The 144,179-nt window shown below is 46.2% G+C and overlaps 2 protein-coding genes across 2 annotated transcripts; both read left to right on the top strand.

The window, feature by feature from the left end:
* Positions 1-39,654: 39,654 nt before the first annotated feature.
* On the top strand, positions 39,655-119,628 carry LOC146782890 (uncharacterized). The gene is made up of 4 exons (XM_085639353.1): positions 39,655-39,733; positions 108,996-109,096; positions 111,674-112,200; positions 119,546-119,628. The coding sequence occupies exons 3-4, from the start codon at positions 111,683-111,685 to the stop codon at positions 119,610-119,612; spliced, it is 585 nt and encodes a 194-aa protein (XP_085495479.1). The 5' UTR covers positions 39,655-39,733; positions 108,996-109,096; positions 111,674-111,682; the 3' UTR covers positions 119,613-119,628.
* Positions 107,548-108,324, top strand: LOC146782891 (uncharacterized). The gene has a single exon (XM_085638993.1). The coding sequence runs from the start codon at positions 107,548-107,550 to the stop codon at positions 108,322-108,324; it is 777 nt and encodes a 258-aa protein (XP_085495119.1).
* Positions 119,629-144,179: the final 24,551 nt, after the last annotated feature.

Genomic DNA, 144,179 nt, shown 5'->3' with positions numbered 1-144,179 from the left:
AGAGTCCGCCTCCCCCCGTTCAGATCCGAGGCCACCGAAGTCATCTGCGGCATCCCGCAAGGATCATCACTCAGCCCCACCCTCTTCAACGTCTACATGAGCCCCCTCGCAGCCATCGCACGCCAACACAACCTCAACATCATCTCCTACGCCGACGACACTCAGCTGATCCTCTCCCTCACCAACGACCCAGCCACCGCCAGAACCAACCTACACGAAGGGATGAAAGACGTAGCCGAGTGGATGATGAACAGCCGTCTGAAACTGAATTCAGACAAGACGGAAGTCCTCATCCTGGGATCATCACCCTCCGCCTGGGACGACTCCTGGTGGCCCCCCGCCCTGGGCAGCACACCCAAACCTACGGACCACGCACGCAACCTGGGCTTCATCCTGGACTCCTCCCTCTCGATGACCAGACAAGTCAACGCCGTCTCATCATCATGTTTCAACATCCTACGCATGCTCCGAAAGATCTTCCGATGGATCCCCACCGAAACCAGAAAGACGGTCACCCAGGCTCTCGTCACCAGCCGACTGGACTACGGAAACACCCTCTACACCGGAACCACAGCCAAACTACAGAAAAGACTCCAACGCATCCAGAACGCCTCCGCACGACTCATCCTTGACATCCCCCGACACAGCCACATCTCCGGTCACCTGAGAGACCTGCACTGGCTCCCCGTCAGCAAGAGAATCACGTTCCGACTCCTCACCCACGCACACAAGGCCCTCCACGACCTGGGCCCCAGATACCTCAACAACCGCCTGACCTTCTACACTCCCACACGCCAGCTACGATCGACCAGCCACGCCCTCGCCACCGTTCCACGCATCCGAAGAGCCACCATGGGAGGAAGATCCTTCTCCTACCTGGCAGCCAAGACTTGGAACTCCCTCCCCATCCACCTCCGCCTGACCCAAGACCACCTCTCCTTCAGGAAGCAACTCAAGACCTGGCTGTTCGAGCAGTAGCGGACCCCCCTCCCCCTAGCGCCTTGAGACCCTCCGGGTGAGTAGCGCGCTTTATAAATGTCTTGATTGATTGACCACCAATACTACTAGTACCACCACCAATACTACCACCACCAATACCACCACCACCACCAATACCAACACCACCACCAATACTTCAGTAGTAGTATTCCCTTTCAGAGGTTTGGAACCGCACAATCATTAATAATTTCTTAATAATACTTTTAGTGTGACAATCTTTGCAATATATGTCTGTATTCTTGTCGGGGTGCTATTCTGTTCTTCCTAGCACCTACTTCCAAAAGGTGCCAACATCTCAACCAAAAGGTTGGGTAAAGACCTCAGCGCCTCTCGCTCACTAGTAATAGCGGGGGCACTGTACGAGGCTGGAGCTGCAGCCAAGACCATCCCTCCCTCCCTCCATGCCTGCCATAAAGCACAGCCAGCCCTGCACCAGGAGGGGAAGCCAGGTCCCTACTACAGCTGGAGTGTTTTTTATTAGACCAAAGATAGCAATGACATTACGCAATGTCACACTGCATACTCAAATCACGGAAAGGGCCGGAAATAGCCCCTCCTCCCACTCTTCCTCCTGAGCCGCGTCAGTGTAATCACAGAGCGAAAGGTGTTGGAGCGCCTTGTTATTGTTTATAGCTCGGATCATATATAACTCTCACTTCACACTATGTGTCTGTATAATTTATAACACTTACACATCTTTACTGCACTATTAATCACTACTTTGAAGATGTCGCAGGCTGGTCTCTTCCTTTGATATTTACAATCTAACAAGCAGTCGAGAAGGCCCTTTATTGCAATGCAATAGGTTTTGCATTTGAGAGAGTTTAAGATATTAGTATTGTAAATGACAATGCCTTTTATTTATGTTTTAAAACCCAAAACATAAATAAAGGCATTGTCATTTACAATGCAAATAGCTCAAAGTCACATGAATGCGAGACCTATTGCATTGCAAATGCTTGTTTTGTTTTTGTTTCTATTTGCATTCCACAATGGATGTGACCACGCAAATGTCACACCACCTCCTTTCCTGATGTTGCCTGGTGAACCTCCCATAGAAAGGAAGGATTGGGTGGATTGTTATGAAAATTATATTTTTACATTATATGGACCCAGGTTTCCTTCCTGTTGTCAGAAAAAAAGCTCTACTGTTGGGATTGCTGGGAAAGGAGGGCAAACATGTGTTCAAGTACTTATCACCTGTTCGTGATGCCCAAGGTGAAGTTATTGGTGATGTATACAAGGATGCCCTGCTGCATTTGCCATCAAGATTTGCTAAATAGGTGAATGTGATGATGCAACACCACAAGTTCTATACGTAGCCTCAATGGAATTCAGAGTCAATTGATAATTTTTTAGCTAGACTACTAGCACTAATTGTGCTAAGTTTCAATTTGGACAGATGACGGAAGAGATGATTAGGGACCAATTGATCGTTCAGTGTAATAGTCAAAAGATTCAGGAGAAATTGTGCGCATTGCTAAGGTGGTAGAGGAATCCGTAAAATGCATGCGGCAAATGAGGATTTCCTATTCAGATAACAAAGGCACAGAACTTACAGCATTAGTGAATTATTGTGATCAAGTTAACACAGTAAGGAGCAAATACTAGCTTGCTAGTGGAAGTACCAGCAAGAATGGTGATTGGAAAAGCTCCACACCCGTGAGTGTGCAAGGGAAATCATCTCAATATTGTTTTAGGTGTGGCAGCAACTATCACTTGGCGGACTCGAAACAATGCTTTGTAGTGGTAAAGGATTGCCACAAATGTGAGAAATAGGAACATTCAGCGTGCATGTGAGAAGTGCCGGAAAAGAGGGTTGTTTTGGTTGAGGATGAGCAAACGGACTGCAGAGTACTCATGGTACAGGATGAAAAGGTGTTGGGAAGCTCTATCAAGGAGAGTAGGTGACACATCCTAAAGTTGATTTTGAAGTAAATGACACAGTAGTGTCCCTAATGGTGTACACTGGTTCTCGTTACACCATAGTCCCTAGGCTGCATGGCCTGTGGGGGTGTTAGTTGCTTCGGACGTCATTCTCAAAGGATAACAGGGGGCAAACATTTGGGTCTTAGGATTCATGGATGCGAATATCAAGTTTGCAGATCAGCAGACCACTGGGAAGATTTGTGTGGCTCCTGAGGGTCCCTCCATTTTATGTTGGATACACCAGTATGACCTTGGTATCACAGTCAACCCGAGGGCTCATAATCAAGTCATGGTGGTGGATGCGTATGACTTAGATGACCTGTTGTCTCATCATGGGGACGTTTTTGAGAACAGGTTGGGGCAGTTCAAGAACTATGTGCACAAAATCAAACTTAGGGAAAATTCTGTTCCTATTAAAAATCCACCTAGGTGGATAACAATGGCTGCGAGGGTGGAAACAATGAAGATTATCCAGCAGTTATTAGACGATGGGGTAATAGAGACTGTAGAGGCAACCAAATGGTTGTCTCCAGTGGTTATTACAAAAAAGTCTGATGGGTCTCTTAAATTTTGTGTGGACCTCCGCAGCCTCAACCAAAATGTGGTCATGGATAATTGTCTGTTGTCTAACATTAATACTCATTTTAATGTTGTCTTGGGGGAGGTTCTTTTAAAAAATAGACTTGAGGAGTGCTTACCATCAGTTAAACTTCATCCACATTGAACACACCTTACATCATTCATCACATCGGAAGGCCCTTTCCAGCAGCTCCGTAGACTTCCTTTTGGTCTATGTTCAGCTGCAAGTGTGTTCAAGCGATGACGAGGATTTTGTCTGGTCTAAGTAAGGTCATTGTTTTTTAGTTGAGTATGTTCCGGGATGGAAGCACAGAGTGACTGATTACCTGTCAAGGGTGCCTGACGGTACTGCTGAGATGACTGAGATTGTTACTGAAGAGGTTGTAGCAAGTGTGGAAGGATTTAACCAAGTTTTGTGGTCTGTATAAAGTACGAGTACTGGGTAGCAATTGAGTCAAATTGGAAAGTGGCCAAACCTGGAACCTCGGGAGGGTGGCCTTGTACCAGAGACAAGTAGAGGTGTTGGGGAGTACTGGTAATGAAGAAAGATGTCAGGCTTGTGTTCTCCTTGGTTGTTCATTAAAGATTGTGAATTTGCAAGAGATTTGGAAACTCCCAACGTATTGGCAGGAGAGGATTTATGGTGCAATGGTTCCACAAGACAGTGTGACAGTGATACCTCCAGAACGAGTGGTTCCACAGGGTAGTGGGGTCAAGATCATTCCCCAAGGCAGGAGGGAGATGAGAGTGAGGAAGCCTCCTGGCTATCTGGGGGATTATACTTGCAATTGAATTGTTTCCTATTCCCCTACTGTTATTGGTTCCCATTGTACGTGAAGTTTTGTGTTATGTAGCCAATCTATCCACTGTGTCTTTTGTGTGCCTCTCTTCCATTGTCTTGTTTCGTCCATTGTGGGTCGGGGTGTCTGTTGGGAAGTGTGTTTCTATTGTGATAGTTTTCTTCGTTTCCCAAGATAGGGAGATGTGTTGTAATATGCTTAGGCAGCCGTGGCCACACTGAGGCTGCATACTCTCCTATGACATGCAACGTACCATGATGTCACCTTTAGAATGTGGGGATTGTACGAGTGCAGTCAGTTGGAGCTGTGCCCAGCAGGACTGCGGTGTGAGGTATCTCTCCTCTGAGAAATAAACATAAATTCTTCATTGGATACATGAGAGATTGGAAATTCTTTTATTACAATAAGGAACAACACACAATAAAAATCCAACACCAATTTATAAAAATAGAAAATATTATTATCTTTAAAATTACACCAAAATGACAACAATTCAATTTATGGAACTGAAGATACGAATTTTCAAACATTTAGCACTATATAGCACATAGAAACCTATAGCACCTATTTGGACATCTGGCTGCGCTAGACCGGGGCAAAGTCAAAGTATCCCGGGGTTCCTCGATGCTCTTCATCAGGCCAGGTTCAGTGAGGGTTCGCCGGCTTACTTTCCAGGGAGCCCCCGGTTGAACCTCCGGAGCTTTTCAGCAGGACGCACCAGCAGGGGTAGGCTGTCTCGCTGGTGAGGGTTGCTGTCTTGGCTTGACAGGTTGAGTTGGATTTCTCGCAGCAGGGGGTTCAGATTTTCCTGAGGATCTTTTATATAAAGGGTGATGTCATCTGTATATTATGATATTAGGATGTGCCTGGTGGTGTATGCTAATGCTCGTTCTTTATGGTGCTGCCTTAGCTTAGCCGCTAATGGTTCAGTCGCTAGCGCAAATTCTATGGTGGATAGCGGGCATCCTTGCCTTGTCCCTCTTGTGATTTCAAATGGGAGTGAACAGGACCTGTTAAGGAGGACTTTGGCTATGGGTTTTCGATATAAGAGCTCTACCCAGCTTAGAAAACCGGGGGGCATTCCCATATGTCGCAGTATACCGCTGAGATAGTCGCACTCTACAGAGTAGAATGTTTTAGTGGCGTCAAGAAAGACCGCACCGCAGCGATGTCTGGGTCTATATCCTGCAAGACCGCGAACAAAGTTCTACGGTTATGTGATGTCGCTCTTTCGGGAATAGACCCAGCTTGATCAGGCAGAACCAGCCTGTCTGTTGGACCCGGCCTCGTGGCGTGGTCTTAACCCTCTTGGATTGTGCTCGTCCCCCGCACCGGCCTACACGGGCCGCCCTCTCAGGCCGCCAGGGACCCCTCCTCCCTTCGAGGCCCCCTTTGGATTGTACCCGTTTTCCTACACCCGCCGCAGCGGCCCCCTTTTCCAGGCCGCACAGGGACCCCTCATCCCTTCAGGGTCCCCCCCATGCTTGCTCCACGCACCAGCCCACGCAGCCCGGCTCCCTCCGGCCTCGGCCTCAGCGAAGCCCCGACATTGAGGCACCAAGATCTGGCCAGGGGGCACCGCATGGCCACTTCACCACTCCCGGAGGAGGAGAGTTTCGAGGGGACCCCCGCCGTCCTTCAAAACCTAGGTGCGATCGTCCTCCGGCCTCCCCGGGCCTGGCGCCTCTCCCGCTGGGCGTCTGGCCTCTCCCAGCCCGGCCTCTCCGTCCCCCCAGGCGCAAGGGTCCGGACATCAAAGGGCTCCAGACCTATATCTGAGGCAACCCCGCAATGGGACAGTAGTTGTATCCCGGAGTCAAGAGCCCTGCTGATGGAATCGCGGCTGACCCTACGGAGAAGAACTCTTGCTTGACACTATACCACGAGCCCAGCTGACTGCGTCGCGGCTCCACCTTATTGAGACAAGGAACCTCACGGAACATCGGGGCCCTGCTGACGCTGTCGCGGCCCAACCTCGCTGAAACCTCCCCCCAGAGCCCTGCTGATGTCGTCGCGGCTCGAGCTGAAACACCTTAAGAGCCCGGCTGACCTAGTCGCGGCTCAAGCTCCACGAACTGATCGCCAGAGCCCTGCTGACGTCGTCGCGGCTCGAGCTGAACGGAAACACCTTAAGAGCCCTGCTGACCTAGTCGCGGCTCCAGCTCCACGAACTGATCGTCAAAGCCCTGCTGACGCCATCGCGGCTCGACCCCTCCAAGACCCGGAGTTCCCCCAGCTTGAGGATCAAGAACTGGGCCTAAGGTACCCTCGTACCCAGCTGCTACCCAAGACTGTCCCGCTACCCCGTCCCTACCAAAGACTTTGAGACTCTTGCGGATCCCTCGATCCCCCCTTGTATATATCGATAACCGTAACTTCCTAAATGCTGATAAAGAATTGCTCGTCTTGATAAACATCCTCGAGTCCAGTGTGGTGGTGTTACTGTGCTAGTACGGTGTAGGAGAAGGACCTCTCCTAGGAGGCTTCTCAGCAGCGCTCGGCTACTTCATACAGTGTGGTGGCCCCCCTGGGTGGTCTCTCCGACTCCCCCGGGGTCCGCCTTCCAACATTTGGTGGCCAGCGACGGGATCCGAGCCGAACACAGATCGTACAAGCAAGTAACCCACTCGCTATCCATCCAGACGAACAGCGACCATGGAGTTCCAACCAGAACGATTGGAAGAGTACACGCACAAAGAGTTAAAACAGTTCTGCAAGGACAAGGGCATTGCGACCACCGGCCTAGGTACCAAGGAAGAGATGCAGGAAGCCCTGAGAACCTGGATAGAGTCCGAGGCGGGTCCCTTCCAGAGTGAAGGTCCCCTGCCCCTGAATGCAGCCACGCCACCAGCACCGACCCCAGCAAACGGAGGGAGAAACAGCCTGGAAACCGGCCTCTCCGCGGAAGAAATACGAGAGCGGGAGAAGGTCCGGACCCATGAGCTAGAGCTCGCACGACTTCGGCTGGACGGCGAACTCCTGCTGGCCGAAAAGAAATTGGCCATGGAACAGCTACGGCTACAAGAGGAGATAGAGGAGAAGAAGCCGCATCGAGAGCTGGAGGAGAAAAGGCTGACCCTCGAACACGGGCCTCAAAGAACTCGAGCTCAAGGCCCAGAAGGGGGAGACCGGCACCCCCAGCAATAGAGACGCTCTGCCGCCCACCGAAGCCAAGGTCCATATTCCCAAAGATGTCGTCAAGGAGTACTATAAAAACGACGACATCCAGCAGTGGTTTAAGGCGTACGAGGTGGCCATGACCTCCCATCGGGTACCCCGGAAGGATTGGGGTGCCGGCCTATGGGGTCGGTTCCTTAGCGAGGGCCGAGACACCCTACTCCAGCTCCCGGAAGAGGTGATGACCTCGTACGACCATATGAAGGAGGCTCTGCTCACCCGCTATGGACTAACCGCGGAAATGTACCGCCAGCGTTTCAGAGACTGCAAGAAAATCCCCGGTACCACGTGGGTAGAGTACGTTGACTTTTTCAGCAGGGCCCTGGAAGGTTGGATCAAGGGGAGCAAGGTCACCACCTACGGGCAGCTGGTCGACCTCATTATTTGGGAACACCTCTCCAACAACTGCTTCGTGGAGCTAAGACAACACCTCCTCGACAGCAAGCTGACCGAGCCGCGGAAGCTCGCCGCCGAGGCCGATCGATGGGTCAACACCCGAGTCCCCCGGAGCTCGATGGGGGAGTACGAGCGAAACCCCACCAGACCCCCCCGCCAGCGCGGCGGGGGAGGAGGGTCGAACAGGAATCGAGACATCCCAGCCGGGCCTCCCCGGAGTCCGCCTCGGGGGCCGCCTCAGCAACACACCTCCCCGAACCTAGCCCGAAGAGGGACGACGCCAGCCAAAACCGGACCACGGCCCACGATAACCTGCTAAGGCTGCCAACAAATAGCACACTATGCCAGAGACCCTGCCTGCCCCCGGAACCGACGAAGTGGGACCAGCGGGCCCCCGCCCCGAAAACTAGCCGCTGCCGCCCTGGGAGAAGGGGAGGAAGAGGAAGAGGAAGAGCCCCTCGACGGGGGGTCCACTGAGTGGGAGCCGGCAGCCATGTCCCTGGTCTGCCTGGGCAGCCGAGAAATGGTGCCCCAAACACCCATCCCGAGCAACACCCAGAAGTACCAACAGTGGGTCACTATCAATGGACGACGGGCCGAAGCCCTCCGTGACACCGGAGCCAGTGTCACCGCTGTCCGCTGCCACCTGGTGGCCCCCGAACAGATCCTGCCGAATGTGCTATGCCCCGTCCGGACGGCCAACAACAGCGAGAGCATGTGCCAGATGGCCCAGATTCCCTTCGAATGGGGAGGGGTGACGGGCATGCTGAAGGTGACTGTCCGCGACGACGCTCCGGTGGACTGCCTCCTGGGGAACGACCTCGAGAGTTCCCCCTGGGCTCAAGTGGAGCGGCGAGAGCATCTCCGAATGCTAGGACTACCCGAATGGGCCTGCGCCACCACCCGGTCCATGGCCGCCCAGGCCCCCCGTTCGTCCATGGCCGCCGACACCGTCGAGCCCGAGGGGCCCGTGCCACCACCTGCCTCCAGCGAGGACACCGATGCCAGATCCACGGTGCCCCCCCGGACGAGATCGCCTCTCTCGGCACACTCCCGGAGCTTGCCCAATGGCGCCACGACGGGGGCCCCACCAGAGAACAGTTCTTGCAGGAACAGAAGACCTGCCCCTCCCTTGAAGGAGTCCGGCAGCAAGCGGCCGCGCAGGCCAATGGTGACCAGACCGGAACCCACTTGGTCTATTGGGCCGAAGGACTACTGTACAGCGAGCAGAAGATTGCAGAACTGGGGGCCAGTCGAGTGCTGGTGGTCCCCCTCCGATTCCGGGAGTTCCTCCTTAACCTGGCACATGATGTGCCCCTCGCCGGACACCTGGGGCAGGACAAAACCTACAGCCGCCTGGTGACCCACTTCTACTGGCCCCGGATGCGGAAGGACGTGGACAACCACTGCCGGTCCTGCCAGACCTGCCAAGCCAGCGGCAAGACGGGGGGACGGGTCAAAGCCCCTCTCCAGCCCTTCCCAGCAGTCAACACCCCGTTCGAACGGGTCGGAATAGACATCGTAGGGCCCCTGGACCCCCGGACCGCCCTGGGTCACTGCTTCATCCTGGTCCTCGTAGACCACGCAACCAGGTACCCTGAGGCCATCCCGCTTCGAACTGTGACAGCCCCCGTAGTGGGCCGGGCCTTAATGTGGATCTTCTCGAGAGTGTGGTTCCCCCGAGAAGTGGTGAGCGACCGAGGTACGAACTTCATCTCTAAATACATGCGGTCCCTGTGTCAGCAGTGCGGGGTCACGTACAAGTTCACCACCCCATACCACCCTCAGGGGAACGGACTGGTCGAGCGGTTCAACAGAACCTTAAAAGGCATGATCAAGGGCCTGGAAGAACCCCTACGGCGGAGATGGGATGTCCTGCTGCCGTGCCTCCTGTTTGCCTATCGGGAGGTCCCGCAGAGGTCCCTGGGATTCAGCCCTTTCGAATTGTTGTACGGGCATCCAGTCCGAGGACCCCTCAGCCTGGTCAAGGAGGGCTGGGAGACGAAGCCCCGAGATGCCCCTCCCGACGTCTACTGATACCTCCTGACCCTACGAAACCAGACACGAAGGTTCCGAGCCCTGGCCGAAGTCAACCTCGAGGCCAGCCAAGAGGACATGAAAAGATGGTACGATCAAAACGCCTCTACCATCGAGTTTGAGCCGGGCCAGCAAGTCTGGGTCATGTCACCGGTTGACCCCTGCGCCCTCCAGGACAAATGGACCGGGCCCTTCAAGGTGGTGGAAAAGAAGAGCCCTGTCACCTACCTGATCGACATGGAGTCTCCCCGGAACCCCCTCCGGGTTCTACACGCTAACCGGCTCAAACCCCACTTTGCCCGGACCGAACTAAGCCTACTGCTAGCGACCGACGACGGGGGCGAAGGCGACTCCGAGCCCCTACCCGACCTCCTGCGGACCAGCGACCACGACGGGACCATCGAAGGCGTCCGACTCGCCTCCTCCCTGACCCCGTAACAGCACCACGACTGTCAGCAACTGTTGCAGCCCTTTGCGGCCCTCTTCTCCCTCACTCCGGGGGTGACTCCATGGTGTGTCCACGACGTCGACACTGGGAACAGTCCCCCCGTGCGACACAGAGCCTACAGAGTACCCGACCGGGTGCGGGCCTGCATCCAGGCTGAGGTGGCGAAGATGCTGGCCCTCGGGGTCATCGAGCCCTCCGACAGCCCGTGGGCCAGTCCCGTCGTCCTGGTGCCAAAGGCCACCGCACCAGGCAACCCCCCGGAGCTACGATTTTGTGTGGACAACCGGGCCCTGAACGCTGTTACCAAGACCGATGCCCATCCTCTTCCCCGGGCCGACGAGCTCATCGACCGCTTAGGGGCAGCCCTCTACCTGAGCACTTTTGACCTCACCGCCGGGTACTGGCAGATCCAGCTCACCCCCGGTGCCCAAGAGAGATCCGCTTTCTCCACTCCTGATGGGCACTACCACTTTCGGGTGATGCCCTTCGCCATGAAGAACGCCCCGGCCACCTTCCAGAGACTAGTGAACAAGGTCCTGGCCGGGCTAGAGGCCTTCAGCGCGGCTTATTTAGATGACATTGCCGTATACAGCAGTCACTGGGCTGAGCACCTGGGGCACCTCAAAGCAGTCCTGGCCGCCCTCCAAAGGGCTGGGCTCACGATCAAGGCCAGCAAATGCCAGATAGGCCAAGGATCGGTGACCTATCTGGGCCATCAAGTAGGGAGCGGTCAGGTGGCTCCCCTCCAACCGAAAGTGGATGCCATCCAGGCGTGGGAACCCCCCACCACCCAGACAGCTGTCCGGGCCTTCCTGGGCCTCACCGGGTACTACCGGCGATTCATCAGAAACTATGGGAGCATTGTCGGCCCCCTCACAGAGCTCACGTCAAAAAAGCAGCCCAAGAAGGACCACTGGACCCCCCGCTGCCAGACGGCCTTCGAGACTCTCAAAACGGCGATGTGCACTGCCCCCGTGCTACAGGCCCCTGACTACAGCAAGGAGTTCGTGGTGCAGACGGACGCCTCCGAATATGGAATTGGGGCCGTCCTGTCCCAGGTAGATTCGGAGGGACTTGACAGACCCGTGGCCTTCATCAGCCGACGGCTGCTGCCCCGGGAGCAGCGGTGGAGCACCATCGAGCGGGAGGCCTTCGCTGTAGTGTGGGCCCTCAAAAAGCTCCGGCCCTATCTCTTCGGCACCCACTTCCGGGTCCAGACCGACCACCAGCCCTTGCGGTGGTTAATGCAAATGAGGGGCGAGAACCCCAAGCTGCTGCGATGGTCCATCTCGCTGCAAGGGATGGACTTCTCTGTTGAACACCGGCCCGGCAATGACCACGCCAACGCCGACTGCCTGTCCCGCTTCTTCCGCCTCGACGAGGAGAACCCCCAAGGAAATGGGTGACTCTCCCTGCCTTCGGCTGGGGGGGACGCCTGTTGGACCCGGCCTCGTGGCGTGGTCTTAACCCTTTTGGATTGTGCTCGTCCCCCGCACTGACCTACACAGGCCGCCCTCTCAGGCCGCCAGGGACCCCTCCTCCCTTCGAGGCCCCCTTTGGATTGTACCCGTTTTCCTACACCCGCCGCAGCAGCCCCCTTTTCCAGGCCGCACAGGGACCCCTCATCCCTTCAGGGTCCCCCCCATGCTTGCTCCACGCACCAGCCCACGCAGCCCGGCTCCCTCCGGCCTCGGCCCCAGCGAAGCCCCGACATCGAGGCACCAATATCTGGCCAGGGGGCACCGCATGGCCACTTCACCACTCCCGGAGGAGGAGAGTTTCGAGGGGACCCCCGCCGTCGCCTCAACACCTAGGTGCGATCGTCCTCCGGCCTCCCCGGGCCTGGCGCCTCTCCCGCTGGGCGTCTGGCCTCTCCCAGCCCGGCCTCTCCGCCCCCCCCAGGCGCAAGGGTCCGGACATCAAAGGGTTCCAGACCTATATCTGGGGCAACCCCGCAATGGGACAGTAGTTGTATCCCGGAGTCAAGAGCCCTGCTGATGGAATCGCGGCTGACCCTACGGAGAAGAACTCTTGCTTGACACTATACCACGAGCCCAGCTGACTGCGTCGCGGCTCCACCTTATTGAGACAAGGAACCTCACGGAACATCGGGGCCCTGCTGACGCTGTCGCGGCCCAACCTCGCTGAAACCTCCCCCCAGAGCCCTGCTGACGTCGTCGCGGCTCGAGCTGAAACACCTTAAGAGCCCAGCTGACCTAGTCGCGGCTCAAGCTCCATGAACTGATCGCCAGAGCCCTGCTGACGTCATCGCGGCTCGAGCTGAACGGAAACACCTTAAGAGCCCTGCTGACCTAGTCGCGGCTCCAGCTCCACGAACTGATCGTCAAAGCCCTGCTGACGCCGTCGCGGTTCGACCCCTCCGAGACCCGGAGTTCCCCCAGCTTGAGGATCAAGAACTGGGCCTAAGGTACCCTCGTACCCAGCAGCTATCCAAGACTGTCCCGCTACCCCGTCCCTACCAAAGACTTTGAGACTCTTGCGGATCCCTCGATCCCCCCTTGTATATATCGATAACCGTAACTTCCTAAATGCTGATAAAGAATTGCTCGTCTTGATAAACATCCTCGAGTCCAGTGTGGTGGTGTTACTGTGCTAGTACGGTGTAGGAGAAGGACCTCTCCTAGGAGGCTTCTCAGCAGCGCTCGGCTACTTCATACAGTGTGGTGGCCCCCCTGGGTGGTCTCTCCGACTCCCCCGGGGTCCGCCTTCCAACACTGTCCATCAGTAGGTTCAGACTATTTGATAGGACCTTAGCAAGGATTTTGGTATTACTGTTTATCAACAAGAGTGCTCAGCCGATTTACCCGGCTTGAGCAGAGAGGTGATCATAGCCTCTCTCATTGTCATTTGGAGTATCCCATCTTCATACGCTTCCTCAAATACCTTCTTAAGCATGGGGGCTAATTGTGTGATGTATGTCTTGTAAAATTCTATTGGTAGCCCATCTGATCCGGGGGCATGCCCTGAGCTCATTTGCATGATGGCTGCTGTCGTGATTTCGTCTTCTTCCAGGTCGGCTGCAAGGAAGTCCCTCTGGTAGTCCCTCAGCCATGCCAGTGCGGTGTCTTCAAGGTATTGCGGGAGGTCAAGAGGCTGCACCCTTTGTGAGGTGTACAGGGTGGAGTAATATGTTGTGAATATGTTTATTAACTCAGCTGCATCTCTGTGGATGTTTCCCTCGGGCTCATATAGTTCTGTGACAAAGTGGGAAAACCTTGGTCGTCTTATGCAGTAAGCAATGACCTTCCTGGGCGGTCCCCCTCTCCGTAGGCTCTGGCTCTGCAGTATTTATTTTTAAAATTACACTCTCGATCAGCTGTATCTTTGTACTCTGTCAGTTTGTCTTGCAAAGTAGCTTTTGTGCGTCCCCCACTATTTGGTTCATGTACTTTTTGTTCTAATTCCTTTATGTTACTCTCCAGTTTGTTAAGTTGTGTGTGGATATTTCGTAATATCCCCCCACCCTTTGTGATCCAAAATCCTCGTCTGGTGACTTTGAACGCCTCCTCCACCGTGGTGATTTTAAGAACAGTGTTGATATTGCACTCAAAAAAATCTTGTACCTCTTGTCAAATTCTTCTTTAAAGACTGGATCTAGTAGTGTCATTGAGCTTAGTCGCCACCTGCTATATGGAGCCTCACACCCTGGGATGGAAAGTTTAATTTTCACTGGGGAATGGTCAGAATGTGTTCTTGCTAGATGTGCAATCCATTCTACCCAGTGTCCCATTCCTTTTGTGATTATCCAGCAGTCTGTTCTCGACCACATCGAGTGCACGGCTGAGTGGTATGTCCCTTCTTTCTTGGTGGGGTGTAGGTATCTCCATGCATCAAGAAGGTCATTATCTGTGATGATCCCTGCCAATTGGTCCTGTGCAGCAGTGTAATGCAGGGCAGTTGGGTGTGATCTGTCCACGGCGGGTGAAACTCCTATGTTGAAATCACCTCCCCAAAGAACATACTTTGCTCCTATGGAGAGTATTCTTCCCCACAACTTGGTAAAAAATTGAGGGTTGTCAACGTTAGGACTGTAACAGTTGGCAATGGTAACTACATGTGAGCCCAGGCGGACCCATACCATACAATATCGTCCCTGTTGGTCTGTTAATGACCCCCCAGGGACAAACAGTGTGTTTTTTCTAATGAGGATCACCACCCCGTGCATATGTGGAGTATGACAAAAAGTAGTGGTACGATGCCCAATGGGAGCGAAGCTTGGCTGCGTAGTTGGGTCGAAATGAGTCTCCTGTAAAAGTGCTATCTGTATTTGGTGTCTGTCCAGATATGCTAAAATGTGCCGCCTTTTATGCGGGTTATTTAAACCCCTTACGTTCCAGGATATGCAATGGATTTTGACCGGTGTTCTAGTGGCACTCATTGTCCCTTAATGTTAGTGAGAAAGCGTATAACCTTTTTATCCCACTATGCAGTTTTAAAACCATGCACTGCTCTGATTCTCTGTCAAGGGATACTTAGCTGATGTGACTGTGTTCCCCTTCCACCCCTCCCCCACACCGATGTTTCCAACTTGTCGGGTATGCATTTCCCACCCACTCCCAATCTTGCATTAAAAGTTTGAAACATAACTTGTTACACGCAGCCATCATAGCTGACTATGTTGATAACAGTGAGGTTGTTTAGGGGGATCTCCTGCAGAAATGCTGCTAAGGGGGATGCGTCAGCCCTCCATCCCATTATGTCCCAATGACCAGGGGAAGTGACCTCCACCCAGTGACGGGGGCATCCAAACCTTTAGTTATCGTTTGTACCACTTTAGGTAAAAGAAAGAAACATGTTACTGTAAGAATATGGCAGAAAAAAGGGGAAGAGCAGTGGCATTATGCTCAGTTTCGAGAGTTCAATGCCCTTTACCATCTTGCAGGCCATGCCATCCGGATCACCTCAACAATTTTTAGGATTCCTTTGTGGAACTGGAGATTATGGCAACTCGTAGTTGAGATAAGGTAAATGTTCTTAGGGATGGTACAGTCCATGTGGTCTTTTGCTCTACAGTTCATCCGCGAGGTCAGTCGATATTAGACAGTGGTGACGAAGATCGGGACCTGGACCTGCCGGGGGCATCACTTGGCGTCGCGCCTTGACTTTTTTTCAAGAAGTCTTCAATCTGCTGTGGGTTCTGGTAGAGATGGTGTATCCCTTTTGAACGACTCGTAATCGCGCTGGGTATAGCATAGCGTATTCCAGGTGGGCCTGCCGGAGTTTCCATTTAACCACGGCAAATTTTTTCTGTGCTTCTTGAACAGATTGGGTGAAATCAGGATAGAAGCTGAGGGTGTTGTTTGCATATTCTACCTTCTTTTTTTCGCGGGCCAGCTGCAACACAGTGTCTCTGTCACGCTAGTCTTACGACAATGGGCCTTGGTGGCACTCCTGGGGGTGGTCTCGTCCCCAGTGTCCTGTGTGCCCTTTCGACCACCAGGTGTTTGGAGAAAGCTTCTGCACTGAACACATCGTCGAGTAACCGCTCTATATGTTATGTTATGTTAATTTATATTTGTAGAGCGCCAAATCACCAAAGGGTCTCTAAGCGCTTGCAGCATAGACCAAGAACCTGGGAATCCCTTATTCCTGCTGGGCTCAGCACGATTAGGGTGAGCTTATCCAAATGCCTCAGTGAACAAGATGGTCTTGAGTTTCCTCCTGAACAGGAGTAAGGTGGCTTCCCCACCCATACTGTCCGGTAGCTCTTTCCAGAGCTGGGGAATCACAACTGAGAAGGCCCGACCCCCCAAAGTGTCTCTATTAAAGCGCGGGCAGGCCAACATGCTTGACTCAGATGAACAAAGGCATCGTCCTGGGACATAAAGCTTCAAACAGTCTTTGATGTAGCTAGGTTCCACTCCATACTGTACTTTATGTGCAATGAACAGGGCCTTAAACCTGACCCTCTGCTTAATAGGGAGCCAGTGTAGCTGTTGTAGCAGAGGTGTGGCGCGTGCTCTTCTTGGCAATTTGAAAATCAATCTTGCCGCATCATTTAGAACCACCTGAAGTTTCCCCAGACGTTTATCAGGAAGCCCTATGTATACTGCGTTACCGTAATCCAAGCGTGACAAGATTAGTGCCGACACGACGGTACACATGGTGGAAAATGATAACAGGGTTGCAAGTTTCCATGTGGCCTGTGTTTGTCGATTCAGGTAGGCCCAGAAAGCGATCATTGTTTCAGCGCGAACGCGCCTCAAGGTCTTCATTTTTAGCTGCAATTACCCTCAGCAGTCGATCCATCTGGGAGATCTGTTCTTTATGGCTGGTCGTGTTATCTTCCAGATCTGAGATTCTGGTCTCTGCTTCTTTGATCCTGTGTTCGTGTTTTTCAATTTTCTGGACGATTGTGCCCTTGCGCGTGGACATGGAATCCATTTTGGATTTTATGGAAGTTAGGCTGCTTTTCATGGTGAGGAGTGTTGATTTCCAGCCGTCTTCCTGATCGTCAGGAGGGTGCCCTGCCTCGGTCTGCTCCTTGTGCTGTGTGCAAGCTGTTTTTCGTGCCTCGAACGGCAACTTCAACTGCTTGCCGTCCGTTCGCCCCATCTTGTCTATGTTGGTGCTCCGCCGTGCCTTGGCCCACTCCTCAGAGCGATAAGTCCCTACAACGGTGTTTATAGGGCGATGTATGGGCCGATGTTGGGGCTTCACTGTTAGTTCAGTATACTTTCTGAGAGTTGTCTCTATCCCTTCGTGATGGAGCTCTACTCCGGCTGAGTGGACCACTGGCTGTGGCTTTGCCACCTTATGGGTGCTATGTAGGCCAGTGTTTCCCAAACTGTGGTCCGCGGACCCCCAGGGGTCCCTGACACATTCCTAGGGGGTCCGCAGGCAGCAGTCTTGAAAGCACTGCAAAGTATCTTGTTTAATTAGCAGTTTTCAAAGAGCAATAAAAGTGTCAAGATAACACCAGTGATTAATGTCCCTTCTGCAGAGAGATGAGAGTTTTGTCCAGTGGCAGCTTTGACTTATCTAATGTAGCACAGAGGGTTAATATACCTACTGCAAAGAATGTGTACCATGCATTTTAAAAAACAGTATTTTATATGCATAGGTCAGTGGGTTACTGCTTTTGTCAGAGAGATTCTTTTGTCACTGTGCAGTTCAAAAGTAACAATCCTAATCTAGCACAGTGACCTATAATCTATCATCAAACCGCTGCTTGCAAACTGCAAGGTACAAGTTAGTGACTTATGTTTTTTCCCAGTCTTTGATTATCCTGATGCTGCTAAAAAGGTTTATTTGGGTGGAAATACATTTGCATTGTTAAAGTCAATGCTAACCACTGTGTTATGTTCTTTAAAAATGCCTACCAGTATGAATAACATGTAAATTCTACACCTTGTAGTCCCCTTTGCCTTATGTAACATTTTCTATACACAGATTTACACGTATGATTCACTGTCTCTATATGTGTGTGATGTAAAGTGCTCTGACATCCTACAATGGTATGAGAGGTGCTATAAAAAATGAAATACAGCTGAAGGAGGGGCTATGGGGAGATGAGAAGCACTGTTGGATGGTGATAGTGGGGAAATTAATTAAGACCCCCCAGAAAGATTGTCGTCTTCTGGTGCACAGTCATGTCTTCATTTACTATTCTTTAAAAGCTAATAGAATTCAATATATAATGATACGTGTGTTGTAGACTGCACCATTGTTTCCTAAATGTTTTGGGGAAGAGCCTCCCAAAGCCCCCTTTGTAGTGGTCAGACTCACTCACTGCACTTGGTGTGCACCGTATGGGGACTGGTCTGAAATCATTTGCCAGGGCTGCTTTGGATTTCCAGTCTGGCCCTGGCAGGAGCAGGAGCCTCGTACTGCAAAATAAAACCAACCATTGAAAAGTTAGTCACGGAGATGCAGCACCAACCTTCTCATTAACTTTTTTTCGTTTTCTTGCAAATTCTTTCAATATAAAATACAACAGAAGTGGCGGAGAGTGTTGTTAGCCTCCTTGGCTTAACAACACACTCCGCCACTTCAGAAACGCTGGATTGCCCCATATTTACAAGAATATGGTGCAGCCCTGCGTTTCCCCTGTGCTGGTGCTACACTTAACAGGGGAAGATTGTTTGTGTACTGGAAGGTCCCCCTTCCTGCACATAAAAAATCTTGAAATGTCATTTTGTCACTTCTATGTGTGCTGCTTACTGCAGCACATATGGAAGTTACAAAATGTAATTTTTTTTAAAAAAGATTGTTGATGTGCATGAAGGGTCACCTTGCTGAACATAAACAATCCAAGGCGTTTTGCAAAAACAAGGAGAAATGAAGTATTTCTCCTTGTTTCGCCAAGTTAAGACCAGGTTTTCCCTGGTCTTAATTTTGGCGCTGCCTCCCATTTACGGTGCTCTTGTAAAGAGGGGGCCGCGTCAAAATCAATGAGTGTTGCAGGGGAAACACCCACCGCAACACCCACTGCCCACCCCTTTCACGCTAAGCATTGGGTGAAAGGGGGTCTTATTTACAAGGCAGCGTTAAGCCACGTTAAGTGGCTTAACTCTGCCTTGTAAATAAGGCGAAGCCCCTATCGCCACAGGAACGTCTTAAAAAGTGATGGTCCCATGGTGATAGGGGTTTGTAAATATGCACCTAAAATCATTAGCAATTCGAGTATTTGTTTTGTGTGCACAAGTGTGTTAATTTTTTGCGAAATTACTGTATTAATGTTTGAAATTTAAATCTTACAAATTGCTTGGGGGTCCCCGGCTTCCAGTGGTGACTCAATGGGGGTCCTCAGGAGTCAAAAGTTTGGGAACCACTGATGTAGGCTATAAGGTACCGGGTGGGCCCTGCGTGCGGTGGGTCGGCTCCAGCCTACTCTCCGATTATGGAAGGCGGGGGGAATTCACTCTGCCAGACCGCATTCTCCCCGATCTGTAAGGGCACAGCACCGCAATATCTCCCTGAGCAGACCAGGGGCATGTGGGGATGCTTTATTGTGTCCGCAATTTGTTGCACTCCTCTTGAGGCCTGCCGCACGTTAGACTCCAGGCTCTCAGTCTCTCATACAGCGCAGAGTCAGCATGACAGCCACCGCCTCCCACTGCACTGTGTTTTGCCCCATTGGGGGGTCCAACCGCTGTCCTCCCACTTCTATGACTGGTCTAAAGGAGGCGCCATAGGCACTGCTGTCCCTCGTGGCTAGGGCCCTCGAATGGCAGCTGTTCCGCGTTTTCGTGTCGTGGGACGCCCTCTGATGTGAGCGTCGGTTGTCCTTGTGATCCATGGTTATTCCCTCCCGTGCTCCTAAAAAGGTTCCCCCTCACCTTGTCAAGCGAGGGGTGGGGGGATGGCACACAGTAGTCCGATCAGTTAATTTAGGAGCCTTGTACTCCACAGGCGCCTTTCGCAGATCCCGAAGCAGAGGGTGCATGGCGATCCCGGCCCTCACCTTGTGAACAACCGCAGGCACAATTAGTTGGTGCGCCCGCCTCCAAGTCCCCTGTTACGCACTGCCCCACCCGCCTGTACTCGCGGTCTGTTTTTCACCATCATGCCGTGATCCGTCAACACTTTTCAGGGCACCGGGGGATTCATTTATCGTTCCGGTGCTGGTTGTGAGGCATTAGGCACTCTATTTGTCGGTGATGCCGCATATTAATTCAGTATTTGCAGTCCGGGCCGCCAGAACCTGCGTGTGGCCATCTTGATCGCGAGCCCCCTAGCGCCTCCACAAAGGTAAACTTAGACCAAAAGTCTAAGTTTAGACCTGAAGTCTAAGTTTAGACCAAAAGTCCAATTTTACTACTACTAACTTTAGACTTTTGGTTCAAGTTTAGACCAAAAGTCTAACTTAGAACAAAAGTCTAACTTTCTACTACTAAAGTTAGACTTTTGTTCTAAACTCAGACCAAAAGTCTAACTTTAGTAGTAGTAAAGTTAGACTTTTGGTCTAAGTTTACTTTTGTGAATCAGGCCCATTGTGCTTGCATTCTTAGCGGTAGGTATGAGTTCATAAACTATTGTAATGTTAATCTATGTGGCTGGGGATCTACAATGGGGAAAATACAAAATCCAATTTCTCCAACACCAGGGCATATAAAACATCTTTTAAGGACCCTGCTTATATCCACAGGACCCCCAACCCTTGGACACCTAGGGGAGATTTTAGGGGTTCTGAACATGCAAAAATAATGTAGATCCTCACTCCACAGTGCTCCTAGCACAAAAGTTTATTTTGGGAAGCACTTTAATACAATGAGTGACGAGAAACATGCAATTTCTCTGTCCCCAGTGCATATAAAACATTTTTTATAAGAGTCTTCCTTATAACTACCTGACCCCCTACCCCCGGGACAAACTAGGGGAGACCCTGGGGTTACCTAATATGCCAAAATATTGTAGTTATCAATCTTTAAATGCCCCTAACACCAAAGTCGTGTTTGGGTAGAATTTACATTTAAAAGCAATCCTGCAACACAGGGGTGCTTTTAAAATGACCCCAGGCTCTCAGCAGTGCACGCATGAAAGTGCAAAAAGGGCTGCTGGCCTCTAAACTGCCATGCCGTATTATATACTAGGGACTTAACTGTAGTTTTAATCCCCCTGCCCTATTATGCACTAAGGACTTATAATGTAGTTCATGCCAGTCATAGGAGTACCCTAACCCATAGTGTTCCCTAATTTGTGTGTGTGTTTCATTGTGTTTTCCCCATAGCAGTGGCCGTGGGCCTGGTTAGGTAGAGCCACAGGACAGTCAGTTACCACCAGTACCAGTCAGCAAAGAAATGGGGGTGGGGAACAGGATGACTTTGCAGCAGTCTAGTTTTCAAAAATGTCTGGGTTTGTTAGTTTTCCTTGGATGGCCGCCGAGCTCAGGACTACACAGGAGCCTCCTTTACAAAAACAGGTTGTTTTGTGATAGATAGGGAGCACCTTGGTGTTTGTTTCTGGCTTTGTAGCCATCTAGGTAAACCTACCAAACCCAGACATTTCTGAAAATGAGGTATCCAAAGAGGTGTGGCTTACATGGATCCCCCGATGTTTTCTTACCCTGAATCCCTTGCAGACCTCAAATTCAGCAAAGAAATCAAATTTTCCTCACATTTCTGTGTGGGATCAGTGTGCCGGCATACATTTCCTACCATGCAACATTTGTTTCTGTCTATGTCTCACTTGTGTGGGTGCCCAAAGCAGATAAACTTAGAGGGAACCAAATCGTGTCCGTCAAGGCAGTTTTTAAGTTGAGCCTAGTAGTGCACATGCGTTGCTTTGTGAGGCATGATCTGTCTGTTTGGGGTACTTAGGCCACGCCCACCACTTTCCAGATGTGTTGTGCTGTGCCTTTCTCAATTCCTTTCTGCTCATTTGTAAGATGTTGTGTTGCTCTTTGGCCCACCTTTGGGTGGGTTTTTTACTTTGTGGCGACCACCCATTTTACATGTCCCCTTACACACCAATGTGTTTTTCTTTTGTTTTCCTCACTCTTTTTTTTCACTGATTTTATGCGGTGCCGTGAACACAACTTCAACATGGCTGCGTTTTTTTTTATTTTTAAGACTTGTACAAATGTACCTATTGTTTTCATTGTATACATTCTGGGATATTAAAAAGTGATACACTTAAACTTTGATGTGCACAGTTCCTGTGAGTCTGAGAGGTACGCAAACCGTTTTGCTTTTTGTGGTGTTTATATAGCACCCTTTATCGCTGTGCATCTGTGCACAACTGATAAGTTCTAGGGTAATGACTGAGGCCCCCCTTTACTGGCTGGGGCTGTAAACCGCAGGTTGCCAGGTTGTGTCATGCGGGATGCCTTTAAAGTTGCAGAGCCGCTGTTTCCTTTCAGCCTCCCATCTGCTCCTAATCCTTTGACATAAACACAAAGTAGGACGAGCACACAGGGATTGTCACGCCATGCACATTAAAAACTAACAAAGCGCTCGTGGGGGTACACAACTTAAGGCTTTATTTGTGTAAGTGAGTCAGAGAAAGCACGCCCTCTGTCGCAGCAAGCCTTGCAAACCACTTGCAAAATAAACCAAAGCCAGAACAATTTCACATTTTCATGTGCAATGAGTTATTTTGAAGGGACAAATCCAACTCACAGAGGGTTGTCGCTTTTTGACAAGAAGTGTACTTTCCCCAGGGGTGGGCTTATGCCTGATGCAAATCCTGCCAACGGTGAAAAAATTGAAACAGTGGCTTCTGTTGTGACAGGACCCTAGTTTGCTTAGAGCACATAATTGGTTATCATTACAGTTTTTTTGTAAATTGTAAAAGTCAAATTATGCAACACACATATTTTTTTATCCTGCTAATAAATGATTCAAACTAAATACACCAGGCATTACTGAAGAAGAAATATTAGTAACTTATTTTCTGCCTCAACAATAATAACATTAACATTTACCAATGGAAATTCCAATTGATGAGTTACAAATAGTTTCTACTGGATCTAGGTGTGACCTGTGGGGTTTGTACTATGGGCTGAATATATTATTGATTACTGATTGCACAGCAGATGGCTAGCATGGGCTGCATGCGGGGGAGAACGGGGAAGCTTTGCAGGCACACACTGGCCGACCTCGTGAGTGCTGCTGTCTTCAGGACAGCCAAGAAACTGTTCAGGAAGCTTGACCCATCTCCTGTCGAACATCGGCCTTCCCCCTCTGCTCTGCTGTGATTCCTGGCTCCAGATGAAAACTGCAAAATGCAGAAGCCTTTCAAAACAACACCTTTAAGTACCGGTAACTCTATTTCCTTAATAATCATCTTATAAGATCCCAAAGGTGAGGCCTATTGGCTATGCCAATGATTGTTTAAATATGTTTTAAGGCTGACTGCTTTCGGCACCTACACAAGTGAGGTAACATTTTTTTCAGGAGATCGAGGGGAACACTGGGTGGTAGGAAATTTGTGCCGGTGCTGTGATCCTTCAACTTCCCTACACAGTCATGTGAGGAAATGTAACTCTTTAGCTGAATTTGAGGTTTGCAGAGGATTCTGGGTAAAGAAACGCTGGGGGATCATGCCAGCCACACAACCAGCCAAGTGCCATCTACGCACACCGCCAGCCAAGCACAATCCAATGCACACCGCTGGCCATGGGCCAGTCCACACACACCTGGAGCAAAATGCCAGTACACACACAGGCAGCCAAATGTCAGTACATGCAGACCGTCAGCCGAACTCCAGTTCACACACACAACGGAAACTTTCCCTGGTATCTAGTGGTTTTCTGCCCCCCTAAGTGGCAGATGAACCTAAAAATATCACTAATCTGTCCTCAAGGGGGCAGAAACGGCTAAAATACGTGCCTTAATAAAAGGGGTCCAACCCTTAACTATGGGGCTGCTACCTAACATGCCCATAAGCAAATCCCTGGTGTCTAGTGGGCTTTCGCACCCACCTGGGGGGCAGATTGGGTATAATAACCACCATCTGCCTCACCAGTGGGAAGAAAGTCTGTGCCCATTTTGGGAGGGGGGAGTTGGGGAGTTGGGGGCATCGGCATGAGGGAATGAATGAGGCATGATAGCAATACTACGAGGTCCAACATGCAACAGGGCAACCACCGTGTGTTCTCCGGGGTTTGGGGCTGCCTATATAAGCCCCTCCCCCAGGGAGAGCCAGTGCTTGTCAATAACATTTAGAGCAGTTAGTCCTTGGCTCTGTGTTGGAGTATCCCAGAGTTCCCCCGTGGCAACAATTGTTTCCGCGGAGGAAGGACCACTGTGCCGGACCCTGTTCAGCCGCGGAAGCCGGGAGTGCAGTTGCGGCTCCATTGTCTGGAGCCCTGTCCACTGTGCTCGAGGATTCAATGATGACAGCTGAAGCCCGCCGAGGCGCTGCTTTTGGCTATCAACAGACACGCCATCTCAGAGGCCAGGAGCCAGGAACGCTGTGCTGCATTCGGTAAGCCAGCCTGTTCTTCTGAGACTACTACGGACTGGTCTGCTCCGAGGACAGGAGCACCAGTCTACCTCAGGACTCCGAATCCCGCTGCAGACGCACTACTGATCTGAATGTGCATCCGCTCTGAGTAGCGCAGTTGCCTGAAGCTCCGCAGGGCCAGGGCCCTGCCTTTGCGTCTAATTCAGAATGGGAGAAAGTAAGGGGGAAACCCCCTTCTGATTCCTTACTCATTTCACTGTTCATAGATTTCAACTCCGCGTGAGACTTATCCCGCTATGCTGGTGGTTTCCTTTATTTTGACATTGTTCCACTTACCAGCCTCGCCCTCATTCCTCTAGCAGTGCATGAGACATTCACGCTTGACTTGCAATGTGTGATCCTTTATGACACTCGACAGTGAGGCTAGCGCACGCTCTCAGGGAGAGAGTGGTTTCCGCACTCACATTTCTTTTGGGGCCTTTTCTACTTTGCAATCCTTTCCTTGGATCCCAGCTTGGCTACTGTCAAGCCATATCGACTGCTTTCCTCACCTCACTACTGCGTGCAGATGACTACTATCTAAGTTGTATGGCTGGGGTGGAGCGGGTTTATGACTGCTTCTCTTGAACGACTTGTTTATGGCTGGTAGTCTGATGGGAGTAACGGCTGTCCTTTCATTCACATGCAGGGTGCTGCCATTTGTTGCATGGTGTTTCAAGTGAGAAGGTTTGCTTCTCTTCAGATGATTATCGAAGCGGCCCTTTAGGTGGCGGACCGCTACCTCTTGTTATTTTATCAGTTTTTCAGGCCCCCACCCCTCTTTTAGAAAAAAAAAAGAATCCCTGGTGTCTAGTGGTGGTGTTTTGCAACTTGAAATTTGCTCGAAAGATAGGACTACAGGCTATAATAAAGACAAAACGTGAGGCTGCTTGAGCTGTGGTCAGAGCAAACTTGTCATCTGGTCTAATAGTCAAACAGAACCAGATGAACTCATATCTGTTAAAGGGCTTAAGGAAATCATACGGTTCAATCTTATTGATGCCCCACAATTTCAGCTGATATCAGTATTACCATGGTGAACTGAGCACAATCCTACAATGGATTGGAGTGCCAGGGCTATAATGATGAGGTCAGAATTCTGTAAATTCTATTGTTTTGATAAAGAAAAGTCATGCCAAGGAAAGGGGCTAGCCTTGTTGTTGTGTTTTGTAGGACCTTCAATATGTGTGATTCAAACTGAAGAGATTCCTCTGGAGTATCAAGATTTTTCTGGAGTTTTCAATGAAATCAAAGCAGAGAAGTTACTGCCTCATAGAAGTTATGTTTGTAAAATAGAATTAGAACCAGGCTCGAATCTACCTTGTAGTAGAGTTTACGCATTAACTGAAAAAGCGAACATCTAAAAGAATATTTATGAAAGTACTTGGCTAATGGATTTATTCGACCATAGCAGTCTCCTGGCCACTTTATTTTGTACCGAAAAAGGAAGAGGGTGATTTAAGAACGTGTAGAGACTATAGAGCCATCAATAAAATCACTGTGAAGAATCAATACCCTCTACCCTTAATCTCAGTGCTCCTAGATCAGGTGAAGGAGGCAACAATATACACCAAACTAGACTTGGGAGGAGCCTACCATTTGATAAGAATAAAGGAAGGAGATCAGTGGAAGACAGCGTTTAGAACCAAATATGGCTCATACGAGTACCTGGTGATGCCATATGGATTATGTAATGCACCCGCTGCTTTTCAGCATTTTATCAATGACGTACTTAAGGGGTTTATAGACCAGTGTGCCATAGTATACATAGATGACATACTAATATATTCTGATTCTGAAGAAGATCACCGAAAACGCGGTCTTGCAAAATTTGCGAGATAATAATCTGTTCGTGAAATTGGAGAAGTGTGCCTTTAACACAAATTCAGTTGCATTTTTAGGGTTTGTGCTATCTCCCGCAGGAGTAACGATGGATTAACAAAAGATTAAGGCAGTAGTGAATTGGACGTCTCCGAAGACTGTAAAAAAAGTTCAGAGCTTCATTGGCTTCGCAAATTTTTATCGGAGATTCATCCAAGATTTTTCACGGAAGTTAATTCCCTTGATACGTCTACTGAAGAGAGGAGTTACCTTTTAGTGGTCTGTAGAAGCGGAGCAGGCCTTTATTACATTAAAGAAAGAGTTTACTACTGCTCCAATATTATTACATGAAGATCCAACTGAGCCATTCTATGTTGAAAGAGATGCCTCTGACTCAGCCATAGGTGGGGTCCTGTCTCAGCGACATAAGAAGACAGGACAATTACATCCAGTGGCTTATCGGTCAAGAAAACTTACTTCGGCTGAAGTAAATTATACCATCACTGAAAAGGAAATGCAAGCAATCAAAGATGCTTTTCAAGAATGGAGGCATTACCTCATGGGGGCTCGACACATGGTTACAGTATACACTGGCCATTGAAAATTAGGTTCCTAAAATCCGCCAGAACACTAACACCCAGACAGCTTCGATGGTCTCTGTATTTTGCAGATTATGCTTTGTCATTACTTATATAGACCCGGAGTAAAAAAATTAAAAAGCTGATGCTTTGTCACAAATACATACAGAAATACCAAGACATGACTAGAGCCTAAAAAAATAATACCTACTGAAAAGATAATTGGGGTCACTCAAAAGGAAACCTTTGAAGAACACATCAGCAAGGCTATGACCTTAAACGAAATGGAATAATGGGTATCAGAGGATTGTAAGAGGAAAATTAGAAATCATGTGCCCTATCAAGAAAAGGCCTTACATTTACCGGCTCGAACACTTCAAGAAAGAGCATTCTTTGAGTTTCATGATAGCCCATTTTCTGGCCATAAGGGAGTCTCTAAAACTGAGGATCTAGTAAAACGAACATTTTGGTGGCCAAACATGACCAAAGATATTCAGGAATATGTAACCTCTTGTGAGATTTGTGCTCGGAGAAAATCAGAGAAACAGGGCAAAACTTTTTTTTACAACCATTACTGACTCCTCCTCAACCATGGCATACAGTAACCGTAGACCTCATTGTAGACTTACTTTCTAGTAAAGGTTTGGATACAATTTTGGTGTGCGTAGATGCATTCACTAAAATGGCCCACTTTATCCCTACAGCAAAGGATTTAGCAAAACAATTTAGCCAGCACATTGTAAGGTTGCATGGCATTCCACAAGTGAATATTTCAGATCGAGGCCCACAATTCTTGCCACACTTTTGGAAGGCCTTCACAGAGGGCCTCAAAATTGAAACTAGATTTTTCACTAGCTTCCATCCAGAAACCGATGGGCAGACGGAGAGAACAAACCAGGAGTTAGACCAATACTTGAGGTTATCCTTAATGGACCAAGAGGGAGACTGGGCTGAGTTTCTCTGGATGGCGGAATTCGCACATAATAATGCCTAAAATGTGTCTACTGGTTATTCGCCATTTTACTTAAACTATGGTATGCATCCAAACTCATTAATAGAACTCCGAGAACTCACAGTACCAGCAGTCAGGGATATAGTTAAGCACCTGACACAAGTTCATAAGTTAGCAGTTGAAAATTCAGCACAGGCTAAGGAGAAATACAAATAGTATGCAGACCAAAAAAGGAGAAAAGGGTTAGAACTTAAGGCTTGAGATTTGGTATGGCTTAATACAAAAAACCTCAGACTCAAAGGTACCAGGAAGTTTCAACCTCGTTTTATAGGGCAATTTCCTATAGAGAAAATTATAAATCCAGTTACCTTTAATTTAACTCTACCTTCCTGTGTTAAAATCCATCCAGTGTTCCATGTATCGCTGTTAATAAGGAACTCCCCAAACTTGAGAAGGATTCTACCTCCAACACCCATATAAGTCAAGGGGAACCTAGAATTTGAAGTGAAACGAATTCTGGATTCAAAAGAAGTTAAGTGTCAGATATACTACTTAATTGATTAGACGGGCCATGGTCCTGAGGAGAGATCTTGGGAATTGCATTCTGATGTTCATGCTCCTCGTCTAATCAACGCCTTTCATCAGAAATTTCTAAACATACCTCGACTGATAGAATCTCCTGTGCGAGGGGCGTGCCGTCAGGACTGTTCCCAAGACACTAAGGGACAGATGTATCATTCTAGCAGTTTGCGACTCCGTAATAGCGATTTTTAGAGAATCGCTATTAAAGACTCGCAAAATTCTATGTAGGTAGTAATCGCATTAATTTTTGCGATTCCTACACATTCCTCATTTGCGAGTTGCAAATTGCGAGTCGCAAATAAGGAATGGCTTCCCATTCATTTCTATTAGCCAAGATGCCTATAGGAATGAATGGGAATTGCTTGCGCAATTTCAAGGGTGCACACCTGAAATGTGCATGTGTGCCACATAGCACTTTGAAAAATGCTAAAAAGTGAATTTTTCAAGGTAATCCCAAATTACCTCCAACTTGAAGTTGTTGGTGGTAATTTGCGATTCCTTACAGCAATATCACAATTTGCAATGGCTACTAGAATAGCATTTAGGGAATCGCACATTGGGATTCTCTAAATGCTTGCGCAAAATAGGGAATCGCAAATTTTGTGATTCCTTATTTTGCGAGTAGGTTTTTCTTTCCTACATTGCACACAGCTAAATTGAGATCGCAAACGCTGAAATTCTGCGAATTTCAGCGTTTGCAATCGCAATTTAGCTTGATACATTTGGCCCTAAGACTCAGGGCTAAAACAGTTAATTCAACCCTTTTTCAAAGAACTCCTTACTCTACAAAAGGGGTTAAATCAAATCACTGGAGAATAAAGTGGAGGAAGAGGAACTCCAACATGGCTGCCAAAGTGCACATTGAAGAACCCCGGTCTAGTGTTTCTAGGGTCTCCCTCTGAAGCTCAGAGTGGAATGTTCATGATGCAAGAATTCCACTCTGTGCACTTCACTGAGGCAATTTACATGGTAGGAAGTATTCTTTTATGCTCTGACATGTTAGTTTAGTGAGGGTAGAAACGTCGTGTGTGGTCGTTGTTCTAGTTTCCTTCATGACCTGAGATTATTTATGTTGCGCTGCAGGAGACTAGTGTGCTTTTAAGGAGTCTCCATGTTTGGTTATGGACGGTTCCTAGTTTTCCATTTATTCTCTGTAAAGTGCATTAAAGTAACTGGGCAGTGTCTCTACTTCGCAGCTGTCAAAAAAGAAGAGAGCAAGTAAACCTGAACAGAGATTAGTGTCTCTGCTTTGCAGCTGTCAACGAGAGAAGGTGTTAAAGTGCATCCTGAGCTCTTAGTGATAACAAAAAGAGCAGTGTTTCCAGTCATTTTCAAAACTCCTTACTGCTGCATCGTTTCTGCAGCTTCGTACTACAAGCTATGTGTATCTTTAGCATTTTAAGTACAAAAATTCAGTATAAATTGTTTGAGTAATTTTAAAGAACAAAATAGCAATACGAAGTGTCTTACCTTGCTCAAGATAGAAATCTCTCCTTGAGTTTGTTCTTTTCCTTAATAACCTGTATTTAAAGAGAAAAAGAAGATGTATCTACTAAGCCTACACTGATCTAAGAAATACATACACTATCGCAGAAGAGGGGCACTTTGCTGATTTAATCTGGGTATGTAACCATACACATATGCTAAAGGCCAGAGTTAAGTTATTAATAGCTAGAAGCGAAAGCTGAATTTCTATATATATGTTATGTTCCCTTTTAGTCTACTGACCTCAACAACCAAATAGACCATACAGACAGCAACAACCAGAAGGAAGGAGACCAGGGTGGACCAGGCAGTCTCTTCTTATCCCCATCCCCTTTTCCCCCTTGGTGACCTCCTGCCAACTCGCATTATCGATTTGCGGAGCGGATTGAGAGGGGCATTGGGAACTATTGTCATTCAGCACTCCCTGACAATAAATACCTTGAGCGTCACAAAAGAGACTTCAGACGTGATGTAGGTAGATAACGTTTGGGTTCAACACCCATAATAATTAACATGAATCGAATTTGGAATTTCTACTAGCAGTACTAGAACCAACCATGTTTGAAAGACATCGACAATATGCTCACTTGGGAAAGATCCTATTTTACACCCCTCCCCAGCATCCTTATGTGGTGTATCACGTTGTCTACACTGGGCCCACACTAGCAGTTCTTATCACTCAATACTTCACAGTTAGAGGGTACACCCTGGGTCACAACGATATCAGAAATATGTACATACACCAAATTATACCAATTTTTAGCATCACTGTGGGCCGAGGCCGTGCGGGGAAAACCAATCTCAAACGTAATGCTCTTCTGGTAAGAAATCAGCATATCAGGCAAACTGCCAACCAGTTTCATGGATACTGGGTGGTTCACCAACAATCACTCCCACACGTGCGCACACACACACACTTTCTCTCACTCCGCACTGATACACAATGCAACAGAAATCAGACAAGTCCGTACTGGACACGCTTGCACACATGCGCTGTCCGGACCCGAATGCGGTGCAGTTGATACCCAGCAGATCAATGAAATCAATGCTGCAGACCCAGTGGCCACAAGCCTCCCTCCACCCTAAACTTCAGAACGACTATCCTACAACCAAACCACCGAGTGGAGACAGCCTGTCCCCCCCCCTCCAGGTACTCACAAGGCCGGAGTCACACTTGATCAGGTTCCCAGGGAATCAGGTGTGGTGCAGGTAGTAAGGTCGATTAAGACATCAAAGGAGAGACCACGGGGCGACCTTCCCCCATTGTTGGCCACGGCGCTTTGCTGCTGGAAGGCAGCGATACACTACACACGGGCCCCCCCAGCATACGCAGGAAACATTCCCTTATTGGGGACTCCCCTACCAGGAGGCACGCTTACGAAAGGCAGGTTGAAGCCCTGGTTGGATGCAGGAGTTAGCACGATGGCAGATCTTTTTGGCGATGGCACATTATTAGATCATGACACCTTCGTAGATGAAACTGGGGCCCCGGCACATTTATATATAATACACGCTGCATTGCTCAGATACATTAGGACACACTGGGCCCCGCAAAGACAGGTACCCATAACCAATGAGCTAGTTAGGACGATATATTATATGGGGAGAGGTAGACACCTTATCCGATGGATCTACACCGGTTTTTAGCGTACATACGGCAGCCAACCTTACTACACTGAGGGATGCATGGGAGAGGGACATAGGTAAAGCCATCACGGAAAGAGAATGGACGCGGATACTGGAACACCCACGGAAGACATCTAGGAACGCAAAGTTCAAATTCATACAGACAATGATAGTGCATCGTGCTTATCTTACCCCACACAAATTAAATCGACCGTTCCCGCATACCCCACACTACTGCCCGCGATGTCTATTAGAGGGAGCGTGCCTATTGCATATGTTGTGGACCTGCCCCAAAGTGCGGGGATACCGGGACGCTGTCCAACAGAGGATAGGGGAGGCGACAAACAGGGAAATACAGAATACACTGGAGGAATGCATCTTGGGGCTCCACAAACAAGCCTCAAGGCATAAAGTGCAATACCGCTTTATAGATTTAGCGCTCATTCTAGCTAAGCGTAATATAACTATGCGCTGGAAATCGCGGAGACCCCCAGACATACTGATATGGCATTCGGAAATGGTGAAATGGGGCGCTGCAGAGAGCGCGGCATTACGTACAGAAGAACTTAAGGGGCTGCGAAAAATACCAATAGCGATGGAATGGGATATAATGATGGAAGCAATAAAATCGGTAGGCGAAGCCTAAGACCCTACACAGAATACATCACTGACCACAAAGAAGGGCGCCAGATGATTTTTGTTGATAGTACATGGGAAAGGTGTTGTATAATATATCTACACAGAAAGGGTTGAGTATACAATCGAAAATGCAAAACGCACAGGGTACAGACACAAAAGTGAGACGGGGTGGAATGGGTGGGGGAGTTGGGGATTGTTTCAAAGGCATAAACACTGCAAAGACATTACTAATAACGGGGGTAGATACCCCGGCAGGACTTGGAACACTTATCCTAGGGTACAAAAGAATGTATCTATGTAGCGACGGAATTGTATTATATACGAACCAAGGTGCGATATGTAAAGAATAAGGATGCTACAAATGTTTAATATTGTGTTATTTTTATTGTGAAACCCTGAAAATCAATAAAAAATGTTTAAAAAAAAAAAAGACATCAAAGGGGGTCTGACAGTCACTCAAGAAGTTCACCCACAGAATGTGGAGCGGTAACGGGCTGAGGGTAATAGCTGGTCACACTAAAGGGATCCACAAGGGCCTTCAGGCACTAGCCCAGTCTGCAAAGCACAGGGTGGTTCACACAGTCTCTTGACCCGCTTCCAATCATTCTCAGAAGCGTTCCTCCAGCCCATTCAATCACTCTCAACATACAGACCTGAGCCAAGCAAAACTACCTGGCCACACAATGTTGTCAGGGAGGGCCGGGTGAGGACAGGGCAGCTGGTCTGCTGTGCTAAAGGCCAAGAAAGAGAACGATTACAGAATGAATCAGTGGGCATCTCAGAATGAGTAGGCACCCCGTCAGGTACAAGTCAATCAGAGCTGCACCCAGGTAGTTTGGGCACAGCGTCTGATGCACGATGATATGGGTCGCACCAGACCATTGCTGTCACACACAATAAAAAGTTGAAAATTCTGTACCTCCCTGGAAATCAGACACAACGTCCAGTGCACTTCTATGTTGGCCGCACCAGACAACTCCAGTTAATCACAATGAAGAATTGCAACTTCCGTACCTCCCTGGAAATGAGGAGCAGCTTCCTGTTCACCTTGATATTGGTCGCACTAGAGAGTTCCGATCACACACACAACGAAGAGTTGCAAATTCCGTACCTCCATGGAAATGAGGCACAACGTCCAGTGCAAGTTGATATGGTCACACCCACATGCGCAAGTTCAGCAATGCCTCAGGAGGGAGAATGAGGCACTGCTACCATTACTCCCCCACCTCCAAGGGCCATAACCTGTGAATTGGACGACGTAAGCAATGAGGATGCAGTCGGCGTGTCACACGAGAGAGGTGCGGCATGATCAACAAAGCTGGCCATGCTGGATCCCACAAACGGTGAATCCACTCACCATCAACAAGACGCTTATGCGTGCCGAGGTCCCTGCAATGCGGGGGCCATACACCTTAGATGCAGGTTAATCTTTGGGGCTCCGCATAAAGCAATCCAGTCTCCAGACACAATTCTTAGTTTCTCGCACACACCGCGTTTCCAGTTGGATTACAGCAGACGATTTGGGCACTATAGAGCTCACCGTACTCCAGGTGTCAGACGTAGACAGTTTGGGTCTCTCCTAGGGGATCTTTGATTTCCCTGCGACCTCCGAAAGAAAAGGGGGCAAACTCAACAAGCTCTTGGAGAGCACACTTCAGGGTGCCACACAGCAGCAGGCAGTAGGCCCAGGCCAGACACTATTTAGGAAGGGCACGTGATCCCTTTCATTGGCAGTAATCCTCCTTGTGCACAACAAAGCCTACCTTTGAACCACAGATGTGTCCCCTAAAGTTTAGTCCTGCCTGCCATGACGCCATGGAATGCAGTTCTTCATTTTTAGTGGGGCCATGATCTGGCTCCAAAGGCTAAGTGTTGAAACCTCTTTCTCCAATGTCTCCAATCGGCCGACAAATGGCAGGGGTCTGTAATTCCAGTTGCATGGCAAACACAAAGATGTGTTTGCTTTATTCCAGTTGCATGCCCAGTGTTTTTTAGCTGTCACTGGGTAATGCCTATATGTGCTCTCCTAACCTTCAGTATAGACTGGAGCTAAGCACCCAGCCACACAAAGAGTTTTAGATCATAGAAATACCCAATTTCTAGTATTGGCATTTCTACGTGAATCATGACAAAGCCACCCAGACCATTAGCAAGGGGTTGTCGCAGCAAATCCAATGATAGGAAACATCATGAGACTGCAATTCACTATTGCAGCCTGAAGTAACTTCACCAATTTCCCCATGTAAGCCTATGGGTAGAACAACCCTCATAAGTAGTGAAAACAAACATGGGTATTCCTTACTGCCTGGGCAGGGGACACATGTGTACCTGCCTTACCTTTCACCTAATTTCTAATTTCTAATTTAAAACATTTATAAAGCGCAGCGTGCACCGAACGGTTTCTTGGCGCTAGTGGAGGGTATTGGCAACAGAGGCAAAGTAGGAGCCTATGGGAGAGCAAGGGGGGGAGGTTAAACAGGGAAGGCCTGTTTAAACAGAAACGTTTTTAGTTCCTTGCGGAAGGGCACATAATGGGTAGCCGCCCGGAGATGGTCAGGGAGGGAGTTCCAGAGAGTGGGGGCCAAGGTAGAGAAGTTGGTCCCTCCCCACTTTTTACGTCTGAAGCGTGGGATTTGAAGGAGGGACTTGGAAGAAGAGCGAAGCTCTCTGGTGGGAACGTATTCTTTTATTAATGAAGAAATAAAGGCGGGGGCAGTGCCTTGGCGGGCCTGGAAAACCGTACATGCGGTTTTAAAAAGGGAGCGTTCCTTGACAGGGAGCCAATGGAGCTCCCTGAGAAGGGGTGTGGAGTGGTGGTAACGTGGGAGACCAAAGACCAACCGAGCAGCCTGGTTTTGGACCATCTGGAGCCTCCTCAGGCTGTATGCTGGTATGCCGTTGTAAAGGGCATTGGCGTAATCCAGCCGGGATATTACCAATGCGGCTATGATCATTTTGAGTGCCTGGGGGGAAAAGAAGCGAGAGACAGTGCGGATAGTTCGGAGGGTGAGGAAGCAGGAAGAGACTACAGAGCTGATTTGAGAGTGGAGGGTGAGCTGATTGTTCATTTTGACCCCCAATGTTTTGACCGTGGTAGAAGGAATGGGGGCGGGACCAAGAGAGGAGGGCCAGAAGAGAGAATTCCAGGGACTGGAAGAACCCCCGGTGAGAACCAACTCGGTTTTATCCGGGTTCAACTTGAGATGGTTGTGGTTCATCCAGTCCCTGATGAATGTCATGGTAGACTGGAAGCTAGAGACAGAGAAGGGAGAAGAGGATAAGTCAAAGATGAGCTGGAGGTCATCCGCGTAATTGTACACGGTAACCTCCAGCTGCTGGAGAGCGAAGATGAGGGAAGAGATATAGAGATTGAATAGTAAGGGAGACAGAGAGGAACCCTGGGGAACACCACAAGTGACGGGAAGTGGGGTGGTAGTGAAGTCTCCCAGCCGGACCGCCTGGGTACGGTCCCTCAGGAAGGAGGAAAGCCACACCAGGGCTGATCCCTCAATTCCAGCCGCCTTGACACGGGACAGTAAGATGGTATGGTCCACCGTGTCAAATGCGGCGGAGAGATCGAGGAGTACCAGCGCCTGGTGTTTGTTATGATCCATACCCTTCCTGAGGTTGTCAAGGACTGATACCACGACTGATTCAGTCGAGTGCCTGGGTCGGAAGCCAGCCTGGCGGGAGGCCAGTCCCCCATTGGCCTCTACGTGGGCGCTGAATACCGCGGTGACATGGCGCTCCAGCACCATGCCCAGATAGGGCAGCAGGGAAATGGGGCGATAATTGGCTGAGATGGACGGGTCAGCGCCAGGCTTCTTTAAGATGGGCACTATGGTAGCTGATTTGAGCACGGGGGTCACTACTCCCTGCGCTAGAGAACTATTGAGGAAAGTGATGGGGGGTTCAGGGGAGGAGGAGTAAATTTGTTGCAGGATTCGCGCCGGACAGATGTCTGCCGGGGAACCAGACTTGACTTTGGGGAGTATCTCCAGAAATACCTCCTCAGTGAGGGGAGGGATGGAGGTAAGATGAGTTTGGACAGTGGGGGGAAGGGATCAACAAAGGTAGACGAGGGGGGGGGATGTTGGCCTTGATGGTAGCGATCTTGTCAAGAAAATAAGTGTTAATTTGGTTGCATAGAGGCTGGGATGGGGGGATTTGGGGTGAAACTCTGTCGGAATAGGCCAGGTCATTCACTATACCGAAGATTTCCCTGGGTTTATTCTCAGCTGACATTATTTTTAATGAAAAATAGGAGGTTTTAGCGGCGAGGATTGCAGTCTTGTATTCGGCAAGTGATGTAAGGTAGAGGGTTTTGAATAAGGGGCAGTAATTTTTTCTCCAGTGCCTCTCTGCCTGTCGAACAGACAGTTTTAGCTCTTTTAGATGGTCATTGAACCACCTGTTCGACTCCTTGGGTCGCCGGACGGAAATGCGACGCAGGGGAGCCACTGAGTCACAACCTCTAGCCAACCAAGTATTAATAGTGTTGGCTTGAGAGTCGGACGGAAGACCAGAAAGGGTCGGAATAGAGTTCCGAAGGTGAGAGGTCAATGTGGGAAAATCAACTCTGTTCCAATTCCGCGCCCAGGTATTTTTGGCGTGTAGGACTTTGGATACCGGGTTGAGAGAGATGGAGAAAGAAATAAGGGCATGATCGAACCAGAGACAAGGGGAGACCGTCACCGGGGAAACAGGCAGGTTGAGGGACCAAACCTGGTCAAGTATGTGACCGTGAGAGTGAGTGGGGACAGAGATGTGTGACACAAAATTCAGAGATAGAAGAGACTCCGTGAATTCTTTCGAGGCAGTGCACTCAGAAGTGTCCAAGGGCCAGTAGTTGAAATCCCTTAACACCAAGACCGGGGCGTAGTTAATCACCATATTGGCCAGCATGTCTTGAAATGCCGGCAGAAACAGAGGGGAAAACTGGGGAGGGCGATACATTAGAAGACAAGTAATAGGGGGGGAGAAGACGAGGGAGCGAACTGTAAGGAATTCAGTGGAGGGAATGGGGGGAAAGGGAAGGGTTTGAAAATTCAATTCCGACCGGGCGATTAACGCCACACCACCGCCTACCCTACCCGCCGGGCGGTCGGCGCGTAAGGCGACGTAGGGAGGGGGAAGGGTAGCCAAGAGAATGGGGAGGGAGGAATCACAGAACCAGGTTTCGGTCAAGAGCAGTAAGTCAGGCTTCTCAGAATCGAGCAGGACAAAGAGCTCATGATGGTGCTTGACCGCTGACCTGGTGTTGAGTAAGAGAACCACTCCCTTCACCCCTCAAGACGTAGGACCAGATGTACGACCCACCAATTGCGACTCTCAAATTGGGATGTACAACAGTGTTTCAGACACTGTTTGCGATTCCTAATGGGGTCGCAAATTGCATGCCTCATTAATTTTAATGAGGCAGGCACAATTTATGACCCTATTAGGAATGACTAGCACTCGCAGGGATAGTGTTATCCTGTGCACACATACAATTTGCAATACGTAGATGCAACTTTAAACACCAGTAATATATATAGAGTTCTTTAGTGATACTGGATATTCTTCATTCTTATGAAAAACGAAACCAGCTGACACGTGTTTAGTCAGGGAAGAGTAATCCCACGACTCTTCAGGGCTGGGAATGATAGAAACATAAGGTGTAAGTACATAGCATGGGGTGACTGTTGCCCGTGAACATGCACCCTCTCCATTAACCACGAGAGGGTCACACCAACACTTCTCTAAACATAAATGCACTTTCATCGTGATATGATATATGTATTAACAGTGCTCGCAACCTTTAACTCTTTTTATACGACTGCCATAATATTTTACTCATGCAATAACTTACTGCATTTCCCTTTACGTATGAAACTTGGTTTGAATTCTCAAACGAACTTAATTTGGGCGCATAAGTTTTAATGTACAACACACCATGTGCTTATTTCTTATGCACATGTAACCGATGAGAAGCATATACATAACAAGTCTAGATTTGTATGCCCTTTTATTGTTTATGTTCTTATTTTCTTACTTCATGTCTCCCATCGATATACAGTGGGAATTTATGATAAGTATTATACATACGAACTGACATTGAACTCTCCTAAAATGTCAACACTATGATTGAACAATTGTCTTTTTTCCTGTCTTTATTACTTTTATTACTCTGCACTTCAGTTACTTGTTCTTTTAGGCATTTCATCTGGAAGGTTTCTGTGTTCTTTCATCTTTATTCTACTCTCCCTTTGCTTTGTTTTTGTATTCAATTTTTTATCGCAGTTTCTCCAGATTTCCCTTCACACATTTTATAGTTGATTTATTCATTCCTTTTACCTTCCTGACATTTATCCGTGCATGCACTTCCTCCCGCGCTTCACTTTACTTTTTTTTTTTGGTACTCTTTATATTCCAATAGAGAGTTGTCACCCTGGGGTTACCAATTTTCAATCATTACACTGGCCTTTGCCTGTGATTTTCGCTCTCAGTTTACCTATACCATAAACCCCCCACCCCTTTTTTTTCAGCATTACATTCAATCTGTTTACTTAGTAAGACTCAATCGAATACTTTTTTCGAGACTTCCGGTTTTCGTATTCATAATCTTAGACACATTCTAGTTGTTATCCTTCAAGTGACTACTTAATCACTTCCGGGTTGTTCGTATTTAGCCACACACGCGATGGAATAGATGCCGCCAGGATGCGCGATCGTCTTTCCTCTTTAGTAAGTACTTTTTGCGCCTGAAACTCCTCGTACTCCATCTTCAACATATTTAATTTTAGATTACTGCCCAGTTAAAGGGACTATAGGCTCTGGCCATTTCCATTACTTGGGTCCCTCTTTGTTTTGTTTTTCTATCCAGCGACAAGCAAGGAGAACACACACCCGTGTTCTGCCGTTTTGCTATCACCATTCTGACATTCACTTTTAACCGCATTTCGGTTGGATCTTATCTACATAGGATTTCAGTAAGTGATACGCTGTACAATATTTATGCGTTGGTACTTTTAATTGATTACGAGTATCACTAGCGCCTTGGCCCTAATACAGCTTTTAAAATATTCTTTAAGATACACTACTTTTGGACTATTTGTCATCTCTTACTCACGGCACGTATACATAAGTGACAGTTTTAGCCAAGGTGAGATTGTGGCCTAGTGCACATCGTATTTGTGTGTGCAACCCTTCATTCACATACCTCGTGTTTAGCGTATCAGTAATGGATACCCTTTTCTCCTACCCTCAGCTCTCCTACTCAGACTCGTTTTCTCTATTTTGACATGTGCTGACTGCCGGGTTGGAATTATCACCGGCACGCCAGTAAGAGATCCTTTCAGTTCATTTTTTCCACTTCCTCAGTCGTTTGCTGTTAATCTGGTTCCTCGGCACCTCCCTAAACTCTCCCTTCTTTTTCCACAGAGTAGACCACTTCTACAAGTTTCCATACAGGTACTTTCCCCTTCCTTTTGATCTTCCACGCCAGTACGCTAGCTTCAGTGAGCATTACGATCACCATAGTTACAGCTCTTTCATTTATTCTCCATAATAGACTTACTCTGCTGTCCTACTATTGTTCTTTGCAACTTTGTACCCAGCCGGGTTGGAATTATCACCGGTTGCGGGGTAAGAATTCACATGGACCACACTTAAATATTTTTAAATATGGCTTATCCCCTTTTTTTATAGGCCTGTTCTGATATCTTACTCTGGGACATTTTCGTTTCTCCCTTGATTTCTGTAGATTACATTTCATCCATTCAACTTTTCTCAGGTACCTTCTTATTGGTTTTATACTCTTTTTACTTCTTTCATGAACCTTTGCCTTTTTTCTCCCTGTTCTCTAGTTCCTACAATCTCTTTTTTTAGCTCTCTTGCACGAAAACCCCTCCATCAGCACTGCACTGTTTGTGTCACTGGTTCCCTCAAGAACTCTTACTATCTCACTTGGATGATTCCACCACTGTCTCACTTGCCGCTACGCCCAGATAGGATTCTGATCTTATTGTTTTTCACTTTGCTCCTTCCTATAGTCAATTGATGAATTCGCCGATGTTAACATACAAAACATGTATTGTCAACTATGTACACCCACATATGGGTTGTGTCCTTTTGGGTTTCCACGGGTGTTGGTGTGACCCTCTCGTGGTTAATGGAGAGGGTGCATGTTCACGGGCAACAGTCACCCCATGCTATGTACTCACACCTTATGTTTTTCCACTCTTCCCCGACAAAACACGTGTCGGCTGGTTTCGTTTTTCATAAGAATAACGAATATCCAGTATCACTAAAGAACTCTATATATATTACTGGTGTTTAAAGTTGTATCTATGTATTTCGATTGTATGTGTGTACAAGATAACACTATATCATTTTGCTGTAGGGTTTTCTCTACACATATTGAGGGGTTACAGGGGTTTCCCCTTCCTGTATAGCACCATACCGACCTGCTCACCCATACACACTTCCTATACACTAAAACCCTTAACACAGTTGTCTACTCACAGGGATAGTGGCCTGCTGGGTTCGGCAGACCACCATGTCTGTGACTCCTTTAAATATAGCAGTTTTTTTTTTAAATGCATCCCGTTTTCCTTAAAGGAAAATGGGATGCATTTAAAAAAAAAAGAAAAATGAAACTTCTTAGTTTCATTTTTTTAAGGGCAGGCAGTGGTCCCAGGGACCACTGCCTGCCCTTGAAAAATATTCTTTGACCCATTCACAAAGGGGAAGGTGTCCCCTAGTGACCCCTTCCAGTTTGCGAATGGTTTACCACCTACTTGAAGAAGGTGGTAAATTGCAAGTGTATTGTGACTGCAATTGCAGTCGCGAAACATTCATACATACAAAAGCGAGTCAGGTGGTCCATTAAATAGGAACCCAAGATAAAATATTGGCTGCTCCCTGTTGTACGCCTTATACTTGCTCAGTAAAAACTGTGCGTCAGGATTATGCCAATCTGATTCCGTGCACACCCTCAGGATATGTTGGCCTAACTCCTGCTAGCTCACAGTGCATCATCTGTACCCCAAACCTGCTCAGGTAGCAGATGGATTATGCAACCTCAGAACATGACAGCCCTGACTCCACAAGGAATCATGCTAACAGAATTAGAACCCTTTTGTTTGGTCACTCATGCATACCCAAAGAAGTGCACAAGAAATGCACAATCTGTAGTTTCAATTTTTATTTGGTTGTTATTTATTAATTGAAGCATTGTTATTCTTTAGTAAAATGTGTGTGCTGAAATAATCAATAGAAGGAATAATGTAATTAGCATTATGAGAATAGTGAAAAAGATAAACAGTTCCATCATTGTGCTAGAACAGTGAATATATGTTGACATATAAGTACTGTGTATAGTGTACTCCCACTTAGCACTTCCCTAATCTAGTTTTGCCTAGGGTGAGTGATCTGCCATATACCTGTTCGGTGGTCTAACTCCCCATTACCTGTGGGTAAGTGTCATCAGGGTATCCGTGTTGGTTGAAAGCGTGGCATTCCTCCTCAAGAAGGTAAACAGGAATCAGCCGGGCTGGAATTCTGACCTCGCAGTGCTAGCAAAATGCTCCTCTGTCTATACAAAGGCTTGATGCCATATATATAATAGCACCCTCCATATTACCTTGACGAAAGCCCCAGCCAGGATGCTATTGTTTTTTATGATGGCCCGGTCGCTGAGCAGCCAAACAAATAACATCTTGCCAAATGAACTTGGCCCTTATACAGAATGTTCTAGGCGTTCTGGGTTTTTGTCATTTTGTTCTTTTTTTATTTATAAAATCATAATCTATTTTTCTAAACTGTAGTGGAATCTCTTTGAGGTGTTTTCACTGTTACTGTTTGAAGTGTTGCACAAATACTTTACACATTGCCTCTTAAAGTTAAGCCTTCCTGCTCTTTGCCAAGCTACCAGAGGGTGAGTACAGGTTAATTTAAAGTGTGTATCTGGCTTACCCTGACAAGGATTGTGGTCCCTGCTTGGACAGGGTGCATGGCTCTGCCAACCAGAAACTCAATTTCTAGCAGTGGTGATCAGCGGTGATGATATGACTCATGTTTGTGCTGTACGTATGGCGACTTAGTGTACACTGCTACTCCATATTTAGACCAATTCAAACCCTTTTCAATTCTCCGTAACTGACATTTTTATTTTTTCCTAAAATGATGTCTCTGAAGCGGAGGGAAAATCCTGGTTTTTCACCACTCCAGAAGAGACCTGGGACTGGCTGGGGGGATGGCGAACGGTGGGCCGACGTGGCCGCTAGGCCCGGGGTGCGAGGATGAACGGTGATACCCAGGCTTCTGGAGGAGGCTGCAGGTGGTGCCGAATGACTGGTCTGTATGTTTTCCATGGGAGGGGGCACTAACTCTGGTTGGACGGTGTACATTGGGATTTGACGTAACTGTTCATACTGCATCAGATGGGTGTCATCCGAAGAGAGACTGTCCTAGCTGTTGTTGTGGACCGGAACTCCTACCTGTCCTCCCGCAGACCATGTGTGGGTTAGTGTGGCATATGCTTGGCCCTTGACAGTGTTTTTTATGCAAATACGTTCTGGCTGTTCTGGTTCAATGTTGGGGCAGATATTGATTCTTTGGGGTTAGTTGCTCGGTTTGGCCATATGGTCCCGCGAGCTCTCGGAAGGGTGGACGATAGGCAATCTGCTAGTTGAGGGGGCAGGAGGTTGTGTTACCGCCAAGCAGGGAGGCAGGGTGGAGGGAGGTGGGGATCACACGTTGGGGAGGGGGGAGGGTGTGGATGGGTGGTGTTTTGGGGTGTTATTTTTAGTATTGTTTTTGTTTTGGCATGTTTCCTCCAAGGGGTCTAGAAAGCAAATGATGACGGACTGGGTGATTGATCTAACCCCGTTAGCCGCAGTATTCTTGGTATTGTTTTTCTCGCAGGTATGCCAGTTGTTTTTGTCTTTGTTTTGTTTCACATCGGTACACGATATTGTTCACCTCTCCACTATCCTACGCCATTCACTGGCCATTGGCACATGGGGCTCCCGCCTCGGCTTCACACAGCCATGCTTGACTATCCAACATTACTTGGTTCCCACTAATAGGACGTGATGACACATGGTCTGACAATATGTCCACTTTGAATGTTAATGGACTGGGCGGGTAAATTAAGAGAGGCATTGTATTGCAGTACTCTAAGCGTAACAAGCTTGACCTGGTGTTATTGCAGGAGACGCACCTGATTGGCAACTCCTTTGGCGCCCTGAATAGGAAAGGGTACAAAATGGTGGTTCACTCTGGCTTCACCTCAGGCTCCAGGGGGGGTGGGGATTTTGCTTCGGAAGGGCTGCCCCTACATCATTCATAACTCCTGGACTGACCCCCTGGGCAGATATGCTGTGGTCTCGGGCACCTGGGAAGGGCGTGTTGTCAATGCTGTCTCTGTTTACGCTCCCCCCCGGACTGCAGCACTTGACGCTACATAACATAGGGACCCTTTTGCTGGACCTGCCGCTGGGGGTGTTGGTGATGGGTGGGGACTTCAATCTCACGATGGACGGTTCTCTGGACAGCCTCCCTCCTCGAGGGGATCCGCCGAGAGGTTCACAATTGTACGAATTTGCGAATGCTCTGGAGGTGGTGGATATCTGGCGGTGGTTCAACCCATCATACACTCGCTTCACGTTCTAATCCGGGGTGCACGGTAGTCAGTCGAGGATAGACTATTTATTCACCCACGCCCAAGATGTTCGGCTCTTCACAAGGTCCGGTTGCCTGGCTCGTGGTATCTTCGACCACTCCCCCATCCTGGCGACTCTGGGCTCCCAGACTGGGGGGACACCCATGCTCTATTTCCATACACCCCATGGCGCTGAAAATTCCACACATTAGAGATGCCCTCCGCAAGGACGCTGAATTTTATTTAGCAGAAAATGTTGATACGGTCGACTCCACAGGGACGCTGTGGGGGGCCTTCGGGCGGTCATTAAAGGCAGGGCCTTATCACTCATGGTGTGACACAGGGCGGAGCGGACTAAGAGGGTATCGGAATTGGAGGCCGAGGTCTCGAGTTTGGAGGAGTCGGTCTCCCGGGACCCGCACCTTGTTCTACGCCATAGTCTGACACGCAAGAGACAGGACTATCGACAGCTTCTCTTTGAAGAGGGCGTGGCGCGTTTGCTAGCCTCTAGACACAGGATTTATGAGCAGGGGTAAAGGAAGGGTAAACTCTTGGCGTGGCTGGAACGAAGGGAGCAGGCCGCTAGATGGGTCCATGCGATTGCAACCTCGGAAGGTACCCTAATTACTGACCCCCAACACATAGCTGATATATTTGCTAGTCACTACGAGGAGGTGTACACTAGCTCCCCCAATTCCCAGGTCTCCCTGTCTCCTGATCTTCTGGCTACGCTCGATATCCCTACTATTTCATCGCAGGACGGGGAGACCTTGGAGGCAGACATTACAGTGACAGGATGTTTGTTCCGGGAAGGCTATGGGCCCTAACGGGCATCCCATTGAGCTCTTTAAGCCCATGTCAACACTATTGGCTCCCCATTTGCTTAATCTATATACTGAATGTTTTGAGTCAGGCGTACTACCCGCAGAGATCCGCACTGGTGCTATAGTGGTCATTCATAAGCCGAATAGGAGGAGTGCACATCGTATCGCCCTATATCCCTGTTGACAGTTGAGGCTAAGATTCTGGCCAAATTTCTTGCAAACCGTCTTCTCCACTTTATTGCTGACTTGGTCCATCCCGATCAGTCCGGGTTTATGCCGGGGAGGAATACGGCTCGGAACTTACGTCGGGTGCATGGGGTCCTCGGCAGGCTTCACACCATCGAGGAAGACGCGATTCGTTTATCGATGGATGCCTCGATGGCATTCGACACCATTGATTGGGATTTTCTTTTTGCCGTTCTGGCCTGTTTGGGGCTCGGACCCAAATTCATTCGCTGGATTTGACTACTGTATACACACGGCTCACATTGTTCTCTATAATCTCCGCTCCGCCACTTTCTCGCTTCATCGAGGTACGAGACAAGGCTGCCCGCTGTCACCACTGCTTTTCGCCCTTGTCTTGAAGCCGCTCGCGGTGTGGGTCTGGGGTGATCAGGAGATACGGAGACTTAAGTGGATGGAATCACACGAAGACCGTATCTCCCTGTACGCCGATGATATCCTCTTATACCTGGCCTCCCCTGCACGGTCGCTGCGACGGGTGCTCCACATCTTTCACATATTCGGCGCTCACTCTGGGTATCAGATAAATTGGTCTAAGTCCCAGATGTATGCGCTCTGGGGTTCCCCCCCGGCGAATCCTCTGGGATTTAATATCCCAGTGGCACCTCAGGGTTTTCGGTACTTGGGCATTTTCGTTACTCCTGACCCTGATCTTTCTCAAATTCAACTTACTTGGACCTCTTCAGCACTTTAAATCAGACGTGGTGCATTGGCGCTCTCTCCCGTTAACTCTTCTCGGTCGTGCTTCCCTTTTTAAAATGCTAGCGCTCCCACGCTTTCTCTATGCGCTGCAGAACACACCTAACCCGATCCCAGATTCGTACTTTTCTCAGATTGATGGAATACTGCGGGGACTGCTATGGGAGGGCCGCGCATCACAATGAGCAAACTTACCATGGGTTGGTATGATGGGGGCATCGCTTTACCGGATCTTAGACTGTATTACTAGGCGTCCGAATTGGTGGCGGTCAATCGCTGGGTGTTTGAGCCTCGCGACGAGCCCAATTTCCGCACACATCATTGGCATCTGGTACGGGGCAGTTACAACAGAGCACTATACACCAATCCCCGCAAACTTAACTTGACAGGCCCCATGGCACTCACGGTTGAGGTCTGGCATGCAGTCACCAGAAAATTAGGATGGCGCAGGCGCCTGACGAAGGCTACTCCCCTGTGGGAGCCCAATATTTTAGGTCATCTCAGTGCTTGTCCAGGGTTCGACAAGTGGGATTTGATCGGAATCTCCACGGTGAGAGATATCTGGGTCAAGGGGAGGCTGGCATCGTTCCCGGAGCTCCAAGCTAATTATCAACTGGCTCCGTCAGAGACGTTCAAGCACTTACAGATTTCTCACGTGGTGTCTTCGGCCCTGCCTAAAGATAGTCCTCTCCCCGATTCGTCCCCTCTGGAGGACCGCCTGTTGTTGGATCCCATGGACCGTAAGCCCATCTCGCTCACCTACAAGAAGTTGGTCAACAATCGCCCGACCCGATTTTTGAAACTTCGGGAGGAGTGAGAGAGAGATCAGGGTGAACTAGAGGATGACATGTGGCGGGACGCTCTAGCCTCACCCTGAGAAATAGCCATCCCCATGCGCTTGTGCCTGCTCCAACTCAAGATCCTTCACCAAGCATATTTCGATGCCAACCTCCTCAGTCCTCCACAGTTCCGCGCCTGGCTGACTGGGCTAAGGACATGGATATTGTCATGGTGGCTGAAAAATCAGTATTCAAGAGTAGGGGCTGCCCCAAAAAGTGGGACCAGAAGTGGGGGAAATGGAATAGGTACAGAGGGGACATCTGCATCTCCCCAATGGTGGAACTCCGGAGGGACAGACAGGCGCTGATGGCCCAGTTGATGGCGGAGGTGCTGGCTTCTCCCCCTTAGGGGTAATGTTCCAGGTCACTCCATTCCCCACTCCCTGTTCACTGTTTGCTTGCACCCGATGCATAACTTGATCTTTCACTATTCCTAGGAAATGTATAATGATTATTTTTCATGGACCCCCATTTTGCCATGGGGTGAATGGCATTATGTAAAAAAGCATGTCTGTATTGGAAGGTGTATTTCCCACAGTGACTTTATTATGTATGTACCGATCTTTGGTTGGTGTGAAAAAACAATAAAAAAGTAAAAAAACAAAAATATATGATGTCTCTGGGGAAGCAGCATCTGCACCTGCAAAGATGGATTTTGAGCTGGCCAAGTTGGAGACCTACACTGTTGTCCAGCTCAAGGAATTTTGCAAGGGGGTGAGCTGTTTACTAAAGGCTTCACAAGGAAGTTGGAGCTGCAAAAGGTATTAAGAACCTGGGCAGAAGCTCGGAATACAGAGCCTGTGACCCCAGAAGAGGAAGACCATGAGATTGAGGATGATGAAGAGCTGGTCCAGGGTTCAACCTAAAACTGTCTGTGGAGAAGGAAGCCAGCATCCTGTCAGGAGCAGTGGTTCCTCACAGGGCAGGGAGCAGCATCTCATCCAGGAATATTAATTAATGAAATTTCATGTATTAAGCGCACTGCTACTCCATGGAGTGTCCCGGCACTGAGATTTGAGTCATTCACGAGGTGCAGTGAGATTGACTAATCTTATATAGAGAGCAAAGCTTAAACAGCGGACTAATAGCCCTGCACCTTACATAAGTTTCCCAAATTCGAAGTTCCTGTGCACTGAAACCCCAGCACCAGCCGTTACGTGATGCCTCTGTGTTCCAGATCATGAAAGTTGCAGCTGCAAGTTGGTGTGCACCAGGCAAAGAAGTCCAAGATACTCTTGTATTTTGAAAAATCTTTATTTTTAATTAATATATTCCAAGTGTTAATGACACATTAAGCTCAGACAACGCGTTTCGTTCACTCACTGAAAACTTCGTCAGGGCTGAAATTGACAAGTAAAAGGACACAAATCAAAAACACATAATAGGACACAAAGCAAAACATAAAAAACTGTAAAAAGACAAAAGGGAAAAAACACAAGAATACAGACAAGAAACACTAGTATGCTTTAAGGAGGAATTCTTAAGTGACAGATTCCAAGACAATGATAATAAGACATGCGACAAATCAACAGGACATCCATATATAAAAGTCACATTTAAAAGTCAGAGGCACATGATCCATTAGCAGAAGATTTAAAATGTTAAAGTTCCATGCCGAAGTTGCTGACATGTTACATTAGTGTAAATAGAGACAATGTGCAGGGAAATCACTGCAGACATAGATCGTTTTAAGGGCCACGCCACTCCTGCTACATAAACACTCTAAGTAAGGTAGTTGCAGGGGAAAAAAAGCACCACAGTCACCTAGGCCATGAGGAAGACAGACATAGAATAAAAACCAGAGAGGGTTTGTAGCGCAACAAGTGCAATAGAATACAAGCCCATCATACAAAGGATAGCGTGAAAATGACAGAGTCGAAAGACAACGCAATCTCACCTAAGTCAAACCGAGCAACAGTTCAGTAAAGACAAATCGATGTGGTCCAGTGTAAGTGCTCCAGTATAATAAGCTAGGAAATACAAGGGAATTCGCAGGGCAAGGTAGTGCCCGACAACGGAGATCTGTTGAAAATGAGACGAAGTAAACTAACAGCAACCAAGTCCGTACATTTATAACCATGCAAGATCATGCAAATTAATCCTCACTGTCCACCAAATGAGCCCAAGGAAGAAACAGAAGTAACCAATGCCCCCACTTTATAGTCTAGAACCTAATATATATAAAAAAAAACCAATAATTGACCCAAGGCTACTGACACTCGGTAACTGAGACTAATGGATTTTCTAATAGCAAGATCCATGTACATTACAGTCGTGTGCACCTACATTCATGTAAAAGACACACAAGACACACAATTGATGGACGGAATGCAGAACCAATCAATACATTCACCCCCAGTCAAGAGATCTGGGTTAAATCCATGCCACCCCAGTTTAGACATGGCCATATGTTATGTTATATGCTTTTATATAGCGCACGGATGCCGCAGCAAAGTGGCGTCCCGGCGCTTATGGAGAATAGTAAACACAACACGACAAAAGATAAAAGAGATGGACCTAAATTGTGGTGAAAAGGAAAGTTTTAAGAGCCTTTCTAAAAGGAAGCAACTCAGGGATGGAGCGCAAAGGGGCAGGCAGAGAATTCCAAAGAGTGGCCGCCAAAACTGAGAAAGAGCGTCCGCCCATCCTAGATTTTTGGAAGCGTGGCACGATGGCCAAATTAGCTCCAGCAGAGCGGAGAGCTCTGACAGGAACATAGTGCTGGATAGTCTGTGCAAGGATGGGTGGGGAGGCTGCTTTGAGAATCTTAAAAGTTAAGCAGAGAGCTTTAAACTTAATTCTCTGCCCCACCGGCAACCAATGAAGATCCTGAATAGTCCGACGGGCCGATACAAATTTGGGAAGGCCAACAAGCATCCTAGCTGCCGCATTCTGAACTCTCTGAAGGCGAGATAACTCGGCTTGATTCAGACCCAGGAACAGGGAGCTAGCATAATCCAGCCTGGTGAGAACCAGGGCTTGGACAATAATCTGTCTGGTCTCCGCATCGAAGAACTTAAAAATAGGTCGGAGACACTGCAGAGTACCAAAACAAGTGCCAGCCACACGTTTTGTGTGGGAAATAAAGGAAAGCTTAGGGTCGAACCACACCCCAAGGTTTCTAACCTCGGTAACAGGGGAAGGAACGGGGCCAAGATCGGACGGCCACCACTGATCACCCCATAATTCATTGTCCCTACCAAAAATAATGACCTCGGTCTTAGAGGCATTCAGTTGGAGTCGATTGTTCGCCATCCAGCCAGCCACAGCTTTTAGAGCTGACTGAAAGGTGGAGGCATCCATGCTGTGGTCACCATTAAGAGCCACCGCCAGCTGCGTGTCATCGGCGTATGACACTAAGGAGAGACCAAAACTATGGGCAACCTTCGCTAATGGCTGAACATAAAGATTAAACAAGGTGGGGCTCAGGGCCGACCCTTGGGGAACACCCTGAAGTATGGGGCGAGAAGCAGAAACAAAAGGGGGGGTGGAAACCTTAAAGGCACGGTCTTCAAGAAAAGAGCGAAACCACTCAAGTGCCACCTCTCCCACTCCTGCTTCCATCAGGCGGTGTAAAAGAATCTGGTGAGACACCGTATCGAAGGCGGCACTGAGATCCAACAGGATCAGTGCCGCCGTCTGGCCCCGATCCAACAACTGCCTGATGTGCTCCACCACAGCCAGGAGGGCAGTTTCTGTGCTGTGGCCAGCACGAAACCCATTTTGGGAATTGTCCAATATACTAGCTTCCTGCAAGTGAGAGGATAAAATAGCGTTAGCATGAGCTTCAGCTAATTTAGCAGGCCAAGGCAGAAGGGAAATAGGTCGGTAGTGTTCGGGCTTGGTGGGATCAAGGGCGGGTTTTTTAAGTATTGGAATTACCGTCGCCTGTTTCCAAGCTTTAGGGACACTACCCGTGCTGAAGGACAAATTAATGAGACCATGAAGAGCAGGGAAGCAGCTATCAGCAAATTCCCGGAATTGGGATGGTCTCATGGGATCATCCGGAGAACCGGATTTAACTTTAATCGTCAAGGCAGAGAATTCATCCAAGGTCGGACTAGGAATAATCAACAATGGTTTATGAACCGGTAACGTATGGCGAATCTCTACAATAGGAAGCTGGGCAAATGACTTATAAATAGCCTCCACTTTTTCGACGAAAAAAGAGGCTAAATCTTCACAATGCGTCATAGAGGATTGAAGGGCAACAGTGTCAGTCCTTTTACTGGTAAGGTCCTTACATATCCTAAAAATGATCTTGGTCGGATTAACACTATTCTTAATCTCCTGGGAGTAAAAAGCCGCCCTGGCCGCACATATAGCCCGATGATACACTCTAGTGCAAGCCCTATAGGCTGCCTTGAGGTCAGTATCATACGTTTTGCGCCACGCGCGTTCTGCCTTTTTACAGGAGATTTTAAGAGTTGTAAGAGCATCATTGTACCAGGGTTTAGAAGGGCTAGATCTGGTCTTACTCCACTTAGCCGGAATAAGAGAATCCAATGCATTATTTAGCCACTCGCAAAAGGAGTCATAGCCGCGGGAGACTTCAGAAGGGGGTAGGGGATGAAATTTCATCAAGAGCTGATGGAAATGCTCTAGATTTAAGTTTCTCCAAGGGCGTCTAAGACTGGCTGAGGGATTGTTTTTAGGTGGAGAACAAGAAGTTGTAATACGAAATTCAATGAGATGGTGATCAGTCCATGCCATGGGTCTGGGATGGAGCACTGAAATATTCGTAGCAAGGTTTGTCAACACAGGATCCAATAGATGGCCACCTATATGAGTAGAGGATTGGACCATTTGAGTCAATTGGAACGCTTCGAGATCAGCGAGCAGGCTAAGGATCGAATTGGAAAGTGGCACGTCCATATGCAGATTGAGGTCGCCAACAATCGTAAAATTAGCAGATTTTAAAGCTAAGGAAGAAATTACCTCCGGAAGACTTTGACGGAAGGCGGCCTCAGGCCCAGGAGGTCTGTAAATTAGAAGTCTGGACTGTGCCTCATGGGAACAGTCCAGCCCGAACTGCCAAGCCAGGTCCTCCCTGGACCGGAAACAAGCATCCTAGGACCGGTCCCGTGCTCTCCATGCCACTGCATTTGTCACCCAGAGTGGGACGGGTATGCCCAGACGTGGGTCCCGTGCTCTCTATGGCACTGGAATCAAGCTATCCTGGCTGAAGAGGGGTGAAACCCCAAAACCGGTCCTAGGATGGTTGTTTCCGGTTCAGGGAGGACCTGGCTTGGCAGTTCGGGCTGGACTGTTCCTATGAGGCACAGGGTCAAGACTGATTTGCATATGGATGGGTTCAAACTGGAATGGCATGGTGAGCAAAAAAACGATGGATTTAGGCCCAGATCTCTGTACTGGGGTGAATGTATGACATTGTTCTGCATTCTGTCCCTCAACTGTTGTTTTTGAGTTTTACATTCATGTAAAAGGCACGTTGTCTAGTGCGCCGCTGTCTGTTATGATGCCTGGAAAATGGTTGCATCATGTGTCTATAGAAAGGCAAAATGCGGAAAGCGTGGTCAGCCTTATCAAACCATTCCGCCCAACAAGGACCCCCAGCTGCATTGGGCATCAGTGTGATGGCCGTATAATTGAGATTTTAAATGTATGTATCGTCTGTGTGCCGAGACACGAAAATGTGAAAAACCGGGCCGGCCATGTAGAGCCGTACCGCTCGTTCCAGACCCCTAGTTACGTAAACTTGAGAGTTTTAGGACCGCCAACCTAAGTGCATGCAGCTAGAAGGTGACAGCATATACCCCCGTCTTCCTTACACTAATGACAAGATGAGGAAAGCGTGGCTGGCCTCATCAAACCAAGCCGCCCAACTGAAACCCCCAGCTGTATTTTAGGCATAGGTTTAATGTGCCGCCCAAATAAGCCCGTTACGTGACGATTTCGAATAAATGTATCATATGTAAACAGAGATGCTCAAATGGGAAGAGCCGGGCCGGTCAAATAACACCGTACCACTCGTCCCAGACCCCCAGCTGCGTGAGCCACAAGAAAGGGTGTCGGCCGCCAACAACAAGTGTATGCAGCTAGAAAGTGAACGCCAGCATCTAGCTATTGTCCTCCTTACCTGAATAGCAAGACCAAGCGTGAGCGTCCAAGTGAATCGGAACCGCTTGCACCCTGTTTTATTTAAATGCAGAAAAAGCCTGCCCCTCCAGAGGCATGGCCAATCGTGAGTCACGTAGAAAAATACTGATGTGGGGAGGGAAGAGACAGCGCGCTGTGTGCAGCGGGTCCACTTCCGGGTGAGCACAGCAGAGCAAATTAGTCTAACCTGGATACAATAACACTGGTGCTGGTTTCCGCCATGTTGGAGTGGTGACAAGGTAAAAACCATGGATTGTCTAAATATAACAGTGCAAAAAGAATGATAAAGAGTATCAAGAGTCAACATGATCGGACGAAAACTATAAAGGCCCAAAGGATTATATCAGAAACACACAGAAAGTAGACACTTTCAGAGGTGTGAAAGAAAAAAGCGATGGGATAAATGCCACATCATTTCCAACGCCTAGCCTGGTGAGGCAGCCAGGTAGCCAAGTCAGTGATATCACAGAATTAAATGATGAAAATCGTAATGTAGCCACACTCTGACAATGATGGTGTGGGACCGTGGAGGTCTAGTCTACGGCACTGGATGGTAAAGGCAGAAGGAGTGAACCGGTATTAATGTAATGCCGGTGATAATTAATGACACTCTAACGGAGATGACATTAGATCGTAAACATCTAGTATAAGTCACTAGAGGGTAATGACCGACGGAGTGGGCCAGCAACCATATGATGCCGGTCAGTGTAGATAGGTTGTGACAATATTTCAACCAGTCAAACAGGTGGTCAAAAAGGTGGCGGCATAGAGTCAGTTACAGTGTGAGCAGAGAATCTACATTCCTAACCATCGTCATCTGCTATAGGCAAGCGAGATATGTAGGTCCACAGAAAGGGGCATTGAAAGGGTTTGCCAGTAGAGGGGCATAGATAAAGGCAAAGGTAAAGTCAAGGCGACCAGGTTATAGTTTGGTAGCAGCCCAAAAAGGGGGGTGAATAGAGAACAAGGAAAGTTCCTTATACGGTCTTGCATAGAAAAATACACTATGAAAGAAGTGTCTATGGGTTTGAGGCAGGAGGAAACAGTGATAAAACACAGTGTATTACAATAAAAAATAAAAAGAATATATGCACATATTTATAAACAACTATTTAAAACCTGGATCATACTAAGTAGTCATGTCTTCTAACATAGAGATTGAACGGTTTCTGTTAATGAAGCCTACTTATACACAGGCATACAGAGAAGAGGCATCTAATGGTAGTGCAGCAAGACATATTTAATTATAATTAAGATGAAAGAAAGGCTCTCACCAGACTACGGGAGGGTAACAATATTGTGATTAGGGAGGCAGACAAGAGCAGGAACGTTGTTGTAATGAACAAATCAGACTACATGGGTGAAATTGATTGCCAACTCAGCAACACTGAATGTTATGTGAGGATTCAAACCTGTCGGGTGCGTCACTGACCTGGAGCAGGGGCGGCTCTAGGCTCATGGTGGCCCTGTGCAGGGAGCGTAGGTAGGGGGCCCCGGAAGAGGGGGTCCGGGCGGGGCGGAGCTCAGGAAGGTGTTTTAATAAAACGTCCAGAAAAGGCGTTATATGACCAGTACCTGCGGCTGCTCCTAACCTTCCGAATTCGTCTCAGAACGATAACATTTAGGAGGAGGAGGAGGGCATTGTGACACACGACGTGAGGGACTGGCACAGACGGCTGCAGGGCCATGACAGGGGGGCCCCGGACCCACAGCCCCCCCAGGCCCCACAGAGAAAGAATCTGTGGCTCTTTGCCCGGAAACAGTAATATCGATACCATATCGAATATGGGGTCTTACGCATGGCCATGTCCATTGCAGACACTGCATAGCCGCCTCGTGACATAAGCGCTTAACTTTTGCCAAAATTTGCCACTGCGTTTTGCCAGCTTTCGCTGTTTCCACCAGGCACCACGTGGAGGTAGCAGCAATACCCAGCTTTTTTTTTATTTGTTTGTTTTTTATGTTATGTTTTTTAACTTTTTCTTTTTCTTTTTGACCTTTTTGTGTTTTATTGTTTGCTATCTCTTCTATATTGTTTCCACTTTTCCAATTCCATTTTCCTTCTTTCGTTATCATCCCACCTGTTTTTTTCATTTCTGCATACTTAGTGAGTAGCTACATAGCGAGTCCGATTAAAACCATGGAAAACTTCTTGCGTACTTCTTTATGAGAGGAAGTCAACTTTGCGAGCCTTCTGTGCTGCAAATTCCCTGATAAGCTGTCCGTAATCCAGAGATCTAGCAATGTCATGTTCAATTGATAACAGGGCCAAATGATTCAGGCTCTCTCTTGAGTCATTGATGTCCTCAAACAATTTTTAATCAATTTCAGTTTTGAAAAAGTTCTTTCCCCTGAAGCCACTGTAACTGGGATTGTCAATGCAATGCGTAAAGCCACTGCAAGATTTGGAACTGCAGTGTTCAGTTTGTTTTCATAAATGAATTGTAATGTATCCAAAGCTGTTGCATTATTTGGCACCAAGGAGGAGAACATTCGCAGCTCGGTATGTAAATCTCCGGGATCAACATCTGAGTCAGGACTGTCGGTTAACATGATGCTTAAATCTGCACAGCTTTTCATCAATTCATTATCGTTCAGGCTAGCAATTTTCCCCCAGTCGTGAAGGAATCCAACAAAATCATAGTGATGTTTCATCTGAGTGAACCTTTCAGTCATGGACATATTTGCTTGATCCATCAAGACGTTGAAGAACTCAAAGCGATATTTCTCTTTTGGTTCTAAGATTCCCTCATCACGACTCTCGTATTGAAATTGTCTCCTAATCGTTCTTCTTCGCAAACTTGTAGATGCAGGAAAACTTCTCATCTGAGCTCATCTCCAGTTCTTCCGCCAACTCCTTAGCTGAAACTTGTGCAGATTTGAAACTCTCCTTATACGTTTCCAGAAACTGGACAGTCTTTTCAAGGCATTTCAATGCAATGTGAAGTTGCATATCCTTACTTTGCATGATTTTGCTAACGAGATTTATTTGCTGCAAAAGGTCATACCAAATCACCAGCGATACTAGAAATGCATAACTCCTTAATTGCTTAGCCAACCCAGCTGCCTCAGTTCTGGCCTTTGGGTCATTCGCTTCCTCTGATACTTCAACCACGGCGTCATAAACGGCGGCCACTTGGAAACGGACAGCCTTGACGCTATCAATACAGCATTCCCATTGAGTTTCGGATATGGGCTTTACTGTCAGATCTTTAACGTGCTCAATGAGTATTTGCCATCTCTGTGTTGAGACAGAAAACAGTATGTAAATTTGATGCAAGATTCCAAAATCTCAGCATTTAATACATTTACATGCAATGACTCTCAATGGAACTGATAAACATAAGGGCAGGACCTCATGCTCCTAGAATTAGGTTGGACTCTCCAGCATTGCATCAATGGTAACCAAAGTGGACTGCTTGTGAAATGAGCCACAATGGCCAGGCGTGATGCTGTGGCGTGGGAGGTGGCAAACGCAACAAGATGATGGACGGGGTGCTGAAACCTTTCAGCCACTCACCCCCAGTCACAGATCTGGGTTTAATCTATCGTTCTTCAGCTCACTGCGCCACCCCAGTTTGGACCTAGCCATATACAAATCAGTCTTGACCCTGTTCCTGATGGGAACAGTCCAGCCCGAACTGCCAGACCAGGTCCTCCCTGGACCGGAAACAAGCATTATGGGACCGGGCTCGGGGTATTACACTGCATCAGCCAGGCTAGCTTGAATCCAGTGGCACAGTGAGCAAGGGACCCATGTCTGGGCATACCCGTGGCAAACATCACAACCCACTAATAGGAAACTGGATTGAGGAAACAAGGCCTACTTTAGTCAGACCACTCTCCATTTGGGCCAGCCTCTAGTCAGAATACTGCTGTAGAGGTAAACTTTTACCAAACTCTGAGCTTCAAACATGGTGCCATCCAGATACAAACTAAAGCAGAGTTCTCTAAAGTCAGTCCTGGAGGGCCGGAACCATGCCAGATTTTTAAGATAACTACATTTATCTAAATGGGGATATGCTAAAAATCTGGCATGAATCTGGCCTTCCAGGACAGGCTTTGAAGAACCCTGGCCTAAAGGATGCGGCTTAGTGCCATAGCAGGAGAGTCATAGGCCCTAGTGCAATCATGAAACCTTGGTCTCCTGATCACTGACTGGGTAGCAAAGTACAGCAAAGTACCGCAATAATCTGGATTTAACGGGTCCATCAAAGCTCTGGGCTCTGGTGTCACTGCACCTGCTGCACCATTCATAGCTTCAGCTCTGATAATGCTGTTTATGAATAACCCTATTGGTTCCTTTAGTGTAATTCATCACATTAACACACAAGGAATCAAAATATTGTGTGGCTAATGCAAGTATAGGCAATTTATAGTTAATGAACACAGGCAAAGTGGGCAGTGTTTACAGTTCTAATATCTGAGTAATCTTAAACCATTGTTTCCATTCACAAAATAAATAACAAATCGCTTACTGAGCATGCCGCATATTCACGCCTGAGGTTCAAGTGTATGAATACGTTGGTGCATTTTCATTTAATCCGCAAAAAAACGAATTGATATGCATTGAACCCCCACACACAATGGACCAGGCCTCTCCCTCTCAGCCACGTGTGGAGCAGACAGCTGTTCACATCACTCAAACTAGCAAAAAATGTGTTTGATGAACAAGCATGGAAGCTGAGAACTCCTCAGTCCAAAGTAGTTCTGGCTGAATTGTGTCAATTACCGATAGCGAGACTTTCATATGCAACCTAATGCTATCCTTTTCGAAGCCATACTCCGAATAGAACTGCCTGATGTACTGACTTATTTCAAATCAAATCAAATCAAAGATAGCTTTATTCGATTTTACATTAAAAATCATAAAAGCAGATAGAGTAATTACAACCAGTAAAACAGTAACAATTAATGTTTAAAAATCTATATACAATACATAGTTCGTAAATACCAAAACCCCTTGCTCCAAAGGTGCAAGGATAGAACAACAGTCATACAAACTCATGAGGATTTCAATCAAACCATGGTGGATCTGCATCTAATCACATATTTCAGGTACCTAGACACAGCGGTAATAGTCATTTCATCAGATAAGGTCAATCATTTAAATAATGCTGGTCTGCATTGTCTCAGGTTCCAAAGTTTAAGGAGAGGTAGTAAATATCTTTTCCGCCCCCACTCGTAAAATCTACAGAACAAAATGGAGTGAATGATTGATTGGGTGGAAGAATCATCACACAGACAAGTCGTTAATTGCGATGACCAATCATTTTGGGTAGGAAAAGATAACATCCTGAAAAAACTTCCAGTTCTCAAACGAGCTAAGAGCATTCTGCTATAACTTGTCTGATCGGGTGACAAATAAAGCGGTAGCCCAGGATTTTGCAGCAGGAATTGATGATAAACAACAGGGGCCTTTTTTCCCTCGAGGCACCAGCGTCGATCTTCCAGATGGGCAAGGCAAACTTCTTTCAGAGCCTGTCTGGAGATCGAAGACATTGTCTCGGGGGAATCATAAAATTCAAGGCGTCCGATATTCTTAAAAAATTCCTGAACATAATAGAGCCACTGGATCTTTTTAGAGCCTTCAAGTTTGATACAATAAGCAATAATCTCCCTATTAAGAGCAGTTTCTGCTGTAGTCCAGATCTTATGGCACAACAAGATAGGACTGATTTTAATTAGATCCGAGATAAAAGACAAGGCTGGTTCTTTGTGACAAACATAGGAAGAGGTGGAGCGGGGAACAGCGAGCAGGTAGCAGAGAAAACCATTTTCCTTTATTTGAATTTCATGGCAATCTGCAACCCCCCATATACCAGCTCCGTACACAGCCGTCGATACACATTTCACCTTATATATGTCAATCAGGATGCGTACTGGCCTACCCCCTAGCTTATTTGCGAATTGCTTCAGAGCGCCAATAGCCCGTGAAAACGCTAAATTCCTAGTCGTGATCGCTGATCTCCAGGTACCCGTCTTGTTAAAAACAATTCCTAAATAGGAAAAGGTATCGATTAAGCCTATCTTTATTTACCTTGTTCGAGGAGCACATAGTGTAGGTCTTTCCAATATTAATCCTAAGGCCCCTATCTCCCATGTAGGCCGAGAAGCTGGTTAAGGCCTTCTGGAGGCCGGTTTGTGTTCGGGCCATAATGACCGCGTCATTGGCATACAGAAAGATAGGGACACGTTTACCATCTATTTGCGGGTAGTCCACCTCTATTTTTAATAAATGGTCTGCCACCCCATTTATATATATATTAAAAAGAAAAGGAGCCAGGATACATCCCTGGCGGACACCTTTTTCAATTGGGAATTTGGGCGTGCATTCTCCCAGTTTTCCATAGCGGACTTTAACCCCTGCTCCTCTATATAGCTCTTTCAAAAAATTAAGAATATTAAAATCAATACCAAGATCTGCTAAGGTAGCCCACAAAATATCATGATTCAAGCAGTTGAAGGCCGAGCTGAGGTCTACAAAGGTCATAAATAAATTTCCCCTCTTTGCTGCCGAATATTTACCTATTACTAAGGCCAAGTTTAGGCCTTGTTCGACAGTGCCAAGACCTGACCTAAAGCCGTACTGGAATTTCGAAAGAACGGTTTTCTCCTCAGCCCATGATTGGAGGCGATTTAAAAGAATTCTGCCCGCTACCTTCATTAGCGAGTCAAGGAGGGAGATTGGCCTATAGCATTTTGGATCGTTTCTGTCCCCCTTCTTAAAGATGGGGACTACAATAGCTTCCTGCCAGGTAGTTGGAAAACCCTTGATGTTACAGCTGTTTAAAACGTTGGTCAGGAGCGGTGCCCACAGGGCGACGTTATCCTTATAGATGTCAAGTGGAATACCGTCTGGTCCTGGGGCTTTACTATTTGAACTATCTGCCAATGCTAATTCCACCTCGTCTAAAGAGAAGACTACATTAAGGGGAAATAGGACTAATGCATCAGGTTCTGTGGTGCTCGTAACTCCCACCAATGCACTCATTTGTCCAGTACGAGTCTCTTGTTTGTATAACTCGGTGAAATGTTTAACCCAAAGCGTTTCTTCAATGACAATCTCTACCTGGTCAGAATTTCTCTCCACAAAAAATGGGGCATTGACTGCATTCCAAAATGCAGTCGTATCTTTTAATGCACTCGCTTTTAATAGGGCTTCCCAGGCAGAGTGCTTCAGATCCTTCCTCCGTTTTTTTAAGGCATCTTTATAGGAAGCTCTGGCTACTCTAATATCTAGCTGGTTTCTTGGGGTTTTTTTTAAGGTCTGTATCAAATGAGAATGTGCTTTGGTGCACTCTTGATTAAACCATCTCTCTATTCTACTGTGACCCCCTTTTCGTGCTGTACCAGTTAATTTGTTGCTAATGTGAACTGAAATCTTGTCAAAAGCTGCAATGACCTTGGTGGGGTTAGGGTTCTCCTCTAAACAGGTCATAAAATCATTTTTCTGTTCTGCTACCAGGTTCTCTAAGAAGTTATTCGGATCTACCTTACTCCATTTAATAACGTATCCATTGGTTCTAGCCAAGGAAATACCATGTAAATAGATATTTTCCACCACATTGGTGGCTTTACTGCCTCTCTGCCCTATTTCAAAACTAGAGCCAATTGGATAGTGGTCACTAAGTGCAATGTGCTCTAAGTTAAACGAGAGTACACTGCGATGATAATTGTTGGTCTCACTAAGTGCAATGTGCTCTAAGTTAAACGAGAGTACACTGCGATGATAATTGTTAGAGACCAATGTAAAGTCTATAATAGTCCGGGACCCCCGCCCACAAAAAGTGGGTTCGAAATGGATCGGAGGAACACAAAGTTCATTTACATAGCCCAGGTCCCACTCAAATAGAAAATGGTTTAGTAAATTTCCGAGTACAGAATGCTCAAAATGAGTACAGGGATCACCCCTAAGATTCACCATGCCACATATCTCCGTATCACTGTGCATACATAAATGGCAATTAAAATCCCCCGTTAAAATGATAAAGTGTTCTTTTTGGTCAGATCCCAATCCCTCACGTATAGCATCATTTAATTCCTCTAAGGTCCTTTGTAAAGCGGCCTTTGGGATATTATTGTAAAAATTAATCAGGAGGATAGGGTGGTTTTCGCCTGACCTTAGGGAGAGAAGTTGATAGTATTGAGATCCCCCGTTGGGTGAGCATTTACTGGTTATATTACTTTTATTCGATATGTAGGTACATAGCCCCCCAGGACACCTCCCTCTATAGTTAGTTTGCACTGCAAGGAAATGTGTGCGAAACCCCACCATATGTATCTCATCCTTCACTCAACATTCCTGCAGGCAAATTACTTCAAACCTATCTATAAGTTCCACAAAGATAGGGTACCTAATTTTGTTTGAAAGGCCCGCTATGTTCCATGATAATAACCCCATCCTAGTCTTTTGGGCACGTCGTGATGATCCTATGTCTAGCGTGGTGGGATTCGAAGTATAACCTGGGCTTAATAAAGGAGCCAAAGTCATCTCATCATCCCTTATGATCTCAACAGGAGACATACTACATGCTGGACTATCTATCCTGGGCGGCTCGGTTGAGGTTTTAACTTGTAAGCTTAACCATGGGTTTTCGTTTACTATGGGGCAAAGAGGGTTGGAGGGTACTACTTGTTCCGTAAGCTTTCCCACTGGGATCGGGTCCAGTCAGTCCACCATCTCCAAACACTCATGTCTATTGGTGGTCTGTATGCCTCTCCAAGGTTCTCTAAAGGCTCGCTCTCCATTATAACCAAAGTTACCATTCCAATCCCCCCAATCGCTCCCCCAGTCACGTCTGCCTACTCTGCGCCAATTTCCCTCATAAGCATCATAGTCAAAACCAGGGCGTCAACTGGGGGGGTAGAAGAAAGAGAGACATTTAGTCGGAATCCCGTCATTTCCTCCATGCAAATTCCAGGAACATATGTGATCGACCATTTAGGGATCCTCAAAATTTATCTCAATACAATCACCCTGGGTTGTTTTCATTTCCTTCCCTATCCAATGTACCCTACGGACCGTTAAGATCCTACTAGGGTGATATGGGGGTGGTGGTCTGTTGATGTTTAACCAATGTATGACCTTATTTTTCAATGACCAATTCAGTTCTTCCTTGTGGTCATTTAACTCAGGGACCCCTGTCATCACTACCACATAAGGGGCTGACTCGGGTGGTAAGTTTACAATGGGTCTACCAAAGCCTCCTCCCCCAAACCGAGCTTTATTAGGAAGTGGAGGCAAAGGCCCATTTGTTTTCACTTCCTGGATGGGGTGATTGGTAGTATTCTTGGAGCTAGTTCCCTTATTGTTATCTGTAGTCGCAGAGGTCTTAGGCTTTGGCTGCGACTCAGTAGTAGGTATAATTTTAGTGTTAGCAGGGGTCCCCCCGTGTTTTTACTCAGTGGCTTGGGAGGTTGATTTACTTTAGCGACCATTCTTTTAGATACAGTATTAGATGTTCCATTTTTAATAAGAGCTGATAATTCAAATAGCAAATTCTCTACACGGAACAATCTAACCGCCAATGGGGAAAGATGGAATTTAAATAAATTATCTATTTTGATTAAGAGTCGCCCCTCAACTTCGTCAGTATCACTGTCGGCCACAAGGATAGCAGAAGCCTCGAGGCTCATTGGCCTTACACCCCCGTTTGTCGGATTAATTTCAGGGTGTGACTGACCTGAAGGTGCTATGTGATCAGGTTCCTCTCTAGTGTTATCTGACATTTTATGTGAGACACCAACTTTTTCTATATTCTTCTTTTTTTAGTTTTTTTCTTTGGTATAGCGCCCTCCCGCCTTCCCCTGGACTGTCTAGTGACGTTACTTTCAGTAGATAGGTTCAGGCTGAGGTCTGTGGTTTTTTCCAGGGCAAGGCTTAGCTGTGAGTCAGTTAGAAACTGTGATACCGATAAGTCTTCCTCGGTCGGTATGCTATAAATTTCAGTGTGCACAAGGGCTCTGTCCTTAGCCTTATCAGGAGTCTTTACGGCTGAGATAAGACCCAGGGACAATCTTCTTGCGAGGGCAAGATCCTGTGAGACTCTTCGTTCCAACTGGGTTATCTCTTGATCGATAAAGGAATTTGCCCTTGTGATAAAATTGTCTATTGGGCCTATGAGTTTTTCCCCCCCGCTGCAGTTTTGCTCCGTGTGCCTCGGGTAGACATCGTAGTAGATGGACCCGGGGTGTGAGTAAAAATGAACGCCTATAGTAGTAGATGGTGGAGAACAAGTCAAAACACTCGAACAGTAACTTACAAGTTAGAAGGGTTCAGAGGTTAGAGAAAGGGCCCAGTCCAATCTCTAACGGTCACTAACGGGCACAAACGGGCCCGCCCTTGGCCCGCCCGCGTCCCACGGGCCGGGATAAGAGTCGATCTATATAGTAGGAGCGAACACGCCCCTTTGCAAGCAACACAGGTGATAATTGACCAGCCCACCTTTTGAAGATTAGCGATAGAGGCGGGAAGAGGACCAGCTGCGCCAGGTCAGGCAGCACAGCACGCTGGTCCTCGCAGTCCCGCTACAGGCCTCTGTGTAATGTTCCGGTAAAAAGATGAAATCCTGAAAATCCTGAAATCCTGAAACCAGTAGAAAGATGGGGCAGCACTCCGCCGGTTTTCAAACAGCACAAGCGGCACCTGCGAAGCGTGGAGTCACACGTTCCAAGGAGACAAACCCAGGAGAAGCAGCGTCCACGGGGCTACAGCAACACGCTTTGTCAATCCTGGGGTAGTGCTGCCCTCCTACGCCTTGAGCGGCTCCCGCTATCGCCCAGTTATCACCTCTCCATTTCGCTCCATTGTGCCGCAGCACACCTCTGCTCCGGTGCTCCTCGCCTCCTCTCCGGCCTCCGACCTCCTCTCCGGCCTCAGTGCACCTCTGTAACAGTCTCTGCTTCTCCCGTCGGAGCCGGGCCTTGTGTCATGCATGTGGTGGCTGAAGACCCATGGCCGGCTGAAGGGGTCACGTGGCCGTGGCTGCTCTCATTTCACGAGCCTCAGATCACACCTGCTGCAGGTCACGACCGGGATCCTCAGACTCGGCGCTCATTGGTTGCTGGTCTGACTTATTTAATAGTTGTCTATATTAAATATTTGAAAAAATACTTTTAACAGGAACAATCAATTAGGGCTAAAAGGGCACTTTTATGAACATGCATTTTTGAATACGGTTATTCTGCAGTTCCAAAGCATTTAAATTTAATACGTTCAGATTTTGCTAAACTCTTTTGTTAGAAAGTTTATACACAATCGACAAGTTCCAGCGTGTAAAGTTTTTACACCACAGATTAGTTTGCTTGCTTACAAATAACATAATTCAATTTATGGCAATGTTGTCAAACTACATTCCTCATATCCCACTGACTATATAGTACAGTGTACACGTGCATATATTTTTGGTAACTCATATGACATATGTCCACCAAATATTCCTTTATAGGATCGGTATTTCATTCTTAATTAGCTTAAAGTGAATCCTCTAGATATATTTTATTTGAAACCTAAACCCTCGGGTGGCCCTACTAGTGACAGTCGTCTTCTTTAACCCTTTACTGACTAAACAGCCCTCCCACCGCTGGATTATTGTGAAGGAATGAAAAAGGGAAAGTCATTTGACTTGCAACCACTGCATTGGGCCTGTGTGTACTCCTTCCAGCGTCAGAATCTTTAAAGATGACGTAATCACAGTAATAAAACTTTCCCTTAACGTTCTCAAAGAATTCCCTCCTACCCTTGATTAACACAGAGATTCCACTCGGTAAATAGTTTTAACAGTACCTCGCTCCCAGGTTCTGGAGACCTTCTGAAAACTCCTCTCCAATGCTCAGTGTTGCAGACACCTTAAGAATGTTCACACTTGTCAAGGCGCAGCGCCCACTTTGCTGATCGGTGGTTTAAGCACATATCTTCATACCGCAGCCCACTTAGAAATTGACCCCCTTGAACCTCAAAGGCATCGCTGCTTTTGAAGCCCCCAGCAGAAGTCCAAAGATAACTGCACTTTGTAACTTAAGAAACGGACTGACTCAGGGTGTTTAGTTAGTGGAAGCCGCCCGGAGGCCGCCAAATGCCTGCCAGGGGCCGCCACGAATATGTATTGTATCCGATTCCTCGTGGCGGCCCCTGGGGTTTGGCGGCCCTGTGCAGGTGCACAGCTTGCACATGCCTAAGTCCGCCCCTGCCTGGAGAAGAACCCGAACCACAGGAACGAAGAGAAGCTCCCCACACTCCCAGAGGCAGCCTATCTATGAAGCTTTTATAACTGCATACAAAAGTCTAACTGAAGGAGATGTGGGGAATACACTCAGGACCAACGAACACCTCTTGATTCCCTCAACGAATTCAGGACTTCACGTCAGAAGGGAAACCATAAGTCATAACCTGAGAAAAGGAAGAGAAAAATATCCCTTAAAAGTATTCCACTCAGATATGCTATCTCTGACTTAAGTGAGTATTAAACGCATATTCTGTAGACATGAAAATTCCACTTACCAGCTGTATGTTTCCAGGAGTATAGTACAAAGTATCCAACTGCGTACAAGCAGCTTCTGTGCTCCTTCGCACTTTACTTTAGTATATCACAAAAGTATTCAAGGCAATCCAAGTCCAGATAGCCAATAGCAAAAAATAGTTAACTTCAATCAAGTTCCAAATAAAATTATTCTCCACTCAAGAGAGGTCGACGTTTGTCGCGTATTTTGTGTGAAGTCAAGTAAATAGGGACAAACAGCTGAAGCGGCGTTGGTATGTTCATTATTTGCAGAGGATGGAGGCAGACTGAAAAATAGTTAGACGCGGCTAAACGTCAGCAGGTAGTAGACGTAGAGGTTCGAGTGCTTTTTATGCAGTCTCTAAGAATCTCCAAAATAAAAAGCAGGACAAAAGCGGCCGCAAGCCAAATTCATTCACAGCCGCCAAAGGGGGACAGCCGCGTCTTATGAGCAAAGGTGCGTATGCCGGGTAAACAAATGAAACGCGTCCGCGAATAAAATGCGGAGGAAACTCGGCCGCGAGTCAAAGGAGCCAGACGTGGTCGAGGTTACAAACAAAACAAATGGACACGACCGCGAGTTAAAAAATAATAAAAATAACGGCGGTCGCGAGTCAGCTATTAACAAAAAAATAAACTGGGCGCACAGAGTTCACAAATAAAAAAGGGTACCGCTTGATCTCGGAGCTTGGAACAGGAACTCCACAAGGAATCTTCTGGGCGAATGCGAAGACACCGGTCAGGATCTGAAAGCCAAGCAAGGGCTCACACAGCTGACTCGCATTTATCAGTTAAGGGAGCGTGTGTAAACTCTCTCCCGTCCTTCCGGAAGCATGGCAAGGGAATCTCTATAAAGAATTGTTCATGTCTACAGAACATGCCCTCCCTCTTCACTTGCTATACAGTATTGGGGCCATTTGATTATGCAAGAAGCGTGGGCTCTGACACAAACCAACCCCATGGGTGAACTCACTATGATCATCGATGTGAAACTGTCTGAATGGAGGGACATATGTTTGTTGAGTGATACCGAATACAGATATTTGAAGGTGGAGAATCCTAGATTCCCCTGTATCTATATACTTCCCAAGGTACACAAGAAAGGGGACTTTCCGCCTGGAAGGCCGATAATATCTGGTGTTGGCTCCCCCACAGAGAGACTTTCAGAATTCGTGGACCTAAAACTCCAGACACATGTACTTAACCTCCCTTCATTCATCAGGGACAGTAAAGACATTCTGACAAAATGTAAAGACCTCGCTTTGTCAAAGGACCTGCTGTTTGTCACTCTAGATGCAGTCAGTCTTTACACATGCATTGAACACAAATATGGGCTTGCAGCTGTTAGAACTTTCTTTGATAGGGAAGGTGCAGACTTATATGAACACAGTGGAATGGTGATGGAGATGATAGAGCTAATCCTCACGAGGAACTATTTTCTTCATGATGGCACTTGGTGCCACTAGAGGCAGGGTACTGCCATTGGTTCCAGGCTTGCTCCCTCGTATGCATGCCTCTTTATGGGGTGGTATGAGAGGGAGCATGCCTGGGGCAGACGTGCCTCCCCCTGGACTGAACACATAGTGTTCTGGGGGAGGTACATTGACAATATTATCTGTCTATGGTCAGGTACAGAGGAGTCATTAATGTAATATTTTGTCTATCTTAACGATAATCCTTACAGTGTAGGCCTGACCATTGAGTATCACCACAAGAGGTTTTTACCTTGTCACCACTCAAACATGGTGGAAACCAGTGCCAGTTTTATTGTATCCAGGTTAGACTAATTTGCTCTGCTGCGCTCACCCGGAAGTGGACCCGCTGCACACAGCGCGCTGTCTCTTCCCGCCCCACATCAGCACTTTTCTATGTGACTCGCGATTGGCATGCCTTTGGAGGGTCAGGCTTTTTCTGCATATAAATAAAACAGGGCGCGAGTGGTTCCAATTCACTGACGGTCGTGCTTGGACTTGCTATTCAGGTAAGGAGGACAAGGCTTGATGCTGGTGTTCACTTTCTAGCTGCATACACTTGTTGTTGTCGACCGACACCCTTTCTTTTGGCTCACGCAGCTGGGGATCTGGGATGAGCGGTACGGTGTTATTTGACCGGCCCGGCTCTTCCCATTGGCGCATCTCCGTTTATTATTTATTGTAAATCATCACGTAACGGGCTTATTTGGGTGGCACATTAAACCCATTCCTAAAATACAGCTGGGGGTTTCAGTCGGGCGGCTTGGTTTGATGAGGCCAGTCACGCTTTCCTCATCTTCTCATTTGTTTAAGGAAGACGAGGGGTATATGCTGTCGGTCACCTTCTAGCTGCATGCACTTAGGTTGGCGGTCCTAACACTCTCATGTTTACGTAACTAGGGGTCAGGAACGAGTGGTACGGCTCTACATGGATGGCCCGGTTTTCCGCATTTGCGTGTCTCGACACACAGATGATACATATATTCAATATCTCAACTATACAGGCGTATTAGGGCTGCGCATCACACTGATGCCCAATGTAGCTGGGGGTCCTTGTCGGGCGGTATGGCTTGATAAGGCCGACCATGCTTTCCGCACTTTGCCTTTCTGTGGACATATGATGCAAGCATTCTCTATCTCAACTATGCATATGTCATTGCCATAGCCTTCACTAATATCTGTCATGGGGTTCCACAAGGATCTGCCATCAGCCCAATTTTATTCAACATTTATTTGAGCCGATTGATTAATACCATTCTGGCTCATAATGTAAAATTGGTAAACTATGCTGATGACACCCAGATCATTCTCTCTTTATGGAACCCAACCTAATGCCCTGGAGAAGTTTCATGCATGCATGCATGATACTGCGCAGTGGCTACGGAATAATTATTTACAATTTAATTAGGATAACACCGAAATTCTGCACTGCGCAGTTGGGAAGGTTCCTTTGCCTCTTCCTGGTAACTTCTGGCCTCTCGGCACTTCCACTCCCTTGGCACCGTCTAAGACGGTGCGCAACCTGGGAGTCATGTTCTATGCCAACCTGTCATTGGAGACGCAAGTGAACAAGACGGTGGGGTGCCGTTTTGGCCTTATGAGAGCTTTAAGAAAGATCCTTCCATTGCTTCCAGTCTCGGCCAGAGCCTTGATTGTCCAAGGCGCTATCTTAAGTAGACTTGACTACTGTAACGGCTTATTGTTGGAGTCCCCCAAATATTTAATCCAGAGATTACGTGTTCAGAATATAGCAGCAAAACTATATATTTTAAATCCCTTTGCATTGGGTTCAGGGCGCTGCATGGACTGGGCCCCAAGCCACTACTGAAGAAACTGGTTTGATACACTCCTGCCCAAAGTCTCCGTTTCTCTTCCGCCTATCTGGCAAAGGTACCCAGATTCTACAGGGCCAGATTGGGAGGAAGATCTTTTAGCTATGTGGCCGCGAAACTCTGAAAGGAACTTCCACTCGCAATCAGACAATGTAGTACCTTGTCCCTGTTTAGCAAAAGGATCAAAACGGGGCTGTTCCCTAGAAATTGATCCTGTTATCTCTGAGTAATGCTCATTTTAGGCTCTATTTTATTTCTTTTCTCTTTCTGTTCCTTGTTGGTCTGTGCTCACGTATCTTCCACACCGGGGTATCCGTAGGGTGTTTGTCGCGCTCTATAAAAATTATATACATACATACACATGTACCTTAAGGGTTTATTCAATTTCTCATTCAATTTTTCAAGTAAGTCATAAAAATGAACAATGAAATATATCAACACAGGGACAGATTCATAAATGTTGTTTTTATAGAATGAATTTAAATCAAATCAGCTGCCTAGCAACACTGTAACTAATAAAATTATTACACATTTCGTTTAGTAGTTTGACACCCTCTTGCAAACATAGCTAAGTCACAATTTGCAGGTATTTATCACTCAACACCTTTTCATAGTTATGACAATTATATATATGACAAATGTCATGCCAAATCTGACAAATATATGCAAGACGGGTTTATAGAAGTCGACATGTCAGTCTTTAGTTGGTCAGTCTGATCCATAAGATCATCCTCAGGACACAGCGTTGCTTAGTTTCCAGCACTTCCTATACAGAATAAAACACTATGAATATCCCTGGGTTCCAAACGTATCGTCTGCTCACACCGCAGTCAAACTTCAGTGAATTGATCACCAAAAGTGTCTACTTAACACATACCAACTTCCAGAGACTACAACTAAAAACCCCACCACTTAAAGTGAGAACTAAAAACATGGAGAACAAAACACTCACAGTGGAACCTTCACTAAGCCAGCACCTAACCCTGTATCACTCTCCCTATCAAAGCCCTATATATTTGGGAAAGACGTGTGCACACTCTGTGGCACCCACTGCAACAATGCCTATTCCCGTAGGAATCAGAGTATATAACAAAAAACCCAAAGGTGCACCACATATACAATATAAGAATAAAAAAGTCCTTTGTAAATAACAATTTTCTTCAGAGATCACTTATTGTAAACATTTTTAATTTTCATTTAAATAGAAATTCCAAAACATTTAATCAATCCATCAGTGTGATTTAGTGAACAGTCCAGCCGACGCGTTTCGTCCTGTAACAGGACTTCTTCAGGGCTGTCAAACAATGAACAAAGATATATACATATAAATAACATATATACACCAATACACAAATATACATTTATAAAAACACTGAATACATAAATATAAACAACCTAAAAGCAACAACAAGACAGAACGACATTTTTACTAAAGTGTATGGAAGATAGTTCCAATATGGAGGATATTCAATCCTATTGAACATTGTAATTTAATATAACATAGATCATTCGCTTGGGGTAACCCGAGCGACATATTGGTTCTAATGGTTGTCCAGACAAATTTGCAAAAGGGAAGAGGGTAAGACAAGGAGAACGAGAAGAGGGGGCAACGGGAGAGAGAACCTCACCTACCATAGATTGATGATGTAATTCATAAATTGCAAAGTCCTTACGGATCAATGTAATCCTTGTGAAGAAAAAGCAAGGGTCCAGTGTAAGATTCTATCAGCTGTACAGTCAAGAAAAGAGAAAAAATGAAATAAACATGAGAAAAAGGGGGGGGGGGGGAGTGGAGGAAAGTAGTAAAGGGAAGGAGAAAAAGAGCAAGAGACATAACTACAATCAGTTATAATCACAAAATAATAACTAAAAAAGGTTGAAGAAAAGGGACTATTGCTATCATTATGATAAATATAAACCAATGGGGCTAAAAATGACTTACTTAAATGCGTCAAAAGCAAGTGAAACGCTCCTCGTGGATATGTATCATAACAAGGCCTCTTGTAATAGATCGAAATGTTGTACTGACATGGCTTGAGATAATTACTAAACAAAAAGAAAGAAAGAAAGAGGTGGGAGACACGTATATATAACTGTCAAACAAAAGAATAACGTAAGAAAAGGCAAGCGGCCTAAAAAAGGGCCCTCATTGTAAATAATATATACAAGAGAAGAAAAAAAAAGTGCAACTTACAAACAACCGCCACGTCAAAGTAAGCAATGTAGCTGCCAACATCTGGGGGATAATAATCCCAGGGGTTCCACAGTCAAAATAGATCTCAGGTGGACAATGTGTTTATATTAAACATAATTTCCAGTTTCTAGAAAAGGAACCAAAAATGTGTATGTATAAGAAAGTAAAATAACAAAGTCAAGTGATTGCATGAGACAAAACTTGAATATGTCTAACTGAAAACTACTTCCCAAATGGAACGAGGAGGCAAGAAATCACGGAATAAATAATAACTTATCATAAAAGCAGAAATACCCAGGGTTAAGGAAACCCGAGTAAAAGGGGTCCGTGAATATACAATTAAAAAGCCCTATTTGAGAAGTGATACAAAAAAGCAAAAGACCCGGAACCGTAACGTGATTAAAAAAGTAGAAAACGAGACCCGGAGCCACCAAAGCATGTGTATAGACTGTAAATGTGGTAGTACCCAGAGAGAGGGGGGGGCCCGAGTCAGAAGAAATGCGGCGCCCGGCACAGTGTGCTCGAGTGCATCAATTAAAAACTAACTAAATAATGAGCTCACCGTGTATGAGGAATTGCCGATAAGCAAGGTTGCAGCCATCCAACACCGGAACGGGGCAGCGTCTGATAACGCGTTGAATAACCTTGACCACAATGCCGGAAACTTTAAATAGTGAAACGGGTGGCGGGTTAAGCGAACCACGTGGGTCGTTTCCATGGTATCCAAGCGCACCGATCTATCACTGTAAAAGACGGCGGCCATTACGGAATGGCTTGTAATAGTTCTAGGAAGTGTCCCAAAACAAAATAATATCAGTCTATGATCAAAGTAAGATTCAGTAGACCATTGGAAAATATTAAAAATCAACATATTAAAGAGGACGGTTAATGTCTGTATGTAAACTCAACAATGGGCAATCTATCACATGCTAATGTATAAGTCTATAATAATTGAAATGGGCAGTTGATATAAGTGCGGAAGCTCAAAATAGGAGAAATATTTGTCACATAATTATGCGATGTATGTCTATAAACAACCGCAAATGCGAACAAGGCAATTCACGTCAGTGGTTGTCTTAGAAACCACTATATAACGGATTCTGCGCATTCATTAGTTAGAACGGTCATTTCAACAAAAAGTGAAAGAATAAGACTGAGTATCTAACCAATGAGTAAATGGTAATTATTGAGCAACCCGTATTAGAAATCAACATGTTGAAGAGGACGGTTAATGTCTGTATATAAACTCAACAATGAGCAATCTATCACATGCTAATGTATAAGTCTATAATAATTGAAATGGGCAGTTGATATAAGTCCGTAAGCTCAAAATGGGGAAAATATTTGTCACATACTTATGCGATGTATGTCTATAAACAACCGCAAATGCGAACAAGGCAATTCACGTCAGTGGTTGTCTTAGAAACCACTATATAACGGATTCTGCGCATTCATTGGTTAGAACGGCCTTTTGAACAAAAAAATAACAGAATAAGACTCAGTATCTGATCAATAAGTAAATGGTAATTATTGAGCAACCCGTATTAGAGGAGGCATAGAAAAAATATTACCGTATAACGATAATGTAAGTAGCTCAGCACAAGGAAAAAAGGAAGGAGGATAGGGTGAGGAAACGGAGGAGGGGAATACACTAACCATACTTTCACGTATTTTGATTCAATTATTTTATATAATATCAGTTCAAGGTCAGAAAATGGTGGTATAACACGCATAAAATGGAATCAATGCTTTTTGCTTTAATGAGGGACAGTAGAGTTGGTTAGTGAAGTGAAACAGACATAATTCAAGGAACATGTAGATAACATAACATCAATGAAGAACAAGTGCAGAGTATTTGTACAAATGTCCCTAATGGTCCAACTAGTTATTTCAAATAATTTTTTCATTTACGAAGAAACAAGAGCCAGTATCAGTTTACAGTTTCATTGATGATCACAGAGCAGTAAATCAGTGGTTATTCAAGAGAATAATGCATCTCATCATCGCTGTTGAACCCAAATTCCAAACTACGCAGTTTACAAATCCACCCTGCCTCATTTCTTCTTAACAGAAGTTCCCGATTCCCACCCCTCGCATTCATAGGTATGTGGTCTATTCCTACGAACCATAATTCCTCCTCTTTTGCGTGATTTTCCTGCATATGGTATGTAAGTGGGTATTTCAAGTCACCATTTCGACGAGCCCGAACATGTTCCTGCATTCTGATTTTCAAAGCCCTTTTAGTGCTACCCACATAAATTTTATTGCATGGGCAGCCTAGCACATATGTTACGTATTTGGAATTACAATTGATAAGATGGTTTATTGAGTAGCTTCGTTTGGTATTAAAGCTGAAAAGTTTAGTTTTATTTCTCCCCAGTTTACACATATTGCATTGGTTACATGTGTAAAAACCAACCGTCTTGGATTGAAGCCAGGTTTGGGGTTTTTCCGTGGTAACGTAGCTGGGGCACAAAATGTTACGCAGGTTTTGCCCTCTTCTGTATGTTACTTTGGGTTTTGACGGTATAATGTCCTTAAGATCTGGTATATCGGTTAATAAGTGCCAGTGTTTCCTTAGGACATTATATACCCTATTGCTGCGATCATCAAATTGGGTTGCAAAAGCAATAGGGACTTTTTGGAGTTTCCTCAATGGTTTTGTTGTTAGGGTCTCTCGTCTTGGGATCTTTAATGCCTTAGTATGAGCTTTCTTTAGAACTGCTTCTGGATATCCTCGATCACGGAAGCGTTTCTTGGTTTTCTCTAAGTTACAGGCAAAAGTGTCATCTGTACTGCAATTACGGCGCATACGAATCATTTCCCCATAGGGGATGTTGGAAATAACATGTTGGGGGTGTGAGCTTGAATAATGCAGTGTGCTATTGCACGCCGTGATCTTCCTGTGAGTGCGACTGTGTATATAGTCATCTTGGATAAAGAAAGTAATGTCCAAGAAGTCTATTTCCTGCTGATTGTAATCTATGGTTAGTCCTACATTGTAGGGATTATTGTTCAAGTAGGCATGGTATTCCATGAGCGAGGCGATAGGTCCATCCCACAACATAATTACATCGTCGATGTACCTACCCCAGAAGATCACATGTTCCATCCATTTTGCTGCGTGTCGGCCCCAGGCATGCTCCCGCTCAAACCAGCCCATAAAGAGCCCGGCATAGGCGGGAGCAAACCTGGAGCCCATGGCCGTACCCTGAACCTGATGAAACCATATCGAGTCGTGTAGAAAGAAGTTTTTGGAAAGAATGATGTCAGTCATTTCTACTAGTACCTCATTATGGGCATAATGGTCAGCTGTTCTTTGTCCCAGGAAAGATTGGAGTGCTCTCATCCCAAACTCTTTTTTGATACAAGTGTATAAGCTGGCGACGTCCATTGTCACAAAGACAAGGGACTCCGACCACTTGAAACCTTCAAATTTACCCAAAATATCCTTAGAGTCCTTAATATATGCGGGCAAGTTCTGCACTAGTGGTTGAATAAAGGAATCCACATATTCGGAAAGTCGTTCCGTAGGTGAGTTGATTCCAGAGATGATTGGGCGGCCCGGTGGAAACTGGCCGCCCTTGTGTATTTTTGGAAGGATATAAATGCACGGGAACGTTGGTTCTGAAACTGTTAAGTATCTGAGTTCTTCCTCGCTAAGCAGTCCAACTTCACCCCATTCATTAAGTCTCATATTTATATATGTGTTAAGGGTGTTGACAGGATTAGTGCGTAGTTTGGTATAGCAAGATGTATCAGCCAATTGACGATCTATTTCCTTCAGGTAGTCTTGTTTTCCCATAATGACTACGTTTCCCCCTTTATCAGCCTCACGTATAACAATGCTAGTGTCTGATCTGAGGTTTTTTAGCGCCGCAGTCTCCATAGAGGTGAGATTGAAGTTTCTTTGATTAGGGGGTATAGGATGCTCCAAAAGACGATAAAAGCCTTGGGTAACTCTTTGTTTAAAAATGTCTATGTTGGGGTGGGTGCCAGCAGGGATGAATTTGGACTTTGGTTTTAAGCCACTATTGACAGATACATCTTCCACAATTTCAAGCTCATGTCTGACAAGTTCAATATTTATAGATGTTTCAAGTTCAACAGACATCATGCTTTGAATCGCATTTATTTCATGAACAGTGTGGGTAGGATGTACAGTTTCAACATTAGACAGGTTACAGGTAGACGGATTCCGTACAAAATGATCCTTCAGTTTTAACAAACGAGTAAATTTGTACAAGTCAACGAAAATATCAACCTCCTTACACACCTGATTGGGGCAGAACCCAAGTCCCTTACTAAGAACAGAGATTTCGTCATTAGATAGAGTCCTAGTTGACAAATTAACAATCATTAGTTCCTTCTCTGCGCTATTCGTTTCATTTTCCGAGTTTGTTAATTCTCTGGTTTCCTTGATCTCGTTACTCTGTTCACTGTTTCTGGCCTCGTCTTTTTGTTGGTGTTTCTGTTTGGAGTCCTGCCATCTCCTCCCACCCCTTCTGGTTTTTGATCTTTTGTTCCTACTCTTGCACCTAGTCTCAGTCTCTCCATCTCCAATAAAAAATTATTGGGCCTGTTTTCAGTTTCCGTTACTTCCACGGGATCCTCAGTTGCCACTGAGCTGGCCACAGATGACAAAGAGTTTATACTACTAGAGGAGGTCAGCTCCGAAGTGTCCTCCCTTGGTCTTTTACCCTCTCCTGGGATTTTGACATTATCATACTTGTGGGAAAAAGTATACACTCTCCCATCCCTGTAATCCTTGTCATCTCTTCTGATCTTTTTTACCTTTTTGTCCCTCAAGTATGTTTGATATCCCTCCAAGATCTCATCCAATATCACATAATTTTTCTTCACTGTATCTTTTAGGTCAGAGTTTGCTATTTCCTTCTCTAGAACTTCAATCTCTTCTTGTAATTTGAGTCCCTTTTTCTCTGCGTTTTTGATCAAGATACGCATCATATTTATAGAGGCATTACGGAGGTTTCCCTCCCAATCCTCTAGTTGTTCCTTGTCTAAATCCTCAAACGTTGGAAAAATCAGGATTCGCAAGCCTCGTGGTATTTTGTCATTTTCAATATACTTGCCCAAGGTGGTTCCGTCCCACCACCTGGCCATCTCATGTTTTTTTAACTTTTCCAATCTTTGAAATTTTAATTTTAAGCCCTCTGTTTTAGGGGGATTAGTATCTGTACCTTTCGGTCTTGAACTTGTGGCAAACAGGTCCTGTGCCAGTTCCTGTCGTCTGTCTTTAAAACCAGGCATTGCTCAACTCTAACTGTAATGTCAGTAACTGAGCTTGTATTGAAAGATTTGGTCAGAGTGGGTTAGTGCTATGGAAGGGTAAACAAACTTGGAGAACAAAACACTCACAGTGGAACCTTCACTAAGCCAGCACCTAACCCTGTATCACTCTCCCTATCAAAGCCCTATATATTTGGGAAAGACGTGTGCACACTCTGTGGCACCCACTGCAACAATGCCTATTCCCGTAGGAATCAGAGTATATAACAAAAAACCCAAAGGTGCACCACATATACAATATAAGAATAAAAAAGTCCTTTGTAAATAACAATTTTCTTCAGAGATCACTTATTGTAAACATTTTTAATTTTCATTTAAATAGAAATTCCAAAACATTTAATCAATCCATCAGTGTGATTTAGTGAACAGTCCAGCCGACGCGTTTCGTCCTGTAACAGGACTTCTTCAGGGCTGTCAAACAATGAACAAAGATATATACATATAAATAACATATATACACCAATACACAAATATACATTTATAAAAACACTGAATACATAAATATAAACAACCTAAAAGCAACAACAAGACAGAACGACATTTTTACTAAAGTGTATGGAAGATAGTTCCAATATGGAGGATATTCAATCCTATTGAACATTGTAATTTAATATAACATAGATCATTCGCTTGGGGTAACCCGAGCGACATATTGGTTCTAATGGTTGTCCAGACAAATTTGCAAAAGGGAAGAGGGTAAGACAAGGAGAACGAGAAGAGGGGGCAACGGGAGAGAGAACCTCACCTACCATAGATTGATGATGTAATTCATAAATTGCAAAGTCCTTACGGATCAATGTAATCCTTGTGAAGAAAAAGCAAGGGTCCAGTGTAAGATTCTATCAGCTGTACAGTCAAGAAAAGAGAAAAAATGAAATAAACATGAGAAAAAGGGGGGGGGGGAGAGGAGGAAAGTAGTAAAGGGAAGGAGAAAAAGAGCAAGAGACATAACTACAATCAGTTATAATCACAAAATAATAACTAAAAAAGGTTGAAGAAAAGGGACTATTGCTATCATTATGATAAATATAAACCAATGGGGCTAAAAATGACTTACTTAAATGCGTCAAAAGCAAGTGAAACGCTCCTCGTGGATATGTATCATAACAAGGCCTCTTGTAATAGATCGAAATGTTGTACTGACATGGCTTGAGATAATTACTAAACAAAAAGAAAGAAAGAAAGAGGTGGGAGACACGTATATATAACTGTCAAACAAAAGAATAACGTAAGAAAAGGCAAGCGGCCTAAAAAAGGGCCCTCATTGTAAATAATATATACAAGAGAAGAAAAAAAAAGTGCAACTTACAAACAACCGCCACGTCAAAGTAAGCAATGTAGCTGCCAACATCTGGGGGATAATAATCCCAGGGGTTCCACAGTCAAAATAGATCTCAGGTGGACAATGTGTTTATATTAAACATCATTTCCAGTTTCTAGAAAAGGAACCAAAAATGTGTATGTATAAGAAAGTAAAATAACAAAGTCAAGTGATTGCATGAGACAAAACTTGAATATGTCTAACTGAAAACTACTTCCCAAATGGAACGAGGAGGCAAGAAATCACGGAATAAATAATAACTTATCATAAAAGCAGAAATACCCAGGGTTAAGGAAACCCGAGTAAAAGGGGTCCGTGAATATACAATTAAAAAGCCCTATTTGAGAAGTGATACAAAAAAGCAAAAGACCCGGAACCGTAACGTGATTAAAAAAGTAGAAAACGAGACCCGGAGCCACCAAAGCATGTGTATAGACTGTAAATGTGGTAGTACCCAGAGAGAGGGGGGGGCCCGAGTCAGAAGAAATGCGGCGCCCGGCACAGTGTGCTCGAGTGCATCAATTAAAAACTAACTAAATAATGAGCTCACCGTGTATGAGGAATTGCCGATAAGCAAGGTTGCAGCCATCCAACACCGGAACGGGGCAGCGTCTGATAACGCGTTGAATAACCTTGACCACAATGCCGGAAACTTTAAATAGTGAAACGGGTGGCGGGTTAAGCGAACCACGTGGGTCGTTTCCATGGTATCCAAGCGCACCGATCTATCACTGTAAAAGACGGCGGCCATTACGGAATGGCTTGTAATAGTTCTAGGAAGTGTCCCAAAACAAAATAATATCAGTCTATGATCAAAGTAAGATTCAGTAGACCATCGGAAAATATTAAAAATCAACATATTAAAGAGGACGGTTAATGTCTGTATGTAAACTCAACAATGGGCAATCTATCACATGCTAATGTATAAGTCTATAATAATTGAAATGGGCAGTTGATATAAGTGCGGAAGCTCAAAATAGGAGAAATATTTGTCACATAATTATGCGATGTATGTCTATAAACAACCGCAAATGTCGTTCTGTCTTGTTGTTGCTTTTAGGTTGTTTATATTTATGTATTCAGTGTTTTTATAAATGTATATTTGTGTATTGGTGTATATATGTTATTTATATGTATATATCTTTGTTCATTGTTTGACAGCCCTGAAGAAGTCCTGTTACAGGACGAAACGCGTCGGCTGGACTGTTCACTAAATCACACTGATGGATTGATTAAATGTTTTGGAATTTCTATTTAAATGAAAATTAAAAATGTTTACAATAAGTGATCTCTGAAGAAAATTGTTATTTACAAAGGACTTTTTTATTCTTATATTGTATATGTGGTGCACCTTTGGGTTTTTTGTTGAGAACTAAAAACACTATACAAATACGAGTGGAAACAAATTGCCAACACCCAGTGTGACAAACATACACAAACTAAGGACCAGCACCACACCATTGAAACCTTACTCTCTATATCCAATAATCTTTACTCTTTAAATCCAGTCTGCTCGAACATGTATCTGAAGAGTTGAACAGAATCTGTATTAAGCCACAGTTAAACTCGCCAATGACTCATATAGTCAGAGCTACATGCAAGCATAGACAGCCGCCACTCTTACCGATATCAACAGTAACCACTTCGTAGCTGTAGAAAAGAAAAAGGAAGAACAACCTGTCAATTCTGTTCCCTGTCTACATCAGATGTGTGTGCTATATATTACCACCCCGCTGAGCTTACAAAAAACTCGCAGTTTGTATTACGAGTAAATTGTCTCTGGAGTTAATCACAAAAGCACCGGCTCTCCTCGCGTTCACAATACGTTTACCGAAGCGTCCGCTCCACGCTGAACTATAACCACGTGTGCGCGTTCTACGGCGTGACGTGGCTGCCATCTTGGTGGTATAGCTCTTATGTATCAATACACTCAATCCTTCGCATGTACGACCAACTTATCAGTACAAAGCATGGAGCTCAAAACGCCAAAGGCTCTAATTCAGTGGGAGCTATACATAGATCATAAAAGTGAAACCATGTACATAATCCTCGAACAACAGTATAAATAACATCAATCCAACTGATATTCTAATAGTTCAATAAATCGCATAAAGCTAAAAATACTTTAACGATCTAATGTAGCCAGAGTATACCACTCCACAAAAGCATTGAGTCCCTTCTCTACAGTTTTAGCAGACCAAATCCATCTATTTTCCTTTAGTGTGAGCAGACGATCAATGTTACGACATCGTCTAGAACCCTTAACAATCTCTAATACAAACCATTGCATATCTGTTGGAGCGTGTGAAATGAGCAAATAGTGTTCAACAAGGGGTGCAGTTGTTACTTTACATCGTATTCGTGACTGATGTTGCATTATACTTTTTTTACTTCTTGTGTGGTTTTACCAATTTAAAACAACAAACATGGGCACTGAATACAGTAAATCACATTTTTCGACATACAATTAGAATAATGTTTCAACACCCAATGCTTCTCATTCACAGTGTTGTGTGTAGATTTAGATTCCGTATATAGGTTTCCCGATTTATGCCCTTATAAAGGTACAATTCATATTGCCCTTATTTAGACAGAAAATCCAGCCCTTATTTAGGCATTGTTCATGCTAACCAAATACAGGCATGGTCTCCTACTTCCGTCCATCCACATCACAACAAGTTCTTGGAAAACCAGACTCTTAAGCCTTTAGGAATTTCCCTTGCTTGGATATTGATTTCTCCAAGAACTCATTTAGTATGCATGAACATCTATTCCTTAGGGGTTCATTCATGATGTTCCTATGCCCGACTTTTACGTCAATATAGGCATTCCTAAACACCTTCAAGGTATAAATATACCTGCACTTGCCCTAACAAACCACGGTTCCGGTACGGTCCAGCTCGACTGCATACTTGCGGTTTGCCACGGCAAGTTCGGAAGGAGATCGAGTCCCAGCCTGATGCACTGACCAGATGCTGTCATCCTCCTCGCAGAGAATTCAGCTCCAGTGTTTCTGACTCCCCTTGCAGGGTGTTAGATATCGAGTCCCGGAAAGAGATTCCAACCTTGCACATTCTAAGATAGACTAGAACTTAGAGAAACTTTTGGCAGCTCTTGGCAAAACTATAGCTATAGCTAGCTATACTTTAGAAAACAGCACCTACTTCTTACCTCGTACTACACTTAGGTTAGGTACACTGGGGTAGAACTATTTAGATGCATCAGATGAGTGTCCACATTTTAGTCTGTGTTATTTATGTATGTATTTTATAAATATATGTCATAGCTACAAACCATGCTATTGCAGTATTATTTTATCTTACTGCTAACTCTGTACATATTGTACTTCGCCGCTTGTCTTACGATTGTAGCAGTTCATATCTCTTGCATGAGAAATAAGACTGTTTAATAAACCCTTTTTATTGAAACACCCGTCTCTCTATTTCTGTGCAACTCTGTAGAAATAAAGCATGCACGATTGACTGAGTGAAACTGTTATCTATTGTTTCCACGGTTCTGAGATTGTTCCAACTCTAAGGGAAACAAAGTTGTCATGTTTATGCGGTTGTCAGAATCTAATTCCTTCTTGTATATGCGATAAGTTTCTAGTGACCTCTGAGTTAGCTGGCACACACAAGTAATTAAGTTTAATGTACTCGATAGAGACATACTGACCTCAGTCCTATGTCAAATCTATAGTGTATATTATAGCAATGCGCAGAGCCTATCAGGGATACAGGAACTACACTACATGGCACCCAAAGTGGGGCAAGGCACTAATTTAACGCTAGATACTGAAGTAACTCAGTTGTGCTTTTCTCAGAGACCCCTACTCATAAATACTCCATAAGACTTCTGGAGTGGGTAGGGATAATATCCTAATAACAATTAAAGTTTCCTTGTGCACTCAGGTTTTACTGATACTCCAGATTTCACAATCTTCGTAGTGTGCTGCTACATCCGTTGCACTGTCTAGCAGTGCCAACTAACTTATATAAGGCTACGTGGGTCAGACTGATCAGTCCCATGGATGTGCGCACTTTTTCTTGAAACTGAAAAAGTTTCTTAACTTGATTTCATAAAATTAAAGAATTCTTCACAAACTTCATTGATGATTTATGATTCCATGAATTTATTCATTCATTTTCAATCTTCGATCAAAGTTATTCATTCATAGTTGCAATTCAGTAGTATGTATCCAAACACAATATTTTGACAAACCCAATGCATTTCGGGTCACTTGACGACCCTTCATCAGTGGTCTAAGAATAAATACAGGAAAACCCAATGAGCATATATACAGTATAACGTCATCAGATAAACAAATGGCTCATGGCGCTAAGACAAAACATTAGTGCTCTCATGTATTATATACAATAGTCTGAAACCCCATGCACCAATAGTAATCACACAGAATAGTGAATCGTGGCATGACAAGCATATAATCTAGATTTTACCATTAACTTCGCTCTTAAAGAACTTTGATTCAAGGCATAACGTTTTTATCTGTATTCTGACTCAGTGATGGGTCATGGTGCTATGTCAGGGAAATTTATCAGTACCCCAATACCAAATTTGCCTGCATATTCAGACACTTACTATCAGAGCGATTCGAGGAGCTTAAATCCTGGGTGGCGCGTTTATCTTCGTGCCGCGTGAAAGCTACGGGAACATCGTAGACGCTTCCGCCTTAGTCATGTGTTCAAAATTAGCCTATGTTTTTATTCCTAACGCTTCCTATGCACGTGACTATCAAAGATCCCCTTCTCACATGGTGTAAGCTGACCAATACCCTCACGAGAAGCACTAGAGTTACGCGCGATTCTCCATCCTTCGATCTACATCGTTATGCGTTCATAAGGTCTGATAAATGAACATGCCGAATCTTACGAACAATTTGATTATATGTGTTAATGATAGAGAACACAACTAAAGACACTCCTTCATGGAGCTATAATGACTGAATACCTTCGGGGCAATATAGCCCCGAATGGTCTAATTGTCGCTAATGCCCCATGAATCTTCTTGAATGATCCGGAATTTCGACACAGCTGGTCTCTTATTGCATGGAAATGCACTAGAGACTGGCTGGTCTTAATTATCAAAACAGCTCGGAGATTGTCAGATGCCCTTTTAATAGAAATCAAGACATTGGAGAGTGGGTTAAAAACTCAGATTACCATCAGTGCCTTTAAAAAGAAATTGGAGGAAAACCACAAGGTAATTAATGAGTATAAGGATTACTTGACACAAGCTAAGATCACAAAATTTCAAAAAGATCTAAAACGTTTCAAGTACGAGAATGTTTTCCCATATTCGAAAGAAGACTATAACCCTACTGATAGAGATAAATCAGATTTCTCCGATACAGATAGCGCAGGATCGAATCGAACCTCTAGTGACTCCTCATTTGAGGGCCAACAACAAAGGTGGAATAATAATAAAAGAAGGGGAGGTCGCTGCCGTCAAAACAGGGGTAGTTATCAGACCATGGGTCCTTTTCAACAGCAACCCTATGGGTGGGGTCCTTATATGCAACCACCCTTTCCACCTCCCCAATTCGGATACCAATGGCCACCCTACCAAACACCTTTTTTAGGGAGGGGTTCAACCAGAGGAGGAAACAACCGGAGAGGCCCCAGGGTCCAGTGGCGAATGAATCAAGAAGAACAGACAATGCAAGATGCGAGACCCAGTACGAGCAAGAACCAACAGGAATATTGAATTTGAGCAAAAAGCCTCTCTCGCTGGTACAACAAAGGGTTTTGAACAAGGGATTGAGTTTTGCACCCACGGCAAGGACCAATCTATTTAATTTGAGGATTGAACTTTCAGAATTTTTTCGTAAATTAAGACTATCGGTGTTTTTTGCAGAAATAGATAACACACAAGAAACTGTAGAGGACAAAAATACCGGCCTACGTAGAAAGTCGCACTTCATTCCCCCTAATCATACTATGCCACCTGCATTATTGGCGTTTGAAAAAGCGGTCACACTAGAAGTAGACCAATTGAAAACGAATGAAAAGAAAGTGTTCAATAATATTACCACCATAGAACGTGACGCCATTAGAAGTATTGATGCAATGAAAGACATCATAATAAAACCAGCAGATAAGGGGGGTACAACAGTGGTCATGTCTATTGAAATGTACCAGAATGAATGTAGAAAACTACTTGACGATCCACGCAATTATAAGCGTCTTCCAAGGGATCCAACGGAATTGCTGAAACAAAACATAGTTAATTTGGTAAATGTAGCAGCGGAGGAGGGATGGATCACATCCACAGAAGCAGTGTTTCTCATTGAAACAAATCCTAAGGTTCCCTACTTCTACATTTTACCTAAAGTCCACAAAAATATAGATCCACCACCGGGGAGACCAATTGCATCCGAGATCGGATCAATCCTAGAACCCTTGTCCAAATTTACAGATCATTTCTTAAGACCTATTGTCCAAAAAATGCCATCATACCTGAAAGACACCCGTGACATCTTAATCAAACTCCAAACAGTGCCATTTAATGAATCCACAGATCTCCTGATTACTCTAGACGTGGAGGCGCTGTATACCAGCATTCCCCAAGAAACGTCACTAGAAGTAATAGAAACCCAGTTGGAAAACGAACAATGGACATCCATTACTCCCATAAAGTTCATCATTGAATGTGCTAGACTAGCACTAACCAAAAACTACTTTGAGTATGACGGCGAATATTTTTTACAGACCCATGGCACTTCAATGGGCATGACTTGTGCACCAAGTATAGCTTGTCTGTATATCCACGATTTCGAACAAAAGTATATCTACACTGACACCAACCCCTTTTCTAACAATATGGTGGTTTGGAAGCGATTCATAGATGACATCTTGCTTATATGGAAAGGTAATGAATGTGAGGCTTCTGATTTTCTGCACTGGCTTAATTCTAGAGATCAATATCTCAAATTTACAATGACTGCAAAGAAAGATTAGATTACGTTCCTTGACCTGAAAATTTGGCCAGACAACGGGAAACTAAAAACTGAAGTCTTTTACAACCCCACAGACGTGAACAACCTATTGAGATATGATAGCTTTCACCCCAAAACATTAAAAGACAATCTACCGGTAGGACAATTTCTTAGACTGCGTAGAAATTGTACAGAAAAAGAAACCTACATGGCCCATGCGAACAAGTTGACAAAGAAACTACATGAAAAATCCTACCACGCAAGATTGGTAAAACTAGCATACAAAAGGGCGATCAACAACCCGAGAAATGCATTATTGGAGACACACCAAAAACCAGACAATAAGAGAATGGTATGTGTAACAACTTATGGCACAGAATCCAATAAAGTAAAGGGGATCATATTAAAACACTGGAAGACCCTTAATTCAGGAACCCTGAAAATGGATAAGCCACTTTTTGCATTCAAACGAGGCAAATCTCTACGCGACTCAGTAGTACACACCCGCCCCAAAAAACAAATAGGAACCAGAGACATTACCAGCACGCTCTGGAACCTACCCGCTGTGGTGGGACACTTCCCGTGTGGGAATTGTAATGTTTGCTGTCTTACGAAAGCAAGCAAAAAAATAGATTTGGGATTGAGAACACCATGGGAACAGAGAACTTTCTCCAATTGTAATAGCCACAACGTGGTATACATCATGTTCTGCAAATGTAAACTGATATACATAGGCATGACTAGCCGCAAAGTTAAAACGCGATTAAATGAACATTGGAGTACTTTCCGATGTGGAAAAACAGTCACCAAGATGATGCGACACTTCCAAACGACAGGACACAATGAGAATGACTTCTCGTGGTCAATCATTGAGAGACTACCAAATGACAGCAATGAAAAACAACTTCTAAAAGTAGAACAACGGTGGATTTATCGTACCTCAAGTGTCACAAACGGGCTGAATGAAGAAATCCAATGGGCCTCACTAACATAAGTTTGCCCCCCAACATGGATGAATCAGATAATGATTTGGGGGACACATCGCACTTCAAGTGAATAGACACGTCCTGCATTATATACTGTTCGTTGAATACTGGTACATTCATGAATTTAACTAATCCACTTCGTAATTATGATGCATATCAACCAATAACATTTACATGACCACTCAGAATTGAAAGACAATTTATAACGAGGTTTGAAGGAAGGAGATACATCTTTCGAATATAATTTTTTGAAACCATAGATGCATTGCATGATTAACAACGCTTGAAATTTATCTAGATGTGAACGGATATACTTTGTATGGGACTCAATAGAGGTCCGAGGCAATACATGGAAATATGTAACCCAACAAACTAAACCCGACTAAAGTCGTATAGAATTCATCGATGGAGTAACGACTTTAAAAACAGATACAGTAATACTTGAAATGGAGGGAGGGGGCAACAGGTCAACGCATAACAAACAACGATGCACGTGTTTATTCGAATAGTGGTATCTCTGTCATTGTAGTTAGTGTATCAGAGGGAATTTTACAGCACCACACATATCCCAGTTAAAAATAGAAAGTGCTTTTTTAAATTAATGGCACTATGAGGGGGCGGGTTGTTTCTTGTTAGAAAACGCCCCGTTTTGCTAGCCTACAACCCCCATAACCGCTAGGGAGGGGAGCGACGATGACGCCTAAAGATGACGTCTTTCATACGCCTCCCAATTGGCGACGTTTGTAGAGATCCGCACCAACGCCATTCAATACAACTATTTAAACTTCGGCCCGGCCACCAGATTGGTACGACGGCGGGCGGTGGCAAACCTAGGTGGATCCATGGCGTTTGATCTTTGACGAAGTAAGCTATGAGCGGACACGCTGGGGGATTATATATAAAACGAGAGAATGTGAATTTGATACGGGTAAAGTGATGGCAAAGGACGTAATTGTTTGAGAGAATGTAACACGCGAATGAGTGAACGGCTTACAGTGCGCTTCTTAGTCTAAAAGTCTAACAGATGGGCAAGTGTGATTTACAAAGTCAACATCAGGGATGTATAGAACAGGAGGGCCGACATCATAGATAACTGCCCGTATTGGTTCTTTAATTAAAAGCTATGAGCATATGAAAAAGCAACAGCCTGAATATATACTATGATTTAGAAATATCCGATCACATTGGCACCGGTAACCTAATTGCAACATGGGTATTTCCTTGTGGAACAATCTGTTGGATACAGGCTAAACAAATGAGTTTGTTACTTAAATAAATAAGGAGAAGGAGAATGTATTATAGCCTGAGAACAGCTCGTTTTGGAAATATCAATTTTAAAAACAAGCAGAGATCTTTTATAATCGGACATTAGGAACATAGTATACCATCACTCAAGGCAGACCAGAAGGAATGCCCAGCCTAAATACAAGATAATGTCTTCTATATTATACCAATAAAGTCCTGCATCTGAATATAGATCAGATCGAGTGGGTATTGACTGTAGTTATACCTTGTGATTCGTTCCAGTGTGTGACTACAAGACAACGCCTTGTGTCATGAGACCCGCATGGTGCATATTAGCACCGAGCAGTAGGTGAGGCTAGCACATTTGATGATCACCTACATTGGTCTTGTAAAATATTTTTAGAATTTTTTTTTCATTACCCTCCATCAAATTATTGTCACTTGGGTATTCAAAAAATTAAATGACTGAAAACAAGCACTCACACGTGGAGAAGAGATGACGTTCTGGAAGTGGAAATGTGAAATGGAGTTACACTTTAGTAACACGGGTGTACTTAGATTTATAGACACACCAGGTATGGGTGGATACCTTTCACCAGTTTTAGTCCTGGGTCTAATGGAATAGATCACAGTACCACAGATATTTATAGATGTCACTAATGGTGGTTTTTCAATATAGACCAAGTAATAGGTATATATATTTGTTTTTCTTTTTCCAGATAATCTACTGGATTTCGTTAAATAGGTGAGTGCAATAGGCCTCATAAAAGCCGATGTTTATATTAAGTGTAGTATTAAACAACAACCAGGGAAATCATATAGTAAACAGCATTGCCCTGAAGAAGGCCCCAGACCCGTAAGGGCTCTTGGCTTGGGCCGAAACATGTTGGCACATGAATAAGGGTATATCTGAACCAAAAGGTTCACAATAACCCTATCAAAACATACGTTTTTTATCTATTACCCCAGGTACCCCACGAATAAAGCAAAGCATTGGGGTATACCTGTAGGTTGTTTTAAACCTCTTACCTAACTGGTTCCCTGCATAACCAGATAAAATTTATATAAGAACTCCCATAACATCTTTTGGTTGAGTCCGCCCAGGTAGTACCATCTTACCTGGGTGTGGAAAGACGCCCATGATGAAGCATGTCACTATCAAGTGAGTGAGGCGTCTTCTCCAATATCTGTGTATATCCTAAAGGAGTTAGAATGGTTATGGTCCAGGACAACATCTGGGACATAATAACATCGGAACTGATTCAAAAACTGATTCCGGGGATCTATTGAACAACTCTTGGAAATAGATATCAGTAGTTGCCTTTTGTGAAAGCAATGATAGAGATTCGGCACGTTCATTTATCAGACCTTATGAACGCATAACGATGTAGATCGAAGAATGGAGAATCATGCGTAACTCTAGCGCTTCTCGGAATGGAATCAGAAATCATCAATGAAGTTTGTGAAGAATTCTTTAATTTTATGAAATCAAGTTAAGAAACGTTTTCAGTTTCAAGAAAAAGTGCGCACATCCATGGGACTGATGCATCTGACCCTCGTAGCCTTATATAGGGATAATATCCGCCACTGCTGAGTAGGACAGAAATCCTATGTATTAGCTGTTTGGTTTGTTCAACGTTGAAGGATACAGTGTTCCAAAATATTGTGCACCTTATCTTTGTTCCCTTGAAACTTGCTCTGAAACTTTCATTAAACAATGACCGAAATTGGCACAAACACCGATACTGGTGGAGCTGCAGCTGACCAAGTCACAGCAGCTTTTAATCGTGCAGGTTTTCAAGAAAATGACGAAGATGCTATAATCATCCATCCAAATTTAAGGAAAGCCATCCCTCTAAAACTTATAAAACATGACCTAACACCAAGAGGTGGTAGAACAGTTTTTGTGATAGAGGCACATGAATCTCACCAGACAGAGGTATTGTATTCTTGGATAGTATTCCCAGAATCAAATCCAGTAACACACTTGTTTCACTTCTACACAGATGATGATCCACCTGAGGAATATATTCCTTTCGAGTATATTGAAATTCCACTCACATACCAGGAGCATGAGCTCTGGTTTAAAGGTGCCCTAAAACATTACAATCACATTACCAGGCTCGGTCCACAAGGTAGACCAGGAGCAACATGGCCGATTTTAGCCGGCTACACACCTCATCCTGACATTGAAGAAATGACGGATGTAGTATTACTAGCTCAACTCAAGGAGCTAATCAAAATTTATAGACAATTGGTTCAATATGTCATGCAGACTTTCACAGTCCAACCACCATTAACCATTCAAAATCCAGCCCCTCATCAGGGACATTCACTAAAAATCACTCCACAGACTTTACACGCAGTCATGGGTAAAATACCCACAAAACGTGAACAAATTCCATTCTGGATAGCTCAAAAAATTACCCAAATCGAAGCAGTATTTCCTAATACTAGCCCTTATAAGAAACACCGAATTCTAACAATCTGTTTACCGATGGGGATCACACCACATCTGGAAGACTGCACCACTTGGGGCACAGTCTTTGCTGCAATCTATACAAAAACACATGGTGCTCCGTGGCGGTAATACCTGATGTCCTGAAACAAATTCATAACAAATACGGGGCAGAGCCTGTTCTGAATTTAGGTATGAAGTTACTGAAAAATTTCGACCAGGTCTCAACAATAATATTATCTAATATTAAAGGAGAAGCGCCAGAAATTAAGGGAATTTGATGTAACAGAACAACCACAAGAACTAGCCAGAATAATCGAAAAATCCTATGAAGAATTAGGCAGAGACAGTTTGGGAGGGAAACCAGTTAAACCACAACTGTCTGAAAGTCCTGAAAAGGCCTTTACTAAAAACAATCCTACCTCTTCTAAAAAGAAGTGGGAAAATAACAAACAACATTCAAAAGAGAAAGATTCTCAATCCCGAGGTAGGTCTCCTCAAAAGGAGCTCTCTGAAAGGAGGTACAACCTCAGGAATATGGATAATTTGAGAAAACCTGACAGATATCAAGATACTGATACACGTTCCTCTAATACCTTTCAGATATCATCACAGATATACGAAAGAAGAGGACGGTCAGAGAAGAAAGAAGAACGCGTGAAGTCCAAAGATGATCAACACGTTCAGAAAAACAAACAAAAACCTCAATTCTCCAAGAAAAAGGTAGCAGGTCTGAAGATCAGACATGCAGAGGATTCTGAGAACACAACTCAAGAACGGAGAATGGGCTCAGACAATGTTGAACAATGCAGCAGAAGTTACAGTAGCTCGCCAGAACCTGAAGGGGCTTCTGGAGACAGTGGACATGAATGAGGACATACAAGATGAAACTGTAGACACCAGGGTTAGTTCTCCGCATAGGTTATATGAAATAACACTCCAGATGGAGGGAGACATACCAAGAAAAGTGAAAGCACTCTTTTGGGAGCATCTTTCAAGGGGTTATGATATACTTCTAGCAGAACGAGACTGCCACCAGAATGTGTGAGGGAGTGCCCACATTGTGAAGACATCATCATGCCAGCCTTCTCTAACCATGTTCCAGTACATTTAAAATATACATTAGCCAGGAAATGGGCAGTAGCCCAATGCCCAGCATTATACAAGAATCATGTAGGATGGGATGAAGACTCACCTCACCACAAAATCCAGTTAAAAAATCAACCAGCTGCACAACGACAGTACCCAGTTAAGCAAGAAGCTAAAAACTGGTCAGGGAGATCTTAGATCAACTTGAGGATCAGGGAGTGATTGAAACATGCACCTCATCAATGAACAATCCTTTGTTTCCTGTTTCCAAACCAGACAATACATATCGTCTAGTTTTGGATTACAGACACCTAAATTCATATTGTAAAACATTTGCAGTGCAAAATGCACACAGTACAGCATTAATGAATAACATTGTGCGTAAAAAGTACAACACCACATTAGACATTTCAAATGGTTTCTTTTGTCAAAATATTGCACCTGAAAGTAGATATTTGACCGCTTTCTCAATAATGGGGACTCAGGGTCAATTTTGTCGACTCCCACAGGGGTTCAAAAACAGCCCGGGGTTATTCTCAGCAAGAGTAACAGAGTTACTACAAATTTATGATGACGAGGCATTGTCATATGTCGATGATATATATCTGACAGACGATGACCTGGACAGACACTTGAACAGGGTGAACACCATTATATTGGGCTTCGCCTCTGAGAGTTACAAATTCAACTTTAAAAAGTCCAGAATTGCCCATCTCAACATCCTTTTCCTTGGATATGAACTATCAAGTGAAATAAAAAGCCTGGCAGCCAACTTTTTAGAAAAGTGTGCGCTGCTCCAACCTCCAAAAATGCTGAAGAACTTACAGTCAATTCTAGGTTTCCTGAATTTTGGAAGAACATACATTTTAAACTACGCAGAGAAGGTTAAACCTCTCTACGAATTAATCAAACCTGATTTCAAAACCACAACTTGGACACAAGGACAAACAGAAATTCTGCGTTCACTTCAAACAGACATGTTAGCAACAAAACACTTGCGAGCACGCGTAAACGTACGCAACTTAGTGATCCGAATCATTCCGGGTCAATGCGGATTCACCTACTTAACTTTTAACGAAGGTGAAAAAGTACCAATTGCATACAAATCACATTTGTATACGCAAGCAGAAATAAAATTCACTTCTACAGAAAAGATTCTGACAGCAGTTCAAACCGCTGTAGCAAAAGAAAGAGCCCTAACACAGAGGAAACGCATAATGGTCGTGACTCCTGTACCAGCCTTAGAGGCAGTTACTAAAGTTAGCATTCCGAATGCAAATGCTTTACATCCAAGATGGGTACAATGGGTTAATTCTCTTGCTGCAACTGATGTTGAATATGTTTTCGATCCTTACTTGAAAACACAAGCATTCCTGCAATTCAAACACAAATGTCCTCTGCCTACTGAAATTCTCCCTCTTGATCAGTACGAATTTATAATTTATACGGATCTGCACAACCTGCTACGGGGAGTAAGCAAGCTTACAGTGCAGCATGCGCAATCGTTAAAGGTCGTATACGCGATGGCAAATTCAGACCAATGGTCACAAAAATGCAATCTCTAGGAGATTGTACAGCTCAGCGAGCTGAACTACAAGCATTCAAGATGGCACTTGAAAACACGGATCGCGAATTCCCCACACTCATAGTGTGCGATTCTTTTTACTGTGTTCAATCTTATAATGAATATTTACAGAATTGGCTTCAAAATGGTTTCAAGGATGCGAAAGGTGGCACAATCAAGCATAAAATGCTTTGGGAACAGGTAGTTTAGTTACGAAACACTCACGTGATACACACGCTTAGTCATCAACGTGATGGCGTTCACGTTGAAGGGAATTCATTGGCGGATGAAGCCGCAAAGGGGGCTGTGCAAACGGCTTCCGTAGCTGAAATCACTCGTTCAAAAAATAATAAACAGACAGTGAAATAATACTGGCTGTCAATGCTTCAAGCAAAGGCACCGGTGCAGCCTTACATAAAATGTTTCCACTCAAATACTCATATATAATTGATGCGAACAATGTTCCATTTGCTCAAATCCCTGGAATGGGGCATAGGGTAATACCAAACATGGAACGAAGAGCGGCTTTGATTTATGAAGCACATCTGGGAGAGGGTCTGACACATCAGGAGATCTCTAAAACAATTTTAGAACTAAAAGAGATGTACTGGTGGCCAGGAATGAATACACTGATTCATATCTTCATCAATAACTGCATAGACTGCAATAGAGATCGCAGTACAGAACGCCACCAGATACCTGACTACAACACAGCCAGCCCAGTTCAGACACCATTATTAGACAACATTAGACTATCTACGTGCAGGCGTCCTCTTGGACAAATGCAGTCCCACAAACACTAAATCTAGGTTCCTTTGGATGTGTCCTCAGCGCTCGGCTGACGGTCGTACTGTTATAAAAGATTTGCGAGTCTTTATCAGCACATACACAATTGGCACACTACATTCTGACCAGGGTCCTGCGTTTAGCTCTCGAGCTTACAAAGAAGCCATGGCCAGTTTGGGCGTAGCATTGCGGTTTTCTTCTCCATTCCATCCTGAGGGAAATTCTGTTGTGGAAAGAAAAAACCGGGACATAAAGCAGTCTATAACAGTTAGGGTATTAGGTTCGGGTGATGGGTGGGTCAAAAACCTTTATGGGGTCCAGCACGCACTTAATAACTTCCCAAGAAGTTCTCTAGGGGGTGTCACTCCATACAAAGTTCTATTTGGAACTAGAATGTTGGTACCGGACCTTGATATGCAAGGCACAGTGATGGAAAATTAGAAATTTGATATCAAAGATCGTTTGGCTGTTTTACAGGACTTAAATGAACTAAGAAAGAAACAAAGCAACGGGATCCTGAAGCCAACCGTCACTGAGGGAAAACCGGCCATCCCAGCAAGGCCTCTCTAGATCCCAAAGCTTGGTGATCTAGTTAGAGAAAAGATCACGGACAAGAAGGAATTTTGGCCTTCCTACAGACAACCAGTGCCTGTCCTAGCAATCCACGGATCAAGAACAGTACTTTAACCGCCCCTTGCTGGTAAAAGGAGAAAAGATTTGTGTCCATCGACCTGATCAAACCACACTATGTGGCTGATACTAAACAGTAGGCCAAGTGGACTCCGACAATGTAGCAGACGCACTCCTCTAGCTACAATTCAAGAGGAGGTTCAAACTGAGAGACTCATCACCTTTGAAGATTCTGCAGTGAGAAGTAAAGGACTAAGCAACAAATCTATGGAACTTGTCCCTCTTGAAACCCAAATAACAGTACGTCCTGATACACCTGTCTACAACGAAATAACAAGTGATCAACTGGTTCCAGCGAATTCCACAAATCCTGATGTAATTCTAACCCTTGACAGAACTGCCTCTGCCTATTTCATGAACTTTGATACGTTTTCTGAGGATCCCAGCGAACCTGAAAAGACGCCAGCACAAAGAACTTTCAAAGAGCAAGCAACAGACTTTTTTCATCTCCTGAAAAAGACTTATCTGGTTTCACCATGGATTGAACTATGGATTGTTTTGGAAATATTCTTCTTTCTACTTTGGTTAGCTCTGGTATTAATTCTGGGTATGCTGATAAATGGAAGATATATTCAAGTGGACACAGCAAGTAAAAGAGTGAACTTACTTCTCCAGCCACACAAATCATCCTATCGAGAAGCTAGAGACTTGTCAGCTGTGAACATCACAGCCGTTCCTATACATGATGGCATAGTTTGGGACCAAACTGAATATGACATTTTTGACCCGTCGAAGCTTATGAAGATTCCACATTTATTTAAGATTTCATTAAGTGACTTTATTACCTCTAGTACCTTTTCTGATGATTGGGACTTCAAGACTGTTAATAACATTATGTCTGATCTAGAGATGTCTACTGTATTCACAAATCATTAATATTTAGAGGGTTCATCAGACTATGAACAAATGTATTTATGTATAACCAATGGGAACATTGGCCTACACTTCCAAAGGGTAGTTCGAAAACTTTTGCAATGAAATTTCTATATTTTTCAGGCTTCAATTTGTCTAATCCAGAAACGTTTTACTTTAAAAATGTGAACAAGACAGGAACGAAAAATATGTTAACCAATACGAAACAGATTTATTCTGAAGCCTTTATTGCCCAACTGTCTAGACAGGGTTTCGACTTTTGCAAAGACAACATTGAGACAAAAACTGTCTGGGGTACAAAAGATTGGCAAGTACAGGGGGTATAAGCTTTGTTTAGAGCCTGTATCATCCCTGAGCAAATTATATTTTTGAATGACACTGTCCAACAAACGTCTTGCCATTCTTTGGAACGGGACTCTATGGTCGCAGTCTGCAACTTCTATATGCAGTATTTATCGCAAGTAGACGAAGGCTTTCGTCCACGCAGCTCGGCTGGGCTACAGTTTTCAGAAGCGGTAGACGTACGGACTTCCATGTAGTCACCGCGTTTTGCAGTATATATTTAATCTCAGGAAGAACATACATATTTTATAACACAGACTACTCCTCCAAGACTGATCTTAGCCTTTGAAGGAATCGGTGCATCATTTCAGCTGCAATACTATTTCTGGCTCCTATTCAAATATGAACATATATCGAGTCCCCCTCTACAGATTGTATAACCTCATGGCTACCTGATGAAGGCACAAGGCCGAAACGCGCATAGAATTTACCATTAGCCATGATAGTCATATGAATATGTCTCCCCCCGTCTTTTCCGTTTTTCGATGTCTATATAAATGGTTATTGACATTATGTTGATGTACATATAGCTGAATTTTGTGTATACACAAATTATTTATATATAATTATATCCAGAGACAATCATTGTCACAAATATTGTACAATACCAAATGGTTTCCCCTATTAATTGTTTTCTACTTTTGTTAAATTGGAAAAATATGATAATACATTTTGTATTTTAACTGATATATATTGGTGTGTGGTTGTCAATGGTTGCATGAATAGTTAGTCCACTTTTTTAGCATGGTTTCCTATATGTTCTCTTCATATTGAAATATTCAATACAGGTCACCCCTTCTAAGCACTGATTCCATGCAGGTAATCATTCTCATTCAGATAGGTAAACAGGGAACAAGGCGCATTCAAGTATAACATTTAGGTAGGAATACTAGGGCAGATGTACATTCATTACAGGTAACCATCCTATTGCGGATACAGATTTCCTAGGCAGATCTTCAATACATGCAAGATTTCTTAGGCAGATCTTCAATACATGCAAGATTTCTTAGGCAGCTCTTCAATACATGCAAGATTTCTTAGGCAGAGGCTCCATACCGATGCAAAGAGGACAGTCCAGCAGGGGTAGTTCCCAGACAGTGGTTGCTCACATCTGGGCTTCTGTGATCAAGTGTTCAGGCCCCAGGATCCCCTGGGGCTATCTCTGCTGTCAGGGGAATGGGCCTTTGCTTGGGCGTAGGCTCCAGATCTCCTTGACTCACCAGTCAGTCCTCGTGGGGGAAGTCCGTTACCGAGGCAGCGCCGACTCTGGTGTGCGCAGGCCGCCTCCTCCCCAGTCAGCCCGCTCCTTCCTTCACTCGGGGCTTGGACTGGGGGAGGCGGGATATCTCTTTGCTCTCGCCGGCCTCTCCGCTTCTTAAAACCCGGTCTGGGGAGGTCAGGGGCTCCCGCTCTCCTCGGAGCCCCTCTCTCCTGTGCCTGGGCGGGCTCCGGGCTTCCTGCTTGCCTCCGGGCCCGGCAACCAATCAGAGTGCGGCTTCCTGGGGGCACGGCCGGAGACGTGGCTGGGGCCCCGGTCGCTAAGCGATGCTCCCCTTCGCGCGCTTCAGGCCAGCACGGCCTCGGCGGTGATCTCGGCGGCCCTCACTCCACTCAGGGGTCGCAGCGGTGATCTGGGGCACGGGGCGCTTCCCTGACTCAGCGCCGGGCAGCAACTGCGGGTCCGGTGCACGCCGCGCTTAGCCTTCACTTCAAGTGTAGGATGTATAGCGCTTCGCTAACACAACGCTCAGGGTCAATGGCAAGTTCTGACAGTACAGCGCTTAGCTGGCACAGCACTCAGGGACAATAGCAAATTCTGGTAGTACAGTGCTTAGCTGGCTCAGCGCTCAGGGACAATGGCAAGTTCTGGTAGTACAGCGCTCCACAGTACCTTACGGGTCTCCCGGCAGCCGTGGCGCCCTCAGGCTCACAGGGCTTCGCAGTCACAGTGCTGGTAATTGATTTCAGGTGCCTGTTGGAGGGGAAAGAAATCTGGCAGTTCTGGGCAGGCACACTGGAGCTGGTATCCCTGGTTCCCCTCTCACAGGGCAAGGTCAGCAGGCAGGCAGGGTAACTCATCTCACTTGGGGCAGCAGGTCCTAGGATCAGTCAGCCTCAGTAGTGTAGCAATCCCCCTAGCTCAGCAGCCTTCACTCCAGCGGAGGGTCCCCAGGTCCAGTAGTGCAACTAACTTGTCAGGTTTCCCTCCTTTGCTTTTATACCCCTAGGTCAGGTGACCCTCCAAAAAGGCGTCAAGATGGGGGTTTGGAAGGTTCTGGAAGAATCTAGGGACTCTGAGGTGTCTGTCTATGGTGACAAGGGTGGGGCTGTTAGAGTTACAGTATCATCCAGTCCCAGCCTAATCCAGCTACTAGTGCGCAGACAGGACGGTGGCCTCACCGCAGTAGCAGGGGCCAGTGGCAGACATGTTTTCAGGAGAGAGCACCTCAGCACTGTTTAGCAGCGGTAAGGCACCCAGAGTCCTATGTCCAACAAAAATGGCGGTCAGTAATGAGGCAAAAAGGGAAAAAAATGTAGGGGAAGACCACCCTAGGGCTGACAGGTGTAACAGACATCATGGAACAAGACTTGGTCATGTTGCAACATGGTCAGTCTCAGCTACGTTCTATTATGCTATTGGGCTGGACGCTACAAAACTTGCGTGCAGGCTATGTGCCTTGGCGTTTAATCAATACTACGTCACTGTTTTCAGAATTCAATCTCACTGATAAATAGATCAGACTGGTGCAAAGGGGAGCAGACTACACTATGCTGAGCATTGAAAAACTGGACAAATTACCATTCACGGTGGCTGCCTGTTACAACTTTCCATTTTCAATATTGCCTAAAACATATACCAGTTGGCAAATATGAAAGGTTGGGTAAAGGATACATCAAGACATCATGGGATTTACCTTACACAAATAGATGTTGGAGTGGGGAACGTGAAGTGTTTCTTAGCGGTAAAAACTGTGAACACACACTAAGCGGTTCTCTCCTTTGTCAGGGTATTAACTTACACGGGGCCTGTGACGGTTCCACTACAAACTTATCCTGTCACCTGCAAGGTTCTCCGGCTGCAGTGATTAATCCAATTTTTGGCCAACTTTCTAATGGGAGTTACATTATGTTGAAAGATCACAGCTGCTGTGGCATGTTGCCAGGTATTCCATATCTAGTTACGGTTACATCCAGGGTCACTTGCTGTATGCAAGTCTTGTCGCCTTTGTGGCCTTCACTGAACATCTCTTCTATACGAATTGATGCTCTAAGCAGAAATAAAAGCCATTCTTTTACAAAAAACAGTGCCACTGACCTCGGCCAAAGAATCAAATGATCTCCAAGTCGCAAGGACTTCTGCAGAGATACATACACTTTTGTATACAAACTGCCCTGTACTTTTCTCAGAAACGTTAGGTCTTATCTTAAACATGTTTGATACGAGCGGTATTATACATGTATTTAAGACCGTGTGTGCAGGACTGTTAGCACCTTTTGAAGCAGTCCTCAGAAGTTTTCCAAACTTTGTGCACTCTGTGTTTGGTGGACTGCCGCTCCTTTTAGCACTCGTTGCAGGGATCCTACTTTTGCTCCTACTGCTATGATATGACAAGCCTCATCACCAGCGTCACTCCAGGCACCATAGAGAGAGCTCTATTGGAGATGAAGTGTCATGAGCGCATCGTCCAAATTTTGGGTTTACCTCGTCTACACCACATTGTTTCTGTCATTCAGACCAATCTGGCAAGATTGCATCTTACCTGTTCTACGCTGCCTGCTCTGCGGTGAAGAATGCGTGCTAGACATCTGTCTAACACTCCCATCAGTCATGCCTACGGATATCGATAGTCTGCTGGAACCGGTAACGGCCCATGCTCTGTGTTGTCCCCAGCGGCTACCAATCCTGATGACGGCATTCGTTGAGATTTCACAGACTCAAATTAGAAGATTTAATGTTTTCTCCAGGTCCACACACTGACGTTTGATTCAGGCACACGGTGTTCCATTGTGACTCTGAATTTGGCCTTCGTTCTTTTCAAACGAGGGACTAACTTTGGAACTTTTTCCTATGATTATTTTTTTCTCCAAATTTGTATTTTTATTCATTTTTTGGCATAATTAATCTGCTTATAGTAGAACTATCCATAGAGAACAGAATTCTTTGAATATCTTCCAGGGACATTATGCCACCTTGTCGCATCAACAATAGATTTGTGTTAACCTGATATGAAATGGTATCAGCCCTTTTTCTTCTGTATTAACGAGCCATTTCATCATATGTATTTATTTCTGGTTCATTCTTGATGGCATTTTCAATGCACATATATACTTAGAATGAAATATTGCTTTTAATATGTACAGCACCTTATGCAAAGCAATGGTTTTTGTAATGCATTTTTAGGACATATGTTTTTAGATATTTTTAGCATGTTTAGTATGTTCAGGATATAGTAATGTAGTTCATATGAAACTGGAGTGGGTGTTGTGTGTAGATTTAGATTCCGTATATAGGTTTCCCGATTTATACCCTTATATAGATACAAATCACATTGCCCTTATTTAGGCATAGAAAATCCAGCCCTTATTTAGGCATTGTCCATGCTAACCAAATACAGGCATGGTCTCCTACATCCGTCCATCCACGTCACAACGAGTTCTTGGAAAACCAGACTCTTAAGCCTTTAGGAATTTCCCTTGCTTGGATATTGATTTCTCCAAGAACTCATGTAGTATGCATGAACATCTATTCCTTAGGGGTTCATTCATGACGTTCCGATGCCCGACTTTTATGTCAATATAGTCATTACTAAACACCTTCAGGGTATAAATATACCTGCACTTGCCCTAGCAAACCACGGTTCCGGTACGGTCCAGCTTGACTGCCTACTTGCGGTTCGCCACGGCAAGTTCGGAAGGAGATCGAGTCCCAGCATGATGCGCTGACCAGACGCTGTCATCCTCCTCGCAGAGAATCCAGCTCCTGTGTTTCTGACTCCCCTTGCGGGGTGTTAGATATCGAGTCCCGGAAAGAGATTCCAACCTCGTCCATTCTAAGGTATGGAGCAGACTAGAACTTAGAGAAACTTTTGGCAACTCTTGGCAAAACTATAGCTATAGATAGCTATACTTTAGAAAACAGCACCTACTTCTTACCTCGTACTACACTTAGGTTAGGTACACTGGAGTAGAACTATTTAGAAGCATCAGATGAGTGTCCACATTTTAGTCTGTTATTTATGTATGTATTTTATAAATATATGTCATAGCTACAAACCATGCTATCGCAGTATTATTTTATCTTACTGCTAACTCTGTACATATTGTACTTCGCAGCCTGTCTTACGATTGTAGCAGTTCATATCTCTTGCATGAGAAATAAGACTGTTCAATAAACCCTTTTAATTGAAACGCCCGTCTCTCTATTTCTGTGCAACTCTGTAGAAACGAAGCATGCACGATTGACTGAGTGAAACTGTTATCTATTGTTTCCACGGTTCTGATATTTTCCAACTCTAAGGGAAACAAAGTTGTCATGTTTATGCGGTTGTCAGAAACAAATCCCTTCTTGTATATTCGAGAAGTTTCTAGTGACCTCTGAGTTAGCTGGCAGACACAAGTAATTAAGTTTAATGTACTCGATAGAGACATACTGACCTCAGTCCTATGTCAAATCTATAGTGTATATTATTCCAATGCGCAGAGCCTATCAGGGATATAGGAACTACACTACAACAGTACACGATTTAACCACTGAAGTGGTAGCACAAGCCGTACAATGTCCACATGGGTAATGACCCACCACTTGCATTAGGCCCCACATATCCTGTAATGTGGTAGGTTTTGGTTCATTATATGCCCTCACTAGTTGATCTCTCAAATTTCTACCACGTTTGAATGCAAAACGCGGTTTCTCCCCTTGTGTATCGACCTTGCTTATCAGATGACAGTTCTTAAGGACAATCTTCTTTATATCATTCGATTCTGTGCCAAAAGTCGTCACACATGTGATCGCGTTATGGTTGACATTCTGTCTTTCTTTCGCCTGGAGCAATGCTTCTCTATCATACTATCAGGCCCGCTTCATTGATCGCTTCACCAAGCGATAAGGATAGTCTCTCTTTATGAACTTTGCCTGCACAATCTTAGCTTCTCGAAAATAATCATCCCTTCTGGTACAGTTCCGCTTAATACGCAAAAACTGTCCAAAAGGGAGATTATCGCGTAAATTACGCGGATGACAACTAGTGTATTTCAAAAGTGTATTTCTTGACGTTGGCTTTGTGTACAAGCTCATTGTTAGATAGCCTTCATTGTTCCACACCGTAAGATCTAAAAAATTGATGGTCTCATGGTTAAATTCGATGGTGAATTTAAGATTAACATTTTGTAAGTTCAGCCATGAGGAAAACTCATGAAGAGTAGTTTCAGGACCATTCCACACTAGACAAATATCATCGATATATCATAGGGATTGTTGTTGTAAATTACTTTGTTTTCAAATGCTGGGACATGCAGATTGGCTATATCTGGGGCAAAAATTGCCCCCATAGCCACGCCCTTTATTTGGCCAAAGAAATCATTATTAAAAATGAAATAATTTTGTTCCAAAGCAATTTTAGCACAATTCAATATGAAGTCAGTAGGTACCTTGTGTGGACGGGTCCTCATTTCCAAAATCTCTTCTATTACCAGTAAAGCATCACCTTGCGGGATGCTCGTATACAAACTTTCGATATCCATGGTTACAAGAATATCGGTTTGAGCATCAAACGTCAGGCCCTCCAATTGTTTGATCACATCAAGGCTATCTTTAGTGTATAAGCGTGTTAGAGAAACAAATGGTTTGATGAAAAAATCTGTATATTCAGCTAGCGGATGTAAGATAGACTGGCAACCTGCAACTATCGGTCTTCCTGGGGGATTTCTTTCATCCTTACGAATTTTGGGTAACGTATAGAATTCCGGGATGGTAAACTCTTTTTTATTAAAATAGTCAGATTCCTTTTGGCTAAGCCATAGTCCTTCACGTCCTACCACTGTTAACTCTAGGATTTCCTTTCTGATGTTATCTGTGGGATCTCTAGGTAGTCTTCGGAATGTAATGGGTCTTGTAGTTGTCTAAGCACTTCAGCATCATAATCAGACTTATTTTGTACAATAATACTACGCCCCTTGTCAGCGGGCTTGATTATCAAGCCACTCTGGCTGGCAAGGGCTCTCAAAGTGTGATGTTGGTCCTTAGAAAAATTAAATCTTTTGTATTCATGCTTTTGAAACAATTGTTCTACCTCTGTAAGAATTACATTCTCAAAAGTGAGCAAATCTTTGAGCATATGACTGGTAGCAGGAAAAAATGCTGAAGGACAACGTAAACCTGTGGTATCATTTTGTAAAGCCACAGGATTTTTCTTAAAGAAGTATTTCAAACGTAAACTTCTAAAGAACGTATAAAATTGTATCTGTGTTGTAAAAGGATCATTTCTGCATGATGGCACAAAAGACAGACCATTGCACAAAAGTGCAATCTCTTTTGAGCTCAATTCGTGGCATGATAAGTTAAATATAGGTACAACTTGCATATTTTGATTCTCCATTGTTGTATTTGAACCTACCACTCGTAATACTGGTTGTGAGTTTGACGGAAGCCTGGAGTGTACTGGTTCCTGGCAACCATTCTCTAGGCATCATAACAGAGAGCGGCGCACTAGACAACGTGCCTTTTACATGAATGTAGGTACACACAACTGTAATGTACATGGATCGTACTATTAAAATTTCCATTAGTCTCTGTTACCGAGTGCTAGTAGCCTTGAGTCAATTATGGGATTTTTTTAAATATATATTAGGTTCTGGAGAATAAATTGGGGGCATTGGTCACTTCTGTTGCTTCCTTGGGCTCATTTGGTGGATAGTGAGGATTAATTTGCATGATCTTCCATAGTTATAAATGTACGGACTTGGTTGCTTTTAGTTTACTTCATCTCATTTTCAACAGATCTCCGTTGTCGGGCACTACCTTGCCCTGGGAATTCCCTTGTGTTTCCTAGCTTATTATACTGGAGCACTTACACTGGACCACATCGTTTTGTCTTTACTGAACTGTTGATCGGTTTGACTTGAAGTGAGATTGTCTTGTCTTTAGACTCTGTCTTTTCCACGCTATCCTGTGTACGATGGACTTGTATTCCATTGCGCTTGTTGCGCTACACAACCTCTCTGGTTTTTATTCTATGTCTGTCTTCCTCACGGCCAAGGTGACCCTGTTGCTTTTTTCCCCCTGCAACTACCTTACTTAGAGCGTTTATGTGACTGTGAGTGGCATGGCCCTTAAGACGATCTATGTCTGCAGTGATTTCCCTGCACATTGTCTCTATTTACACTAATGTAACATGTCAGCAACTTCGGGATTCTAGTTTTAAATGTTACATTTTCTGCTAATGGATCATATGCCTCTGTCTTTTAAATGTGACTTTAATATATGGATGTCCTGTTGGTTTGTTGCATGTTTTATTATCATTGTCTTTGAATTTGTCACTTAGGAATTCCACCTTAAAGCATACTAGTGTTTCTTGTCTGCAGTCTTGTGTTTTTTTCCCTCTGTCTTTTTACAGTGTTTTATATTTTGCTTTGTGACCTATTATCTGTTTTTGATTTGTGTCGTTTTACATGTTAACTTCAGCCCTGACGAAGTTCTCGGTGAGCGTTGGCGTTGGCTAAGCTTAATGTGTCATTAACTCTTGGAATATATTAATTGAAAATAAAGACTTTTCAAAATACAAGAGTATCTTGGACTTCTTTGCCTGGCGCACACCCACTTGCAGGTGCAGATTGACTAATCCTGTTGGAAGAGCCAGGTCTTCAACCTTTCCTTAAACAAGGCAGTAGCAGCTACAGAGCGTAACCCAAAAGGAAGTTTGTTACGTGCTGCTTGTCTGAGGTACAAGAGGGTCCTTCCAACCATTCTTATGCAGCAAATCTTGGGGATCCTAGCAAGAAGGCTGATGGCTGACCGACCGCAAGTTTCTGGATGGAGCATAGAAACTGATTCTGGCCCTAAGGTAGCTTGCAAAGAATGGTTCAGTGCTCTATGGACCAAGACTAAAGTTTTGAAGAGAATTCTCTTCTTTATCGTAAGCCAGTGGAGGGTACGCAAGTGCGGGGACACACGTGTACTTGGGGCCTGGCTAAGGAGAATGCGGGCTGCCATTTTCTGGACCGCTTGAAGTTAATTAAGCAGAGAGTCCGGAAGTCCCAGATATAGGGCATTTCCATAGTCCAGCCTTGATGTTATTAGTGCCTGAATGACTACCTTTCATGCAGACCAAGAGAGAAAGTGTAAAAACTTTTTTAATATCCTCAAGAGCCCAAAACATTTCCAGATCACAGACATAATCTGTGGCCGAAAAGATCGTAAGCCAGTAGAGGGAACGCAAGTGCAGGGACACACGTGTACTTGGGGGCAGGCAAAGGAGAATGCGGGCTGCCATTTTCTGGACCACTTGAAGTTTATTAAGCAGAGAGTCCGGAAGTCCCAGATATAGGGCATTTCCATAGTCCAGCCTTGATGATATGAGTGCCTGAATGACTACCTTCCATGCAGACAAGGAGAGAAAGTGTAAAAACTTTTTAAATATCCTCAAGAGCCCAAAACATGTCCTGATCACAGACATAATCTGTAGCCGAAAAGAGAGAGAATTGTCAAATTTGATGCCCAAGTTCTTGAACCTATCCCCCGATGAGCTGGAGGACTGGAGAGAGGAGAGGAAGCTACAGCTAGAGCTTGCTAAATTGAAGTTGTAGAAAGAACAGGCTGTAGAGGAGAAAATGCTTGCTCTAGAGTAAAGTAGGATGGCCCTCGAGGTAAGCCTCAGAGAGATGGACATAAGAGCACTACAGGTGGAGTCCAGCAGTAATGGTGGCAGCGTACCGACAGTGTCCACTGGTGAAGTAAGGGTCTGCATACCAAAATACTTGGTGCCCAGTTATTTGGTGGGGGATGACAGAGACACATGGTATGCAGCCTATGAAGTGGTTCTAAGGGTTCACATGCTTCCTGAGGAGCCCAAGCGGTGAGTTTGTGGAGATAAATGCCTACAATGGGGAGGGACACTGTCATGACACTGAAGGTAGGGGAACAGACACACTCACTATACATCAATGAAAGCCATCCTAGTCAGCAAGTTTGGTCTGACCCCCTGAGAAATATAGGCAGAGATTCAGGGGCAGTCACAAGATCTCATCACAAACATGGGTTTATTTCCTAGACTATGCTAGCAAGGCACTGAAGGATTTGGGTGAGGGACAGCAAGGTTGATGAATATTCAGGGCTGGACAACTTAAATGTGAAGGAGCACATGCTTGATCCTTTTTTCCAGAGCTGTGCCAACAATTGTTTGATAGCAAGCTGACTGACCCCAGGAAGCTTGCTGAAGAGGCGGATATCCGAGTCATCACCGTAGTATTCAGGAAGGTATCTGGGGACTCCTAAAAGGGTGGTTCAGGTTCCCATCAGAGGAACAGGGGTGAGAAAAAGGAAGAGTACTCTCAAGGTCTCCAAAACAACTCACAAAAGAAAGGGTCCAATTCCCAATCTGGCCACCAGAAGAAGAGCTTCCCTGACAAGAGTCATTTAAAGAATCCCAAGTGCTATGAGTGTTTTGAGGGTGAGCACTACAAGGGGGATCCCAAGTACCCAAAACGAGCACAACTTCCCACTGGAGGAAAGGTTCCAGGGGTGGTGACTGTAGTGATGAGGGAGGAGTTTGTCTCAGTTAGTGGGAGGGAATTCAATGAGGTTACCCTAGTGCCCCTGGGAGGACAGTAAAATGGTTCTTAAAATCCATGTGCCATCAAATACTGCAAAATATAAGCAATGGGTTACAATCAATGGACAAGATGTTGGGGCTCTGAGGGACATAGGTGCCTGTATGACTACTGCAAGGAGTCAGCTGGTATTCACAGAGCAGGTGATACCCAATGTGTTCCACCAGGTTGTAGTGGCTGACAACAGGGAGGGTTACTATCAATTTGAGTGGGGGGTGCTCTCAGGTTTCTGAAAGTTGCAGTGAGTCCTGCCATGCATGTGGAGTGTTTGTTAGTTAATAAGCTTGAGCACACTACCTGGAAGGAACTGTAGCTTAAAGCACACCTAGATTTTTTTTTTTTTGGGCAGAGTTTTATATAGCGCGAACTTGACCCGAATCCAATCAGGTATCAGAGCGCTTTACATAGCACCAGTTACGTTACATGAGGACACACATTAATTTTTTTTTGTTAGGCAGGGGGAGATTAAGTGATTTGCCCAGAATCACAGGATGTTCAGCGTCATTACCGAGACTCGAACCCAGTTCCCCAGGTCCAAGGTTGAGCGCCCTAGCCGTTAGGCCAACTCCTCCCCCCTAATATGTTAGGGTTGCGTGAGTGGATATGTGCTACCGCCCGGTCCATGGCTGCCCTGGATGTCGACCCACTTTCAGACCAATGACCACATGGCGAGGGAATAATAATTTCTCCCAATTGCGCCGTACACCTGTTTTTATAGACCATATAGTTTCCGTAACCATTAAATAGAGAATGAGGTTACTATAATGGCTTTTAATCTCACTTATTCACTTTGGGCCCCACTTAGTTAGAAGTGCATCCCTGTCGTCAGGTGTATGCCCGCCCTCTATCAAACCAAGTTTTTAGAGGGCGAGGACTGGCCGATGATGAAGCATGACACCAGGTGGTGTGTGAGGCCAGTCCGTAATTTTTAGTGAGATGTCCACAGTCACATAACACTACTCAGCTGTTCTCTAGGTCATTCGGATAGGAGCGGCCCCATTTGTGTATATCAAGTCAAGACAGGCTGGAGCCTGGAAGAATGGCCCAGCCAGCCGCTAAGAAAGGGAAGGGCAGAAGGTGTGGGAAACCAGCCCCAGAATGTCTCCCACTTGAGGTGGATGGCCACCTGTGGTGGCCGCCCAGAAGCCCACTGAGGAGGACATTGCTCACCTTGGTGACCTCTCAGAGCTTGCTGGATGGCAAGTGGCAGGAGGACTCACCAAGGAGGAGTTCTGAAGGGAACAGAGAAAGTGTGCAACCCTGGAGGACATGAGGCTACAGTCCGAAGCTCAAGCAGCAGGTGATGCCTCTGAGAGTCATTACATTTTCTTGGATGACAACTTCCTTTACAGTGCATGGGATGACAAGGTCCCTTGTGTCCCCCAATGCTACTGGGGGATCCTCCTGGAGCTTGCTCATGACCTATTCCTGACAGGACATCTTGGGCAAGACAAGACCTTTGCAAGGCTTGTCCCCAACTTTTATTGGCCTAGGATGAAGACTTCCTCAGATGCTTTCTGTAGGACATGCTTGACCTTGCAGGCAAGTGGGAAGACATGGCAGATGCTGAAAGCCCCCCTTAATCATTTGCCTGTTGTTGGCAAACCCTTTGAGAGGTTGGACATTGACATTGTTGGTCCTCTAGATCCCAATAGGTCTTCTGGCAACAGGTTTATCCTGATTCTGGTGGATCATCCTACAAGGTTCTGAGAGGCCATACCTCTTAGGACTGAAACTGCAACTGAAGTGGCTAAGGCCCTGTGAGGATTCGGAGGACGCGGCCCGACGGAAGTGTGGCAACCCGACCGACGACAACAGACCGGAAACAGCCTGCGTTCTAGTCGCGATGGGGAGGCGTGGCGACGGCATTCCGCAACGGAGTGAAATACGTGAGGGCGGAACCAGGAACAACGGCAGGAGCGGCGTGGAGAAGGAGCCCAGCGACGGAGAGAGGACTGTGACAAAGGAGGAAGAGGTCAGCGAGAGCAGGAGGAGAGACGGAGTCACCGAGGACGAGACAAGGTGGAGAGTGAGGTCAGCGACGGACGGCGGACCTGACGCAAGAGCCACGGAAGACGCGACCCCAGCGGACACGGAGTACACCGCTTCCAAGCCCGGCGGCCTAGACAGAGGAGAGGACGCCCCGGGTCCAGCTGCCGCGGCCCGGTTCACGGGTCGTGGCCTCAGGCAAGTGCCTTTACGAGGGTCTTTTTGGTGGGGCTGCTGGGGTGCCAGGGTGTACACTCACGGAGACGGTAGCACTGAATGCGACAACCCCACGACCCCCTCACCAGCACTGCCTACCTAAACCCCACCTTCCCTTCCCTTTCCCTTTCCCTTTCCCTCACGACCGACCGGTGATGGTGGCACACTCCCATAATAGAGCCCAGAGCCTAACCAGGGCGTGTCTTTCTTTTCTTTTTGGCTTCCACGGTTCTTGGACCTCCCCGGAGAGAGCGACAGTGGGTGGAAAGACAGGAAGACGAGAACCAATCCAAGAACAGGAAGAAGCACTAGGGACATCTATCCTCATTCACGCCCTAAACTATGAACTGATTCTTTACGTGGAGGCTGCTATGAGTTCTTTTCTTTAATGGCAAGCCTGGTTATATCATGCCTCCCTGATACTGTGAAGCAATAAACAGTCTATACCCAGCAAAATTCCCGGCACTGCCTGGTTTCTGTTCAGAGTCATAGGCCGCTCGAAAGCATTCCCTACAAAGTGGTGTCAGAAGTGGGATACTAGGTGGCAGAATCATGTCACAGCCCGTGCCTATGGAGGATGTGCTTACCCAGTTGGCCGAAGGCCAAAGACACTTGCAGTTGGTGTTCGAACAACAGTTACAGGCAGCTAGACTGGAGAGAGAAGCATTGCAGGGTGCCCTTAAGGACCAGGCAACAGTGGTGGCCACAAATCAACAGGTGCAGGATACAGCCCTGCTACGAATTACTGACGCCATAGTCCATACCCGAGTTAACCCCACGGTCCCAGGAACAGTCCTGCAGAAATATAAGGAAGGAAAGGACCCTGATTATTTCTTTCTGAACTTTGAGCGGGTAGCGTCCACAGCCGCCTGGCCACAAGAGCGATGGGGCCAATACATCGCCCCACTCCTTTCTGGGGAGCTGCAAGCCGCGTATCAGGCTGCCAATCCGGACGGGACGACCGCCTATATGGAAGTGAAAAAAGCGATCCTTGAGAGACTAGGGTTCGACCAGGAGTATTACCGCATCAAATTCAGAAAAGAAAAATGGACTACCGGGGACAATCCCCGGGCTTTGTACTACAGAATAAGGGATTTGGGAACGAGATGGCTAACACCCCACGTGTCCACGATAGAAGAAGTGACTGAAAAAGTGTTTCTAGAACAGTACCTGGACGCCTTACCCCCCAACACTAAGTCCTGGGTGAAACAACACCCAAATCTCACCACTGCTTCGGCAGTTGAAATAGCATGTGCCTTTCATCGAGGACCCGAATTCAGAGCAGGCACTGTACAAACACAAACTCCGGTTCCCCTTTCCCGAAACCCCGTTGCAAACCACCCTTAGACCCACTCTTAAACCCGACCCCCGCCCTCTGCCATCCCTCCGTCCATTTCAAAAACCGGTATCTGCAAGCGCTAGTGGACAGGGACCTCAATGTTTCAGCTGCGCTGAATGGGGCCATATAGCCAGACAGTGTCCCCACCGTGTACCTGCCGCTGAGCCCATGGAAGTGGGGTACTCTCGTGGCCGAATAATGTTAACAAGGGAGGGTTCCCAACTGTACAAAACGGAGGTGTTCCTAAACGGAAAGAAGCAACAGGCGTTGTTAGACACTGGGTGTCATGTTACGGTGGTTGACGGGTCCTTGGTAGGGAATCACCAGTTACAAACCACAGAACTAGTGAATGTGACCTGCGTCCATGGGGATACGAAATCATATCCCACGGCAGAAGTCCTATTGGATGTGGATAACGACCCGCACCTGAAACGGGTGGGAGTGATTCCCTGTTTACCTGAACCCGTTATCATAGGGACCGACCACCCAAAATTCGAAGCATATATTGAGGGAACAAAAAGACAGAAACCAAGTTGGCTAGAGGAGGCTCCTTTTGTCTCTACCGAGATAGAGACCCACAAGAGCCGAGAAAAGAAAAGTAGACGAGAAAGAAGAAATGATAAGAAAACCTTTGTTTGTTCACCACTATCACAAACTGCCTTTCCCCTTTCACTTACAGATACAGAGGAAACACCCCCGTATAGTTTCCGGACTGCCCAACGGAATGACCAATCCCTCATACATGCCTGGGAACAGGTCCAGGACGAGTCACCAGATAAGGTAGGACCTTATTTCATTATAAAGAAAGGGTTGTTGTATAGAACCGAAAGGAGAGACTCTGTAATAAAGACCCAATTACTGGTTCCCCAATCCTTCAGAAACCATGTACTCCAGTTGGCCCACAACAAAATGGGGGGCGGCCACTATGGAAAGGAAAATACTCTGAAGTATCTCTTAGAGAAGTTTTACTGGCCAGGTGTTTATAAGGACGTAGCCAAACACTGTACAACATGCCCACGATGTCAATACACCAGTCCAGGATCCATTACCAAAGCGCCCCTCATGCCTTTACCCATCATAGACATTCCCTTTAAAAGGGTGGGGATGGATTTAGTCGGACCATTGGTTCCGTCAGCCCGTGGCCATCGGTACATACTTGTTATAGTCGACTATGCTAGTCGCTATCCCGAGGCTTTCCCTTTGTCCCGCATGACAACCCCGGCTGTAGCCCAGGCCATGATCACCCTGTTTTCACGAGTAGGGTTTCCCTCTGAGATCCTGACCGATCAGGGTACCCCGTTTGTGTCCCGGATGATGTCTCAGATTTGTGCCCTGCTTGGGATAAATAAAATAAGGACATCAGTGTACCACCCCCAAACAGACGGCCTTGTGGAGAGGTATAACAAAACCATCAAAAACCTACTCCGCAAGGTCGTCTCTGACACAGGGAGGGATTGGGATCGGAAGCTACCCCTAGTTCTCTTCGCCTTAAGGACTCACGAGCAGAGATCTACGGGATTTTCTCCGTTCGAGTTGTTGTTTGGGAGAAAACCCCGCACTTTGTTAGACATGGCTAGTGAACAGTGGGAAGGGGAGGAGGAAGAAGGGAAAACCCTGTTGAAGTACATCACGGACCTGAAATCCTCCCTAACACATATCTGGGGGCTAGTGCAAGAAAATATGCAGGAAGCTCAGGAGGCACAGAAACGGTATTATGATCGCAACAGTCGTCTTCGGGTGTTTCAGCCCGGAGACAAGGTCCTTTTGTTACTTCCCTCCACAGATGACAAATTACTAATGAAATGGCAGGGACCGTATGTAGTGGAAAAAAGGGTTACGCCGGTAACCTACAGTGTTCTACTGCCCCATAGAGTTGGAGGTAAACAAATATACCATGTGAATCTCCTAAAGAAATGGGAGGAACCCGATGTAGATCATACCCAAGCTTTACTGGCTTGTCAATCACCACAGTTACAGATTCCTCTCCTATCAGTCAGCGACTTAACCAAATACCCAGTTCCCGTAGGAGAGGTGTTAACAGCTGAACAAAAAACCCAGATGAACACATTAACAGATTCCTTCCCCAACCTCTTTTCCACAAGTCCCGGGAGAACCACCTTGGTCCAGCACGAAATAGTGACCTTACATCCACAAGTCATAAAACAAAAACCCTACCGCATTCCAGAAGCGCGTAGAGAGGCAGTAGAAAAGGAAGTGGTTGATATGCTCCAGGCGGGCATCATAGAACCCTCCCAGAGCAACTGGTGTTCTCCAGTCGTGATTGTGCCAAAGCCAGACGGCAGTCTGTGCTTTTGCATTGATTTCCGACAGGTGAATACCATCTCGAAGTTCGACACATATCCCATGCCACGGATTGATGAGATGGTGGAGCAACTGGGTCAAGCCCGCTATATGTCAACCCTAGACCTGACGAAGGGCTATTGGCAAATACCATTACATCCTGCTTCCAAAGAAAAAAACGCCTTTTCCACACCGTCCGGCCTCTACCATTTCAACGTACTCCCATTCGGGTTACATGGGGCCCTAGCCACATTTCAGAGGCTCATGGACCACGTGTTACAGCCGCACCAGACATATGCCGCGGCTTATCTTGATGATATTGTGGTTTTTAGTCCCACATGGGAGGACCACCTCGTGCATCTCCGATCCATATTTTCTGCACTACGAGACGCGGGTCTTACCATCAACCCCAAGAAATCCCTCTTAGGAACCAATACTATAAAATACCTGGGGTATACCATACAGGAAGGGCATATCAGACCCCAAGTAGATAAAGTCGAGGCCATCCGTAGTATTCCCCGACCCCAAACTAAGAAAGAAGTCCGTTCCTTTTTAGGCTTTATAGGCTATTACAGACGGTTCATTCCCCATTTCTCGTCCATTGCTAGTCCACTCACAGATCTCCTGTCTAAAGCACATCCCTCACACATCCAGGCATGGACCATAGAACAGGAAACCAGTTTTGAAGCCCTCAAACGTGCTATTTGTACCGCCCCCGTGTTGCGATGTCCTGACTTCAGTCGCACGTTTGTACTTCAAACGGATGCTTCTGGCCACGGATTGGGGGCAGTCTTGTATCAACCGGACTCCGGCGAAGAACTACGGCCCCTGTTGTATATCAGTAGAAAATTGTTCCCCCGGGAATCGAACTACTCTACTATAGAGAAGGAGTGTTTAGCCATTAAGTGGGCTATAGAGTCCTTACAGTACTACCTCTTAGGGAGACAGTTCCTTGTCCTTACAGATCACGCTCCCCTGACATGGCTAGCACGGAACAAAGACTCCAATTCCCGCATTCTCAGATGGTTTCTTGCTTTACAACCCTTCTCATTTCAGACTATCCACATGCCAGGTACGAAGCAAGTGAGCGCAGATTACTTGTCCAGGCATCCGTGCTATGAATGGCCCCAACGTCCATTCCTGAGGGGGGGCGAATGTGAGGATTCGGAGGACGCGGCCCGACGGAAGTGTGGCAACCCGACCGACGACAACAAACCGGAAACAGCCTGCGTTCTAGTCGCGATGGGGAGGCGTGGCGACGGCATTCCGCAACGGAGTGAAATACGTGAGGGCGGAACCAGGAACAACGGCAGGAGCGGCGTGGAGAAGGAGCCCAGCGACGGAGAGAGGACTGTGACAAAGGAGGAAGAGGTCAGCGAGAGCAGGAGGAGAGACGGAGTCACCGAGGACGAGACAAGGTGGAGAGTGAGGTCAGCGACGGACGGCGGACCTGACGCAAGAGCCACGGAAGACGCGACCCCAGCGGACACAGAGTACACCGCTTCCAAGCCCGGCGGCCTAGACAGAGGAGAGGACGCCCCGGGTCCAGCTGCCGCGGCCCGGTTCACGGGTCGTGGCCTCAGGCAAGTGCCTTTACGAGGGTCTTTTTGGTGGGGCTGCTGGGGTGCCAGGGTGTACACGCACGGAGACGGTAGCACTGAATGCGACAACCCCATGACCCCCTCACCAGCACTGCCTACCTAAACCCCACCTTCCCTTCCCTTTCCCTTTCCCTCACGACCGACCGGTGAAGGTGGCACACTCCCATAATAGAGCCCAGAGCCTAACCAGGGCGTGTCTTTCTTTTCTTTTTGGCTTCCACGGTTCTTGGACCTCCCCGGAGAGAGCGACAGTGGGTGGAAAGACAGGAAGACGAGAACCAATCCAAGAACAGGAAGAAGCACTAGGGACATCTATCCTCATTCACGCCCTAAACTATGAACTGATTCTTTACGTGGAGGCTGCTATGAGTTCTTTTCTTTAATGGCAAGCCTGGTTATATCATGCCTCCCTGATACTGTGAAGCAATAAACAGTCTATACCCAGCAAAATTCCCGACACTGCCTGGTTTCTGTTCAGAGCCATAGGCCGCTCGCACGCATTCCCTACAGGCCCTAATGGGGATTTTCAGCAGAGTGGGTGTCTGCAAGGAAGTGGTGTCTGACAGGAGCAATAACTTCGTGTCTGCTTAAATGCAGTCAATGTCGACGGAGTGTAGTTGAATTCCAAGGTCTCCACTCCCTACCGTCCACAAACCAATAGGATTGTTGAAAAATTCAACAAGACCCGGAAAGGCATGATGAAAGCCCTCTGAGGCCTTGAGGTGTAAATGGGACATCCTCTTGCCATGCCTCTTCTTTACTTACAGGGAGGGGCTACAGAAGGGGGTTGGCTTTGGTGAAAGAAAGGTAGGAGCAAGCTCCCAGGAAGACTCCCCAGGATATAATTAGCTACATGCTGGCCTAAAGGAGCCAAATGGCTAAGTTCTGGAAGCAGGCTTCTGACAACTTAAAAGCCAGTCAGGAAGTGATAAAGCAGTGGTAGGACCAAAATTCTACGCCTCTGGAATACCAACCTGGGTAGAAAGTGTGGGTGTTGGAACCCGTAAAGCCTATGACCCTCCAACACTATTGACTGGGCCCTATGAGACAGTTGAGAGGAAGAGGGAGTTAACCTAACTGGTGGCCCTCAAGACTCCCAGGCACCCCAGAGGGTTCTCCATGTCAACCGTATCATATCAAATAAGGAGATGAGTTGGCCTAACGGCTAGGGCGGTCGACCTAGAATCTGGGGAATGTCGCTGAACATCCTGTGATTCTGGGCAAATCACTTGATCTCCCAGTGCCTAACAAAAATGAAAGTGTCCTCAAGTAACTCAACTGGTGCTATGTAAAGCGCTCCGATACCCGATACCTTAGGGTCAAGTTTGCGCTATATAAAACTCTGTTAAAAAAATATATCTATCTCAAACCACACTTTGAGAAGTCTGAGCTCACCATGCTGTTGGTGACAGATGGGCGGGAGGAAGAGGAAAATGAACCTCTCCCTGACACCTTAGCCTCCACCCTGACACCTTAGCCTCCAAGGAGAAAGATGGATCAATGGAAGGTGTAAATCTTTCCCCCAGTCTGACTGCTGAACAGCAGAGAGACTGCCACCAGTTGCTAGAGCGGTACTCATCTCTGTTTTCCCTCATCCATGGGACTACCCATCTGTGTACCCATGATGTCTGATACGGTGAGGGACAGCCTTAAATATTAGGTTTCTAAAATGCTAGAATTTGGGGTGATTGAACCCTCCTGCAGCCCCTGGTCAAGTCCGGTAGTACTGGTACCAAATGCTGTTCCTCCAGGTATCACACCTGAACTCAGGTTCTGTGTGGATTACAGGGGGCTCAATTCAGTCACCAGGACTGATGCTCATCCCGTCCCCGGGACTGATGAGTTGATAGACAGGTTAGGGCCTGCCCAGTACTTAAGTTCCTTTGATCTCACATCAGAGTACTGGCAGATTGCCCTGACTGAGGGAGCAAAGGAGAGGTCATCCTTCTCCACTCTAGAGGACCACTGTCACTTAAGAGTGATGCTCTTTGGACTCATGAATGCCCCTGCCACCTTCCAGGGGTTGGTGATCCATATTCTGGCTGGAATGGAGGCCTTTACCTCTGCCTATTTGGATGACATTGTGGTCATCTAGTAGCAGCTGGAAGGACCACCTTTTTCACTTAAAAGAGTGCTTCAGGCTCTGCAGCAGGCAGGCAGGCCTGGCTATCAAGACCTGTAAGTGATAGATATGGTAGGGATCTGTGGTCTGCTTGGGACACCGGGTGGGCAGGGGTAAGATGCAGCCCCTCCAGGCGAAGATAGAGATAACATGGCCTGGAAGTACCCCCACCCCCAAAAACCCAGACTGAGGTCAGTGCATTCTTAGGCCTCATTGGGTACTATAGGAGGTTTGTTAAGGCATGTTGCACCATTGTTGCCCCCTTGACAGAGCTGACTTTTAAAAAGCAGCCCAGGAATGTGATTTGGACAGATTCATGCAAAAAAGCATTTGACTCCTTAAAGCAGGCTTTGTACATTTTGTAAGGAAATCTACTGTACAGACAGATGCCTCGGAGCATGTCATAGGGATAGTACTTTCACAAGTTAATAAGGAGGGCCTAGACCAACCTGTAGCCTTCATCTTAAGAAGGTTACTCCCCAGGGAAAAAAGGTGGAGTGCTATTGAGAGGGAAGCCTTTTCTCTGGCCTGGGCTTTGAAGAAATTGAGACCGTACCTGTTTGGGACTCACTTACTGATTCAGATAAACCACAGGCCCCTCAGGTGACTAACGCAAATGAGGGGTGAGAATCCAAAATTTTGAGGTGGTCCTTTTTCCTACAGGGTATGGACTTTAGGGTGCAACACAAACCAGAGATAGACCACACTAATGCTGATGGTTTCTCCAGGTTTTTCTGCCTTCGTGCTGAGAACACCATAAAGGGTGGCTAGCTCTCTTCACTTTCAGCTCGTGGGGACACATGGTAGACCCTGTCACCCTTATGGTGGTCTTCCCCCAAACATTTGGCCTGTTTACCTCCTCCTTTTGATGATTCTTTTTGTTGGCCTTAGGACTCTGAGCACCTTACCACTGCTGACTAGTGCTAAAGTGCATGTGTTTCTCCCCTAAACATGGTATCGTTGGTTTATCCACAATTTAGATATTTAATTTATCTGCAAGTCCCTAGTAGAGTGCACTACCTGTGCCCAGAGCCTGTAAATAAAAAGCTACTAGTGGGTCTTTAGCACTGTTTTTGCCACCCACACAAGTATTTATTTATTTATTTATTTATTTGTGGTTTTGTATAGCACCAGAATCGACTCCAAGGAGTATCTCTGCGCTTTGGACGCGTATCAATTACATATGCGGAAACTGTGGAACTTAAAAGTAAAAAAAAATGGTTTTAAGTAACTTTCTAAATTGAAGATGGTTCGAACATTCTCTTAAATGTAGAGGAAGTTCATTACAGTATTGCGGGCCAAGATGTGAGAGAGCTTTTTCTCCTAATCTTGCTCTCCTGATTCGGGGGACTTTCAGCAAGTGTTTAGTACTAGAGCGTAGGGATCTTGTGGGATGACAGAAAGAGAACTTTTCTGACAGATAACTAGGGCCAAGATTAAACAATGCCTTGTGGATAGTGCAACAGACTTTACATTTTATCCGTTGGCGTATGGGTAACCAGTGATGTTTTAAAAGAAGAGGGCGGGAAGCTGATCTGGGAGGCATGTTCCAGATCAGTTGCGCCGCCGTATTCTGAACCACCTGAAGTTTACTAATCGAAGTTTCATTGGCAGAGAGCAGCAGACCGTTACAATAGTCCAGGCGACTCAATATTAGTGCCTGAGTCAAAGTCCTTCAAACAGAGTCCGGGAGCAAAGGAAAGACTCGTCGAAGTAGGCCCAATGTATGGAAAGATGTGCCTACTGTCTGGCCAATATGTTCCTTAAAGGTAAGGGCATGATCTAAACGGACTCCTAAGTTCTTAACGGAGGTTTTAGGAATGGGAGGTTTCCCAAGATTGATAGGCCACCAATTAGGTGACCATAATAAGGGATCCTCTCCGAAAAGTAAAAGCTCAGTTTTCCCAACATTACATTGGAGGAAGTTATTCTTCATCCATGGTGAAATGGCACTCATACCCAACGAAAAGGTCTCCTGGACAGTGGGAGTAACTTAATCGAAAGGAAAGAGTAACTGTGTATCGTCAGCATATGATATTGGAATAAACCCATATTTTCTTAGAACATTGGCCAAGGGAGCCACATAGATACTGAATAAAGTAGGACTGTGGGACTCCCTTGGACAGTTCCATGGGCGCCGAACGATATGAGCCTCGGTTAACCGTCTGAGATCGACCAGATAGAAAGCTTGACATCCACTGAAAGGCGGAGTCTCTTAGTCCCATTTCCCTCAGCCTTCTGAGCAATATTTGATGGGAAACCGTGTAGCCCTTTAAACATGCATAGGTTGCTGAGAAAGCCATTAGGGTGGATGGCTGTTGAGCAGTAGCCCCCTTTGGCGACCAGGTCTGCTACCTCTTTAACGATCAGGACGGACTTTGGGTCTGAGATCAGTAGGGGGCAGGGAGAGAAGGGTTAAGAACGGGGATCCATAGAACGTTTTAAAAACCTTGAATTGTTTAAAGAACCCACAAATCCATTGTCACCTCCCACCAGTTGTGGACAACGCTTGCTAATCTGCCTCAATTTTTCATGGAAAAAAAGACGTTCACTCACGTGAGAGGTGCCTTGGTTAATGCCTCTTCTGGAGCTACCTCTGTAACCTCTGTGACTAGGGTAGCCTCTGGTGAGGTAGAAACCCCTGAATCTGGAGGGATCCTGCCATTAGCTTCACTTGGAGCCCTGACCTCTGTTGGGGACTTGGTATTGGAGACGACTGGCCCAGCGCCCCCTACCATGGCCAGCCCCTGGGAAAACCTGGGTGTAAAGATTCTTTGGATGGAAGATTGAGCTTTAGCTAAGGAGTTAAAGGTGGATACAAATTGACTTAGTTCTTTTATAAATGGATTGCCAAAAAGCGCCCCCTTGTGCAATTTAGCCTATCTTCGAGGTTGCCAGGTCCCCTAACTTCGAGTCGATCTTGATTAGAAGGGACCTGCACTGCTCAGTGGAGATGGCACGATTGGCATTTCCCAGGAATATGATGGCCCAAAGAGCGCAACCTGAGCGGATATTTGGGAATATGAGAGATCCATCTTGGCATCTTCGGCCATGTCAAGGATCGTAGTCAGAGGGCCGGCTATGTCAATGATTCCGCCCTAGCACGACCACCAGGAGTGGATCCCTTTCTTAGGGTCTCTGAAGTATTTGGCTAAGAAGGTAGCCATTCTGGGATCAGTCTTGAGCGATAGCACCACTTTGCTGTCCAGCGACGGACAGGCCACTCTGCTCGCAGGCAGTTGCGAATTTCTCTGTCCAGCAGTTTTCTCAGCCTCCATGCCACATAGGAGGCTACTTTTTCCACTGTTGTCCATTCTGAGGATCAGGGGGGGTGTAGGTCTTCTGTGTCCAGCATCTCTGATGCATTGTCTTGATTGTCTGTATCGCAGGGGGAGAGGGGGTCAGCCCCGACGAAGTTGGGCTATTAAGGGCCGCTAATGCTGGGGACGAGCTAAACGCCTGTTTATGGCTGTCAAATGCATCTAAATTGACATCAGCCTCTCATATGCACTTTTTTGTTCGGTCTCAAATCGTGCGTTCAGCTGCCATAGAACTTGGGGAACAAGAGGCCCAGGAATGTCTTCCCACGGAAAGAAGCGTTTAAAGCATCTTTCTGCTGTTTGCAGTATTATCTGCTCTATGGCCGCCACCACGTTAGAGACCACTGAAAGAATGGTAGCATCAGTTGTCTTACAAAATTCATCATTAGCAGGGAAGTAGAAGATGGACTCCTCTTCTATGTATGAGTCTTCAGACTCCTGTATTACCTGTATTACTTGAGGGTAAATGAAACTGGGGGTTACCCAGGAGATTATTCATGGCCCAGAGGGCTGATTTGGGCTGAATGGCCTGGGGACACCACAGGCCCGCTAGATTCTGAAGGGCTCAATTCGAAGCCCATCTGGGTCAGTGTCCCAAGACAGTGTCTGATAGGTGTTATGCCTCAGCAATATTGTGGCCAGTCTGCACCCCAGAGAGTGGTGGCAAGACTCCAGGTGGCAAGGCCAGCAGCTCAGCACACTCTGCGGCTGAGTGCACTGGTCTTGAACAACAGGAAAACTGAAAAGGATAGAGAGGTTACCAGCAACCGCGAAGGAATGTTGGTGCATTCCTGCAGCCGTGCTTTGAAGGGAAAACAGTAAAATTAAGGGTTAAATGTGTAAATAGTGAGGAAAATGTCCATAAAGAATATGAATTTATGAATTGGGCCAGAGGCCTTAGGCGCTTATCTGATGGCTGCTGGAGTAGCGAAGGAAGAGGATGCAGGAGAGTCAAGAAGGTACTATATGGAGAGACCTGCCATGTTGATTGGTTAGACTAATGTTTCTGGTTCCTTCCCAATGGTTTTGGAGAAATATATTTTCATTTGAAGTTTAACAATGGCTGCTGGTCACAAATAAAGTGGAGAAAGAAGAGCATAATCCTCACTTCCGGTCCTCACATAGAATCGAATATACTGATACATAGGGAAAGTTTAGTTGGTTAATAATACCTATGTCAGCACCATTACTAATATTTCTTGTGAAGTCCATGTTTTAGAAGAGCATGGCTTGTGAGAAGCAGTGGTGACCTGAATAAGTGAGATAGGAAAGGTTGGTGAATGGATCAATAATTTGGAAATTGGCATGTTTAGATCGTAATTAACCCCTGCAATTACTGTGTTGATTTGTGCAGTTTCTTTTGTTTAAATTCTCTTAAATGATGTAGGTAGGATCTAGGTAGGATCTTCAAGTGTATTATGCACAAAAAATCTGCAACTATGGAATTACCCTATTTAAAAGAAATAATATAGATCGAAGAAATAAAATCTAATGGCAGTATAAATCTACTTCTCCCCTTCATCTCCCAGTTTCTCTTCTTTTCTTTATCTTTCTTTCATTCCTGTGTAGGCCTTCTTTCTCCTTATCACTTGATGCTGATGCAAGATGACTATGAATATGAACACCCTTTATGTAAAATGCAATATTGTTGTGCTATGTTTTCATTGTGGGGTCCATTGTGAAATTATGGATATGAGGTATAGCGTAACAATCTTCATTATATCCATACTGGACTGAAAATCGTTTCCTTAATTTAGAGATTTTATGAAAAATGTTTGTCGGAATGTAGGCTTTGTGTACTAAATTATCATCTAGTGTATGATATTTTTAATTGTTAAAAAAGTCTTTTTGTAATTGTAATTATATAATTATGTATTTTTAACAGCCCTGAAGAAGTCCTGTGTCAGGATGAAACGCGTCGGCTGTATCGCACTGTATTGAACTTGGAATAAAGAAACTGAAATCAAGAAATATTCAGTCTTCTTGAATTGAATTTGATACATATATATTGTTATTTTTAGATTTTTCTATAAACTTGTGGTGCATCTTAGCTTGTGTTTGATTCTCTTAAATGATGTTTCTGAATAATCCAGCAAAGGAGAAAAGAGGATTTTCAAAAAGTAAACGAGATGAGACTGAGATGGAGGTTGGTAGGTAATCGAGTATATAATCAACTTATCCTATTGGAAGAATTGAATTACAAGAAGGAGAGCGACCCCGTCCCGCACGTAAAGCTCTGGGCGACCTGGGTAGATGAAGCCATGCCTAACGCTCTCCAAGCCATTGGTCTTGCAAAATTTGCTTACAGCGCTATTCAGTTTCATCTTTGAGTTCTTGACTGCCTTAGGCAACTCCACCCCACGTCACACCAACCTGCTAATCAGTTTGGACCAAATGATGACAGTGCTCCTGAAGACCGGCGCTGCCTTCGTTAGGTCCCCTTGTATGGCGAGGAGTAGCTCTTTTACACCCAATCGGGCTAGATCGTTTCCGCCCAGATTAATTATCAACATGTCCGGATGCCAGGCTGTGTCTACCCGTAGCTCCTCGAGCACCGCTGGTCGCATCTCATCCCCCGCGACCCCCCCATTGCACGCATGTGTTGACTGGCCCACCTCTGTGTTTGTGGACTCCCCTCTGCCATCACAAGTTCATCTGGGAAAAAAAGAGTGACCCATGACCCATACCAGCCGAGGGTGCCGCCGTCCTGCTGAGGCAATAATCAAAGTGTCAGGAAAATGGCATGTGACCATGTACTCATAATTGTTTACCACAGCTGGGGTCTCACGTAGGTCCTAAATGCCTTGGACCACCACCTGACGATGGCCTTGATCCCTGTGTCGGACATCCCGTGCTGGGCTGCTGTGGTTGCTGCCTCTATTCTAAATGAATGGGAGCCAAATGATGCTGGCTGGAGGCCTGCCCAGGGCTTTGCGCATCACAGCTGAGAACTGGAATTTGCTTAGGAAGTTACTGTCTTTATGCTTGAATATAGGACCCTCCCCCACTGGCCGTGACACCATGTAGGTTAGTAGGCAGCATACTGCGCATTATTTGGGGTCCCTGATGCATTACAACCTTATGACCGCACCTTTGCCAGCCTGGTCAGTCTGTGACTTTCGCAGTCGCAGTTCCACCTCGGCCACTTTGGGCCTGACGTTGGCTGCCTGTAGGCAATGTTCTGCGAGGCCTGTCCTTGCCAGAGCCACTAGCACGCTAAGCCTAGACGCCCCAAAGAACGTGGTTGCAAAGGCTCCCTTAAACAGATTCAGCTCATGCGTGTCTTTTGCTATTTCCCCTAGGGTGTCCATGAGCACAACCAATCTATTGGAATCCATGGATCGCCGATTTTCAGTTTTTGCCCCCTCTGAGCACTTCCAACCCTTCATTGCTGCTTTGATGTAATAGGAGGTGGTGGGATCCTGTCCTGTAGTTAACTTGAAGAAGTGTGCTATTGCTGACAAGAAGGTCTGTGCTCAGGATCTGGTCCTCCCGCTCGTAAATGCCCATTGAATGAATTGCTCCACCGCTCTGCTTGTCTTGCCCGCATCGCCCAGCGTCTGTATATTCCCTATTCGCATCACTGTCCCTGCGTATTTCCTGTAGCTCTTGGCTGCATCGCGGGAAAGGGCTTGGTCCACTAGTATTGACAAGTCTGTTGCGCCAGAGACCATAAGTCCTTTGGGAAGGGGTCATGTCCCTCTACGCCCCTTGTGCCATCTCCTTGAATCTGCTCATCTGTGTGGTGGAGAGGGCATCCGCCACTTTGTTCTCTGCCCCCTTTACATGATGTGCTTTCAGCTCTGTGTTCCCATCCAGCTGTAATTGAACCATGCAATGCATTAGCCTTAATGTGCCAGGACACCTGGCTGTCCCTTTGTTGATTGCCTGTACTACTCCTTTGTTGTTGGACCAGTGCATCAGCTTCATGTCCCTCAATCTTTCTCAATCTTTCTCCCCAGACCACATGGGTAACTATGATGGTGAACAGCTCTAGAAATGTGATGTTGCTAGTGACTTCCTGATTGTGCCAGCTGTCCGGCCATAGCCCTGCACACCATTTGTCCCCTAGAATTGCCCGAAAACCTGTGCTGCCTGAAGCATCCGTGAACAAGGTAATCTGCCTGGCCATTATCCAGCCCTCTCTCCAAATCAACCTACCTTTAAAGTCAGCTAGAAATGTGTCCCACATGATGAGGTCGTGCTTGACCCCTGCCCCCATCCTAACATATTGGTGCTTGTGCGTGAGTCCGGCGGTTAACTGACTGAGGTGTCTGGCAAAGACCCTGCCTACAGGGATGATTCTGGCCGCAAAGTTGAGCTTACCAATAAGCTGTTGTAGCTCGCGGAGGGTTGCCTTCTCGCTCCGCGCAAATTTCTAATGTTGTCCCTGAACTCTCTTACTTTCGCCGGTCATGTAAGGCCCATTCCAAAAAGGTGCTAAATTGCTCAAAATACGTGCATGACACTGAACAACCCATTGGCATTGCTTTATCAAAATAGGTTGCCTCCCCCCATTGGAGGCCTAGAAGGTGAAAGCTCACCGGGTGGACCGGGAGGAGGCGGAATGCGGACTCAATGTCAGCTTTGGCCATGGCCCGCCGCCTTCACCAGGTTGATGCGTTCTCCACTGTCTCGTAGCATACTGAGCACACATCTGGGCTAATACCATCGTTGACGGACTCTGCCGCAGGGCTGATTTCAAGTTGTTGCCTGTTTGCAAGGGGCCTTTGCAAGGTATGACAAAACCTTCTTCAAAACCTTTCACTTGCAACCTTGCGCAGTCTCTATTATGGTACTTGTTAGCTAGCCGTCTGAGCTGGTGTGTGTTAATCGGGGATGTGGCTAGTTGGTACTTGCTCAAGCCCTCTAGTCCTCCAGCCACTCCTGTGTCAGCACTATTGCTTCTTCTTTTTGTCTTTTTTGTTCCCTCGTTGTTCTCCCTTGCGTCTGCACCCAGCTCCCAGGTGTCGTCCCCCCCGCAGGTGGAGCAAATGTGTTGAAACTTACAAGAGGCCCCCCACGTGCATTTGTTGGCCTTGTATTTCCAGCAAAATTGCTGGTGGCCCGCTGGTGGGCGGGGGTTTCCAATTATTATATGTTTTGGTCCTCTGAAATGCCCTACCTTTGCCTTTGTGAAAGGAACCCCGAAAGGGCTGCTCACCCTTACCTGCCCTTGTTTTGACCTATTTCGCCACCATCATTTTATGTATGAAAACAGACACATCTTCTTTGTTCCATTCTATCTCAGGGTGGGTCTGCATTTTTAACCTAAAACCTTTATCATATTCCAACCATGCATCCTCTGGGAACTGCCTGTGTGCCCCGTGGATATTGGCCTCATACAACCAAAGATCCGCTGCTTTCTGTGGAAATTTCTTCACGATAATGCATGCCATAATTCTGAAGGCATCCAACCAATTATCAAAATTCCTCTCCTTTCTTCTATCTCTTCTATCCCTCCTGTCCTCATCCTTCTTGTCACACACAGTTAAGTCTAGTCCATCTAATTGTATCTCTAACAATGTGAAAATATCTATGAACTCCTTACGCCATATCCTCTCCTTCACCGCTAACGTGATGAGGTTCGCTAACCCGGTGGCCCTTGTGACCAAGGATGCAGGGCCTGGTGATGGCCTAGTGTAAGCCTCAGGGAGTTGACCTGCTCTGTCTTCGCTGCTCACTCGGGTCGCACTACCCTATGCCTCTATGGGAGAAGCTATTACCCCTCTGCTTCCTGCGCCTGGGTGCTGGAATTAGTGGGCCCAGCCAGCTGGTTCTGTAAATATTCCTGTTGTACTCTGCCCGGGTCAATCAGATGCCAAGGCGGCCCTGAGACCCCCCTCCCTTGTGGTGGAGTGCCTTCTGCCCCCTGCCCCTGTGCGCCCAGGCCCTTAAATAAGAATGGAGCAAATTACTTTAAGCATTCCCAGCACTATTGTGTCAACATGCACACATCTCGATGCGTTGTGTGCTGTGTTCCCATTCCTGCTTGGTCCTGCCGCTGCCGGGTTGGCTACAGGAGGCAGAACGACTCCCTTGGCACCTCTCTTGGTGGCAGGCTTCCTCTGTGTCGTTGCTGGGACCCTTTGCCTCTTCCAGACCGCTGGACGACCCGTAGACCCCAATGGCTGACTGGCTCCGCTCCCCGACTCCTCCTCCATGTGTGTCTGCAGCCAGCTGGTACTGTGAGCTTCAGATGCAGCCCTGATTTGCCGCAATAATTCTCCCAGCTCGGCTGGTTGGTGCCCCTTAATGCTGGTCGCCATCAAAGACTGCTTCCCTTGGCTGAGACGCTGCTGTTCCTTACACGCGGCGGGATTCTGCCACCCTTTGTATGCAATAAACCTGCCTGCTTCCTTTGGATGAAAATGCTGCTGTTCCTTGAACGTGGTCCCTTTGAATGCACCAAGAATGCGCCCAAGTTGTTTTTTTCTTTTTTTTTTTATCTTGGGGGATTGATACCACCAGTGTAGTGCAAATAGTAGGAATTATGGTTCTGGGAACAGGTAGTGTGCAAAAATATGCCACCGGCAGTTTTTCAAAACAAAAGACAGCACTCACTTTGTTTCTGCTGGAACACTTCTTTTCCTGGTGTCTGAAACTGGTTCCTTCTTTCAAACCGGTTCCACTGCTCATAATCAGCTGCCCCCAGTGCGCCCCGACAACCTCCCAAACTTTCACTGTCCACCGCGTTAACCCTGAAGAGCAGCGAAGAATTATGCAGGATGAATTCCCAGTACATGCGCTTTAAATTTCCTCTTCCGCGCGAATCAGGCACGGCCAGTTCGGACCCAGACAACGCCTCGAATGTAAAGCTGCTCACAGTGCCTCCCGCTCTGCTGCTGTCCTTCGCACCCTCCAGGCGCTGGTACAATAGATCGGAGGAGTGGTAAATGAAGACGCGCATCGCCAACGGTTCTGCTCGGGGCTCCCCTGACTACCCACTGGGCTTTCAGGGATTTGCGGGCACAGGGATCCCGCTCGCCACCTCCGGCGCCCAGGCCCCCGTTCACCGATGTAGTTGACCAGACCTCCTGCTGGCTGCCATCTCTGGCTCCCTTCGCTCTGGGACGCCACGGAAACAATCCTCTCGCCACAAGTCCACAGCAAATGATTCCCCATCTTCGAGAGGGGCCCAATCTCGACCCGCTGGGATTGCAAGGGGCGACCAACCAGCACTACCGGATGGGGTATGAGTGACCGGTAATGTAATGAAGTTAGCAGCCCAGTAGTTGGGGGGGCGGAGCGAGTGGGGTGAAGGGAAGAGGAGGAGTCGACACAGGATAGGGGCAGTTAGAGTAGGGACAGGGCCGAGGCTAGATGTATAGAATAAAGCTCCAGTTACAACCACCAGTAGTGTGTGTGATTACTTGTAGCGCGATGCTACAACTGGCGACGAGGGTGGGATGACCGAGCCCCACCGCTCATAAGAACCTCATGAGGACACCCTGTCCCAGGCAACGTCGAGGAGAACGCTGCGATCGCGCCGAAGCGCGACTCACGCCAGAAGCGTGTGCTTTGAGGGAGGCTGATAAGCGCAGAAGTCGGGAGCCCACCCCGACCCTGCCTTGCACCCCGAGAGCGGCAGAGAAGTGCCCAGTGTAGTGGACGCTGTCCCTGAAGGCCCGCTGGCGAGCGCCGCCGAGCACCGTGAAGTCCGGGCTTGAGTGCCCGACGACATTGGAAGATCTCACACCAGATGAGTGAGTCTTGGCACGTTGTTGCCCGAAGGAACGTGGGAATCTGCAGAATAAGGCGGGAGCCCACCCCAACCTCACCTGATAGTAGCCGCCGGTGGGGAGATGCAGGTCCTGATGTGTGCTGCCTCTGAAGCTGCCTGCCGGTGAGTCCGGAGTGAAAAGAGGACCGAGTGAGCCATGAGAGCAAGCCTCGTGTGCATGTAGTGACTGCGGCCATCTTGGAGTCAGGTACTTTTCAAGACAGACCCCTTGATTGTTGTAGAGCGGCCATTTTGAAGTCAGGCTTACAGTAACAGAAACAAGCACTGACAAGAGCAAGGAAACAAGCATTGGCAAGAGCAAATAAACAAGCATTGGCGGAAGAAAACAAGCATTGACGAGAGCAAATAAACAAGCATTGGCGGAAGAAAAAATAGACAAGCATTGGCAAGAGCAAGTAAACAAACATTGGTGAGAAGAAATAAGCAAGCATTGACAAGAGCAAATAAACAAGCACTGACAAGAGCAAGTAAACAAACATTGGCGAATGGAAATAAACAAGCATTAACAAAAGCAAAGAATAAAACACTGGCGAGAAGAAGTAAGCAAGCATTTTCGAGTGTGAACAAGCAAGCAGCAGTGAGAAGACATAAAGAAACGGGCACCAACAAAAGGGTGAACAGGGAACAACAACACCATGGTGACCCCCAACGTCTCGCCACAGCGGAAGCCCCTCGTCGCGGGAGGATCACACCTGCGAGCTCCTGAACCTCTGACCGTGACCACGGGAGGGAGTATGGGCCCCAAGTGGCAAGAATGGTTGGAAGACTTCGAAGACTATATCTAATTCTAATTTCTAATTTAAAATATTTCTAAAGCGCAGCGTACACCTTGCGGTTTCTTGGCGCTGGGGAGATTGGCAACTGAGGGAGAGAGACCAGAAGAGAGGAAGTGGGGGTGTTTTAGGGGAGTTTTTAAGAAGGGAAGGCCTGGTCGAAGAGAAACGTCTTCAGGTCTCTACGGAAGGAGAGGTACTGAGTGGCAGAACGGAGGTGGTCGGGAAGTGAGTTCCAAAAGGTAGGAGCCAAGGTGGAAAAGCTGGCCCCGCCCCACTTTTTACGTGTGAAGCGAGGGGTCTGAAGAAAGGACTTGGAAGAAGACCGAAGGATCGAGGGATCTAAAGTGACGGAAGACAAAAAAAAGTTGATAGCCCTCCGCAACCTAGCAGGACGTGAAATAAGCAAAATTATCAAGGATTGTTCGCCTGCAGATACTGGAACATATGACAAGGTGCGTGAGGCACTGAACAAAAAGTTTCTCCATAAAAGAAACGTGGACTATGAGCGCTACACTTTCCACCAAGCGCGTCAAGGAAAAGAGGAAGCAATGAGCGCATTCATCACCCGGTTACGACGGCTGTCGAGACACTGTGAATTTGAAACCTTCTCGCCTGACGCTGCCATCAAATCGCAAATCATAGACGGCTGTCACTCAGAAACACTCAGGAGACGGCTACTGAGGAAACCCCACGAATTGGAAGAGATAGAAGAAATGACTCGTATATACGACCAAGCGGAGGAACACGCCGCCACCATCGAAACAGGACACAACGGCCGTCAGGAGCAAGCACACCGTGTTCAAGAACGACCTCGTAGCAGAAGGAAGTATTCGCGGGAGAATAAATGGAGACAGAGACCGTCGTCTCACCAACGATGCCCGGAGTACAGTAGAAGAGAAACGGGGCGAAGGGACCGAAAGCCAGAGAGGACTAACCAATGTTATCGGTGTGGTTATGACTATCCTCATATAGACACCCGTCCGGCCATGGGTCAGCGATGCAGGAAATGTGGGCGATCCAACCACTTCGAAGCCATGTGCGGGGACTATCACAAAGAAAGGCGAGGTGAGACAACGAGATCGTCCCGCTCTGACACAAGGAAACATCACATAAGAGCTGTTCAAGGAGAGCCCAGGCGGTCCCCAGGCTCATCTCATTCCAGCCGGGAATCTCACAGGTCACGATGGGAACGCAGATCCCTATCTCGGGACTCGAGATCATCGTCCTCCAAAGACTCGACCTACACTGTGGAATACTTGAACATGATTGCGGACCCTGATCAACTGAAAAAGTATCCACGCCTAGACATTAGAGTAGGGAATCACGACACCAAATTTGTAATGGACAGCGGAGCCTCGCTGAATTATATTCCAGTCACGGAACACGAGAAAATGGTCCCGAAACCCCCACTAACTTTTGCACCGGTCCGCGTCTTCACGTGGATGTCCAAAAAAACCACTCCCCTGCCTGGGTAAATTCCACACGACACTCACCCATGACAACATCACCATACAGGCGGTCATACATGTCATCAAAGGGCCTGAAGCCGACTGTCTACTTAGCCTCCCCATGGCTGAGCGTCTTCGTCTGGTGGAAATATTATTCAAAGTCAACGATAATCAGAACTGTGTCAGCAAGTTTCCCAAATTATTTCAAGGCTTAGGCAAGCTGAAAGGTTGTCAAATTCGGCTGCACATTAACGAACGGATCAAACCCGTTGCGCAGCACCCACGACGTGTTCCATTCCATCTTCAGAGTGCCGTCGAGGACGAACTTCAGGAACTCCTATCATTGAGCGCACGGATGGCCCGACCCCTTGGGTGTCGCCGGTGGTCATCGTTCCTAAAAAAGGGACCCCCAACAAGGTGAGACTGTGCGTTGACATGCGCCTACCCAACACCGCAATTGAAAGGGAGAGACACCCTGGACCGCATCTGAGCGATATGATTGCTGCACTGAATGGTGCAAGGGTCTTCTCGAAGCTAGACCTGAATAAAGGTTATCACCAGCTAGAACTAGACGCCAGATCTCGCTATATCACCACGTTTGCAACTCACCTAGGACTTTTTAGGTACAAGCGGCTGAGCTTTGGTGTCTCGTCGGCCGCGGAAATCTTTCAGGAGGCAATCCGTCAAATCATTCAACACATCCCTAACACCTTGAACTATAGCGACGACATCCTGGTCTATGGGTCGGATGTTCGTGAGCACGACATCGCTCTTGATCGCATTTGCCATGCCCTGTTGGATGCGAACTTGACGCTGAACAAAGAGAAATGTGAGTTTCACCAGGCCACTTTGAAATTCTTTGGCCACATTTTCTCGGACGAGGGCATGAAACCGGACCCGGACAAGATCGCGACCCTGAATAACACCAAGAGCCCGCAGGATGTAAATGACTTGAGGTCCTTCTTAGGGATGGCCAGCTACTGTGCCCGCTACATCCGTGACTATGCGACCTTTAGTCACCCCCTGCGGATTCTCACCAAGCTTGGCCAACCGTTTGACTGGACCCCTGAGTGTGAACGGGCGTTCAATGCCATCAAGTGCGCCGTAGAGTCGGCCGACAGTCTCTCATACTTCAACCCTCGACGGAAGACTGAGATCACCGTCGACGCTAGCCCCGTTGGATTGGGGGCCATCTTGGCTCAATATGAGAATGACTCTGATCAGAGGCGGATCGTTGCCTATGCCAGCCGCAGCCTGTCTGACCCTGAGAAGAAGTACTCGCAGCCTGAGAAGGAAAGTCTTGCTGTAGTCTGGGCATGCGAACACTTCCATGTCTTCGTATATGGCAAGCACTTTACCCTGATCACCAGGCATTGGTCACTATCTACGGCAACCCGACGTCCAAGATGCCTCCGAGAATCGAGAGATGGGGTCTCAGACTTCAGGAGTACACGTTTACTATTGTTCACAAACCGGGGAAGGCGGAGAACCCGGCTGACTACATGTACCGCCACCCTCAGCCGTCTTCAGACTCCAAACCATCGATCGCTGAGGAGTATATCCACTTCATGGCTGACCAAGCATTGCCACCTGCCATTCCCATGGACGTCATTCGGGAGGTCACCGCCCAAGACACTAACTTGCAAATGGTACTCCACCGGATCCACACTAATAGATGGAGATATAACCCGCAAGAAGAAGACACAGACCCTACAATCCGGAAAGAGATACAAGCATTCCGGCATGTCTGCGATGAACTGTCGGTCACCACTGATGGAGTCATCCTAAGGGGTCAACGACTTGTCATCCCCAGTCAACTACGGCAGGGAGTTATCAATCTGCCCATGAAGGCCACAGAGGAGTAGTATCTACGAAGCGAGCTCTACGGGAATGCGTCTGGTTCCCCTTTCTGGGCCAAATGGTGGAGTCCACACTGAAGGAGTGCCACCTCTGTCAGTTGACCAGCAAAAGTAACCCACCGGCACCACTACAAATGACCACCCTACCTAGTGGAGTGTGGCAAGAAATTGCCATGGACTTCTATGGACCGCTGCAGTCTGGGAAATATGTGGTTGCCATAATTGACGAATATTCACGATTTCCCATCGCACAAATAATATCGTCTACAAGTGCCTCCTGCACTATCAAGGTGCTGGATGAGGTATTTGCAACATGGGGTGTCCCCAAAGAAGTCAAAACGGACAATGGGCCTCCATTCAATGGACACGAATTCAGTGCCTTTGCGAAACACATGGACTTCAAGCACAGAAAAGTTACACCACTCTGGCCACAAGCAAATGGCACCATCGAAAGATTTATGGCTACGATGAAAAATACATTTCAGCACGCCACTGCTGAGAAGAAAGAACTACAGGCAGCTCTGAATGAAGTTCTCAGAGCCTACAGGACAACTCCCCACTCAACCACCGGACAATGCCCTGCAAAGCTCATGCTAGGGCGGCCAATGAGAAATCGCATCCCAACATGGGAAGGTGCCTTGCAAGCGGTATCGCCAAACGACATTGACCAGGAAATGGCTGTGACTGACAGGCATAACAAAGACAGAATGAAATTGTATGCTGATGCCAAAAGGAGAGCGAGGTCTCCATCCTTGCATGAAGGGGATCACGTCTTCATCAAACAGGAGCAGCAGAGAAAGACTGATTCCCGATTTCGCGACGAGCCACTGTTAGTGACCCAACAGAAGGGCACAATGTTGACAGCGGAATCTGAACAACGCAGGATCACCAGGAACATCTCCCACTTCAAGAGGTGTCCGCGAGACATACAGGGACCTGGGATGAGCCCTACTGGCACCCCTGCACTTGAAGAGCCTGACCCTGGTGTCACAGAAGGAAGAGGTCAGCAGAGTGAGCCCAGGCCGAATGTGTCCACCGGGAACATGTCATTGCGGCCACGTCGTGATATCCAGCCACCAAAGAGACTCATTGAAGAGATGGACTGAAGCACTGTTGTTTGTTTTATTAAGAAGAGGGGAGATGTAATGAAGTTAGCAGCCCAGTAGTTGGGGGGGCGGAGCGAGTGGGGTGAAGGGAAGAGGAGGAGTCGACACAGGATGGGGGCAGTTAGAGTAGGGACAGGGCCGAGGCTAGATGTATAGAATAAAGCTCCAGTTACAACCACCAGTAGTGTGTGTGATTACTTGTAGCGCGATGCTACAGGTAAGTCTACGAATCACGATCGTCTTTGAGAGATGTCTCTTGAAAATTCTTCCGGCGCCGCTGCCCAGCTCCCTAATGTACTTGTGAGCTGTAGTGGGGGGAGCGGCCTTTTTTAGCCCTCCTTTTCCACCTACCCACTGATGTCGGGAGGGAAGAGTGCCCACTGATTGGGGGGTTCAAACATCACCTGCCCCCCCACCCCCATTGGCCAGGTGACCCGGCGCCTCTTTGGCGCAAGTTTGCCGTGTGGGAAGCACCTGTCCGCCCTGGGGCGCTTCTAGGTGATACAAACCGGCTTCTTACAGGCCTCTAGCATCTGTTATGGCGCCGACTCTCCAGGCCCCCTTCGGGTTTAACTTGAAAGGCACTCTGGGCATTATGCATTCAGGGCTTCTCACCAGCCTCTGAACAGCAGCAGAGAGTGTATGCAGTCGGCTGAGCCAATGAGTGTAACCGACATAGAGACACTTCTCAAGGACTTCGCCAGCCGCATTATTTTTTTTATTTTTCCCCTCCTAGGCGCAGCAGTGTAGTGTTGTGACTTTACTAGACACAAGGTATTAATAAATTAACGCTACCACGGTAATTTCGCACCAAGGAAGGGCTAAAATATCCCTGTTGCAAGCACTTGACTGTACCAATAATGCTTTGCATATTCCAAAAACTGCGATCAATTTACAAGGGCACTAGGTTAGTGCACTTCCATTGCTGGTGATTTACAGCATGTATTCTTAGGGTTTCATTTTACCCTTATGGGCATTATTTCTGATATTTTTATATGTTTCCCTCGTCTTTGCTGCTTGATTTTGCTTGAGAGAAAGTGTCACTCATAGTGGGTGAAATGTCACTCATAAATTACACTGATATTATGAAAATGTCACACGTAGCAATCTGAAATCTTGGCAGCTATGTTGAGGTAATATTTTGAGGTGCAAATTTTAGGGGCTTTCTGCACCCACATTATCTGCCAGGTTGAAACATGGGCGTCAGTGCACACGTACTCAAAGCACTAATGCCTTGACAGCTAGTTTGAACGAGGAGGGCATTTTGCTCGTTTGGTTCTGCAGGACTTTTTGATCTGAGCCATTCCACAGACCCACTACATTGAGATGGACTTCTTTGGAAGTAATCTGATTGATTGATTGATTGATTGATTGATCTAATGATAGGGAATCTGCAGTTGGAAGTATCCATCAGAAACCAAGTTACTTACCGTTGTTAACTCTCTTTCTAATGCAGTGGTTCCCAAACTTTTGACTCCTGAGGACCCCCATTGAGTCACCACTGGAAGCCGGGGACCCCCAAGCAATTTGTAAGATTTAAATTTCAAACATTAATACAGTAATTTCGAAAAAAATTAACACACTTGTGCACACAAAACAAATACTCGAATTGCTAATGATTTTAGGTGCATATTTACAAACCCCTATCACCATGGGACCATCACTTTTTAAGACGTTCCTGTGGCGATAGGGGCTTCGCCTTATTTACAAGGCAGAGTTAAGCCACTTAACGTGGCTTAACGCTGCCTTGTAAATAAGACCCCCTTTCACCCAATGCTTAGCGTGAAAGGGGTGTGCAGTGGGTGTTGCGGTGGGTGTTTCCCCTGCAACACTCATTGATTTTGACGCGGCCCCCTCTTTACAAGAGCACCGTAAATGGGAGGCAGCGCCAAAATTAAGACCAGGGAAAACCTGGACTTAACTTGGCGAAACAAGGAGAAATGCTTCATTTCTCCTTGTTTTTGCAAAACGCCTTGGATTGTTTATGTTCAGCAAGGTGACCCTTCATGCACATCAACAATCTTTTTTAAAAAAAATTACATTTTGTAACTTCCATATGTGCTGCAGTAAGCAGCACACATAGAAGTGACAAAATGACATTTCAAGATTTTTTATGTGCAGGAAGGGGGACCTTCCAGTACACAAACAATCTTCCCCTGTTAAGTGTAGCACCAGCACAGGGGAAACGCAGGGCTGCACCATATTCTTGTAAATATGGGGCAATCCAGCGTTTCTGAAGTGACGGAGTGTGTTGTTAAGCCAAGGAGGCTAACAACACTCTCCGCCACTTCTGTTGTATTTTATATTGAAAGAATTTGCAAGAAAACGAAAAAAGTTAATGAGAAGGTTGGTGCTGCATCTCCGTGACTAACTTTTCAATGGTTGGTTTTATTTTGCAGTACGAGGCTCCTGCTCCTGCCAGGGCCAGACTGGAAATCCAAAGCAGCCCTGGCAAATGATTTCAGACCAGTCCCCAAACGGTGCACACCAAGTGCAGTGAGTGAGTCTGACCACTACAAAGGGGGCTTTGGGAGGCTCTTCCCCAAAACATTTAGGAAACAATGGTGCAGTCTACAACACACGTATCATTATATATTGAATTGTATTAGCTTTTAAAGAATAGTAAATGAAGACATGACTGTGCACCAGAAGACGACAATCTTTCTGGGGGGTCTTAATTAATTTCCCCACTATCACCATCCAACAGTGCTTCTCATCTCCCCATAGCCCCTCCGTCAGCTGTATTTCATTTTTTATAGCACCTCTCATACCATTGTAGGATGTCAGAGCACTTTACATCACACACATATAGAGACAGTGAATCATACGTGTAAATCTGTGTATAGAAAATGTTACATAAGGCAAAGGGGACTACAAGGTGTAGAATTTACATGTTATTCATACTGGTAGGCATTTTTAAAGAACATAACACAGTGGTTAGCATTGACTTTAACAATACAAATGTATTTCCACCCAAATAAACCTTTTTAGCAGCATCAGGATAATCAAAGACTGGGAAAAAACATAAGTCACTAACTTGTACCTTGCAGTTTGCAAGCAGCGGTTTGATGATAGATTATAGGTCACTGTGCTAGATTAGGATTGTTACTTTTGAACTGCACAGTGACAAAAGAATCTCTCTGACAAAAGCAGTAACCCACTGACCTATGCATATAAAATACTGTTTTTTAAAATGCATGGTACACATTCTTTGCAGTAGGTATATTAACCCTCTGTGCTACATTAGATAAGTCAAAGCTGCCACTGGACAAAACTCTCATCTCTCTGCAGAAGGGACATTAATCACTGGTGTTATCTTGACACTTTTATTGTTCTTTGAAAACTGCTAATTAAACAAGATACTTTGCAGTGCTTTCAAGACTGCTGCCTGCGGACCCCCTAGGAATGTGTCAGGGACCCCTGGGGGTCCGCGGACCACAGTTTGGGAAACACTGTTCTAATGGATACCTCGGAGTCTTTAGAGTGATGTCACTGATTATTCTTGGGCTCAGTTTCAGAAGGCCAAAAACAAACCTGACATCATTGTGCAAGAGTGGCACTTATATATAACGCAGTCATTTCCTGGGTGGAATGAGGTTGTTGTGAAGCCGCATCATGCCACCTGCTAGGCCAGCTGGAGTAGGACTTTTAAATCTTTTGCATCCAGTCTGGCATCTGGAGATATTCTGTAGATGGGAAATCTGTGGTTAGACAGAGTATCCTCCAAAAAGAGCATTACCTAAGGCATGTAACTTGTTCTTTAGGCACATTCAGTTATGGGGCTACGGTTTCAGGGCCTTCTGGGCTTGGTCGCAACTTGATGACATGTTCGTTCTGCTGATTAGTCATATTTTTCTACTGTCAAGACATTTTATGGAAAACTGGTGGCTTATGCTTTTTCTTGAGTTACAATATGCATTGAACAAGAATAGTAGGGATTCAGTGGTATTGCAATAAAAATACAGATTTTCTAATTATTATAGATAAATCCAAATGACCTTGCTAACAGTGTAGGTGGTTCATTTTTCACCCTTTGAAGAACAAATTAAATTTAATAAATAGTAATGATTGGGTTAGCAATTTGTATTTTGCTGAAAGCATGTAATTAGTTGTAGTGTCTGTGCCAAAGAGAGAGAAGACTAGAAGGCAAGGAATAAGGTTGAAAATTAAAAAAAGCACCAGAGAGGAGTGGAAGAGTGTGGGATACAAAGATGCAACAAGCATTTGCAATGCAATCGGTCTCGCCTTTGGGACCTTATGTGTATTTAGCTATGCAGCACATTAGCCTGGGTGCTGAAACATCTACTGTTCTTTAACGTGGAGGAAAAGTAAGCACCAAACTGCGTGACATGCCAGGTATGGGAACATATGGAGAGAAATATTGCCTTTCAGCTGGAAATGGTATAGTCCAAAGCTCTGTTTTTAATATAAAAGCAGGGCCTTCTGTGGTCATATCACTGAAAATACAAGATTTGAAAAAAATATTACTGTCTACGGGTGCTCGTGGAGGACAATTTCTATGGACTGGAATCTAGAGAATGGTAAAGTGATTCTGGTATTTTACTGACCTGTGCTGGTCGTTTTCTTTCAGTAAAGTTAAATAGAGGCATTTGCCAGAAAAATTTAAAAAAGAAAGCCCCTCAGCAGAAAGCAATTCTGGTATTTTATTGATCTCTGCTGGTCGTTTCCTATCAAGACAGTTAAATAGAGGCAGTTGAACAGAAAAAAAGTCCGTAAGTGGAAGCAGACATGTCCTAGGGCTGATCTCCAGAGACCACAAAGTACATACACATATAAGTATATACTAACGTATATATACTAAACAAGTATATACAAGAGGTCTCGAATGCTCGACCTAAAAAAGAGAGAAGTAGCAAAGCAAATAAACATGAAGTATTTTTTGGGGTTCTAGCAATGAGATAGAGAGAGTAAGACAGGGTATATAACATCTATATAATGAAATACAGAAGCCAGCAAAGCGGGCAAGGTCCCATATAAGCATGACTGAGACTTGATTGTATGACAGTTATTTTTTGTTTGAGGAATTCAGGGGATCCGTTTTTTCTGTCTTGCTTGGCAGAGGTATAAACACATGGAGAACTTTGTCCAGGGCGTTTGAAAGTGTCAACTCTGACGAGACAGTCAGTCTAGCAGTTGCAGGTTAAGTGCCCTTTCCCCCTTTGAACTCATTTATAGATTATAATAGAACTAGATTAGCCTGTCGGATTGTTGCCACATGTTTTACTAGTGCACATTTGTTTCACTTCCAAAGAGTTGCCCCGCTAACTTTCTTTTTTCTTTTGTGTTTACTATTTTAGTTCTGTTGTTTTTGCCAAGTCGAGAGCACTAGGAGCCAATGCCTTTGATTTTATTACACAGCCAGAACTGCCTTTGTACATAAGAGCGTTAAACAGTTAACCGTCTCATCGCAATCTAGCGAACAGATTCTTTCCTCTGTGAACCTGCACGATGTGTGATAGTTTCGGATCTTTAAACCAAATTAGTAGCGTGGGCGCGCACTACAAAAAAACAAAAAACACTTATTTATCAGGTGCAGTTAATCTAGAACATTTCCTGGAAGAAATAAAATGGACGCAGAAACGTATTTTTGGAGATGTTTTAAAAGAAAATTGTGTAGAACGTTTACTGTTCCAGTGCTGTAATACCAAAAGAGCCACTGGAATCCAAAAACCTGGAAGGTGCTAGTATCAGTAATTGAAGGCACTGATAAAATCAAAAGGTCTTTCTTCCAATCGACTAACTCTTGTAGAGTCCTGTACAAATGCTGTTTGTATGCCTTAATTTGCATGCTAAAAGCAAGACTTCTTGCCTTTTCGACTTCTGTTTTTTGTGGCTATGAGTATGACCAGTACACAAGTAGAATAAAACCACCGCAAATCCTATATTTTCAGTGTGGAAATTACCAGACTAAAATACACATCAGCAGCGGCTCCTCCACTAAGGCAAAGGAACGTTGCCCCACTGCTTTTTTGCAGTGAAACAAAAGAAAATAGAATGATAATAACTCGTGTTATCATCATTCTATTTTCTCCTACTGTGCGTGAGGGGGCGAGGGCAGGGGAGGAGTGGAGTGGTAGGCAGACCCTCCTAAATACACGATGACAGCTTGGCCGGCCCTCTCCGGCCGCCCCCAAAACAGTCTTTCGCACTTCGCATGTTCTCCGTGCAGTCTGCATTACAGCCTACGTGGAGAACATAACCAGGCCTCCAGTCAGCATCTGAGCACCGAAACATGGCACTCAGCCCAATTACAACGCTGCTAAGGCAGCGTTGTGATTGGCTGACTGGGAGCCTGGGTGTGCTTCCTGTTGAGGCAGAGCAAGGGAGGACTACGGAGGAGAGAGGCAGCGAGGAAGTGGCGAGAAGGTTAATTTTTATTTTATTTTTTCATACCTGCTTCCCCTGCGTCCTCCCAACCTCCACCCCTCTACCTCTGATCCGTACCGGCAGCTGCTGATACACATGCACATTCTTTAAGAAATTTACGATCAGATTTGTTTAGTGGCATAGTAATCCTTTAGTGCCTAGGGACGCTGTCGGGTGCATGCAGAGCTTTATACATTTACAGCCAAATCATACCAAATCTACTTGGTCAGAATCTCACTCTTTTAAATGAAGCATTGAAATGGTAGTGCATGAGATCAAGCTCTTTGTTTGATTGATTCTGCTAGAGACTTCTAACTGCAGATTCCTCACCTTAGAAAATTTCCCCGGTGTCAGACTGTATGCAGGAAATCTTTTGCAGTATCTGTGTGCTGTAGGTGAAGTCAATCAGCTCTGTTTTGGCAGCATCTGCCTCTAAAGTGACATTGCAGTGTCCATATAAGTGCCACCCCGGCACGTTGACATCAGTTCTTTTCTTTCAGAACTACCTCTGTCACTTTTTGACCACTTTTTAAAACTTTTTTTGACACTTCTTAGAGCAAATGGCACCTAGTGTGCTAGGGACATCTACACTACAAAAGCTACAAGGTTTAAACCTTGCAGGGTCTGTCAAAGGCAGATATCTGTGTTTGGTCCCTACCTGGTCTGTCTTTGGTGCCTGGGTTCAAGTCATGACTCCAAGGCCTGTCCTGAGGTCACGTCGATGCAACCCAAGGAAAATCGCAAATGAGTGATGAAGCTCTCTGGTCCTGGTCCCATTCTCAAGGCAGATATCAGGGCCCTTCGCAGAGCTGTTACTGTGGATGGTCATCTTTGAGCTCTAAGACCTCTTCTCTAAGTCGGGTAAGTCAAAAAAGCACAAGAACAAGAAGTCTAAGCGTACTTGTACTTCTCCGTCCAAACACTGTGCTTCTAGGCCCTTGCACTCCACCTGTGGACCCTGCGCCTGGGCCCCCTATACGCTTGCCTGGATTCCTCAGGGCAATGCCCAGCTAATTAAAACAGTACTATGAAGCCATGCACACTATCTATGAGCCTCTGTCTCCATCTTTTGTCTTTGGGCCCCATGAAGCTACAAGCTGTGCTGACAGTTACCACTGGTGGGTCCACCGCCAACGCCAGCTGGATCCGCCCCCAAATGTGGACCGATCCCTAAATGGGTTCCTTCATCCTCCCCAGCTCCCCCCTTCTGCAGCTGCCCCCATTGTAGCTTGTCAATATGGAGCCTATTATCATACTTGACTCCGAACCAGTGCCACACCGACTCCGCTCGACATTGTTGCTGGCACCACCCAGACCCTACCATTCACTGGAGTTTTGGCCACTTGATAGTCCCTTTCTCTCTACTGGGGAAAATGAGGAGGGGGGCTTTGGTCCTATGGAGCAGGACCCTAAACCAGCTGAGAACTGGTATGAGGAGGTGGGTGACACCAATGGTTTGAAAGCATGCTTTCCTCTCTGGTCCCAACTTTGGAGAAAGCTCATCCTTCACCACCTTGATGTGCAGTGCAGCAGAGGTCCTTGGCCTGCAGCTGCCAGCAGTTGAGGTCAAGACCAACATCTTCACTGAGGTGCTTCGCCCATGAGTGGGTTCGGCTGAGCCCTTGCTTCCCTTCAATAAAGCCTTCACTGATGTTCTGCTGGGGGCCTGGGCTAAACCTTGCCCAGTGGCTCCTGTGCACTGCATGATTGCCCAGTGCCATCATCCCCGGAGACCTAGCCTTTCTCTCTCAGAATTCCTCCCCTGAGAGCCTAATTGTGCAGCCCTCAACATTTAAGGTCAACCAAAATGCGTTTCTCTCCACCCCACTTGAGATTAATCCAAGAGGCTGGACACCTTTGGGTAGAGCATTTTATTCTTCTACCGGCCTACCCTTGCAGTGGGTGGACAACGCATGCCTCTTGGGCTGTTATTCCCATGCATTGTGGGTTGCACAGCTGCTCCTCATGCTTCCCAAGTAGGGCTGTGTTATCTTTAACCAAGTCCTTGTGGATAGACGGGACACAGCAAACAGACTTCCTAGGCAGAGCAATGACTTCATGGTGGTGCTGCGTGATCATGCCTGATTGCGGTTCACTGGATTATCGGGGGATGTCCAGGTGTCCCTGATTAACATACCCTTCGATGGCCCCCACCTATTTTGTGACAAAGCTGTCACATTGCTCGAGTGCTTTAAAGAAATGTGGTCACTGCCAGATCTCTCAAGCTTTCTCTATCTGCCTAGTGTCAGCAGCAGTGCTTCTGCCCCTACTGCGGACATGCTTGAGGCACCTGTGAAGGTCTGGTTTACCAGTCATACTCATCTAAGTTTCGTAGTACACTGCAAAAGATCTGCAGCGATGGCTGGCAAACCATGATTGGATCTGTGGCAGACCCCTCTCTCTTGCTCTCCCAGAGCTGACAGTGGTGACCGATGCATCACTTCTGGGTTGAGGCAGCCATCTTGGAAAAGTGGGGCTCAGAAGACCGGTCAGAATCTCAGCTTCATATCAGTTTTCCGGAGCTGAGAGCGATGCACTTGGCTTTGAAAGCCTTCCATCCATCCATCAAAGGGAAGCTGGTTCAAGGGTTCATGGTCAACACCACCGACATGTGGTATTGCAACAAGCAGGGCGAGGTGAGGTCGTGGACCCTGTGCCAGGAGACTGTGCACCTTTATACTTGGCTGGAGCACCAGGACATATTTCTGGTTGGACAGCACCTAGCAGGCTCCTTGAATGCCAGGGTGGATGAACTCTGCCAACGATGCCTTGTGAATCACAAATAACGAATTGACCCAAATGTGGCATGAGGTCTCCTCCAATAATAAGGAGAAACTTAACTTGGTCTGTTCACAACCGCTAAGAACATGCACTGTCAGCATTCCGGTGCATTGGAGTTTCCAAAGCAACTCTCCCTCGGAGACACATTTAATTAAAAATGGAACCTGTAACTCCTGTACGCATATCCACTGATACCACTCCTCTACCGATTTCTCAAGAACATCAGAACTTATCGGGTCCACGTCATTCTAATGGCTTCGGATTGGGCATGGAGAGTATGCTATCCCGAAATCCTAAGAATGAGCATCGGTCCTCCAATCAGGCTGCCCATTTTGGGAGGATCTCCTGTCGCAGAAGGGCAGGGTCTGACACCCAAACCTGCGCATGCTTTACCTTCATGCATGGTGATTGAGTGGTGGCAGTTGAGCGTCTTGGATCTCTCTCCCAAGGTCTGTGATGTCATTTTGGCAGTCTGACGTCCCTCCACCAAAACCTGTATACAGATGCCTTTGTGGTAGATTTGTGACCTGGTGCTCCTTCCGTCATATGGATCCTCTTTCTGTCCGCCTCCTCTCGGACACCATCCGGGTCCGCAGGGGCACTCGCCAGGGCTGCCCATTATCGCCACTGCTGTTCTCATTGGCCATGGAACCACTGGCCACGACCCTCAGAGCACACGGGCTGGAGTGGGGAATCCCGCTGGCGGACGGCTTGCACGCAGTGTCACTGTATGCAGATGACTTGCTGCTGTACGTCAGGGACATGGCTGCCATCCCTGCCTCCCTCGCTGACATTTTCCGCAACTTTGAGGGAATATCGGGCCTGAGAGTTAACTGGGCCAAGTCGGGGGCGTACCCCTTTAACCCAGACGTACAGGAATGTGACATCCGGCTGGGAGGAGACAGGCTGCAATGGCATCCCACCACTTTCCGATACCTCGGGATCCGAATATATAGAGCACCGGCAGACATCTTGGAAGGGAACCTCTGCCGAGCGATCGCTTCCGTCCGAGCGCAAATTGGCTTTCGGAACACCCTACCCCTTAACGTGCCCAGCCGCGTGGCGCTGACCAAAATGATTGTGCTACCTCGCCTCCTATACTACTTCGCGAAGATGCCTCTGTATGTGCATGTCAGGCTCTTTCGCGACCTAGAGGCGCTGCTCCGCTCCCTCATCTGGAACAAGGGGAGGCCGCGAGTGGCACTGACTAAATTATATATGCCCACAGACTCGGGGGGCCTGGCGGTTCCTAACCTGGAATTGTACTATCTCGCGGCACAGATGCAATGGGTGGCGGGATGGCTGAGCGGCAAACAACTTGAAGATACTGCCACACATATGGCTGCATGGACACAAACGCAAATCAATGCGCTATTCCACCCGATAACCCGCGCACCCTGCCCCTCCCAGATCTACTTGGCAGTGGCGCGCAGATGCTTTCTGAGGAGCCTTCGTCTCACGCGTGCTACTAAACCTTATGCCCCGAGCGTGCCGCTCTTGGGTATGCCTGGCCGGACAGGGCCGCTCACGGAGGCTCACTTAGCTGGCTGGGACCAGGCGGGGGTGGACTCACTGAGCGATCTATATGCTGATGGCGAACTGCTCACGTTCGCCAACTTGGCTGAAGGCACGACTCTCCCGGCGGGACAGTTCCTCCTACACGTCTCCCTCTTGCACACACTCACGGCTTCCTGGGGTGACATGACAGAGGAGCCTCCGATGCATACCTTCATGCAATACCTGCACGTTATGGGCCATGGCGCGCACATCGTACACTGGCTGGCGCAGGCGCTACAGGCGCACTCGCAGCCATCCACAACAACACTGAGGGAGCGCTGGACGACGGACAGGGGAAGAGACTGGACGGACAAAGAATGGGCAATGATACTGTCCGGCCCGACGAACATCCCGCGCAATCCCCGCTTTAAAATTATACAGTACTACATCCTACAACGCGCATACCTCACCCCTGATAAAATTAACAGATACTTTGCGAGGACAGATGCAACCTGCCCGCGATGCTTATTGCCGGGAGCGGACCTCTTACATATGCTATGGCACTGCCCAGAGGTACAGGCGTACTGGGAAACGGTGCTGACACTGCTCGCGCGCGGCGCAGATGGGCGGCTCCCGCATACATGGGAATCATGTATTCTAGGACTCTATCGGCGCACAAAAGAAAATAAGGTGCAGGCACGCTTTTGGGACATGGGTCTTATAACGGCCAAACGCATGCTTACCAAGCACTGGAAGGCAACCGTTCCCCCACACGTACGCCACTGGAGAGCCTCTTTTGTTAATTGGGCGCAAGCGGAGAGCGCGGTGCTCCTTCGTGAGGAAACGGCAGGGCTCCGAAAGTTCCCCATCGCACACCTTTGGGATAATCTCCTTGGGACATTCCAGAGGGCTTGCCAAGATAGGGGGATAACCTGAACCCCTGGGGCCTGTCGCACCTCTGCTGGCGGGGCGGCGACGGCCCTGGGGCTGCTGGGAGGGCGACTCTTATCCCCCCCCCCTACCTGCCCTTGATTGCCCCCGACGCCCTGGGGGTGCTGGCGGGCGGGTGCGGACACGGACACTGGGGAATTCCAGCCTACTTGAAAGCCCTCTTTTCCTTTTGTTCCCCTCCCCTACTTTGCGACTCCCCGCGCACACTACGCGGCCCTGTTGTGCCCAGTCTGGCAGATGATGACCCTCCTGCTCTGCCGCAGAATGATCTCCCCCCCCCTTCTTTCCCCCCCTCCCCCTCCACCCTACTTGAGTTCACAACCTTAACCTTAGCGCATACTATTGCCATGCATACACGGGATAGATAAGGACTACGATGCTGCATACCAGGCTCGCCAGATCTATGCGCTGCCATATGGGTAGCTGTGAGCTATACTGCGTTATCCTTGCCGCGCTTCGGCCCACACTCTGAGCGCGCTGCTGGCGCTCGGCCACTCGGAGGCCTTTACATTCTGGGGCAACAGAGACATCCGATGGGTCTCTGGCTCGGGGCCTGGGTGGCAGCCGGCGTAGCCGTGGAGTGGGCTAGATCACAGCGCCATCCTCTACCATTCATAACATGCACCTGGGACACCACTAAAATTCAAAAGCACATACGCAGCATTACGCACCTACTCCCTTCACAACGCACGCACCTCCCTTCTGTGCGCATGTTACCCTGTACGATGCCGCCGGACCCCCGGGTTGTCGGCTTAATGGCTGTGTTCTAATATCTGGAAACTTACACTTTGCTTAACTGCTTTGCCACCTGGACGGTGACTGTGCGTTGTAAGATGATGTAAATGTGCACAATAAAGGTTTTTCAAAAAAAAAAAAAAAAATGGATCCTCTTTCTGCACCACTGTCGGAGGTGTTGCTGTTTGTGTTATCTCTAGCCCTATTTCTAGCCAGGCAAGGTCTTGCCCTGGGTACTCTTAAAGGTTACTTGTCTGCCATTTAGGCTTTGCTTTGGTTACAGGACCAACTTTCCCCATTCAAGTCACCTGTTGTGACTCGTTTCCTTGAAGATTTACAGCACTTGTATTCTCCTATCTCCTTAGTGATACCCCAGTGGGACCTCAATTTAGTCCTAACGTTTCTGATGTGTTCTTTCTTTGAGCAAATACACAGCTGTCCTCTGCGGCTCTAGACTCTTAAACTTTTCTTTGGGACCACTATATCAGGCAGGAGGGTCTGCGAGCTTTAAGCTCGGTTAGTCCAACCTCCCTAAACCAGTTTTTTCCCTGATAAACTAGTCCATCGGACGCATGCCTTTTTCCTGCTGAAGGCTGTCACCTCATTTTGTGTTGGCCAAAGTATCACTATGGTTACCTTTTTCACCTTGCTTCATCCTTCCAAGGAAGAAGAGAGATTCTATCGCCTGGACCCTAAGAGAGCGCTGTTTTCTACACTGATTGCACCAAAGACCATCGGTAGGACAAGCAGACCATCTCTTGATGGATTGTACTCTGCATTAAGATCTGCTATGCACTTGCTAAAAAGGAGCCTCTTGAGGGCTTACGCTTATATGGACATCACAACGTCACAGCCGATGTGGATGCCACAAACGCAGATCCAATTTATGTCACCTTCAGGTACTCAGAGGTACTAACTCTTGGGGAATATTCTAACTTGAGGAATCTGCGATTAGATAGAGTCTCTACCAGAAAAAGCGTTACCAAAGGTAAGTAACTTGTTCTTCAATTTCAGATCATAAATATAACAAGCACTGGGAAAGCAAGTTGGTTTGCCATTAACAAGCTGGTGCAGTCGTTATTTTGTATTCTTTAATGCAAGCATGTGTTACGAAAAGTAAAAGAAAATATAAATAATGTTCTGCCATTTAAACATTATGACCATATGTTTGCGATAAAAAATGTAAATTAAGAACAAAATACCTATTTTATATATTGCTAATAGAATAGTCCGGG

Source organism: Triturus cristatus, chromosome 12, assembly GCF_964204655.1.
Source record: "Triturus cristatus chromosome 12, aTriCri1.1, whole genome shotgun sequence".
Lineage (NCBI taxonomy): Eukaryota > Metazoa > Chordata > Amphibia > Caudata > Salamandridae > Triturus > Triturus cristatus.
Note: the sequence above shows the minus strand (reverse complement) of the source record. Positions and strands in the feature narration are given on the sequence as shown.

Excerpts from the sequence above, each read along its gene's own strand:
- LOC146782891 (XM_085638993.1), top strand. The coding sequence starts at position 107,548 with ATGGAGGATGTGCTTACCCAGTTGGCCGAAGGCCAAAGACACTTGCAG.
- LOC146782890 (XM_085639353.1), top strand. The coding sequence starts at position 111,683 with ATGCCAGGTACGAAGCAAGTGAGCGCAGATTACTTGTCCAGGCATCCG. Across the intron at positions 112,201-119,545 it reads TTCACGGGTCGTGGCCTCAG|CCCTGAAGAAGTCCTGTGTC; the intron begins GCAAGTGCCTTT and ends TATTTTTAACAG.